Source organism: Cherax quadricarinatus, chromosome 18 (genome assembly GCF_038502225.1).
Source record: "Cherax quadricarinatus isolate ZL_2023a chromosome 18, ASM3850222v1, whole genome shotgun sequence".
NCBI classification, from domain to species: Eukaryota; Metazoa; Arthropoda; class Malacostraca; order Decapoda; family Parastacidae; genus Cherax; species Cherax quadricarinatus.
Genome location: NC_091309.1, coordinates 15,159,044 through 15,303,222, shown reverse-complemented (window position 1 = coordinate 15,303,222; position 144,179 = coordinate 15,159,044). Strand labels below are relative to the sequence as shown.

At 41.1% G+C, this 144,179-nt stretch overlaps 3 protein-coding genes across 3 annotated transcripts; 2 read left to right on the top strand and 1 right to left on the bottom strand.

Annotated features, from left to right (window-relative positions):
- Positions 1-9,898: 9,898 nt before the first annotated feature.
- On the bottom strand, positions 9,899-23,553 carry LOC128694525 (folate receptor beta-like). The gene is made up of 5 exons (XM_070086275.1): positions 23,400-23,553; positions 20,261-20,405; positions 13,546-13,728; positions 10,768-11,007; positions 9,899-10,167 (listed from the first exon to the last, which is right to left on the bottom strand). Exons 2-5 carry the CDS (start codon positions 20,402-20,404, stop codon positions 9,967-9,969), a joined length of 768 nt encoding a protein of 255 aa, XP_069942376.1. The 5' UTR covers position 20,405; positions 23,400-23,553; the 3' UTR covers positions 9,899-9,966.
- A 35,353-nt stretch (positions 23,554-58,906) lies between these two features.
- Positions 58,907-71,680, top strand: LOC138852870 (protein Asterix). The gene is made up of 4 exons (XM_070086274.1): positions 58,907-59,063; positions 65,091-65,199; positions 65,500-65,597; positions 69,138-71,680. The coding sequence occupies exons 1-4, from the start codon at positions 58,939-58,941 to the stop codon at positions 69,211-69,213; spliced, it is 408 nt and encodes a 135-aa protein (XP_069942375.1). The 5' UTR covers positions 58,907-58,938; the 3' UTR covers positions 69,214-71,680.
- Positions 71,681-74,067: 2,387 nt separating this feature from the next.
- Positions 74,068-97,743, top strand: cni (protein cornichon). Its single transcript, XM_053777655.2, has 5 exons — positions 74,068-74,209; positions 87,746-87,814; positions 89,505-89,617; positions 95,525-95,668; positions 96,650-97,743. The coding sequence occupies exons 1-5, from the start codon at positions 74,129-74,131 to the stop codon at positions 96,678-96,680; spliced, it is 438 nt and encodes a 145-aa protein (XP_053633630.1). The 5' UTR covers positions 74,068-74,128; the 3' UTR covers positions 96,681-97,743.
- The last annotated feature ends 46,436 nt before the right edge of the window (positions 97,744-144,179 follow it).

The window sequence follows — 144,179 nt, the reverse complement described above, 5'->3', positions numbered from 1 at the left end:
AAACTCATTTCATTGATGGGAAATTCATTCATGGGAAATTCCCTATTTGTTAAGACAAGAAATAATAAAGACAGGCATAGGTGCAGCATTCTTATTCAGGAAAACTTAACAGGGTTACAATAAACCTATTGGTCAGCATTAAGGAAGTTCAATAAAATGTGAGCCAGGTTGAGACAAGGGTAGGGAGAATCCCCAGAAGATGCTCAAACTCCACAAAGTGACCAAGCAGCAAGGGTGATCTTTAAGTGGTAATTAAATCTAGAACACCCTAATGGGGTTAAAGTTAAAAATCATTATTAGCATTAAGACTAACAAAAAAAAAAAATAAAAAAAAAGGGGGGGCACAATATCTTCCTGGCATTAAAAGCTGAAACTTGTCACAACTCAGTTTCAAAGATGGGAGTCAACAGTCTAGGCACTGCAATTTCTAATCTATTTGGCAATTGTTACCATAAAGCTGCACTAGATTGCCAGATGGCCAACAATTATGCAGAAGAAACTAGAAGTGGCACCAGCCAAGACAGCACCAATACTCATTTACAGACCATTAGCATGGAAGCATTCACGTTTTAGCCAACCCATAAATCTGACCCAAAGAACCATGAATGGTGGGTTCAGGGAGAACAAAAAGTTAGTACAGAGTAGATTTAACCTCAATTTTTGCTCTATTCGCTTACCATAAAAATGCAGCCCCAGGGTAGCAGAAACCGCTTATATAAGTATGCAACTTAAGCGTAGTCATTCTGCACAACATTAAGTGCTAAAACAACCGTACCACGGGCAGGGATAGAACCCGCGATCAGAGTGTCTCAAAACTCCAGACAGTCACGTTAGCCACTGGACCAGCTAGCCACAATAAGATTCGTCCAACTAGGTATATTTCTACACCATAGGAAGGTTAGCATAGGCACCACTGTGACCACAAATGCAAATTTTTACAGACGAATCTCCAGCTAGCGTGGCCGTGACGAACTCTAGCTCAAGTCCCCTGAAAGCCGTTAACATGACTCACGAAATCGTAATGACACGATTGTAAACAAACCATACCACGGGCAGGGATATAACCCGCACTCAGTCTCAAAACTCCAGACCGTCGTGTTAGCCACTGGACCAGCTAACCACAATAAGATTCGTCCAACTAGGCTAATTGCTAGAAGCACCACAAGTCTAGGTACCTAGATAGTTGTTGCTTTAAAAGAAAATTCCAAGTGAAGCAGTAACTGGTACAATGACTAGAGACTAAACTGTTACAGTAATACCTTGCATAGTATGGTTTTGAGCAGTACAGGTTTTGATATTTGGTACATAAATTTAATATAAAATTTTATTTAACTGCATTACAGATACTGGACTGCTGCTAGGTACTTGACTATCACAATGAAAACAGTATCATCCCAGATTGACCAGTGAAGTTGCACAGCATACATATGTATATACAATTTTGTTTTAAATATTGGTACCACTTTTATATGCAAATATGAATGGAAAAAAACTAGGAAGTAGGTTGGTAGACAGCAACCACCCAGGGAGGTACTACCATCCTACCAATCGAGTGTGAAACAAACTAATTGTTTTACAAGATGGTAGGGTAGGATTACTGGTGTCTTTCTGTCTTAACCCTTTCAGGGTTGGCAGGGCCTCTCCTAAACTTGTTCTCAGGGTCGGAAATTTTTCGAAAAAAAAAAAAAAATTATTTTTTCTTATGAAGTAAGAGAATCTTTTCCTGATCATAATGACACCAAAAATATGAAATTTGGTGGTAAACTTACGGAGTTATGCTCTTGCGAAGTTAGCAGTCTTGATGATGTTTATGCATCGGCAACTTTGCCCACTTTGAGCCCTATTTTTGGCCAATTCCAATGTACCAGTCGACAAAAATCATACCTACTTCGCTAGAACTCCATTTTTTTCTATCGAAGAAGTACAAGAAACCACTCATTTACCAATTTCCACTATCCAATAGCATGGTCAGCAATTGGCAATTTTGCCAATTTCACACAAATTTCAAAAGATGCCAATTTCCAAATAGGGTCCAGAATAAACAAGACAGACATTTCTGGCACTAAAATAACATTTCCTCTGTTCATTACTTATGTCCCCAGGCCTCTGTTACATTTCTTTTGCTTTCCACTTTGAATTTTTTTCTCACAAAAAACAGACTTATGTTATGCAGACTACTGCATTCATGAAGAAATGGCGTAAAAATGGTATAAATAATATCAGGGCACTTGTGAAAGAATATTACACTCGCCAGTTGACGTGTATTAGACGCATGGCATGATTTGTTTACCTTTGAACTATAGCAAAAATCGAACATTTCTGCTACTTTGAGCTCAATTTCAAGGTACTTTTCATTGTGAAACCAATCAAAATCATCTCAATTTCCATAATATGTCTTCCATTCTATAAAATGAGACCAGAAAAACTAGAATACAACCATAAATAGCATATGAAAATACACTGCAAAGTCAGTTTTAAACCAAAAACACAGTCGTTTTTTTTTTTTTCTCTCTCTCATTATGCACTGTGTGCTGCAGGATTTTTTTTCATACCGTGCACACTGACCACATACACCCATTCTTTCATATGTAGGTCTACCAGTTTTCTCTCGCTAGATTTAAAGGTGCTAGAATTTATGCGTACTAGTACGGCACCAACCCTGGCATGCAAGCCGTACAAGTACGGCACCAACCCTGAAAGGGTTAAACATGCGGGATACCAGGTATATCTTTCTACTTGTACTTAGGTCACACTACATATGCATGTACACACATATATGTATATACACATACCCCTCTGAGTTTTCTTTTTTAACTAGTTCTTATTTATTTCATCCTGTCTTCATTGGAAAGTAGAACAGAATTCTTCCTCTGTAAGCCACGAGTGTTGTAAGAGGCAACTAAAATGCCAGGAACAAGGAGCTAGTAACCCCTTCTGTATACGTTACCAAATTTAAAAAAAAATCATTTATTCTTTTTATGTTACCCTGCCTCTGAGATATGGCATATTCATAAAAAACACTTAATGGAACGAGGAAATGCAATAACAGGGTTCTAGTTAACTGTTAACAAATGAAAAACTAGAAGTCATAAGACTATTTTAGCATTGTATGCTAAAATAGCAAGTGGCTACAAAATTAATTATTATTATTATAATCAAAAAGAAGCACTAAACCACAAGGGCTACACAGCGCTGCAGGGCAGGAAGGAAGCGGGGGTATCAGGTGGCAAAAGGGGAGAGGGATAATTAGTAGGTTACGCTGAACAGCGGAGCAGTGGATAGTACAGGGGGTAGAGGGTAGCAAGAGATTGAGGTAGAAAGGGCTGAGGGGAGTGCGAGAGGTATCGTCAGAGTTTGTGGAGCAAGTCAGTTGTTGTCAAGAAGTCAATGAGAGAGTCAGGATTAAAGGAGGGTCCATCAGCAAGAAGGGAAGATAAAGAGAGTAGTAGAGAGGCGACGATGTTGGAGGTAAATTCTGCGTGCTCGTTGATGGAGAGGGCAGTCTAACAGAATGTGGCTAACCGATACTGGAACCTGACATCTCACAGAGAGGAACAGGGTGCTTCTCCATGAGGTACCCATGAGGAAGAAGAGTGCAGCCAACGCGAAGACGGGAAAGTAGTCTCCCAACCTCGACACTGATGACAAGAAGACGGCCAGTAACCTATACTCGGTTTAATAGAACGAAGTTCGTTACCGAGTAGACTAGACCAACGTTGTTGCCAACAGGTGTGAAGGTGGGTAGCTATTACAGCAAAATAGTCCGGAAATGGAACACCTCCATATGAAACTGGTAGGTCATGTACTGCTGACCGCGCAGCAGTGTTTGCCTGTTCATTGCCCTGTACGTCAACATGACCAGGGACCCAACAAAAAAAATATCTTTATGCTTGGTAGAGATACGGCGTAGCCAAAGTTGGATACGGAGGACTAGGGGGCGAGGTTTATCAAATTTTCGTATAGCCTGTAGAGCTATAAGGAAGTCTGAGACAACCACAAATGACGACACAATCATAGATGCAATACAGATAAGTGCTGCAAGAATGGCATACAACTCAGCTGTAAAAATGCTAGCCGAGGATAATAAATGTCCTCGCACGACACTGTCCGGAAACACTGCTGCGAATCCAACGCCATCAGAAAACTTAGAGCCATCTGTGTACGCTGCAATGGAATGAGAGCGGAAATGGTCAAGAAAAAGAGAGCGGGAAGCTACCGTAGGAGTTGGGCTTTCGTGCAAGGGAGTGAGAAAGAACAGACTCGAACAGCTGGAACTTTTCAGGGGTAGGCAGGGAAAATGAGATACTGCATGAACATAGAAAGGTGGTAACTGAAGGGAAGACGAGAGCGAATGTAGCCGAAGAGAAAAGGGATGGAGCAAACAGGGGCGACGAACAAATAATGTCTACTAGCATCAGTAACGAAGGCAATGGGCATCACGGTGAAAGGACAAGGATGGAAAATTCGCTTCTGCATAGAGGCTCTCAACACGGGAAGAGCGAAAAGCACCAAGGTACAAACGTAATCCCTGGTGATGGATGGGATTAAGGCTCAAGAGAGTAGTAGGAGAAGCCGCTGAATAGATCTGATCACCATAATCGAGTTTCGATAAAATGAGGGCTGAATGTAGGCAAAGTAGAGTTCAACAATCAGCTCCCCATGAAAGATGAGCAAGGGTTTTAAGAAAGTTCAGCCGGTTGTGACAAGTTGCCTTCAGAGAGGTAATGTGAGGTTTCCAGGATAACCTACAGTCAAAGAGAAGGCCTAGAAACCTCACTATCATGTTCAGGGATGCGCAAGCCATAGAGGTACAAAGGATGTTCGGAGATGACAGAGCATCTAGTAAAAGTAATTTGGCGAGTTTTGGTACTGGAAAATTTAAACCCATGTGTGGTGGCCCAATTGGAGACACTGTCGACCGCATGCTGGAGACAAACTGTAATGAGGCGACAGTAAGCGCCTGCACAAGCTATAGCGAAGTCATCAACATAGTGATGACCAAATATTGGGGGAGACTGAGGCCAAATCATTTATAGCAAGAAGAAAAAGTGCTGTGTTCAGAACACATCCCTGGGGGACACCTTCAGCTTGGACAAAGTCCGGGGAGAGCACATTACTAACCCGAACACGGAAATGTGTCAGTTTAAAAAGTTAAGGAAGGATGGTAGATTGCCTTGGAGGCCTAAGGAGTGGGCTTGGGCCAAAATATTATACCTCCAAGTTGTATCATATGCCTTCTCAAGGTCAAAAAATATGGCAATAACTGAGTGGTTATTCGCAAAGGCATTACGAACATACGTATCCAAGCGTAGTAAGGGGTCTATGGTAGAACGGCCCTTACGAAAGCCATATTGACTAGTGGAGAGACTGTTGCACGTCTCTAAATACCGCATTAAACATCGATTTACCAGATGTTCCATCACTCTGCAAAATGCACTGGTAAGATCAATGGGACAATAGTGGGAGGCGGCACGTCTCGTAGTACCCGGTTTGCGGAAAGGGAGAACAATGGCAGATTTCCACAGCTGGGGGAGAACTTCTTGTGACCAAATAAGATTGAAGAAGTATAAGAGGACTACAAGGGCTGATTGATGTAAATGTTGCAACATCCGAATATGAACGTCGTCAGGCCCAGCTGCCGATGATCGGCAAGTTGAGTGTCGCCTCCAGTTCCTGAAGTGTAAAAGGCACATTATACGGCTCTTCAACGAGAGAAGAAAAGGCCAAGGGTGCTAACTCTCTGGCAGACTGAGGAAAGAAACGAGGGGCATAGATGGAGCCCCTGAGAAATAAGGACCAGATGATTGCCAATTTCAATGGCAACGTCAAGAGGGTTTGCTATATCTACACCGGCAACCTGCAGAACAGGAGCCAGGTCAGGAGAGTATTTACCACTCAGTTTCCATACTTTTTTTCCAGACTGCACTCAGAGGAACCCAAGGGGATGGTGGAAACAATCTCGTCAGAAAGTGCGTTTAGCGTCACGGATGACATGGAGAGCAACCGCTCGCTTCTGCTTAAAGTCAGGAAGTCTCCCTGTGGTTCTATTGTACCAATACCTGCCCCATGCAGCGCGTTTCAAACTTACTGCCCGAGCACAAGCAGGAGACCACCATGGTACACACTTCTGAGAATGCCTGCCTGAGGTTTGGGGGATAGAATGAGAAGCTGCAGTTAAAACTGATGTTGAGAAGAGGTGTAAAAGCTCATCAATAGAGGATGAAGAAAGAACCTCACTAAAAGCAGTTAGTTGCGAGTAAGTTGCGAGTAAAGGTCCCAATTTGCTCGATCAAATTGCCAGCGAGGGCTACGAAGAGGTGGTGAATATGAAGAAGAATGACTGGAAAGTGATCGCTGTCATGTAAGTCCGGTAGAACAGACCAGGTGAAGTCTAGTGCAGTGGAGGAAGAGCAGATCGAGAGATCGATGCAAAAAGAGAGTACGAGTACGAGGATCAAAATGGGTGGGGGTACCCGTATTTAAAACATGGAGGGGGTGAGGAGCGAGAAAAGCCTCCAACTGAATGCCACGCAAGTCACAATGAGACCCCCATCCCCCAGAGGAAATGGTGGGCATTAAAATCGCCAAGTAACAGATGTCCTGCTACATAAACAGAGGACGGGAGTTCACGTCTGTCTAAAGTTAATCAAGCCACATTGCAAGGGTATTGTCTCCACTTGTGGGCAGAAAGGACAGAAGTGTCTACCTTCAGGATTGGGAGATTTTGGAGTTCCAGCTGTTCAAGAATGTCACTGCCACATGTCTGGAAATTCTGTTGGACTATGGTATGGGGCAGAATGACAGTACCGCTACAAGAATTGAGGTAATTATGTTTTTCAATAGCGACAGGAATAGTATCGATATGTGAAAGAAGAGAAAGATCCTGAGCTTGGGTAGCATTCTGGACAGTGATGCGCATACCGCTCTTCACAGCATGAAAGGAAATATCTCTACCAACATGGCAGAGGAGTGCCTTGCCAATACTATGGTCGGAAAGATGGGCAATAGAGGAAGTCGGTCATAAATTAAAGAATTTAGTCCATTGTGCATTCTGAAACTGAGCATGGAAAGGGAGTGCTTGACATGTTGATCTTTTCTGAGAAGAACGAGGTGGTGGTGAAGTATCATCATCAGGCAATTGTCGTTGACATTTAGGAGTGGGACCGGAGTTGGTCCAACGTGAAATGGGCTGGTGATTCGAAAATTGCCGCACCGTAGAGGAAGAGGCTGGAAGCATAGCCAAAAGAGAGCGGAGGTCAGACAAATTGAAGGAGTCGGTTGAAACCCTGGTACCTGAAGTGGGTGAGGAAACAGCACCAGCAAGAGGTACAGGGGCATCAGGAGTGTCCGAAGAGTGGTCAAGAAACGAGGCAGGGTCAGAATGGGGTGCGGTATCAAGAAGGGGCCCGGGGGTAGTAGGTTCAAGGATTGGGTTTCCATGGTTAGGTTACTTTTCTTTTTGTTTTTAAGAAGAAAAAAGAAAAAAAATAAAAATAAAAAAAAAAAGGGCAGCAGGGGGGAATAGTTCCTAGGAGGAATGAAAGGGCCGGAAATCTCCCTCCGCACCCAAGAGGGTCTCAGCACCACAAGTAGCGCAGATGCAGCATGGAACCCATGCCATACCCTACCCTTCATGCCAGTAAACCAGCAATCCGGGATAGCAACCTCACATCTGCCAAGCTACCTTGGTGGACAAAAGAGGGAGGCCGGACATTCGCCACAAAGCATACCTCCTTCGACCACCACCCCCAGAATCTGAAAGGCGGCTTTCAGAGATACACCCGTCGCCCAAGACACCCAAAGCCACTCTCCGGGATACCGAAGAGGGATTGGGACATCCCCAGGCAATCCAGATTCCACGGCAAACTACGCCACTGCCAAGAACCTCAATGGAATGTTATGGACCTCGGTACCCTTTCCCCTACCTAGGAACTAACGTGCCTGTGGGAAAAATCTCAAAGGCCAAAAAGAGGAAGGGCAAAAGGGAGGGGTGGGAAGGAGGAAAGGAAAGAGGGAGGATGGGAAGAATGGGATAGGGAAAGGGGGGAAATTAGGCTCAGTCTGAGGAAGGAGACCAACAGGTCTAATTCCTCAGACCAAGAGCCTCTTCACCACGACAAGGAGCCCCCCTTGAAGAGGCTAAAAAATGAATAAAGCATCAGTACATGCATACAAGGAATAAAGATTAAAAAAAAGATAATGATTACAGTATCTTACACGTGTATGTCTAGAGCGACTTAAGAAGCATAGTTCTGAAATGGAACATCATTTAATGTTATGAAGACTACAGCCAGGGAAGAATTCCATTAAAAGTCAGATGATTTAAGCTAAAGCAACAAGTCTATTCAATGTTAAAGAATATGGCAATGAAGGGGAATGTTACTGGCAAGTCTTAGCCAATTTCAAGATTTTAAAAAAAAAAGTACATGGGACTCCATAACTTGAATTACTAGTTAAAGTGCCAGTGCAGACAACGAGGCAGTGGCAAGATTTCCCAATTATTATTATTCTTGCAATAATAAAAAAAAAGTGCTAAATGTACAAGGGTCAAGATTTCCTAAAGATTTAAAAAATTTGAAGAAAATGGTTACAGAGAATAAAATTTTTAATGTAGATGAAACAGGCTTGTTTTGGAGATTGTAAGGCAAGAGAAAAAAATGAAGTCTCCAAAGACCATTTAATGCTTATTAGGTGGGAATGCCTCTGGCAACTTTAACTTAAAGTCTATGCTGCTGTACAGAGCAGAAAATTCAAGGGCTCTTAAAAAAAAAAAAAAAACTTCCTATTATATGATGGTAAAATAAAGCCTGGGTAATTAGACCATTGTTATTGGACAATGTACCAGGTCATCCTACATCTGACTAAAGAAAATGTCAGTGTAATTTTCCTGTCACCAAAAACTACTGCAGTCGATGGGTCAGAGTGTCATTGCTACATTTAAGGCATATTATGTATTTAAGACTTACCTTTGTATGAACCATAAAAGTACCACGAGTTTAGAAGAATTTTGGAAAGGTTACAGCTGAAAGGCAATGAAAACAAGTAAATCATGACTAAGTAACTGCGAGCAACAGAGCTGTTTGGCAATTTCTTTCACTGCACTGTTCCAATGATTTTGCTGGTTCTGAATTGCATGTTGAAACCTAAAACATTGTGTAGCTTGGGAAAGATATCTCCAATTAGAAGCTTTGGATTTTGAAAATCTGTTGATGCACTGATGTGTTCTGATGACCTTGAGGCAAAACTTTTGGAAACTAAATATTTACACAAAGAAACAGGAAAGTAAAGAAAAAGAATTCAGTGGATGAACTATCAGTGTGAATTGCAAAAGCAGACACTTGTGACTTCATAATGAATGTGGAACTAAACAATGAATGAGGCATTAGAGTTAGGCAACAGTTATAATGTGATGTTATAAAGATGTATGCTGATTATGCAAACTAAGTTGAACTATTTTTTTTTTTTACTGTAGGTCTGGCACATTTACAACTGTAGTAAAACTCTTTAGTACTATGTTTTTATCTTCTGTAATTTATTTGCAAGTTGTGTGCATTGATTTGTACTAAGCAAACTGCTAAAATATGTGATCAAATGCATTTAATCTTTTAATGCATACATAAAAGAAAATACCTTGAGGAGTACAGTATTGTGTAGTAAGATTTTTTTGACACTCCTTAACCATACAATGCAAGGTATTGCTGTTCTATATAAGTACATTAACCATCAGTAAAAAATCTTAACCCTGCAACCATGGTTAAAAATTAAGTTTAGAGCATTCAGTAGTGGCATTTGAATAAGATATATGACAAGAATAAATAAATTCTGACTAAAGTGCTAAACCCAAAAGGGTCATGTTGACCAGAGAATAACATACCAGATTCCTGGGAAATAAGTCACCTTTTGCAAAAAGAAAATAAAAAAGTTTATTGAAAGCTCAGTTAACTTGCAATAGAGCTCTGGAGAATTTTAAAATACACAAATGGTTCTCCAAAGTATCATAAGCAGAAAGCCGAACAATAGGTAGTCTAGATGCTTGGTAGAAGCTCCAGCAATGAGGTGTGCATGGTGTCTAGCAACAGCATCATTTGGGTTGCCAACTGATCCATTAAACCATAATCTCATACATGGTTCCGAGTCTTTAGTATACTGCCAAGCATGATCCCAAACCTAAAGGAAATTTTACATGTTAATGTAGGGAGAATTTAGCACTAAGAGGTACACAAGACTACACAGAATTTTAAGCAAATTACAATAATGCACATAGTATTTACCATACTCAGCAAAGCCTAAGATTAGTTTGAGCACCTGCAAGTAGGATAACACTTGCAAAGGTTAAAATCTCCAGGGAAAAATTTTAAACTAAATTTCAGTATTTACATTTACAAATAGAGGGAGGAAGGGGGTATGAGAACACCAATACTAATTTCCCTGAAATAATTTAGTAATGCAAGAAATGGGGATTTTCATGGGGAAGTAGAACAGAATTCTGCCTCCTTAGGCTACGAGTGTTGAAAGAGGCGACTAAAATGCTGGGACCAAGGGGCTAGTAACTCCTCCTGTATACATTACTAAAGTTAAGAGAAGCTTGTTTTTCTTTTTGGGCCACCTTACTTTGGTGGGATATGGCTGGTGTGTTGAAAGAAGAAATGGTCAACACTAAAGCATTAAATCAAAAGGATAAGTTTTGCCTGGCTACAAAAAACACTGGTAAAGTGGCACATTCCCAATTACTGCAAATTTGGGAAACAAAGGTTTACTTAGGCATACCTTTTCACAGAAGTTGGAAGCATTCCCATATATTTTTCTGAAGGTCATACATTCTGACCCCTTTGGGCAAAAATTAGTTAAACACTTCGAGGAGCATCCAGTATCATTTAACCAATCAAAATTTCTTGACCAGTTGTCAGTGCAGGTAAAATCTTCAGCACAGTCATTAAACCAGGCATCACAATCACTGGCACACAAGGGAACTTTGTAGAAGCGCTCCTTCCGCCATGTGCGAGTCTCCTGCAGTGTAGATATGTCATCAGAATACCAAGTCCATCAATAATTAAACTAGCATACAATAATTTTAAAACAGACTTACTTAGTAAATACATTGTGAATTCTTGGGCTAACTACAGTGCAAGACTAAAAAGTAATTTGTGGTATACACACAAGGGCAAGAGTTAACTTTAGCTCTTACAACTAGACAATCTTAATGAAGGCAACTTAACCAAGTATTAATCATTTAAAACAAGCACTTACACCACTCTGGAACTTTAATAATAAAGTACATCCATGCTGGCAAGTACAGCCTCTCCTTACTTAATGACGTACTCATTTACCAACACCTCCGACTTATGACTGGCTCTGACCAGCATTAATACCTAAATAATGTATATTGGAGCCGATTTCCTCTATTCTGTTTATTTCAATATACAATACACTACTGTATAAACACTTCAAAATATACCAGAAATGTTATAAATGGTGCAAAGGCGACATTAAAACATCCAAGACGGCCAACACAAACTCGCTACCATTATAATATGCTCCTCAGTGATGAATTCGTTTAACAACGTGGTCTTAGGAATGGAACTCCATCATTAAGTGAGGAGAGGCTGTATTTCAAATACTAAAACTGAAAACCTTTGAAAAATACTGTAGAACCTCAGCTATCGACTGCATTACTTGTCAAACAAATCTTGTTTTTTGAGCAAGGAATTTGAAAGAAAAGAAAATGTCCTGGTTTTTATATGTTCTCTTGGTTGTTGACCGACAATGAATGGCTCAGGTCACGTGCTCACAGAATGCACACTGGACAATGAGTCAACAGTATGGGTTCAAGTCTGCATAGCCACTAACTTGCATGTTGTGCATCTAACATATTTTGCAGTTTCAGTGCAAATTTTTTTTTTTTTTTTTTTTTTTTTTTTTTGTGAGAAGCCATTTGATTTGTCAAGGAAATGTGTGCTAAATGGTGTGAAGTACATGAGGTTGCTGAAAAACACCATCTAGACACAGCAGTGGCCATCTGTCTAACACGTAAAAATGACAGCATAATGTCTCAATTTAGGAAAGTGTGAAAATGGAGCCTGAAACAAGACTTATTTGACAGGTTTTTTGTTACCAAAGAACAAGAACAAAGTGTTAGTAGTCGGTTTAAAAAACAGGATATTATAATCATGGAGTGCTAAACCTGTAGGGATTATGCAGTGCCTGTGGGGAGTGATGGAAGATATTCGGGCTCAATTCAGGGAACTAGAGCACAAATCCAATTCCTTAGTAAAGAACCAGAATAGTTGCCTGACATTAATAAAAAGTGAGTCCTTCCAAGCAGTAACATACCCCCTCTTCTCCACCACCTGCTTCAGTATGTCATTAGCTCTCCTCTGACAGGAGAGAGGCAGTAAGTTTTCATTTACTGTACAATATTCCAGTTAAAGTTTGTTAGAATTCATTTTTACAGTTTTATGTAGTAGTACATTTAATAAATTACTAATACAGTGGAACCTCCACTTGCGAGCGCATCCATGCGCGAGTTTCTCCAAATACGAGTAATCGCTTGGTCGATTTTTTTGCTTTCATACGCGAGCAAAATTTTCATAAGCGAGCGGGCCTCAAGGGAGGTTCCTTGACGCTGGTGAGGAGCTCTTACTCTAGGGAATTGGATCTCATTTGTTTGTTGGACTATCTTATTGAAACTTCGGCAATGTATGATGGAAAGATGCTTTTTAACGTACACCAAACATGAAAGAAATCGGATCATAAATAATGAAGTTCACTTTTCAGCCATTAGCCACACCTTAGTGGTATTTTCGTATGGTTTTTATAGTTTTATTCTCTTTTTTGGACTAATTTGATAGAATGGAAGACGCATTACAGAAATAGATTATGAATGGGTTGACATTTATCCAATTATTACAATAATGCAGTAGTCTGCATAACAGTAAATCTATTTTTTGTGAATAAAAATTCACAATTATTTATATTGTAATAATAATACGTATATTATATGTATAATACATGTATAATAATGTACTATATAATAATCATAAAAGACTGCTTCAAAGGGCTGTCACTAGAGGGCAGTGATTACCACAACAATGTGGGAGTGGTTCTGGCCGCCTCCACCTGTCACATAATGACGTATTTTGTTCATTCTAGAGTATACATGTATATCGGGTTTCTATGCTAATTATATTGTTTAGTCATATTAGATGAATTGTGATATATAAATAAGCCATAGATTTGATATTAGGGAAATTATTGAAGTATTTTCTCGTGCCTGGAATTCCACAGGAACGGATTAATTCCATTTAAATGAGGAAAATTGAATCAGCATACGAGCAAATCCAGATGCAAGCAAGGTCATGGAACGGATTAAAATCTTTAAGAGGTTCCACTATTGTCATTTGGGATCTAGAATGGATTAATTCTGTCCACAATATTCCTTATGGGAAAAGTAGCTTTGGTTGTAGTTCATTTTGGGTGCTGAATAAACATCTGGAACAAATTAAATTTGACAACCAAGGTTCCACTGTATTTAAAGGATAAACTTACTGATACAACCCAAGGGCCAACATTGGGTGAACATTCATAAAAGCAATGATCTTGTAAAAAATGTTCATTGCATTTTTTAGACATATTACGACAGTGGTTGTAATTGAAGTTATAGATGTTGTCATTATGAACTTTATGTGCAGTTTCTTCCGTACAGCAAGACCTATCTTTCCATGGTGAACACTGGAGAGAAAAAAAAAAATAATTAAATGACTTTAGCCCAAGACAAATAGTCATACTCTAAATATTAACAGAAGAGCTATTTTACTTTAGAAAATTTAGTTTTTCTAGAATCACTGCTTTTAAAATGCTAGGCAAGAAGAATTTTTTTAATTTAATTTATTAGGGGTAGATTCGTAATAGAAGTAAAAATGTAGGGCATGTTAACCCCTTTGTTTTAGCCTCATGAAATGCTCACTGGAGCAGCCAAGATCTAAAATCTGGAAGAGGAATTTGAAAAGGTTTCATGGATTCAATCATTTAATTACTTCATGACTAAGTTACTCAGTATCCCAAAGAAAAATTTATTTTATTGAGCATTAGGAGAGAAGTCACAGAGGTCAGTGGACAAGTTTGGAAGGGTATGTAAAAGAAAAAAATTAAAAATACTGTATAGGAGAGATAAGGCAAGGATAAAAAAAAAATTAGGTAATGAAAGATTGGATATCAGATTGGAGGAAGAGAATATGGAGGAGGTGAATGTATTCAGATATTTAGGAGTGGACATGTCAGCAGATGGGTCTATGAAAGATGAAGTAAATCATAAAATTGAAGAGAAAAAGGAGTGGTGCACTTAGGAGTCTGTGGAGCCTAACTCTGTCCATGGAAGCCAAGAGGGTAATGTATGAGAGTATAGTCATACCAATGCTCTTGTATGGGTGTGAAGCATGGGTGGTAAATGTTGCAACAAGGAGAAGGCTGGAGGCTGTGGAGATGTCATGTCTGAGGGCAATGTGAGGTGTGAATATAATGCAGAGAATTTGTAGTTTGGAAATTAGGAGGTGTGGGATTACCAAAACTTACCCAGAGGGCTGAGGAGGGGTAGAGGGGATAGAACAAAATAGTGAATGAAGGCAAATGATTTTGAGGACTGTGCTGTCGAGTGTGAGCAGAGTAACATTTATGAAGGAATTCAGGGAAACTGGCAGGTACAGTGCCTGCACTCTAAAGGAGGGGTGTTAGTGTTGCAGTTTTATAACTGTAGTGCAAGTGCACCTCTGGCAACACAGTAATGGAGTGAATGATGGTGAAAGTTTTTTGGGGCACCCTGCCTTGGTGGGAGATGGCTGATAAAAAAAAAAATTAATAGAGCAAATGTTAATGGAGTTAGAATCCAAAGATGATTTTTTTAGTGACAAATCTAAAGTAGAGCAACTAGCAATGTTATGTAGCTCAGCTTAGGCTTTGTCTAAAGTCCACTTGGTAGATGAACACTCCTAAAGCCAAATGCATTGCACATGGTCAGCTTTATGGTCTAATACTGCTTAATTATCCACTAATTTGAGGAATACCTAGAGTTTCTGGAATAGACAGTAAAATACATGACAAGATATTTTATGGATTTGTCCTAAAAAAAGGGGGGGGTAAACAGTAATGAAGCCTTTTATGTATCCATATAATCTTCCATTCACAGGATGGATATGGGAGGTGTGCAACCTGAGCTAACAGGTTTAGTGTCACACAATACCCCTGCAGAATTACAAAAGCCATGGGGCCTTTTAGCAGGCGAGGCTGGAAGTTTCAGGTAGAGATTTTAGATAAGGATATTTGAAAGGTTGTATTAACAGTTAACACTGATATTAAGATTAAACTAGTTCTTTATTATAGTAGCCGACATTAACCAGGTGTGTGTGATAACTGCTGCAAAAAGCAGCAATACAAGAAAGAAAAATTACGTTTAATTTAATTTTGTCCATTAACCCTTTGACTGTCGCGGCCGTATATATACGTCTTACGAGGTACCGTGTTTGACGTATATATACTCAAATTCTAGCGGCTTCAAATCAAGCAGGAGAAAGCTGGTAGGCCCACATGTGAGAGAATGGGTCTGTGATCAGTGTGCACCATATAAAAAAATCCTGGAGCACGCAGTGCATAATGAGAAAAAAAAACTACCGATTTTTTTTAATTAAAATGCCGACTTTGTGGTCTATTTTCGTATAGTATTTATGATTGTATTCTCGTTTCCTTGGTCTCATTTGATAGAATGGAAAACATATTATAGAAATAGTGATTTCGATTGATTTTTCTATAAAAAGAACCTAGAAATGGAGCTCAAAGTAGGGGAAATGTTTGATTTTTGCCAATGTTCAAAAGTAAACAAATGATGCCATTGTCCAATAAATGTCCAACTAGCCATTCTAATATGCAGTCATGAATGGGTTGATGTTATTTATACAATTGTTACAGTATTGCAGTAGTCTGCATAATAGTAAGTCTTCTATTTTTTGTTAGAATAAAAATTCAAAATAGAAAGCAAGAGTAATATCAGAGGGGCCTGGAGACATGACTGATGAGCAAAGAAAATGTTATTTTAGAACCAGGAATGTCTGCATTGTTCATTCTGGACCTTATTTTGAAATTGTCATATTTTTTAGTTTTCGTGAAATTGGCCAAATTGCAAATTTCTGACCACATTATTAGGTAGTTGAAATCGGTAAATGGGCAGTTTCTTGTACTCAATAGAAAAAATGGAGTTCTAAAGAAATAGCTATGAGTTTGGGCGACTGGAACAATGGAATTAGCCGAAAATAGGGCTCAAAGTGGGCGAAATTGCCGATTTGTAAACAGCGCCGAGGTCGCTAACTTCGCGAGAGCATAATTCAGTCAGTTTTCCACGAAATTTCGTTTTTTTGGTGTCATTACAAATCGGGAAAAGATTCTCGATCATTTCACAAGAAAAAATAATTTTTTTTTTTTAAATTTTGCGACGCCAGGAGACACCTCAGGATTGGGGGTTGCGACAGTCAAAGGGTTAAAGCTTTTTATTCACGAACCTAATTAAAAATTTAAATCAGAATTACTTCAATTTCTTAAGACTGAAGATGACATTCAAGGGGTGTAGCGTTTGAAGACGTTTTCCCCTAGAGGGAAGGAGTATCTAATGTGCTCGTTCCTTTTAAAGGAGTTATGCAAGAAATTAAATACATTATTTCAAAAGATTAAGTCGATTATATATGGAAATATGAAGTACAATGCCTGCATTTTAAAGGAGGGGTTTAGGATACTGGCAGTTTGGAGGGACATATAAACTGCTGTATGCAAGTGCCTCTGCAGAGAGATTATGTAATAGTGATGGTGAAAGTGTTGAATGATGAAATGTATATACATATTACTGAATGAATTTCCTATCATCAGGAATAATGTAAACTAGATTAATCTGTATCAGACCCCCGAAAATATACTTACAAAAGCACACTTACATAATGTCATGTCGGGAGTGGTTCTTAGCTCGAGGGTTCAAATATATAAATATATATATATATATATATATATATATATATATATATATATATATATATATATATATATATATATATATATATATATATATATATATATAAATATATATATATATATATACAAAACAGCCACTCTGAAAGAATAGAGAAATTCCAAGCGCTTTCGTGACTACTCACATTATCAAGGAACTATGAAAGTGAAGCATCCAAGGAAGCTATATAAGGGGTCGGCCAGCACCTCACTATCAGATCCCACAACGGTTAAACACGTGACGCGCGGCGAGCCAACTTGGATAGGTCCTTTGAAAAAACTCACCCCCAAGCTATTTATTTGTCCAGTGTATTATTAAATTCTTCCCAAATTCTATTAATTATAAATGGATCTAATTTATATAAACCAAAGGAAATATTCATATTATTGTCAAAACTGCTTTTTATGAAACAAGATTCAATTATATTCCTGTCGACCATGGACTTGCTTGATACTACTTTCTCAACTTTTTCAAAATCAATTGGATGGTTAAAATCTCTTACATGAATAAATAGAGCATTGGAATCTTGCCCAGTTCTAATGCTATATTTATGTTGTTTTAATCTTAGTTCGAGATTTTTACCAGTTTGACCGTAATAAACTTTATCGCAACTTTTACAAGGAATCTTATACACACATCCATCAGCATTTTGGGGGGGAATTCTTAATCAAAAGTTTTTTTACTGTATCAAGATTTTTGAATACAACTTTAATATTAAAAGTCTTAAGAAGAGAAGGCATATCAACCAAGTTTTCATGGTAAGGGAGAACCAACATATTTTTAGTTGAATAAGGCTGGTTGCCCTTTTTTGGATTATAAAAAGTGTTCCTAGCAACTTTAAAAGATTTATCAATTACATTTCTTGGATATGTCTAAGATTCCTTGTAAAAATTGCGATAAAGTTTATTACGGTCAAACTGGTAAAAATCTCGAACTAAGATTAAAACAACATAAATATAGCATTAGAACTGGACAAGATTCCAATGCTCTATTTATTCATGCAAGAGATTTTAACCATCCAATTGATTTTCAAAAAGTTGAGAAAGTAGTATCAAACAAGTCCATGGTCGACAGGAATATAATTGAATCTTGTTTCGTAAAAAGCAGTTTTGACAATAATATGAATATTTCCTTTGGTTTATATAAATTAGATCCATTTATAATTAATAGAATTTGGGAAGAATTTAATAATACACTGGACAAATAAATAGCTTGGGGGTGAGTTTTGCAAAGGACCTATCCAAGTTGGCTCACCGCGCGTCACGTGTTTAACCGTTGTGGGATCTGATAGCGAGGTGCTGGCCGACCCCTTATATAGCTTCCTTGGATGCTTCACTTTCATAGTTCCTTGATAACGTGAGTAGTCACGAAAGCGCTTGGAATTTCTCTATTCTTTCAGAGTGGTTGTTTTGCATATTTTGAAATCACCTGTTTACTGTGATCTTATTGCATATATATATATATACACACACACACACACGTCGTGCCGAATAGGCAGAACTTGCGATCTTGGCTTAAATAGCAATGCTCATCTTGCTATATAGGACAAATTAAAATTTGTGTATGCAATAATTTCGCCAAAATCATTCTGAACCTAATGAAAAAAAAATATTTCACTGTTTGTTTAGTATTAAATTATTGTAAACAAATCTAAAATATATTTAGTTGGGTTAGGCTAAAATAAATTGTTCTTTTTATAATAAGGTTAGGTAAGTTTTCCAAGTTTCTTTTGGTGCAAAATTATAAATTTTTACATTAACATTAATGAAAAAATATATCTTTAAACGTATAAGAGAAAATTTTAGGAAAGACTAAATTTTAAATGAGTTCTTGCTAATTGACCAGTTTTACATATTCGGCACGACATATATATATATATAAGTTGCAGAGATTGGTGGATGAATTTGGTAGGGTGTAGAAAAGAAGAAAATTAAAGGTGAATACAGGAAAGAGTAAGGTTATGAGGATAACAAAAAGATTAGGTGATGAAAGATTGGATATCAGATTGGAGGGAGAGAGTATGGAGGAGGTGAACGTATTCAGATATTTGGGAGTGGACGTGTCAGCGGATGGGTCTATGAAAGATGAGGTGAATCATAGAATTGATGAGGGAAAAAAAGAGTGAGTGGTGCACTTAGGAGTCTGTGGAGACAAAGAACTTTGTCCTTGGAGGCAAAGAGGGGAATGTATGAGAGTATAGTTTTACCAACGCTCTTATATGGGTGTGAAGCGTGGGTGATGAATGTTGCAGCGAGGAGAAGGCTGGAGGCAGTGGAGATGTCATGTCTGAGGGAAATGTGTGGTGTGAATATAATGCAGAGAATTCGTAGTTTGGAAGTTAGGAGGAAGTGCGGGATTACCAAAACTGTTGTCCAGAGGGCTGAGGAAGGGTTGTTGAGGTGGTTCGGACATGTAGAGAGAATGGAGCGAAACAGAATGACTTCAAGAGAGTATCAGTCTGTAGTGGAAGGAAGGCGGGGTAGGGGTCGGCCTAGGAAAGGTTGGAGGGAGGGGGTAAAGGAGGTTTTGTGTGCGAGGGGCTTGGACTTCCAGCAGGCATGCGTGAGCGTGTTTGATAGGAGTGAATGGAGACAAATGGTTTTTAATACTTGACGTGCTGTTGGAGTGTGAGCAAAGTAACATTTATGAAGGGATTCAGGGAAACCGGCAGGCCGGACTCGAGTCCTGGAGATGGGAAGTACAGTGCCTGCACTCTGAAGGAGGGGTGTTAATGTTGCAGTTTAAAAACTGTAGTGTAAAGCACCCTTCTGGCAAGACAGTGATGGAGTGAATGATGGTGAAAGTTTTTCTTTTTCGGGCCACCCTGCCTTGGTGGGAATCAGCCAGCGTGATAATAAAAAAAAAAATATATATATATAGAGAGAGGGGGAGAGGGTATTGCTATGTATGAAAATACATGTCTAGCCACAAAGTTTAAATGTTGATTCCTAGGCAGTTAATTTTCTGCATACAGTTTACATAAATATTTAGGAAATCATGAAACTCACTGCAAACTAGTTAGGGAAAAAAATATTAAATTACACTAGCAATTTTAAGAATATCTGCCAATACCCAAACTAAAGTTGCCAACAAGTTAACAGAGGGAAAGGAAAAAAATAAATAATAGTCAAAAATTAAAGGTTGAAAAATTAGCAACTCAAAAAGGTTTTACAACAGGAAAGGCTGTAAAAATGAAGATTAATAGATTGAAACTGAAGTCACCTGTTTATGCAAAGAGTTTTCTGGTCCAGGTGCTGTCTTGTGGAGTTTTGCATCCAAACACCAATTCAGCAGCTTGTCCATATCTGTTGACTTCTGGCCCATCACTACAGTCAAGATAAGTGTAGATATGCACAAGTGGATCATCCTAAAAGTTAAGGTTATAGTTAATGCCAGTCAAGTCATAGTCACAACATTTTTCAACAGGTTTAAAATTGGAAACTATTAGGTTATGTTTCTTAATTTATTATTAGGAAGCATTATGTGGCAGGGATAACTCAATAGAAAGTAATTAAGCTAGGATTATGTTACAAGGGAAGTATTTTAATATAAAGTGTTGGGGGAAGGAAATTAAAGGGAGGGGTATGCAACAAATTTAATGTATTTTAGCATACAAAAATGCTAAAACTGCAGGAAGAGGAAGCCAAATCATTTAACCCTTAAACTGTCCAAACGTAGAACTACGTTCATGTGCGTAGCGCTCCAACCTTTATTTTCCCCCCATTTGAAAGCAAGTTTAAAAATGTACGTTCAGAGCCTGCCACACGTCAACATATCTACGTTCGGACAGTTTAAGGGTTAATTCATTTAGGAATTTTTTTTTTTCTTAATCAGTGGAACCTCAGCTTTAGCGATTAATTTGTTCCAGAAAGTCTGACGAAAATGGAATTGTACGAGAACTGTAGCACTATTTTCCATAAGAAATAATAGAAATCCAACTCATCTGTTACAGACACCCAAAAATATTAAAAAATACATTTTATTGAGGTATTTAAAGTGCGTTTGTACTATAAATTGTAATTTTCACAATACAGAAAAAATTCTATGAGAAATAAATGTAAACTGGAGGAAAAACAAACATACAGAAAACTATGAGAAATAAATGTAAATGGCAAAAGAAATGGATAATTGAACATTTAACATCTTACATTTATTGAAAACTTGTTGGCATATTGAAGACTGCAAGGAGGAGAGAGGGAGGAGAAGTTATTGTTTGGAAGGAAATCCCTCTACAAGGGCTTCAGGTATCAAGGCCCTATCTGGAGCACTAGGACCAGCTGGAGTCACTGGGACCCTTTCGCACCAAAAAATCTGTCCAGAGAGGTCTGTTTCTGGTGTCTAAGATTTGCCTAAAATGGAACAATATTCATTGAACGTGTTGCAGACACTGCTTGCAACAGCTTTGTCAGGGTGATATTTCTCGCCTTCTTTATCAAAGGGCTGGCACTTGGAACTTTCTTTGGCCCCATGGTGGCTTATCAGTCGCACTCAAACAAGTGCACACACACACAAAAAAAAAAAAAAAAAAGGTATGAAATGTTTCAGACGAATGTATGGGGTAATTCTAACCCAATGAGAAACAAAGCCAGACAGTTAGAATGCATGGGATGCTTTGTGTGGGCGCAGGCAGGTGGACGCTTTTGGTACGGCAGACCATTGTCAACTCTGCAAAAACCCAGTGGATGTACAAAAACTGGGACAAAATTTTGACGAAAAAAAGTAGTTGAAAACTGAATCCTACGAAAACCAGGGCATAGGAAAACTGAGGTTCTACTGTATAAAGAAATTGTTATCTTGAGAAAGTGGTTTATACGAGTACTAGACTGAAGCTTAGAAAAGGCCACAATTGAATAATCAAAATACTTGGGTAAAGTGTGAATTTTTTTAGTAGGGACAGTATAGTGGGAGTGTCACTACTTTGAAAGTGACCTAGTGGAAATCCTATACCAGCAGGAATGGGATTTACAAGGAGCTTGAGAAGTCTCAAAGTTGGCTGCCTTAAAAGGCAACTTCAGCAAAGGGTCTTTTAGTTAATGGATGAAGTTCTATAACTGAGGATTTTATAACCTTCACCCAATTGATTTTTGCACCACTATTCAGAGTATGCCAACATGGTATTGGGGGGGGGGGGGAAGTGCAAGTGAATAAAATTCTGTTTTGTACCCAGTTAAAAAGGTTACTGGGAGGGAAATATGGTTAGTAATGGGTAGTTATTTCACATGTACACTTTCACAAGTGGATAAATGGAAAGGGGAAACCAGTGAAGCTGTATGGGGAAGGGCAGGAGAATAAATTCAATGTCTTATCAAAATACTCCCAAGCTTTTATCAGCATCAAGGTATATCAGAGAGGGGGGGGGGGGAAGATGACATTTTAATTCCCCTTTTGTACCAACAGTCAAAGTTTAGGCCCTACTGAAGATAACTGCGCACCCATCATAATTTAGGCCAAATTAATTTGTAATCCTCCCTACATGTAGATGGGCAGGGTCGCACCAACAGAAAAGACTTCTAAAATATTGCAGTAAACCTTTAATAGGTAGGCCTTTGCCCCCCCCCCCACTTTTTTTTTTAAAGGGAGATTGAAGTACTAAACCCACTGGTCAGTGCACCGGAGGAATAACAGTTACTGAAGTTTGAGAAGAGGGGATAATATGTCAAGTTCCTTGTAAAAAAGGCCCTTAAAGAAGCATTAAAGTTGCTACCTCGAGGTAAGCAGAAAGCCAAGGAACATTTGACCCATAAGGGATATACGGCAAAAGGGACGTACACAGGTTTGAATTAAGGAATGCCTCTTTCTGATTATAATAAAGGAAGAGGATCTGTGCACCTTTAGTTTGAAGGTGCAAAGAAGAAAGGCTTTCATTCCTCAGAAGGGCCGTCACCCCCACGGGTTATGCGCTCCCTATGTACAATTTCTTCTTGAATCACCCACAGAACTATTTACTGGAGAATACGGGACATTTAAATATAAGAAAGTCCAACCCAGAATGCAATTATACAAACATTTTGGTAAAATGTTTGGCATGTCATGCATACCATACTTGAAGCCAAATACTTTTAGTGAAGTATTTCTAGTATTTGAATAGTGCTAGGATCTAATAAGCTATTATTCTTCAAACCGAGATAATTTTAATATAGCATGCAAAAATTTGTTTAAGACTTCACTAAAAGAACACTGTAGAAGATCCAGAACATAAGGCAACAGATTACGTAATTATTTAAATAATTTAATTGAATGATACAACACGGAACCTCTTGTGTCAACACCATTATAATATACAGTACCGCAGACGTGTCAATACCACAACCTTGACATCAGAGGTTCTTGCTGACAAATATTCCCACTAAATCAATATTACCCGAGAAGAGTAGAGGTAAAAGGAGTAGTGGAGAGTATCCGTGGTAGTGAGTGGTACTAGTGACCATCCACCGGTCAGAGGGGACCACCTCGCCTCCCTCACACCTCCTTCAACACTCGACTCTGACTTCGGCTGTGTGACTTACATTACTCCTCCGTGTTTAAGTCTTCTAGGATCTATTTTACACATATATAGTCACCCATTTATTGTAAACTATAGATATTGGTTGTTTTAATTCTCTTCCGTCGCCAAACTGTCATGGAATCTGTATGGCATAGTTTTGCTCACAAGAACAACGGCGGTATCATGTTTATTATTAAATGGCGGGATATTAATTAAATCTTCCACATAGGCACGGTCATCTATTGTTAACTGTAGCAGTTTTAGTGTCCATCCAATATCTCTCGTGTGGACGGTATTTAATATTCTCTTCGTGTAAATTAAATCAAGGATTATTTCCCAAAAACACAGTTGTTTTGTATCAAAATTGGTTACATCTCATTCTGAGGCTAACAATGCTGTCAGTTTTTTTTTTTTTTTTTACGGAGGTTTTCCACATACAATTAAATGTTTACAATGGCCTTCAGAGCCCACATATATTTTAGTTACACGTTTATAGTGCATTGTGTAGACTTATCTTGTGATAACTCGATAAAGTCTATAAGGGGGTCAATAGTGAGTGAATTTTTTTTTTTTTTTTATATATTTTATTTAAAACAGTGCGATACAAATAGCAGAAATATATTAAAAGATACACGACAAAAGCTTACTGCACTAGAATTTCACTTAACCCGAAACCTAATATTGATACCATACTGCACAGTGGTAATACACACACACCCAACACACTGTATATTACAATGGTAATACACTCTCACACACAACACACCGTATATTACAGTGAATATACACTCACACTCAACACTATACATTACAGTGATATTGTTTTATTTGTTAAAGAACATCTCTAACAAGGTTACTTATACAAAACATCAAACACTGGAAATTATAAAGATTGTACAATAAAAGAAGAGATATAAAAAAAAACTAAACACGCACAATGACACACATACACAAGCACACATAGGTGAGGTTTCTGCCTGTCAACACACACGTATGAGAGACTAAATCTAAGATCTCAGGTGCTTAACAGAGCACCACGATACTCAAACATTAATTTAGGCGATTATCACAAGATCTTAACATACATAGGTATTTAGGATACAAAGAAGGTAACGGGATAATACTAAAGTCACAATAAAAACATCCAATATAACAAAACAAAACTACGATGTGAAATTTTACATCTCAGCGGAACTAAGAAAAAATGAAGCAAGTAGTTACATGTAATATAATATTACTGAAAAGCACACTAACACAGCATAAAATATAACAAAATAAGAACCAGTAGCTTATGCTAGGAAAAACTTTTTTTTTTTTTTTTTTTTTTTTTTTTTTTTTTTTTTTTTTTATAAACATTACACTTGAATCAAAATCATTAAAGACACCTATAACATATTTGAGTCATTGAAAATTTTCATCATAAAGTCCTTGAAATGATTTATGCATGATAAATGATAATATGCAATCGTAGTACAACACATTTCTAAATAATAACTTTTTAGTTCCTGAAACCCTCGGGGCAATAACCATATTGCCCATAGATATCAAAACTCAATTATACATCCTTATAAACAGCACTCCATGCTCACACCCAAGTCTAGGAAAATAGCCCGTTGTGTCCCCTTACCCATTTTGCAAATCCCATAAATCCCTTAATGTGAAATTTCGATAACCCTCACTAAAATCTCTCTCCCATCTCCCTCCATACACCCCTTTATTCCTACACTGTGTCCTATAAAAAGTTGCTGCCAACGCATTAATTCTTGCACGAACACATTCGCTGCCTGACCACGGTAGTGTGCGGTAGTGCTCTGCACCCCTCTGCTGTGTGTAGGCGAGCGCCCTTGTCAGTTACCTGGCTGCAGTGGTGTGAAGTGGTGCTGTCACACCTCGGCTAACAACTTAGGTGCACTGTGATCGTCAAGATGGCGGTTAGTCTGAGACGAAGGATAAATACTGTAGGCATCGAGCTACTTAAAGGAACGATAACGACCAGTTCTGCGCAAGTCTTATTGCCAAAGATCATACGGGAGACTTATGGAGTACAAGATAGTGACTTGTATGGTGTAGCATTGAACGGAGGACAACGAATTTTCGTCAAACTGCTATCAGCAACGGTTTATGAATCGTTAATCACCAGGTTTCAGGACGTGAGTCTTAACGTCACACCAGCTGTCACTGTAAGAATGATAGATGTTTCACGGTATTATACGTGGATCAAGTTACGCAACGTTCCCTTTGAGGCGGACGAGGCAGATATAAGGAAAGTTTTTGAGAAGTATGGGACGGTGCATTATGCTCAACATGGTACGTGGGCGGCAGGAGCCTATGCTGGTTTTCCAGAGGGTTCTTTCAACCTCAAAATGACTTTGAGGCACCAAATACCATCCTATGTGTACCTACAAGATTTCAGGACGCAGGTAATGGTAATGTACCCAGGACAACGACGTACGTGCCGCCTATGTGGTGAGTATGATCACATAGCGGCGACCTGTGACAAGCGAAGACATGTGCCTGGACCTGTGGTGGACGTCGCAGCCCCTGCTTCAAAGGTGGCAGGTGAGGAACAAACATCGGATGGAGGGCGTGGTGTTTTGTGGAGCGAGATAGTGGATCGGGCACACAGGACTGGTGGTGAGTTGGAGTCCCGCCCCCAACTGCCTGATCAGGTGTCGTCTCCTGTGGATAAGGAGGAGCAGCAAGTACAAGAGAAGGTTCTTGAGATTGAGGAGGAATTGGTGGAGGTGTTGAAGACGTTGTCACCACCAGAGAGGGATGTTACATCTGAGCGTGGTGTCATTGGAGAATCGTCGCTTCCAGAAAGTCTGAGACATGATAATTTGGGACGTGATGGTGGTTTGGAGTCATCCATTGACTCATTACACCATTCTCAGGTGGAGGTGGAGGTTCATCGAGAGGTAACATCTGATCAAGATATGTGTAACATGACTGTCACGAGAAAGAGGGCGGCTACATCAGATTCTGATGACGTCCTTACGCCTGCACAAAGGCCTGGGAAAAAGACTGAGGGGAAGTGTGAAGGTAGTGGTGTAGGTGGTGGTAGCCATGATAGGAGGCACCGGAAGAAGGGGGGAGGGAAAGAGAGCACTCTGAAGGTGTTGAACGTAAATTCAAGCTCTGGAGTTGTAAAGAGTGATGAGAGGAAGCAGGGGTGGAAACTTTAATAGGCCTTAGGTGTATGTCTGTAAATGTTAATGGGTTATGTAGCGGTATGAAGAGAGATTGGTTTCGTAATTTTCTGAATAAATCTAGAGTGGATGTTGTGTTCCTGCAGGAGCACAATTTCAAAGAGGGTAGGGTGTTGGAGGTGGCAGGATTTCGGGTAGTTACCCTGCCATCTCCCCGTCTAAAAGGTGGTGTGGGAATTTTAATAAGGGAGACGAGCCCGTTTGTTTTGCAGAGAAGCGAGGGAGGAGGGGGAGGGAGGGTGTTGCGTGTGGATGGGTGGTGGATGGGTAAGCGTGTGTCTTTTGTGAGTGTGTATGCGCCGGCAGAAAATAACATAAAGGTAAAGAATGATTTTGTGTGTGAGGATCTTGTGTTTTTCTTAAGTGCACTGCCAGAGGTGGCGATAGTTGGTGGGGACTGGAATAGTGTAATCAGGGTGGCTGATGTGGACCCAAGAGGAGCTGGATATATGTCTGTGGCTCTTAGGGATTTATTAAGGGATGTTAGGTTACGTGATGCCTTTGGGGGAGCGGTGTGGGAGACTGAATATACGTTTGTTAGGAGTGGTTATGCTGCGAGACTAGATAGAGTGTACCTTTCTCAGGGAGTGAACGTGAAATCTTTCAGTACTGTTGAGACTACAATGTCAGATCATAGGGCAGTGGTGGTGGAGGTTGGGTGGGGGACGCTCGCGGACATATATAGAAGTTATTGGAAATTAAATATAAGTGTGTTAGGAGATGAGGAGGGGTTGGAGGGGTTTTCAGTCCTATGGAGGGAGCTTAGTGTGGAAGAACAGGGAGTGGATGACATTGTGACATGGTGGGATAGTGTCGCAAAGGAAAGGATTAGAAAGTTTTATGTGAGAGAAGGAAAACGTATTAATAATTTAAAATATGGACTGGCTAACTATTTAGAGGATAGGTTAAGAGGTTGCTATGGGAGGGGGGTGGGTGGGAATAATTTTCCTATGGATGAAATAGCTGAAATAAAGGGGAGGTTGAGGGTGTTGCAAAATGAAAGGTTTCAAGCTGTAAGGGTGCAGGCAGGGGTGGAGGAAGTGCTTTGGGGCGACAAGCCGTCAGCGTGTGTTTTGCGGCATCAAAAGCAAAGGCAGGCGCTGACGGCTATATCAGGTTTAGAGGTAACGGAGATGGTTGGGAATTATAGAGTAGGGCAGGAGATACGAACCACGAAGGGGATGTGTGCGTATGCGGAGGCTTGGTACGAGAAATACTGGAACAGTGGGGGGGTGGGTGACGGGGCATTGGACAAGGTGTGTACGTATGTGACGTGTAATTTAGGAAATAGTGATCGAAAGGCTTTAGGTGGGACGATTACGGCAGAGGAAATAGAGAATGCGTTAAGGGGAATGAGGAAGGGGAAAGCTCCCGGTATTGATGGTCTCCCGGTAGAATTTTATTTACAACATTGGGCGTTGATAAAGGAATTTATAGTTAGGTTATTTAATAGTATGAAGGAGAAGGGTAAGTTGGGGGAGAAGCAGGAAACAGCAGTAGTAGTGCTGGTCCCGAAGGTCAAGGGGCAGCCCACCCTTCGGGAGTACCGAGCCATATCACTGATGTGTGCAGACTATAAGGTGTTTGCAAAAATTTTAGGTAATAGGTTCAAATGTGTAGTGGAGAGGGTGGTGTCAAAATCTCAGTTCGGGTTGCCGGGAAGGTCGATGATTGAAGGACATGGGATACTGAGAAGTTTTGTGGAAGCTAAGGGTGGGGGTGGAGGGGCGGCTTTGTTGGCTCTAGACTGGCAGGGAGCATATGATAGAGTGGAAAGGGGAGCTTTGCAGGTTATACTTAGGAGACAGGGTTTTGGGGAGGAAATAGTCGAGTGGGTAAATACGTTGTACAAGGGGGCGAAAATGAGGATACAGATTAATGGGTGTATGGGGAGGGAAATTGCAATGGGAAGAGGCCTTAGACAGGGATGCCCCATGTCCCAAATATTGTTTGCGTGTTTCCAGGACCCCTTTTATAGAATGGTTGACCGTAGCTTATGTACGCCATGTGCGGGAAGTGTGGGGGGTGGGAGGGCCTGGCCGGGGTTAATTGGATATGTTGACGACACCACTGTTCTCTTTCGTGCAGGGATGTCAATGAGAGTGTTGGACGAGGTGGTGCAATTATTTGGAAGTGCCACGGGTATGCAGGTAAATAGTGCGAAGTCAAGGTGCATGGGGTTGGGTTCTTGGGTGGGGGGTGTGGGGGGGAGATGTAATGTTGTTAAAGAATGGGCGGTGTCTTTAAAGATTTGTGGTATTATTTATAGGGATGACATGGTTGCGGCGCGGGAGGAAAATTCGGATAGGTTATTGGAAAGGATCGTGGGGCGTCTAGGTGTTCTGAGACCCCAGCACCTAACTCTGATACAGCGAGTGATAGTCGTGAACATTTTATTGTATAGTAAGGTTTGGTATGTTGCAGCTGTGTTCCCAATTACAGGGACAGCGATTGCGGGGATACTAAGACGGGTGTACAAATTTTTATGGGGTTCACGTTGTGATTGGTTACGGAGGGAGGTTGTAATGTTACCTGTAAGTCAGGGTGGGTTGGGGTTGTTGGATTTGAGACGGAGGGCTAAATGTGTGTTCATTAAATGGGAAGTGTTGCGTGAGGGTGTGAACGCGGGGCGTTTGGGAAGGATACACGACAGGCTGGGTATGTGGTATCGAGGAATGGAGTTGAGGGAATGTGAAATAGTTTTGAGGGCTGTTATGTTGGTTAGGGAACTGAGAAAGGTTCGTATAAGGGTTTTGTGTAGGTTACTTGTAGGTAGGTGCGTTGTCCCAGTTGAGGGTTTGTTCCCCATGTATGCGTGGAAGAGTATTTGGTTTAGATTTAGTAAATTGAAGTTAAAACCTCGGGCGCGTGAGGTGATGTTTCGTTTTCTGCATGGGATCCTTCCGTCTGGTGAGATATTACGAAACAGACAGGTTGTAGAGGGTGGGGGGTGTGGTATCTGTGGAGGGGATGAGACAGCGTTCCATGTAGTTTACTTTTGTGAAGGGCTAGAGGAGGTTAGGTGCTGGTTAAGTAGGTTGGTACAGAGGGTGGGGGGCCGTGGGGTGTCGGTTTTGCGTGCTCTAAGTCTAGATATGGGTGGGTTAGACGAGGGTGTCATAAGAGCTTTAGATTATATCATGGTAGATTATATATATATGTCGTGGATGATGAGGGGGAGAGGGGATAGTGAGGAGAGAAGAAAGGTTCTTGCGGTAACGTTCTATAGTACGAGGTGTCGTAACAGAGATTTGTATGGGAGGAGGTGGGATCAGGCTTTCTCAGAGGGGTATAGAATGCTAACGTTAGGGATTCTCGTAAATCTGTGATTGGATATGAGTGAATGAAGGGGTTTTCATAGGTTGGAGTCAGGGGGCAACAGCGGGCTCGCCTCCCTGGGGGGGGGGGGTCGTGAGAGTGTTGTGAATGTGGGTTTGGAATGGTTTCCTGGTTTTCATTGGGACTTTATGGCATCCAAGTGTGGATGTAGAGCTCAAGGTCTCGTTATGGTAGATATAACACTTTTCAGAATGTAGGTATAATATAGTAGATTTTTTATGTATAATTATGATGTGTATCAGTCTTGTATAACATGATTCTTGAGAAATAAGTTATTTGCGACATGCAGTGTGTTTTAGTTTGTAGTTATGTTACGTGCTGGGTTTTTGCACGATGAGATATACTTATATCCTGTTTTGCATTGTGCATACAGTGCATATGATTAATGTGATTTTGTGAAAATTTTTGTGTACGTGTGGGTGTGTGTGTGGATGTGGGTGTGGGTGTGTGGGTGTGTATGTGTATATATATAAATATATATCTCTTTCTATTGCATTGAGCCTTTGTCATGGGTCAGACGTTATGTAATACTTTATATACGCATGATTGATTCTTTTTAAAGTTTATAATTAAGGTCTGTACCCTGATACCGGTTTGGTGTTCATGCAAGTTCTTGATGTTAAGTTTTAGTCTGTATGGTATACAGACATATCTAGACAGTTTAGTGACGTAGTCCATTTGTCTGAAAGTTTTATATGGGTGTATTGTAACAGTATAGAGCTTGTTATTGTGTTCTAAGCTGTATTCTTTTCTGTTTATTTGTATGTTGGGATATGTTCAGCTGTATTGTTAGGGATAAGTATGTAGATTATCTAGTCAGATTATGATGTTAGGTTTTGGTTTTTTGATTAATGTGAAGGATGGGATTTAACTGATATAACTTCTTTGTATATTTTATGTTCAAGTGTATTGAACCTTTGTCAGATGTCATTTATATGTACAATTTATATATATGCAAGGTTTTGTATATATGTCAATTCATGACCCTGTGACATGTAATTTTGTTTTTAGTTATGTTCTTGATGTAAGTTTTTGTTGTAATATCTTGCGAGCATGTAAGTACAATCCGTTTGTCAGTTAATTTGATTAGGTTCCATACTGTTTCTTTATTTTTATGTTAAACTGTATTGGTTTTAAATAAAATATAAAAAAAAAAAAAAAAAAAAAAATTCTTGCACGCACGTCCGCCTCCCTCATAGCCCACATCATGTATATATAATCCGTAATCATATACCCAATCGCATTCTCAACCCTTTTATTCACCCCAGTTATATCTAAACTTAAAACCCTCAAGACCTGCAACCCCCCTCCCCCCACTAACCTTAAAACCTTACCCATCCAAACCCTTATAAGTTCAATACAATCGCAAAAATACACCGTATGATAAATAGTCGCCAATCCTCCACAATCCTTGCATTCCCCATCCTCTCGTATTCTCTTATAGAATAAAACCATTCCTGACGGCAATATTCCATGTAAAAATCTATACATAACTTCTCTGACTTTAGGTTTTAAACGCAATTTGTTTAAACGCCCCCAAATATTACGCCAATCATACATCGGATATACTCCTTCTACCGCCGCTACCAAAGCCTTACCATCTGCCCTATCAAGATTTCTCAATTTAATATGTAAAGGATCCCTCACGTTTATAAATACCCGTAACATTGCCTCACCTATCATGAACTCCCTACCCCCCCACCACCGTCGCATATCCTGATGTATCCTATGAAGACCGTCTCCTTTCACCCCTCCCTCCCGCTTATAACTATGTTTTAAATACATACTTATTATCCTCTTTTCGACATCTATAAGACCCAGCCCTCCACGGCCAACCGGGAGTGTGACAACCGCTCTACTTAACCATTCGCTCCCTGTTCCCCAAATGAATCTAAAAACACTTTTTTGTAGCCTTTTTAACTCACAACGAAGTATCGGAAATATTACCGTAACATGCCATAGTTTACTATATAATAGCACATTCGTTGTAATCACCCTTTGTTGCAAACTTAAATTAGCAGCTCTTAAACCACTGAGGCGCTTCAGAACACTGTCAACGATACGCACGGAATTTATTTGCTGTGCTAACTTGAAATCATTTACATAAACGATCCCACATATCTTTATTTGGTCCACCCTTTTCCACCTTTCAGCAACCATTCCGTCCTCACGTGACCCTTTTCCAAGATTCATATACTTTGTTTTCCCCATGTTGATCGTCATGCCAGTAGCCTTTTCAAAAACTTTCACTAACGTTTCTACCCGAATCAAATCCATGTTTTCTCTCACCAAAATCGTCGTATCGTCGACATATCCAACAATGCCCGCTCCCCCATCCCTTACATTACCCATCCCCTTTGCTTCCAATAAAACCCTTATCCCTCTATAAAAGGGATCTTGAAAACAAGCAAAAAAAATTTGTGAAAGGGGACAACCTTGACGCAAACCCCTTCCCATCTGAATTCGATCTCCCAACCTCCCATTCACCTGCACACGCAAGGTTGCCTCCTGATACATTAATTTGGCCCATGATATAATTTCCGCACCAAACCCCTGCCATCTCATGATCTTCCATAACGTCTCCCGTTCCAGACTATCATATGCCGCCTCCCAATCTATAGCCAATACCCCCCCCCTTTCCTAATCTTACTCTTTCTTCAATAAAACTTCTAATCATACCGTGACCTTCATACATAGACCTGCCCGGCACCCCATATTGTCCCTTGTCAATCACTCTGCCCAGGACTTTTTTTATTCTGTTAGCCAAGATCCTTCCAAAAATTTTATAGTCACCACATAATAACGAGATTGCACGATAATCTTTAACCGTTAATGGCTCGCCTTTAGGAACTAGGACGACCACAGCCAACCTTTGTTGTTCCCCTAAAACCCCATCCCGCTTCATTATATTGAATAAACGTACCAAAAACCCCTTTAAAACGTTCCAATTTTGAAGATAAAAGTCGCTGGGCAACCCATCAATTCCTGGCGCCTTACCCAATTGCGCCCCAGATAAAGCCTCCCAAGTCTCACACTCCGTTATCGGCCCTCCCAACATCAAACGATCATGCTCCTCCAGCTCACACTGCACAAACCTACCGATTGACTGCAATGCAATTTCACTTATTCCAACACTTTGCGTTTTCAATTTAACCCATGCATCTATATACCCACTCATACCCTCCGTCGTCGTCAACTCCTGATTCACTCTATACCTCTGCATACCTACCTGAACATTCAACCCCATTAACTCCATTGCTTTGCGACGTCTGTGTTGATTCCTCAACACACACGCCGACGGCCGATCTCCCCACAAAACCTCTTCGATTCCACCCTTAAGCCTTTCCCCATCAAACCTTTCGTTTTGTAAATTTCGTAGTTGCTCCTTAATTCTTTCAATTTCTATAACAGGATAATTAGCATTCGCTTGTACATAGCAGTCACGCAACTGCCCCTCTAAATATCGTTGGAAACCGTATTGTAACTGACTATATCTCACTCCTTGACTAATATAATATTCCTTAATTCGCTTTTTGGCTATCGTTTCCCACCAATTAACCAAATCCACATCTCTAGGTGCTTCAACCACAAGGCGTTCCCACATATGCCCAAAAGACAAAAGACTTTCCTCCCTCTTCAATAACTTTACATTTAATTTCCAAAAAGATGGACCCCTTCTAGGCACACCCTCAATATCTACATCCATTACAACTCCTCTATGATCCGAAAAAACCACATTTATCACATTCACTCTCCGCACTGTAACCGCACTAGACACGTACATTCTATCCAATCTCGCCGCATAATCTCGTCTAATAAAAGTATGCTCCACCATGCCACCCCCCCCACACACATCCATTAAACCCACACTCGTCAATAAATCTCCCAGGAATCCCAAGCAACAACCTGCTCCTCGAGGCTCCACATCTTTTCGTCGTATTACACAATTCCAGTCGCCCCCTATTATCGCTACATTTGGTAAACTACGTAGATAATATACTAATACATCTTGTACAAAATGAGTTTTAAGTCGTACATCTCCCTCGGCCGGCCCATATACACATACAAAACTTATGTGTGCTCTACCCCATAAACCATCCACCCTAATCACTCTCCCCTCCCCCCTTTCACTATGGCGTACTACAAACGGGCTATTTTCCTTTACCAGAATGGCGACGCCTCCTTTTAACCTCGTCGCATATTCCATATACACATCATAACCATCCATTTCTAACTCATATCCAATTCTGTAATTGTGTTCTTGGATAAATACCACATCCACATCTAGACGCACCAAAAATTCATTAAACCACTTTCGCTTCCGCTCAGATCTCAAACCGTTAATATTTATTGTCAAAACCTTAAAGTCAATTAATGGGGTTTTCCTTTCGTTCTAGGTATAGACTTTTCACTTATACATTTTACACCACCTCTATCCCTCCCCCCTTTTTTGGGAACCACCTTGATAAACCCTTGTTTCGTGGATTCTCTGTTCCCTGTCCTCTGTACATCCGCCCAAGACTTTTTTCCTGGCCTTTGGGCAGGAGTAAGCACGTCGTCTGAGTCTGATGGGGTCGCAGTTCGCTTTCGCGTCCTACCCTCCACCTGCATTGGGATTTCTTTAGTACTATCGTGATGCACCTCCACTTCTGCTACATTTACCGTCATACCATGCGACACACTAGACTCAATGCTTCCATCCGTCGCCTCACCATGATGTTCAACCGATCCCAAAATTGCACCTGGATCCTCCACATGGTTGACGATCGACTCGTCTAACAAAACATCCAGTGCCTTCACTAAAGACGCCGCTACATCCTCTTCCCCCATAGTGGGCAGAGTCTCTTCCAATACTTTATTTATGTCCAGTGACGGTGATTCTTCTCGCTGTTTTGCATCCTCCAAAGCATTCTCCTGCGCTTTTTCTACCTCTTCACTCCAAGATGTCCGTTGTCGAGACGGGTGAGCATAAGACTGTTCTCGTCCCTCAACTTCCTCGACTTCTTCCGGTTGTTGCTGTTGCGATATTTGGAGATTCCCACGACGCTTACCACACTGTGCCGCTATGTGGTCATACGACCCACACAGCCGACACGTACGACGTTGCCCCGCATATGTCACATATACTTGAGTTCGAAATGCTTGCAACATAATATAGGACGGTATGGGGTGGCGTAAGGTCATTTTGACTGAATATGTTCCCTCCAAACTTCCAGCATAAGGTCCAGCGGCCCACCGACCTGCAGAGGCCATATGAACCGTACCATAATTACGTAGTTCATCTTTTATAACAAAATCAGTCGCTTCAAAAGGCACATTCTTGATTTTTACCCATGTGTAGTATCTTGATACATCATGAAGACGTACTGATACAGCTGAATTGACGGCTATAATGGTCTCTTGATACTTATCCACCACTGCTTCGTAGACATTTGCTGACGTCATTTTAACGAAAATCCGTGTCGTCCCATTAAGTGCTACACCACATATCTCTTCATTTGCGATACCGTAGGTATCACGGATAATCGCCGGTAGTAACAAATCCATCGTGGCTCCCGTGACAGCCCCACGGGTCAACTCAACGCAAACAGTGTTGATGCGCCTGTTGCTATGCAGCGCCATGTTGGAAAATGAGCAGCACACGTCCTCACTACTCAATGACTGTTGACGAACTGGTGTAGCTCGCCTGAAACAGCAGAGGGGTGCAGAGCACAACCGCACTCTACCGTGGTCAGGCAGCGAAATTGTGAGTGAATTTATGAATTCATGACACGGGATTTGACAGTACTTTCCCTGGCAAAATTTACGAGTGTTTAGTTCTACATCAGTTGGTGGTGCAAACTCCCCCCCCCCCCAAAAAAAAAAAATAGAACTTTCGAAGCCCAGCTCTAATCTTCTAGCTATCACCCAGTTTTCATTGCTCACAAAATAGGCAGCTCTTTGTATATTTTCTTCGTGCAGTTAAAACGCAGTATTCACTGATGCTTGTTTACTATGTTGAAGACAGCTCCTGGTCTCGCCTACTAGCTTGACTGGCATTTGCTGGTTCTTGGGTTCTATCGTACTTACACATGAAACTGTGTGTGTGAAGTTTGCCTCCCGAGACTGCCCGTGGTCCAGAACCAACTTACACAAGCACAATAGCTAGCGCACTCAGCTCACACACTGAGGTCCGGAGTTCGAATTTCCTCCGGTACGGCTGAAAAACATTAGGGACGTGTTTCCATAAGACACCTGCTGTCCCTGTTCAACCGTCAGTTTAAAATGGGTACCTGGGTATTAGTCGACTGGTGTGGGTCGCATCCTGGGACAGAACTGACCTAAATTGCCCGAAAGGCGATAAATGACATGCCCATGCACTCTGCCCCAGGGCCAGACTCATGGAACTCTGTGTTCATCAAGAACTGCAAGAAGCCCCTATCACGAGCCTTTTCCATCCTATGGAGAGGGAGCATGGACACGGGGGTCGTCCCACAGTTACTAAAAACAACAGACATAGCCCCACTCCACAAAGGGGGCAGTAAAGCAACAGCAAAGAACTACAGACCAATAGCACTAACATCTCATATCATAAAAATCTTTGAAAGGGTCCTAAGAAGCAAGATCACCACGCATCTAGAAACCCATCAGTTACACAACCCAGGGCAACATGGGTTTAGAACAGGTCGCTCCTGTCTGTCTCAACTATTGGACCACTACGACAAGGTCCTAAATGCACTAGAAGACAAAAAGAATGCAGATGTAATATATACAGACTTTGCAAAAGCCTTCGACAAGTGTGACCATGGCGTAATAGCGCACAAAATGCGTGCTAAAGGAATAACAGGAAAAGTCGGTCGATGGATCTATAATTTCCTCACTAACAGAACACAGAGAGTAGTCGTCAACAGAGTAAAGTCCGAGGCAGCTACGGTGAAAAGCTCTGTTCCACAAGGCACAGTACTCGCTCCCATCTTGTTCCTCATCCTTATATCCGACATAGACAAGGATGTCAGCCACAGCACCGTGTCTTCCTTTGCAGATGACACCCGAATCTGCATGACAGTGTCTTCCATTGCAGACACTGCAAAGCTCCAGGCAGACATCAACCAAATCTTTCAGTGGGCTGCAGAAAACAATATGAAGTTCAACGATGAGAAATTTCAATTACTCAGATATGGTAAACATGAGGAAATTAAATCTTCATCAGAGTACAAAACAAATTCTGGCCACAAAATAGAGCGAAACACCAACGTCAAAGACCTGGGAGTGATCATGTCGGAGGATCTCACCTTCAAGGACCATAACATTGTATCAATCGCATCTGCTAGAAAAATGACAGGATGGATAATGAGAACCTTCAAAACTAGGGAGGCCAAGCCCATGATGACACTCTTCAGGTCACTTGTTCTATCTAGGCTGGAATATTGCTGCACACTAACAGCACCTTTCAAGGCAGGTGAAATTGCCGACCTAGAAAATGTACAGAGAACTTTCACGGCGCGCATAACGGAGATAAAACACCTCAATTATTGGGAGCGCTTGAGGTTCCTAAACCTGTATTCCCTGGAACGCAGGAGGGAGAGATACATGATTATATACACCTGGAAAATCCTAGAGGGACTAGTACCGAACTTGCACACGAAAATCACCCACTACGAAAGCAAAAGACTTGGCAGACGATGCACCATCCCCCCAATGAAAAGCAGGGGTGTCACTAGCACGTTAAGAGACCATACAATAAGTGTCAGGGGCCCGAGACTGTTCAACTGCCTCCCAGCACACATAAGGGGGATTACCAACAGACCCCTGGCAGTCTTCAAGCTGGCACTGGACAAGCACCTAAAGTCAGTTCCGGATCAGCCGGGCTGTGGCTCGTATGTTGGTTTGCGTGCAGCCAGCAGCAACAGCCTGGTTGATCAGGCTCTGATCCACCAGGAGGCCTGGTCTCAGACCGGGCCGCGGGGGCGTTGACCCCCGGAACTCTCTCCAGGTAAACTCCAGGTAATAACAAAGGGCTTTCTATATAGTAGTATGTCATTGATGTCAGCTAGGACTGTATACCTTGTACATGTACTTGTAGTAAATGAAGATATTATTATTATTATTATACCATATGTTTTTGCCTATACCTAATTGATCAGGCCCTGAGCCACCTGGAGGCCTGGTCAGGGATGTGCCGCGGGGGCGTTGACCCCCGGAACACCCTCCAGGTAGGTAGGCCATCAAGATTAGCCGATTCCATCGATACCGATGCCATCCAAATTAGCCGTACTCACTGAAACCGATACTCAGTTTTAGGCCGATATTTGACGATGTCAATACTATAAAAAAATACCGATACCAATACTTTAGCAATCGCTAAATATAGGAATGTTACATAAGCTAGCTGTTTCCTTGATCTGTCACTCAAGATAACTTTCCTTCAAGTGTTGAATAAGTAAGTAAGTAAGTAAGTTTATTCAGGTATACACAAATACAGTTACATAGAATTATCATATATAGCAGCATATGTGTAGAGAACCTAGGATAACCCAAAAAGGTCAGACAGAGTGACATCCTGATCTGACAGATTTCAGTAGGGCAATGAAGATATCGTCAGTAGGGCAATGAAGATATCGTCAGTAGGGTAATGAAGATATCGTCAGTAGGGTAATGAAGATTTCGTCAGTAGGGCAATGAAGATATTGTCAGTAGGGTAATGAAGATATCGTCAGTAGGGTAATGAAGATATCGTCAGTAGGGCAATGAAGATATCGTCAGTAGGGCAATGAAGATATCGTCAGTAGGGCAATGAAGATATCGTCAGTAGGGCAATGAAGATATTGTCAGTAGGGTAATGAAGATATCGTCAGTAGGGCAATGAAGATATTGTCAGTAGGGCAATGAAGATATCGTCAGTAGGGCAATGAAGATATCGTCAGTAGGGCAATGAAGATATCGTCAGTAGGGTAATGAAGATATCGTCAGTAGGGCAATGAAGATATCGTCAGTAGGGTAATGCAGATATCGTCAGTAGGGTAATGAAGATATCGTCAGTAGGGCAATGAAGATATCGTCAGTAGGGTAATGAAGATATCGTCAGTAGGGCAATGAAGATATTGTCAGTAGGGCAATGAAGATATCGTCAGTAGGGCAATGAAGATATCGTCAGTAGGGCAATGAAGATATCGTCAGTAGGGCAATGAAGATATTGTCAGTAGGGCAATGAAGATATTGTCAGTAGGGCAATGAAGATATTGTCAGTAGGGCAATGAAGATATTGTCAGTAGGGCAATGAAGATATCGTCAGTAGGGTAATGAAGATATCGTCAGTAGGGTAACGAAGATATCGTCAAGTATTTCGTTAAAGGATCATCAGCAAAGAGCCCGGTGGCCTGGTGGCTAAAGCTCCCGCTTCACACACGGAGGGCCCCGGGTTCGATTCCCGGCGGGTGGAAACATTTCGACACGTTTCCTTACACCTGTTGTCCTGTTCACCTAGCAGCAAATAGGTACCTGGGTGTTAGTCGACTGGTGTGGGTCGCATCCTGGGGGACAAGATTAAGGACCCCAATGGAAATAAGTTAGACAGTCCTCGATGACGCACTGACTTTCTTGGGTTATCCTGGGTGGCTAACCCTCCGGGGTTAAAAATCCGAACGAAATCTTATCTTATCTTATCTTAAAGCATTGGAAACTCACAGTTTGGTAATCGTAATGGCAATCAACTGTTGTCACTCTTAAACAGTCATGATAATGTCCAAATTGTAGGTGACCTTGAACCCACACATATCTATGGAGGCGTCCTTGATCTGTGCCTGGGCTTCAACATTACTTCTGCCAGCTGTGAGTCTTCCATTGTAACAGATATAGCGTCTGATCATTTCCCTAGGCTAACCTCTCTAGATATTGGTAATACTATCCTTCCTGGTGGGATATTCAAACGGAAACGTTTTAATGTTCCCACAGATCAGCATGATGACTTTGTTGCACATGTGACTGACTGGTATAATTCCTATGAGTGTTCCTCTGTAGAGACCTTTAACAATGATCTTGTGAGCAGTATTCAGAACTACTTAGAGCCGCCACTGCAACCTCTTGGTACTCTAAACCCAACAAACTTCCGTAATAATCATACCTCCTTCGAAAACCATACTTATTACAATGATTCTAAACTTCGTACACTGAAACGTACTGCTCGCAGACTAGGCCTAGCCTATAGAAAACATCGTACCCCTGGAATGCTGAAGCTCTTCCAAACTGCCCTTGCTGCTGCCAGAGAGCGTATGACAGAGCTGCGGCAAACCGACTGGGAAAAATTTGTCAACGGTCTTAATGCTCACACTCAAAAATTAGGGACAAAGGAATTAATGTACAATTGCTATGGATCCCATCACACATTGGATTACTCCTTCATGATAAAGTTGATATGTTAGCCAAGAAGAGTATCCAGAAGGAGAACGTAGAATATAACTTTGGTATAACTGTGTCTAGCATTAGGAATAATATTAGGAGAGAAGTAAATAATGAAGATGATTGTTATAGGAATGCAGTTAGAAGCCTGAGTAGATCTATAACCCACTATGATAACATGAACGTAGATAAGTATGTTTATGGAGCAACTTGCAATGTGAACAGACTGACTGATGTTGTAGTGGCCAGGCTTAGGCTTGGTTACAAGTACTTCTGGCAGTTTGGGAGACACACAGATGATGATCAAACTAAATGTAAATTATGTGATCAGGCATATGGTCACTCTCTTGAACACTATGTGCTTAATTGTCCACTTATTGAGGAATACAGAGACAGACAGTATAATAACCTATGTGACATGTCAAGATATCTTATTAATGAAAATAAGATACCAGATATACTAAGCAAATTTCCTAAATTTGCTTGTAACAGATAAGTGAACTATAGATATGTAGATATAAATCCATATGTATTCCTGTTAACCCTTTGGGGCCTAGTTCCTAGGCCTTTTGTGTATCCATATGCTCTCGCGCTACCGTCCACAGGATGGATATGGGGTGCACAATAAACTAGCCACTTCGGTGGCAAAATCTAATCTAATCTAATCACACCCCACTTAGCCGGGCATGGAGGGACATAAATAGAATTAAGGGTAAACGAACTGGGCAGATCGCGCACCCTCATCCCTTGCATAGGGCGAATGAGTTAGTCAGCGCTTGGGCTGCTACATCTAGCTATGACAATCTTCCCAGTACCACACAGGCAAAATTAAATGATAAATATGATGCAAGGGAGAGACTTGTTTGCTTTATGCTCAGTAAGGCAGATGATTGCAACATTCCTTTCACTAATTATGAACTTGATGCAGCGCTAACTAAGGGCAACTCCACGTCGCCTGGTGAGGATGGTATTACTTACAACATACTCAGATTGCTGTGTCGAGTACCAGGTAATCCATTACTTGAATTATATAACATGAGCTATGTAACTGGGGAGCTCCCTCAATCTTGGACCAACAGCCTCATCATTCCAATTCCTAAGCCCAATCAACAAAATGCATTTCGCCCAATATCTCTTACTAGCTGCTTGTGTAAAACATTTGAGAGAATGATTCTTAATCGTCTCATGTACAGAATCAAACAATTTTTGTCTCCCCGGTTACATGGTTTCATGCATGGAAGGAGCGTGCATCATTGCATAGCCACCTTTCTCACCCTGCACACTGACAGCTCCTACACTACCTTCCTTGACCTTAAATCCGCTTTCGATGTAGCCAACCGACATGTAATAATTAGTGAACTTGCCAGAATGGATGTTGGAGGATGGCTTCTCCGCTGGATTAAAGGCTACCTGTCCAACAGAAAATCGTCTGTGTTGTTCCAGGGACATAGAAGTGTAACTAAAGACTTTGAATTAGGAACCCCACAGGGAGGTGTGCTCAGTCCCACACTGTTCAATATTCTAATTAATGCATTACTTAATGCTATGCCTAGTCAGCCCCATAATTATGTGATTAGTTTTGCTGATGATATAATGATTCACACCACCGGATTCTCCAACACCCAAAACATTCTTAATCATGTACTAGCCTCGTGTCAGGACCTGGGGTTGATAATCTCTACTGATAAAACAAAGATACTCAATAGGCGTCCTCCTCGACAGAGAGGCACAGTTCGTCAGATCCAATTGCATGATGGGTCTCTTCTAGAATATGTAAGCAGATACAGGTATCTAGGCTTTGAGGTTCCACTACTTGGACCTGTTGTAACAAGACTTTGTCGCCAATACAAAGAACGACTAAGAGCACTTAGAGTTGTGGCAGGGCTTCACCCCAGGTATGGTGCTAATGTTAAAATTGTGAAAATGATGTATCTTGCTTATATTAGATCATTGGTTGATTATGCTGCGCCACTACTTGCTCTTGTGTCTGACTGGAAGCTTGGAGGGCTGGAAAAACTGCAGAACGAAGCAATGAGGATCATCCTAGGATGCCCTCGTACTGCCAAAATTTTAAATATGCAAAAAGAACTTGATATTCCAAGCATCAGAGATCGTGTTACTGAAAGAAATATCCTAATTGGGGTTAATATGCTCAGGCAAGCTCATTCAAACCCCTGCACAGAAGCCCTCCAAACTTTCCTCAGCACTGGTGAACACTCCTCCAGATGGATCGAAAAGACTGGAACCGACCTCCGCATGAATCAGATACATGATCTATGTCAAGTAAGGCAACAGCGGCACTTCTCCGCTCCATGGAATATTACCCCATTCCAAACTACCATTCCTCCATTTCCCCCCAAACTACTTCTTAAATCACAACCAAAACTTCGCCTTGAAGCCAAACATGACGCCTTAAGCTGTATTGATAACTTAGTCACACAGCACACACTCTCGCAAATTATTTACGTTGATGGTTCTGTTCACCAATCCACTGGTGCAGCTGGTAGTGCTGCTGTTGTCGTACAGAGTGATGGCTCTCTTAAAGAAATTGGAGCACGCATCAATAATTGGGCCTCTACCCTTCAGACAGAACTGTTTGCCATACTCCTTGCACTGAAATGCATCTATGTATCAAAGATTGACAGTTTAATTGTAACTGATTCTCTGTCATCCATAAATGCTCTCAACTCATTAAGATGAGGAGTCGTCTCTCAACCCTTGAGTGGAGAGGACGTGTGCTGCTGCTGCCCCCTGGAGTTGTCTGGTGGCAGTATTATTTTCACCAACATGGCGCAGGCTCGCCGGCGCAGGGTAAATACAGTCTGCATTGTATTAACCAGTGGAGCTGTAACGGGGCCATCAATGGAGTTGCTTTTGCCTGCAATCATCAGAGATACCTACGGAATAGCCAAAGAGGAGATTTGTGGACTTGCATTGAACGGAACGAAGAGAATTTTTGTAAAATTTAGTTCGGCGACTGTGTATGAGGCAGTTGTGAATAAGTTTCAAGAGGTGGCCATACCAGTTAACCATGCTGTGACGGTGCGGCTGCATGATGTGTCCAGCTATTACACATGGGTTAAGATCAGGAATGTGCCGTTCGAGGCGGATGCATCTGACATCCGGTTCATTATGTGTAAATACGGCACAATACATACGATCACTGCAGGAAGGTGGTCAGTTGGCCAGTATATGGGGATACCTGAGGGTGCATTCTCTGTCAAGATGACGCTTAGACATCCAATTCCATCGTACGTGGTGATGGAAGATTTCAGGACTCAGGTTTTTGTAACATACGCTGGGCAGCGAAGCACTTGCCGTTTGTGCGGCTCGTATGATCACCTGGCTGCGCAATGTGAAAGAAGACGTGGTGATAGGGACCAGCAGCAACGACGTGATGTGGAGGAAAGGAGAGAGGATCAAGATCAACTGTTTTCGACTCTGCCTCAGCAGAGTTTGACATGGAGTGAGGAGGTTGAGAGGGCCGAAGAAAAGGAGATGGCGGGGGCTACGCAGGGGGACGACATCACTTCCCTGGACGTTGTACAAGTGCTTGATGAGGTCATCGCGGAAGCGAATGGTAGTGACGCGGAAACTACGATAGTGTCGACGTTTGAGAACATTTTGGATAATGAGAGTCCTTGTCCGGATGTTGGTACAGACCTGGATCATGGGTCTGCAGTTGAGGAGGGCGTGGTGACGCCAACCCAGACTGAAGTGTGTCGTAAGGATGCACAGTTGGTGAGAACTGTGGAGGTGGAGGTTCATCATGGCACTGAGCTGGATGACTTGATGCAGGTCGCGGGTACGACGCGAAAGCGCGCAGCAGTGCTTTCGGATTCCGACGACGTGCTTACGCCCGCACAAAGACCTGGGAAGAAAACATGGGCGGAAGCCATGCGGAGAGGTTCAAGTGGCGCCCAGGGGCAGGGGTTGGGTAAGGGTGGACAGAAAGGGGGGGGAAGGGAAAAGGGTGCAATGAAACGATCAGGTGATAAGTCGGTAGTGTCAAGAGGGAAACCCCCTTTGTCGGTTTTAAGTGCCTGACATTGAACATCAATGGCTTGAGGTCTCAGAGAAAGTGTGAGTGGTTTAAGGAATATTTGGTGCGTCATGACGTTGACGTTGTGTTCTTGCAGGAACACAATTATAGACCGGGTTATGAGTTGAAGGTGGATGGGTATAATGTGTATGTTGAGCATTCAGTCAGATTGAAAGGAGGTGTGGCCATTTTGGTGAAAGAAACTAGCCCGTTGGTTGTCAGGCATAGTGAGGGGGGAGAGGGGAGGGTGATTCGCGTGGATGGGTTATGGGGTCAGGTACAGATGACGTTGGTGTGTGTGTATGGCCCAGCAGAGGGAGATGTGAGGATAAAGAATAAATTCGTAAGGGACGTTCTGGTATATTATTTGCGTGGATTGCCGGGGGTTGCTGTGATAGGAGGTGACTGGAACTGTGTGATAAGGAATAAGGATGTTGAACCGAGAGGGGCAGGGCATTGTTTGAGGATATTGGGAGAATTGTTATCCGGGATAGGATTGACAGATGTTGAGGGAGGTGAGGTGGTGGAGCACACATTTATTAAACGTGGGTATGCGGCTAGGCTCGATCGATTATACGTTCCCAGGACAGTTGTAATACATAGTGTGAGGGTAATGGACGTAGTATTTTCTGATCACAGGGGTGTTTTGGTGGATATAGGTTGGGAGGGGTTGCCGAGAAGGTGTAAGGGGTTTTGGAAGTTAAATGTAAAGTTGTTGCAGCAAGAAGAGTATCAACAGTCATTTGTTCAATTGTGGGAGGAGTTGGTGGCGGAGGCGCCTGGGAATAGTGAATTGGTTAGTTGGTGGGACTCTGTGGCGAAATCTCGTATTAAGGAATTTTATATTCGTAGTGGGAGGGAATATAACAGGTTGAAGTATGGGTACCAATCTTATCTTGAGGGACAGTTGAGAGCTTGCTACGAGCGTGGGAGTGCTAGTCATCCGGTGGATGATATTGAGGGATTAAAGGAGCGTATCAGGGATTTGCAAAATGAAAGATTTGATGGCGCGCGAGTTTTGGGTGGGCTGGAAGAGGTGTTATGGGGTGACAGGCCTTCGGCATGCGTGTTGAGGAAACAGCGTAAGAGAAGAGTGGCGACGGAGATGATGGGATTAACTGTTCATGTGGGGATGGGAGGGTATAGAGAGGGGCAGGTATTAGTAACGACAGAGGGTATGAGTGGTTATCTAGATGCATGGTTTAGGTCATATGCACAAAACGGAGGTATTCGAGATGAGGCTTTAAAGGAAATGGGAGGTTTCGTGCAATGTGAGATTGATGGTATGGATAGGGTAACATTAGAAGGTCCGATCACGGAAAGTGAGATTTCGCAAGCTTTGTCTGGTGCAAGTTTAGGTAAGGCGCCAGGTGTAGATGGGTTGCCTAATGATTTTTACGTTAGGAATTGGGAAGTATTGAGAGGATTTTTAGTTAGGTTATTCAATGTAATGAAGGATGATGGGGAAATGGGGGAGCAGCAAAGGACTGCTGTCGTGGTATTAGTTCCGAAAGGTGGACAGACTACAGTAGAGGATTACCGAGCAATATCGCTTATGTGTGGCGATTATAAGTTATTTGCACGAATATTAGGGAATAGAATAAAAAAGGTGATAGGTATCGTAATTGACAGAGGACAATATGGGGTACCGGGTAGGACAATGTATGAAGGGCATGGAGTTCTTAGAAGTTTTATAGAAAAGAGGGGGGAGTTGGGGGGTGGGGGTGTGTTGGCATTGGATTGGCGAGCTGCTTACGATAGTGTGGAGAGGGATGCGTTATGGAGGTTCATGCGTTGGCAGGGATTCGGGAAGGAAATTATATCTTGGGCGAAAACATTGTATCAGGGAGCATCTATGAGAGTACAGGTTAATGGAAGGCTAGGTGTTAACATTCAGATGGGAAGGGGTTTGCGACAGGGTTGCCCTCTATCGCAAATATTGTTTGCGTGCCTCCAGGATCCCTTTTATAGGGCAGTTAGGTGGAGTATCGCAAGTGGAGGGGTTAGTAATGAACGAGAGGGTTGGCTGGGTATTGTGGGTTATGTGGATGATACAACTGTATTGGTGAGGGATGAGACGGATTTACACAAGGTTGGAAAGGTGGTAGATGTGTTTGGAGAGGCTACTGGGATGGAAATTAATGTGGCAAAGTCTAAGTATATGGACCTAGGCAATAACGTAAATAGAGATGGGACTGTAGGGCGCGGGTGGAGTGTGGTGGATCAGCTATTGATTTGTGGGATAGTGTACGCTAAGAATGATAGGGACGCACAAGAGGTAAATTCGATGCGCACCGTGGATGGGGTATTGAAAAGATTGGGTGGTTTGAGGACGGCGCAGCTAACGTTGCATCAGAGGGTCATTGTGACGAACGTGCTGTTGTATAGTAAGATATGGCACGTGGTGGCAGTATACCCGCTGAGGCGGCGAGAGGTGCAACGGTTGCAACATGGGATTTTCCGATTTATATGGGGATCGGGTTGTGACTGGCTAAGTAGAGGGGTGGTGACGCTTCCCGTTAGCCACGGGGGGCTGGGGCTTATACATTTAGAAAAGCGTATGATGAGTGTGTATCTAAAACGCGGGTATTTGGGGGAGGTGGGGGCGAGGAAAGGGGGGCTAGAAAAACTGCGTATGGATATGCAACGATGGTGGGGGGGTAAGGATTTAATGATTGGTGAGGCCATGTTGAGGGTTTTAATGACGGTGAGGGATCCGAAGCGCCTTAAATTGAGGATTCTTGAGAGGGTGGGTGGTGGGTCTGTGGTGGCGGCAGTTGAGGGGGCATACCCCATGTATGCGTGGGGGAATATCTGGAAATGTTTACGGCAATTGCGTATTAAACCAGGTGTAAGGGAGGTAATGTTTAGGTTTCTACATGGAATCTTGCCGTCTGGTGTTGTTATTTAATAGGAGACTAAGGGAGGGAGGGGAGTGCAAAGCGTGTGGATGTTCCGAGACTATTTTTCATGCGGTGTATTTTTGTAATTATTTAGAAGCTGTAAGGGTATGGTTAGGTAGGGTAGTTAGGTTAGTGGGTGGGGAAGGGTTACAGGTGTTAAGGGTGTTAAGTTTAGATATAGGTGGGATGAGTCAGATGGTGGTGAATGCGGTTGCGTATGTGGTTACTGATTTTATTTATACGTCTTGGGCTATGAGGGAGGTGGGTGTGGATGAAAGAATAAAGGTGTTAGCGGCCACCATTTATAGAACTAAGTGTCGAAATAGGGATGTTTATGGGGGAAGGTGGGAGACAGCGTTTACTGAGGGATACCGGAGTTTTAAGTTGAAGGATTTACGGGATTTAAGTGTAAATGGGTAGCGACGGGCTAGTTTCTTGAGCGGAGATGTGTGGATGGCTTTTAAAGTGTGTGACTGGATTTGCACTGATACATTTATGCTTTTCTGAGTAGTGAGTGTGGTGTGGGTGGTGTTTTTACACATGTGTTCCCTTTATGTTGTGAAGATTTTGGATAGTATATGTTTACCTGGAGTTTACCTGGAGAGAGTTTCGGGGGTCAACGCCCCCGCGGCCCGGTCTGTGACCAGGCCTCCTGGTGGATCAGCGCCTGATCAACCAGGCTGTTGCTGCTGGCTGCACGCAAACCAACGTACGAGCCACAGCCCGGCTGATCAGGAAGTATTGGAGTATTGGAGTATTGGAGTATTGGAGTATTGGAGTATTGGAGCACTACATCATTGTGTGTATACAAGGTGAATGAAAGGGTAGAATCTTAAAGTTTTTGTGTGTGTGAGAATGACTGTTCGTTATTGTGAGAGTGCCTTCAAAGATGTTATAGAAAGCATATACTAAATGGTGTTACTAAGGTATGCCATATGACTGTATCGAATATGCTGTGATACAAAGTCCGGGGTTTCCCTTCTTGTTGGATGCATTCTGTAAGACAATTTCTGTATTCAGAAGGTTCGAAGTTTAAATAGCTGTAATGAGTAACGTGGTACAGTTTTATATTATGCGAGATTGTATTTTTGTACATAAGGCCTAACATATAATGTTTCAGCGGCCTGGTTAAGATTATATAGTACATGTCGTGTGACACTGTATGTGTAGGGTAGTGTTAAATATTTTAAGTACACGCTGTTGTTTTCCCTTTGCTATTTTATTGTTTAAAGTCACATATAAGAGTATATGTAAGGTAATATAAAAATGTATATTGATTTTGTGTAAATACGCAATTTCAGATGACTTTGTTGGATCAGGTGTGCATATGAGTTCAAGTAGCGGTGTATATTATGTATTAATACTGGTATAGGGTATATAGTGTATGAAGAAGTCTTGGGTGGATTGCACCCGTGCTGAGATATAGAGTATATTATCCTTGTATGCTAGGCAAAGTTTTCATAATTGTTACTTAGAGCAAGTAGTATCCTGCGCTCTTATAGTATGTCATTGTTTTGTAGGTATTTGATGGGGGGGGGGGTACATTTTACTTCCAGAGCACATATGTACGACTTTATAAATGTACCTTTGGTGGGGGGTGGATGTATAGGTTTTAATGGTATGTGGTGAGGTTTTTACCTTTAAGAATTGTTTTGTATATAAAACTTGGCATAAGATGTTTAAGTGTGCTGAAATAGATTCTCTGGATATGTTGTTGGTACACCTGTGCGAAGTTTCTTTTTCTTTTTTGATTGTGTATACGTATGTTGTACATTAATTTTGTTGTTACATGTTGATTGGTTTCGTAACATGTTTGCTTACACGTATAATGTATACTGTATTTTAAATAAAAAAAAAAAAAAAAAAAAAAAAAAAAAAAAAAAAAAAAAAAAAAAAAAATGTATAGAGGATGAGGGACAGTTTGTGTCAGCACAAAGTTAAATGTTTATGTGTATTTTGACAATGTAATTTATAATTCTGGGTAAGAACTGATACTATGTTCTTTTATTTATTTAATGTATTGTATTGTTTTAAATAAAATATAAAAAAAAAAACTCATTAAGCATAAATTGTGGCATGCTTGTGTCAGAAGCCAGACACAGGTATGGTAGGATTGTGGACAGTTTACCTGGAGTTTACCTGGAGAGAGTTTCGGGGGTCAACGCCCCCGCGGCCCGGTCTGTGACCAGGCCTCCTGGTGGATCAGCGCCTGATCAACCAGGCTGTTGCTGCTGGCTGCACGCAAACCAACGTACGAGCCACAGCCCGGCTGATCAGGAACTGACTTTAGTTGCTTGTCCAGTGCCAGCTTGAAGACTGCCAGGGGTCTGTTGGTAATCCCCCTTATGTGTGCTGGGAGGCAGTTGAACAGTCTCGGGCCCCTGACACTTATTGTATGGTCTCTTAACGTGCTAGTGACACCCCTGCTTTTCATTGGGGGGATGGTGCATCGTCTGCCAAGTCTTTTGCTTTCGTAGTGAGTGATTTTCGTGTGCAAGTTTGGTACTAGTCCCTCTAGGATTTTCCAGGTGTATATAATCATGTATCTCTCCCTCCTGCGTTCCAGGGAATACAGGTTTAGAAACCTCAAGCGCTCCCAGTAATTGAGGTGTTTTATCTCCGTTATGCGCGCCGTGAAAGTTCTCTGTACATTTTCTAGGTCGGCAATTTCACCTGCCTTGAAAGGTGCTGTTAGAGTGCAGCAATATTCCAGCCTAGATAGAACAAGTGACCTGAAGAGTGTCATCATGGGCTTGGCCTCCCTAGTTTTGAAGGTTCTCATTATCCATCCTGTCATTTTTCTAGCAGATGCGATTGATACAATGTTATGGTCCTTGAAGGTGAGATCCTCCGACATAATCACTCCTAGGTCTTTGACGTTGGTGTTTCGCTCTATTTTGTGGCCAGAATTTGTTTTGTACTCTGATGAAGATTTAATTTCCTCATGTTTACCATATCTGAGTAATTGAAATTTCTCATCGTTGAACTTCATATTGTTTTCTGCAGCCCACTGAAAGATTTGGTTGATGTCCGCCTGGAGCCTTTCAGTGTCTGCAATGGAAGACACTGTCATGCAGATTCGGGTGTCATCTGCAAAGGAAGACACGGTGCTGTGGCTGACATCCTTGTCTATGTCGGATATGAGGATGAGGAACAAGATGGGAGCTAGTACTGTGCCTTGTGGGACAGAGCTTTTCACCGTAGCTGCCTCGGACTTTACTCTGTTGACGACTACTCTCTGTGTTCTGTTAGTGAGGAAATTATAGATCCATCGACCGACTTTTCCTGTTATTCCTTTAGCGCGCATTTTGTGCGCTATTACGCCATGGTCACACTTGTCGAAGGCTTTTGCAAAGTCTGTATATATTACATCTGCATTCTTTTTGTCTTCTAGTGCATTTAGGACCTTGTCGTAGTGATCCAGTAGTTGAGACAGACAGGAGCGACCTGTTCTAAACCCATGTTGCCCTGGGTTGTGTAACTGATGGGTTTCTAGATGGGTGGTGATCTTGCTTCTTAGGACCCTTTCAAAGATTTTTATGATATGGGATGTTAGTGCTATTGGTCTGTAGTTCTTTGCTGTTGCTTTACTGCCCCCTTTGTGGAGTGGGGCTATGTCTGTTGTTTTTAGTAACTGAGGGACGACCCCCGTGTCCATGCTCCCTCTCCATAGGATGGAAAAGGCTCGTGATAGGGGCTTCTTGCAGTTCTTGATGAACACAGAGTTCCATGAGTCTGGCCCTGGGGCAGAGTGCATGGGCATGTCATTTATCGCCTGTTCGAAGTCATTTGGCGTCAGGATAACATCGGATAGGCTTGTGTTAGTCAAATTTTGTGGCTCTCTCATAAAAAATTCATTTTGGTCTTCGACTCTCAGTCTGGTTAGCGGCTTGCTAAAAACTGAGTCATATTGGGACTTGAGTAGCTCACTCATTTCCTTGCTGTCATCTGTGTAGGACCCATCTTGTTTAAGTAGGGGCCCAATACTGGACGTTGTTCTCGATTTTGATTTGGCATAGGAGAAGAAATACTTTGGGTTTCTTTCGATTTCATTTATGGCTTTTAGTTCTTCCCGCGATTCCTGACTCCTAAAGGATTCTTTTAGCTTAAGTTCGATGCTTGCTATTTCTCTGACCAGTGTCTCCCTGCGCATTTCAGATATATTGACCTCTTTTAGCCGCTCTGTTATTCTTTTCCGTCGCCTGTAAAGGGAGCGCCTGTCTCTTTCTATTTTACATCTACTCCTCCTTTTTCTTAGAGGAATAAGCCTTGTGCATACATCGAGTGCCACCGAGTTAATCTGTTCTAGGCATAAGTTTGGGTCTGTGTTGCTTAGTATATCTTCCCAGCTTATATCGGTTAGGACTTGGTTTACTTGGTCCCACTTTATGTTTTTGTTATTGAAGTTGAATTTGGTGAATGCTCCCTCGTGACTAGTCTCATTTTGTCGGTCTGGGGCTCCATGCATACATGTCTGAACCTCAATTATGTTGTGATCTGAGTATATTGTTTTTGATATGGTGACATTTCTTATCAGATCATCATTGTTAGTGAAGATGAGGTCTAGTGTATTCTCCAGTCTTGTAGGCTCTATTATTTGCTGGTTTAAATTGAATTTTGTGCAGAGATTTAAAAGCTCGTGTGAGTGTGAGTTTTCATCAGAGCTGCCTCCTGGTGTTATTACTGCAACAATATTATTTGCTATATTCCTCCATTTTAGGTGCCTTAAGTTGAAATCCCCCAGGAGCAAGATGTTGGGTGCAGGAGCTGGAAGATTTTCCAGACAGTGGTCAATTTTTAACAGCTGTTCCTGGAATTGCTGGGATGTTGCATCCGGAGGCTTGTAGACTACCACAATGACTAGGTTTTGGTTCTCGACCTTTACTGCTAAAACTTCCACTACGTCATTTGAGGCATTAAGCAGTTCTGTGCAAACAAGTGACTCTGCAATGTACAGGCCAACCCCCCCCTTTTGCCTGTTCACTCTGTCACATCTGTATAGGTTGTAACCTGGGATCCATACTTCGTTGTCCAAGTGATCCTTTATGTGGGTCTCAGTGAAAGCCGCGAACATTGCCTTTGCCTCTGCAAGCAGTCCACGGATGAAAGGTATTTTGTTGTTTGTAGCTGGCTTTAGACCCTGTATATTTGCAAAGAAGAATGTTATCGGACTGGTGGTATTGTTGGTACTGGGGGGGGATTTTTTTTCCGGCATTAGTATCTGTATCTGTTGGTTTGGAGTGGAGGCCATCGACTGTGGTTCCACTCCAGGAATGACTGGATTTGGTGTACGATTTCTGCCATTTCCTGCCAGTTTTTTTTCCTTCCTGGCACTAAAAAACCTCTCCCTCTTGAGTGGCTGTGGCTACCCAGGTTTTCCCATGGCCTGGATGTTTTGTATCTTTTTGTCCCCTTTAGATGGTATGCCTGGCAATTTAAGTTATAGCACAGTCTTTCCTGTACTGAAGAGGTACACATTTCAGGGTGAAAAAGCTTACAGGAAGGGAGTTTGCATTTTCCTGTTTTCATATGGGCATGGCATTTTCTAGGGTGGTCATAGTTGCATGTCCCATCTGTTTTTCCAGATTTCCCATGCCAGCAGATACCAAGTGCATAGTATGTGCACAGGCTTGGTTTCCGCTTGCCTTGGGTTTCTGTGACTGTATTCCCTGTTGGTGCATGTTTCCCTGTCTTACTTCTATCCTCCCTAGCACCAACAATGGAGCTCCCACCAGTTGTTTTTGGTAATTTATCCTCACTATTGCTATTGGAGTCCTCTTGTTTGCTATTTCCTGCGGTATTTCTAGTTTGCAATATTGGTTTTATCTTATCTTTGACTACACTTGTTTCCCTACTATGGCTCCTGTCCCCTATGAGATCATTTATATGTATTCCTTCCTGCGTATAATTCCCGACTACCTGGACAATATCTCCAGCTTCACCATTTCTGTCTCCCAGGACAGTATCTCCAGCTTCACCATTTCTGTCTCCCAGGACAGCACCTCCAGCTTCACCATTACTGTCTCCCAGGACAGTATCTCCAGCTTCACCATTTCTGTCTCCCAGGACAGCACCTCCAGCTTCACCATTTCTGTCTCCCAGGACAGTATCTCCAGCTTCACCATTTCTGTCTCCCAGGACAGCACCTCCAGCTTCACCATTACTGTCTCCCAGGACAGCACCTCCAGCTTCACCATTACTGTCTCCCAGGACAGCACCTCCAGCTTCACCATTACTGTCTCCCAGGACAGCACTATCAGCCCCACATTTACTGACTACCAGGACATCACCTCCAGCCTTACAGTTTATGACTACATGGCCAGTATCAAGGGCAGTACCATTCAGCCCAGACATTTTATGTTCCCATCTGTTGTAGAAAGCTTCCAGGTTTTCTATGAAAGCAGCTTTGATGTTGTCCTCTTTTAATACCCTTGTGATTTTAGTCCACAGATTTTCCTCATTTGAGCATACCCAAAAACACTTCTCTGTTTTAATACTGCTTGTAGCTAGTTCTTGGATATCTGCACAAGGGGCGTGACACCAATTTCCACAAAAATGACAATTTATCCATGTGGAAGCCCGTTTGTTTGACTGACCACAGACTACACAGGGCTTCATAATGATTTGAATGGTTGATTTACTGCAAATTCTACTAGCAACCTCTTGAAAATTCTATTAATAACCTTAAATGAAGCTCTAGCTATTTGTATTTCTGTTTCTAACTCTTTTTGTATATTGGACAGCTTACCGTCACGTTCCTGATTTTTAATGTTTGTGTTTATAGGGCGCCTACAACCCCATCCGTTTACAGTCTGCTTTATTGTCCAACGAAACTGTTTGAAACCAGTCCCGGGTTCGGACCAGTCAAGGGTTCGGACCAGGCAAGGGTTCGGGCCAGGCGATCTGCTCTGATCAGTGGGTCACTTATTTAAAACATACTGGTCGGTGATTTGAGCTAACACATGAAGGATCTACTGGAAATTATCTACCCGAGTAATATGTGATTTGACTGATACAAAAGTATAACTTGCGTGTTGAAGAGCCGGTGATATCTGGCAGCTCCTACAATGACGAACGGTCACCTCCTTGTTTATCAATCGCTGTATCTGGCTTTTCTCTTTTTTTTTTTTTTTTTTTTTCTTTTTTCCGTCTCCACCACAATAAATGCTATATTATCACTATAGTTGACTGGTGCAAATTTTGGAGGAAGGACGCTTTTTCTGTAGTAATAATTGCTTCTCGTTGTGTATATTGCGACTGCTGGTAACTACAGGTTATATGAAATTCACAGTAACGTCTCGTATTTCAAGAAAAAGAAACTAATGAAAGTCACTCCACTCCAGTGGAGTCAGAGTGCACATGCTGTGGATTCCATCTCACATTGGTCTTCAGATGCATGATAGAACTGATAAATTGGCTAAGCTGTATGCTTTCAAAGAGGGAGTAGATTACAATCTTGGCTTGTCAGGTAGTAGTTTGAGAACAATAATACGAAAAGAACTTCAGCTGAATTTCATGGACTTAAGGCTCAGGGAGATTGACACCAGTGAGTCCATCTATCATCATTCTATCATGCAGGAGGAGCCACATGTCTATGGTGCATCCAACAAAATAAGCAGACTCTTGGATGTCACTACCGCCCGGCTCCGGCTGGGTTACAAGTATCTTTGGCAGGTTAAATCACCACCACCAGATGTAGACCAAACGAAATGTAAACTTTGCCAGATGGATTATTGTCACACCCTGCGTCATTATGTACTGGAGTGCGATAAAATTAATGAATTTAGAAACAACTCACTCAGAAGTGTTCAAGAAATGGCTAAGTATTTTATCCACAGTGGTATATTACAGACCATTCTGGAGAAATACCCTGACTTTGCTAGCTGTAAATAAAGCATTACCACATATGTGCATGTGTGTGTGTGTGTGTGTGTGTGTGTGTGTGTGTGTGTGTGTGTGTGTGTGTGTGTGTGTGTGTGTGTGTGTGTGTTTGTGTGTATGTGTGTGTGTGTGTGTGTGTGTGTGTGTGTGTGTGTGTGTGTGTGTGTGTGTGTGTGTGTGTGTGTGTGTGTGTGTGTGTGTGTGTGTGTGAGTATGAGTGTGTGTGTGTGTATGAGTGTGTGTGTGTGTATGAGTGTGTGTGTGTGTGTATGAGTGTGTGTGCGTGTGTGTGTATGAGTTTGTGTGTGTGTGTGTGTATGAATTTGTATGTGTGTGTGTGTATGTGTGTGAGAGAGAGAGACTCAGCAATCAACATTTGCACCAATAACTCACTACAGTTGTGACCGGGTGTGGAAGTGTGAATTGCTCATTACTCTAAAATTTGTTCATGATTGCAGCCATGTATAAACGTAAGTAACCATTCTTACAGTATTCATTACCTTTGTAACTTGTGAGTTCATTACCTTTGTAACTTGTGAGTTCATTACCTTTGTAACTTGTGAGTTCATTACCTTGTACCTAGTTCAGCCATCAAAACTTAGGAGCCCGGTCCCTGGATCCATTGTGTACCTCTGTAATCTGTAAATACCTTTGTAACTTGTCATGATTGTGACTAGACCTACCTGGAGTTCATTACCTTTGTAAATTGTGAGTTCATTACCTTTGTAAATTGTGAATTCATTACCTCTGTAACTTGCTCAGCTATCAAAACTTTGAGGCCCAGTCCCTGGACCCATTATGTACCTCTGTAATCTTTTGACTACCGCCCACAGGATGGGTATGGGGTGCATAATAAACATATTAAACTAACTAACCTAGTGGTGGTGATGGTAAGATACTACTAACCCTAGTGGTGGTGATAGTAAGATGGTAACCCTAGTGGTGGTGATGGTAAGATGGTAACCCTAGTGGTGGTGATTGTAAGATGCTAACCCTAGCGGTGATGAGTGATGGCGGTGGGATATGATGATGATGATGACGATGAAGATTTTTTTTGTGAGGGCGACGTAGATCATCATCTGGCAGGACATGATACAAGCGGAACCTGAGCCAAACAAATGGCGGATGCTTACAAAGACATGAGCAGGCATATATCATCCGCTGCTGCAACAGTAACACCAGGAACCCCAACACTGTCTCCACCAGTAGTCGTAATATCATCCTGACTTCTCCCCACTCATGAACACACTGTCGCCTATTTGTCAGTCATTATCCCAATAAAAGCAATTTATGCAAGCATCTTCATCTCAAGGAAGGTTCTTTGATGCCAGTGAGGGGCTCTTGACCTAAGGCTTTGTATATCCCTTATGGGTTTAGCGCTCCCATGACTAGTATAGTAATATTAATTTCAAACGTCTCTTCGCTATTGTTGGTAGTATTTTATTTAACACACGTATGTAATACGTATGTATTACATACGCGTGTATACCTGGAGAGGGCTTCGGGGGTCAACGCCCCCGCGGCTCGGTCTGAAACCAGGCCTCGTGGTGAATCAGGGTCTGATCAACCAGGGTGTTACTGCTGGCCGCACGCAAACTGACGTATGAACCACGACCCGGCTGGTCAGGTACTGACTTTAGGTGCCTGTCCAGTGTCTTCTTGAAGACAGCCAGGTGTCTATTGGTAATCCCTCTCATGTATGCTGGTAGGCAGTTGAACAGTCTTGGGCCCCTGACACTTACTGCGTTGTCTCTCCTGCTTTTCACTGGGGAATTGTTGCATCTCCTGCCGAGTTTTTGCTTTCATATGGAGTGATTTTCGTGTGCAGGTTTTATACTAAGTACATTAACTAGATTTAACCTAGAATAACCCAATTAAATGAAAAAATGTATCCTTTCCATTTCGGTCCGCTTACTTATTATTATATATATGGTCTAAAAAACGAAAAGGGGATGAATGAGACACTTGTGCAATACATGGATATCTTTTTTGTGGAAACCTATCCCCAGCCAGTGGCTTCATCAGTTAAATACGGAGCAGAAAGGTGGAAGATAAGCATTTGAGATAATCAGTCCCTCACCTGGATATGTGTTGAGTTTAGTGCGATGGAAGGGGGTCTCCCGTTATTCACTAGGCAGGTTTTAATGCAGAAATGGCCTTCATTATTATTATTATAATCAAGGGGGAAGCGCTAAACCCGGAGGATTATACAGCGCCTGGGGGGGGGGAATGTGGAAGGCATTCAGGCTTAATTCGGGGAACTGGAGCACAGATCCAATTCCCTAAATCAAGAGCCCCTCACCAACATCAAGGAACCTTCCTTGAGGGGTATAGAAATGGCCTTCAAATAGCAAATTATCAATAAATAAATAAATTAATATTTATTTCTTCAAGTACATGATACAACTTGTACAGACCATACCTGGAGTTTACCTGGAGAGAGTTCCGGGGGTCAACGCCCCCGCGGCCCGGTCTGTGACCAGGCCTCCTGGTGGATCAGAGCCTGATCAACCAGGCTGTTACTGCTGGCTGCACGCAAACCAACGTACGAGCCACAGCCCGGCTGGTCAGAAACCGACTTTAGGTGCTTGTCCAGTGCCTGCTTGAAGACTGCTAGGGGTCTGTTGGTAATCCCCCTTATACATCAATGATATAGTATGTAGAAATCCCCTTGTTATGCAGAGCATTTCGGGTAAATTAGGTTTTGTCCCCAGCATGCGACCCACACCGGTCGACTAACACCCAGGTACCTAATTACTGCTAGGTGAACAGGGACATTATTATTATAATCAAGGGGGGAAGCGCTAAACCCAGAGGATTATACAGCGCCTGGGGGGGGGGATGTGGAAGGCATTCAGGCTTAATTCGGGGAACTGGAGCACCGATCCAATTCCCTAAATCAAGAGCCCCTCACCAACATCAAGGAACCTTCCTTGAGGGGTGTGAACAGGGACAGCAAGTATCTTAAGGAGACGCACTAATGTTTCTACCCGTACCGGGGATCGAACCACGGACCTCAGTTTGTGTGCTGTGCGCTGCCAATTCTTAATGCAAGTGACTTTCTTTGTGCTTAACAATATTACATTACATTTAAAACTACATTTTTGTATGCTGCAGAAAGAAAGTTTGTGTCTTAGAGATGTACTGCCGTATGTCAAATATAATTTATTTTTATTGCTTTATGCGGTACAAAATGTTGTAGTTTACATGTAATAAAATATTGATGGGCACAAAAGAAAGCCAGTACTATGAATAAATGCTTTTCAGGCAAATTAATCTTATTTCTTAAAGACTGCTGAAGACTTAGACACATACTATTGAGTAAGTTTATTCAGGTATAGGTACACATAACATAGTTACATAAATTATCATACATAGCAACATATATGTAGATTACCTAGGATAACCCCCCCCCCCAAAAAAAAAAGTCAAATTGACTTATTTCCATGCATGTGATTTCTTATGCAGATAACTACAGCCATAGATCCCCAAGCTTACTGAAGTAATAAACACCCCACTGACTTCATGTAAGGTGACATCTCTTCTACATCATACCACTGTTACTTCATGACTTTTACTTTTTGCTTTTACAGAGAAATAAAAATTTAAATTTCAACTATCCGTTGATAAATGTGGCTTTGCAATCCCTAAGAAGAAGCTAACTTGACATGTTCGTCCATGTTGTCAACACAACCTCAACACCTCAAGAAGACACCACAACTATACCTCAACTTCTACACAAAATGCAGACTAATAACAACGCTGATCCAAGAAGAGCAGATAAAATTGTTAGGTAACTTATTTGCTAATTAATGATTATAAAAACGCGGTTAGTCGTAAACTGGAAAGAAAGGACAGGTTTCTGAAACCGGTTATTTTTGTTTATTTAGATTATCTACTAGATAGCACATTATATTTAAGAATAATAGTATTTACATGTTAGTAATATTAATTTATTTATTAAATAGATAGCATATTTAGAATTGCGTTTATATGTTAGTATTCTCTGTATCATGTTCAAATTAAAATTAATTAATATTACATATGGCACCTAGTCATTACATATAAAAATGAGATTCTTAATAACAAGATATACTTAATAATTAAATTCCTCATCATCCCTCAGTAGGAATTACTGGGATCCCTTTTCCATGGTACTTATTTAGACATGTGTATCAAGAGCTTATTTGACTTATTAACCCAGGATATATTCCAAGAAAAATATTCAGTGTTCTTTCTTTGCAAATCAAAAGGAACGTTAATAAAAAGAAAATAGGGCAGCTATTGTAAGATAAACACTTAAAACCCTAAAGAACATGAGAATGGAAGAGCACTGCAGTAGGCCTATTGGTCCATGCTAGGGAGGTCCAGCTTTAAAAATAATGATATTGTTTCACTGTATTGGGTTTTCCTAGGTTAAATTTGTATACACTATGTATGCTCAGTAGAAATAAATAGCTTTGCTTGACTTTGTGTTATCCTAGGTTAGATTCTGCATAATTTATTATATGAAAAATTATAAACTTTGTTAATACAGAGTATGAATTACACTTAACTCAAGGAAAGGTGACATTATTGACATACTCTATAGAAAACCTCTGGTTATGCAAACCATTTTCAGCAGCCTTAAAATAAACTTGTAACTACTACTGGTATTTTTTTGCAAGAACAATTTGTTGGAAGTTTAAGTAAACTACCTGGAGTTTACCTGGAGAGAGTTTCGGGGGTCAACGCCCCCGCGGCCCGGTCTGTGACCAGGCCTCCTGGTGGATCAGCGCCTGATCAACCAGGCTGTTGCTGCTGGCTGCACGCAAACCAACGTACGAGCCACAGCCCGGCTGATCAGGAACTGACTTTAGTTGCTTGTCCAGTGCCAGCTTGAAGACTGCCAGGGGTCTGTTGGTAATCCCCCTTATGTGTGCTGGGAGGCAGTTGAACAGTCTCGGGCCCCTGACACTTATTGTATGGTCTCTTAACGTGCTAGTGACACCCCTGCTTTTCATTGGGGGGATGGTGCATCGTCTGCCAAGTCTTTTGCTTTCGTAGTGAGTGATTTTCGTGTGCAAGTTTGGTACTAGTCCCTCTAGGATTTTCCAGGTGTATATAATCATGTATCTCTCCCTCCTGCGTTCCAGGGAATACAGGTTTAGAAACCTCAAGCGCTCCCAGTAATTGAGGTGTTTTATCTCCGTTATGCGCGCCGTGAAAGTTCTCTGTACATTTTCTAGGTCGGCAATTTCACCTGCCTTGAAAGGTGCTGTTAGAGTGCAGCAATATTCCAGCCTAGATAGAACAAGTGACCTGAAGAGTGTCATCATGGGCTTGGCCTCCCTAGTTTTGAAGGTTCTCATTATCCATCCTGTCATTTTTCTAGCAGATGCGATTGATACAATGTTATGGTCCTTGAAGGTGAGATCCTCCGACATAATCACTCCTAGGTCTTTGACGTTGGTGTTTCGCTCTATTTTGTGGCCAGAATTTGTTTTGTACTCTGATGAAGATTTAATTTCCTCATGTTTACCATATCTGAGTAATTGAAATTTCTCATCGTTGAACTTCATATTGTTTTCTGCAGCCCACTGAAAGATTTGGTTGATGTCCGCCTGGAGCCTTTCAGTGTCTGCAATGGAAGACACTGTCATGCAGATTCGGGTGTCATCTGCAAAGGAAGACACGGTGCTGTGGCTGACATCCTTGTCTATGTCGGATATGAGGATGAGGAACAAGATGGGAGCTAGTACTGTGCCTTGTGGGACAGAGCTTTTCACCGTAGCTGCCTCGGACTTTACTCTGTTGACGACTACTCTCTGTGTTCTGTTAGTGAGGAAATTATAGATCCATCGACCGACTTTTCCTGTTATTCCTTTAGCGCGCATTTTGTGCGCTATTACGCCATGGTCACACTTGTCGAAGGCTTTTGCAAAGTCTGTATATATTACATCTGCATTCTTTTTGTCTTCTAGTGCATTTAGGACCTTGTCGTAGTGATCCAGTAGTTGAGACAGACAGGAGCGACCTGTTCTAAACCCATGTTGCCCTGGGTTGTGTAACTGATGGGTTTCTAGATGGGTGGTGATCTTGCTTCTTAGGACCCTATCAAAGATTTTTATGATATGGGATGTTAGTGCTATTGGTCTGTAGTTCTTTGCTGTTGCTTTACTGCCCCCTTTGTGGAGTGGGGCTATGTCTGTTGTTTTTAGTAACTGAGGGACGACCCCCGTGTCCATGCTCCCTCTCCATAGGATGGAAAAGGCTCGTGATAGGGGCTTCTTGCAGTTCTTGATGAACACAGAGTTCCATGAGTCTGGCCCTGGGGCAGAGTGCATGGGCATGTCATTTATCGCCTGTTCGAAGTCATTTGGCGTCAGGATAACATCGGATAGGCTTGTGTTAGTCAAATTTTGTGGCTCTCTCATAAAAAATTCATTTTGGTCTTCGACTCTCAGTCTGGTTAGCGGCTTGCTAAAAACTGAGTCATATTGGGACTTGAGTAGCTCACTCATTTCCTTGCTGTCATCTGTGTAGGACCCATCTTGTTTAAGTAGGGGCCCAATACTGGACGTTGTTCTCGATTTTGATTTGGCATAGGAGAAGAAATACTTTGGGTTTCTTTCGATTTCATTTATGGCTTTTAGTTCTTCCCGCGATTCCTGACTCCTAAAGGATTCTTTTAGCTTAAGTTCGATGCTTGCTATTTCTCTGACCAGTGTCTCCCTGCGCATTTCAGATATATTGACCTCTTTTAGCCGCTCTGTTATTCTTTTCCGTCGCCTGTAAAGGGAGCGCCTGTCTCTTTCTATTTTACATCTACTCCTCCTTTTTCTTAGAGGAATAAGCCTTGTGCATACATCGAGTGCCACCGAGTTAATCTGTTCTAGGCATAAGTTTGGGTCTGTGTTGCTTAGTATATCTTCCCAGCTTATATCGGTTAGGACTTGGTTTACTTGGTCCCACTTTATGTTTTTGTTATTGAAGTTGAATTTGGTGAATGCTCCCTCGTGACTAGTCTCATTTTGTCGGTCTGGGGCTCCATGCATACATGTCTGAACCTCAATTATGTTGTGATCTGAGTATATTGTTTTTGATATGGTGACATTTCTTATCAGATCATCATTGTTAGTGAAGATGAGGTCTAGTGTATTCTCCAGTCTTGTAGGCTCTATTATTTGCTGGTTTAAATTGAATTTTGTGCAGAGATTTAAAAGCTCGTGTGAGTGTGAGTTTTCATCAGAGCTGCCTCCTGGTGTTATTACTGCAACAATATTATTTGCTATATTCCTCCATTTTAGGTGCCTTAAGTTGAAATCCCCCAGGAGCAAGATGTTGGGTGCAGGAGCTGGAAGATTTTCCAGACAGTGGTCAATTTTTAACAGCTGTTCCTGGAATTGCTGGGATGTTGCATCCGGAGGCTTGTAGACTACCACAATGACTAGGTTTTGGTTCTCGACCTTTACTGCTAAAACTTCCACTACGTCATTTGAGGCATTAAGCAGTTCTGTGCAAACAAGTGACTCTGCAATGTACAGGCCAACCCCCCCCTTTTGCCTGTTCACTCTGTCACATCTGTATAGGTTGTAACCTGGGATCCATACTTCGTTGTCCAAGTGATCCTTTATGTGGGTCTCAGTGAAAGCCGCGAACATTGCCTTTGCCTCTGCAAGCAGTCCACGGATGAAAGGTATTTTGTTGTTTGTAGCTGGCTTTAGACCCTGTATATTTGCAAAGAAGAATGTTATCGGACTGGTGGTATTGTTGGTACTGGGGGGGGATTTTTTTTCCGGCATTAGTATCTGTATCTGTTGGTTTGGAGTGGAGGCCATCGACTGTGGTTCCACTCCAGGAATGACTGGATTTGGTGTACGATTTCTGCCATTTCCTGCCAGTTTTTTTTCCTTCCTGGCACTAAAAAACCTCTCCCTCTTGAGTGGCTGTGGCTACCCAGGTTTTCCCATGGCCTGGATGTTTTGTATCTTTTTGTCCCCTTTAGATGGTATGCCTGGCAATTTAAGTTATAGCACAGTCTTTCCTGTACTGAAGAGGTACACATTTCAGGGTGAAAAAGCTTACAGGAAGGGAGTTTGCATTTTCCTGTTTTCATATGGGCATGGCATTTTCTAGGGTGGTCATAGTTGCATGTCCCATCTGTTTTTCCAGATTTCCCATGCCAGCAGATACCAAGTGCATAGTATGTGCACAGGCTTGGTTTCCGCTTGCCTTGGGTTTCTGTGACTGTATTCCCTGTTGGTGCATGTTTCCCTGTCTTACTTCTATCCTCCCTAGCACCAACAATGGAGCTCCCACCAGTTGTTTTTGGTAATTTATCCTCACTATTGCTATTGGAGTCCTCTTGTTTGCTATTTCCTGCGGTATTTCTAGTTTGCAATATTGGTTTTATCTTATCTTTGACTACACTTGTTTCCCTACTATGGCTCCTGTCCCCTATGAGATCATTTATATGTATTCCTTCCTGCGTATAATTCCCGACTACCTGGACAATATCTCCAGCTTCACCATTTCTGTCTCCCAGGACAGTATCTCCAGCTTCACCATTTCTGTCTCCCAGGACAGCACCTCCAGCTTCACCATTACTGTCTCCCAGGACAGTATCTCCAGCTTCACCATTTCTGTCTCCCAGGACAGCACCTCCAGCTTCACCATTTCTGTCTCCCAGGACAGTATCTCCAGCTTCACCATTTCTGTCTCCCAGGACAGCACCTCCAGCTTCACCATTACTGTCTCCCAGGACAGCACCTCCAGCTTCACCATTACTGTCTCCCAGGACAGCACCTCCAGCTTCACCATTACTGTCTCCCAGGACAGCACTATCAGCCCCACATTTACTGACTACCAGGACATCACCTCCAGCCTTACAGTTTATGACTACATGGCCAGTATCAAGGGCAGTACCATTCAGCCCAGACATTTTATGTTCCCATCTGTTGTAGAAAGCTTCCAGGTTTTCTATGAAAGCAGCTTTGATGTTGTCCTCTTTTAATACCCTTGTGATTTTAGTCCACAGATTTTCCTCATTTGAGCATACCCAAAAACACTTCTCTGTTTTAATACTGCTTGTAGCTAGTTCTGGGATATCTGCACTATACTATAACACTACACTATAACATTTGTGGAGGTTATTACAGATGTTGGTCAAATACAAATGCAAAGATACAGGACATGCAATAAACTGAAGGCCCATTAGAATGCATAGCATATTGGGCGAAACTTAGCCTATATAAAAACTTGTCGTAAGAGTTTGTAATTTTTTGAAGCCGCAAACGTGCTACATCTATGTGCTCTTAAAACCATGTAAAAATGTTTATGTACATGTTTATATACATGGAGTAAAATGCTGACAAGTTGATGATTAAGATGAACATATATATAACTATGAATTTTTACTGATGAAACTTTTTGCCTGCACTGCAAGCTTCATCAGTCAAATACGGAGATGAATTCTGGCGAGATCAGTGTTGGTAAAAGACAAAGTGGAGAGGTAGTGTGATGCACTTAGTCCATCACCTTTTGTGCAAGATAATCAGTCTCTGGCAGCAAGGGTGATGGACTGATTACATCAGACTACCTCTACACTTCACCTACTTAGTCTTCCACAAAAGTTGATCTCTCCAGGAGTGTAATTCATCTCTCTATTCTGTATTCCACTGTTGAAGGCTGCAGCACAGGCAAAATATTTTGTCAGTAAAGATTACTAATGTTGCATATGTATTCTGAGGGACTACTTGGGGGGGGGTCACTGAAATATAATAATGATGATCATCATCTAAGCTTAATAGGATTACTACACGTGTGTCATTACCAACAGGTACAAACCACCAGCACAAGGAACCCCAGGGGCTCCTGGTGAAGACCCAACAACTGACTACATGAATGTGCTTGGCATGATCTTTAGCATGTGTGGACTGATGATGAGGGTAAGTATTGTGAAGTTTGTATTGTGTGAAATGGAAACCTGTTAAATGTTTTGCACTTGCAAGATTGCTGATTTTTTCTTTCTGTTCTTTGTCAGAAACACTTTTAACCTTTATAGACTGTTTCTTATTTAATAGGCCTTGTTCCTGCAGTATTTCCTTTTTAACCAAGGAGATCTGGTCTGAGACTGAGCCATGAGGGCAGTGATGCCTGGAAGCATTAACAAATATAATAATATTCTAATGATATATTGAAATTACCATAAGTAGTGTACGGTATTTACAGAACATTATTTTTTGCAGCTAAAATGGTGTGCTTGGGTGGCTTTGTACTGCTCCTGCATCAGCTTTGCCAACTCAAGAGTGAACGATGATACAAAGCAGATGCTCAGCAGCTTCATGTAAGGCTTCAGTTTTTGTAGTTATTCTTATTTTATAGTAATAAACCTGAAGAGTAAGATGGAGACTAGGATAGCAGATGAACAAGTAGGCTTTAGGAAGGGTAGGGGTGTGTAGACAAGGTGTTGACAGTGAAACATATAGGTGAACAGTATTTAGATAAGGGTAAAGAGGTTTTTGTGGCATTTATTGATTTGGAAAAGGCATATGACAGGGTAGACAGTGGGTGCAATGTGGCAGATGTATGGAATAGGAGGCAGGTTATTGAAAACAGTGAAAAGTTTTTATGAAGATAGAGGCTAAGGTTAAAGTATGTAGGAGAGAAGGAGATTATTTCCCAGTAAAAGTAGGCCTTAGACAAGGATGTGTGATATCACCATGGTGGTTCAGTATTTATAAATGGGGTTGCAAGAGAAATGAATGCTTGGGCATTGAAGAGGTGTGGGGTTAAAAGATAAAGAATCTAACACAAAGTGGGAGTTGTCACAGTTGCTCTTTGCTGATGACACTGTGCTTCTGGGAGATTCTGAAGAGAAGTTGCAGAGGTTAGTGGATGAGTTTGGTAGGGTATGTAAAAGAAGAAAATTAAAAGTGAATATAGGAAAGAGTAAGGTGTTGAAGATAAAACAATTAGGCAATGAAAGATTGGATATCAGATTGGAGGGAGAGAGTATGGAGGAGGTGAATGTATTAATATATTTAGGAGTGGACATTTCAGCAGATGGGTCTATGAAAGATGAAGTGAATCATAGAATTGACGAGGGGAAAAAGGTGAGTGGTACACTGAGGAGTCTCTGTGGAGACTAAGAACTTTGTCCATAGAAGCAAAGAGGGGAATGTATGAGAGTATAGTTATACCAATGCTCTTATGGGTGCAAAGCATGGGTGGTGAATGTTGCAACAAGAAGGCTGGAGGCAGTGGAGACGTCATGTCCGGGAGCATTGTGTGGTGTGAATATAATGCAGAGAATTCGTGGTTTGGAAATTAGGAGGTGTGAGATTATCAAAACTATTATCCTGAGGGCTGAGGAGAGGTTGTTGAGGTGTTTCAGACATGTAGAGAGGATGGAACAAAATAGAATGAGTTCGAGAGTGTACGTATAAATCTGTAGTGGAGGGAAGGCAGGGTAGAGGTCGGCCTAGGAAAGGTTGGAGGGAGGGGGTAAACGAGGGTTTGTGTGCGAGAGGGCTTCAACTTCCAGCAAGCATACGTAAGCGTGTTAGATAGGAGCAAATGGAGACGAATGGTTTTTAGGATTTGACGTGCTGTTGGTGTGTGAGCAGGTAATATTTATGAAGGGATTCAGGGAAACCGGCAGGCCGGACTTGAGTTCTGGAGGTGGGAAGTACAGTGCCTGCAGTCTGAAAAAGGGGTGTTAATGTTGCAGTTTTATAATTGTAGTGTAAGTGCACCTCTGGCAAGACAGTGATGGAGTGAATGATGGTGAAAGTTTTTCTTTTTCAGACCACCCTACCTTGATGGGAAATGGCCGATATGTTAATAAAATAAAATAAAAACCTGAGGGCATAAATAAAGTACAGTAGCAACAAGCTTAGGAAAATTTCTGCAGTTGTAAATGTTTCATCTTACTTGGCAAAATTCTTATTACTAACTAGACCAAGTTAGCAAGTTATGCCTAGAAAGTATACCCCTGACACTGGGTCACCTTGTTGCAGTGGTGGGATTTCGGCAATTTTTTCTTGGAAGGTAGCAGCCTCTCATCTCAGGGAGGTGTGCCACTCTTCCCACAGGTTCTTGCTCAACAGAACCCAGCATGCCTTTGGGCATAGGTGGTGGCAATATTTTTCCCTCTTGTCAGAATTTGCTGGGGCATATGGCTAATAACTTAGAATAAACTACATATAGATGTGGTTTATAGACTAATACATGTGTGATGTCACCGTGGTTGTTTAATATATTTATAGATGGGGTTGTAAGAGAAGTAAATGCGAGGGTCTTGGCAAGAGGCGTGGAGTTAAAAGATAAAGAATCACACACAAAGTGGGAGTTGTCACAGCTGCTCTTTGCTGATGACACTGTGCTCTTGGGAGATTCTGAAGAGAAGTTGCAGAGATTGGTGGATGAATTTGGTAGGGTGTGCAAAAGAAGAAAATTAAAGGTGAATACAGGAAAGAGTAAGGTTATGAGGGTAAAAAGATTAGGTGATGAAAGATTGGATATCAGATTGGAGGGAGAGAGTATGGAGGAGGTGAACGTATTCAGATATTTGGGAGTGGACGTGTCAGCGGATGGGTCTATGAAAGATGAGGTCAATCATAGAATTGATGAGGGAAAAAGAGTGAGTGATGCACTTAGGAGTCTGTGGAGACAAAGAATTTTGTCCTTGGAGGCAAAGAGGGGAATGTATGTGAGTATAGTTTTACCAACGCTCTTATATGGGTGTGAGGCATGGGTGATGAATGTTGCAGCGAGGAGAAGGCTGGAGGCAGTGGAGATGTCATGTCTGAGGGCAATGTGTGGTGTGAATATAATGCAGAGAATTCGTAGTTTGGAAGTTAGGAGGAGGTGCTGGATTACCAAAACTGTTGTCCAGAGGGCTGAGGAAGGGTTGTTGAGGTGGTTCGGACATGTAGAGAGAATGGAGCGAAACAGAATGACTTCAAGAGTGTATCAGTCTGTAGTGGAAGGAAGGCGGGGTAGGGGTCGGCCTAGGAAAGGTTGGAGAGAGGGGGTAAAGGAGGTTTTGTGTGCGAGGGGCTTGGACTTCCAGCAGGCATGCGTGAGCGTGTTTGATAGGAGTGAATGGAGACAAATGGTTTTTAATACTTGACGTGCTGTTGGAGTGTGAGCAAAGTAACATTTATGAAGGGGTTCAGGGAAACCGGCAGGCCGGACTTGAGTCCTGGAGATGGGAAGTACAGTGCCTGCACTCTGAAGGAGGGGTGTTAATGTTGCAGTTTAAAAACTGTAGTGTAAAGCACCCTTCTGGCAAGACAGTGATGGAGTGAATGATGGTGAAAGTTTTTCTTTTTCGGGCCACCCTGCCTTGGTGGGAATCGGCCAGTGTGATAATAATAATAATAATAAAAAACATTTACTCTGAATAGTTGTGCTTGCTATGTGTTCATGGTTTCCGTAATGTGATTGTAAATTAGTCATAATAGTAGTAAGCTGATGATAATAAGGGTATTAAATTGATAGTGATGTCAGAACCTGTACATTATATCTAAAGTACTAAATGACCAGATGGTTCTAGTGGTTTGTAAATAAAATGAATCAGTCCTAGAAGGTTTAACACACACTGTTATAAAAAGAAATATCGCAGCCAGCAGGATTCGAATCCACGTTGTCAGCTGTCCATGAGTGTGGCTTAGTGCCCAAATTCTGGTTTTGAATTTGGGAGCTAAGCCACACTTGTGGACAGCTGCCAATGTACATTCAAATCCTGCTGGATGCTGTATATTTTCGTAGTATTTACTTTTGCTTGTTTTTGTAAGGTGCATTAAGGACACTGTTATATATATTATATAGTATATCATTATGTAGTACTTCTTTAATAATTTTGTTTTTAATATTTCAGGCTGTCTATTTCTGCAGTTGTGATGTCATATCTTCAGAACCCACAGCCAATGACACCTCCATGGTCCAATATATAGACTGTTGTATAAATAAAGCAACTGTTAGAATTTTGATTTGTGAATTTTTTCCTGCATTTGTACTGTATGAAAAACAACTGCTGAATGATGTACAGTGTGTGAAATTTATGATTTAAAGAAGTTACCTAAAGGTACCATTATTTCATATAATGTATGTTATAGAACAGTGCCAAAACTGTGTGAGAATTACAGAATACCAAGATCGTTTGTGCCATTAAACGTTTAGCCCTGTACAAGCATGTACTAAGTTGTAATCTACTGCTGTCTATCCACACTTTCCATGCAGCATGTTTCTTTATAAAGTAGACAAATTGAATTTTGGGGGGAATAAAAGGAATTTCATATTTCTATCTAGTTTTCTATATTATGAACACTCCAAAGCAAGAATACAAGTATGAGAGAAATTACTGTACTTGTATATACAGTGCATACATTTTTCATCATGGTGAAAGTACAGTAATAGAATTTGCTAAAAGCTTATTGTGTGTAATGTATATAGTACAGTAAATGTAATCTGGCAATGTCACTTGATACAGATTGCTCTTTGATTGTTGCTTATTATAAATATTTGTTATAGCAAATGTTAATTAACCCTAGAATATTTGAGATATAAACACTAGTTTTTCCATCAATAAATAACCGAAGTACAAGTTAACAGCATTCTGACAAGCATGTGACCAGTTTTGGAAGTTCTACTCGGATCCTAGCCTAAGACCCTGACTTCATTGTTGATTGCTTGATCAACTAGGCTGTTGCTGTTGGCATTTCATTCATGTATTCAGGGGAAAGCACTAAACTTGTAAGAGTTACATAGCACCTAAGGAATGGGAGGCATTTAGGTTCGATTCAAGAAGGGTAGATAAAATGTAGATTGTAGGTCTATGTAGCCATCACAGCCACCCTGGCTGATCTAAGTTGTTGCAGGTAGAGGTCCAGTTTCCTCTTGAAATACTTTACCTTTGTACTGGCAATATTTCTTACAGCATTCATCTCCTCTGTTGCTGACTTAAATATTCCTTCTAAATTTGTATTCTCGTTGGTGGACAGTTACCTTGTAGTTCAGTGGTAATATGTTCTGCTCATAATCCAATTGAACAGAATTCAATCTCAAGCAGACCAAGATGTATGAGCAAATCTAATGCCTACTGCCCATGTTTAACTAGCATTAACTAAATACTGTACTTAAGAGTTAGTAGACTGTTGTGGGTTGCACCCTAACAGAGGACCTAAGGATCTCAATATTAACAAGACATAGCTTGACTTTCTTGGGTTATATTGGGTTATTGATTGTCTCCTTGTCACAACTTCCCTTTCCAGAATGCTGTTGAACGTGTTTCCCACTGGGTCACCTCTCATGGGTTTAAATTTTCTGTTACTAAAACGGATCAAATTACTTTTACAAGATGTCCTGTTAACCCCTCATACCATTTCATACCTGTATGGTCCCTGCATCCCTGAACAAAATAGTAGTATAATTTCTGTCTTCTGCTCTGTAGCCTCTCATAATCTCCCTGAAGGCATCTTGCCATAGCTGTCTGAACCTTCTTAAAACCCTAGCTAGTCTTTCTTGGGGGGGGTGATGAACCCTTCACCATGTTGACCTACTGTATTCTGCAGCCTCCTCCATTACTCTTTCTAGACTTGATTCCATTCATGATCAAAAGGTTAAATTTGTGTCTTGGGTCTTTTCGTTCTTTCCCAGCTGAGTGTTTATATGCAGAGATGACCCTTGTAGTTTTAGCGCTTCTTTTTGATTATAATAATAATAATATGCAGAGGTGAATGTTCCATCTTTGCAACATTGGCATGATGCCCATTGTCTCTGTTATTTTGATCATTCTCATGATCTTCACAGTCTTCTACTTGTAGGATGGTAATGTATGTTAGCAGAGCTTCCATGTTTGTTATCCCTCTTACTTGTTCATTCTCCACTAATCCCACACATCTGCCTTTGCACACATCTGCCCCACTCTTTCCTTTAGCCCATCCCACTGCAGTGCTGTATGACTCAGGTTTGGCACTTGGTTTGATTGTGATGATGATAACAATAAGCATAATTATAGGGCTAATGATGCTAATAAATAATTATGAGGTTAATGCTAATAGTCATCTACAGTACTGACTCTTTCTCACACATCTTCCACTGTAAATACAGCTCATTACTGTCAGGTAGCTTAGTATTCTGTAGACATTTTCTGCTTTATATTTGGATATTGTATAGGGCCTTACACCATTCATCACTTTATATATTTAAGCTCTACTGATGACTGTAGCTACTGGTAATCTTTACATTTTTTGGTTTAAATTTAATGATGGAAGCTTCAGATTAAAGTTTTGCAAAACATTGTAAGTAATTTAATGAACAAAACTTTTACAATGTAATTGTGTAACATTAATATATGAAATGTGTATTGCAGTTAAATACTGTATGTACTTTTGTATTTCTTAGTAAACCTTTATATTATAAGTTTGGATTTTCTTACCCTTTTGACAGGTTGCTAAATTATGCCAAAAGATTTTCTAAATTTAAGCTTTTTACTCGTGTACATAAACCATAGAATGGGAGGGGTTCAAACCCACAGGAAGTGAGTTGTAAAACTCCATGCCAGTGCATAAGCCACTAGTGGTATATGCACTGGTGCAGAGTTTTATGACACTTGTTATGGGTTCAACCCAAGCCCATTCCATGGTTTGTTTGCAATCATGTTAGTACAATTTCGTGAGTCCTGAGTGTACATACTTTGCAATATTTACCAGTATTATCAAAATGTACAAATGCACATAATACTTAAGCAGTTTTAACAAAATAATAAGTAAACTCAGACATTTGGAAAATTTCTCCATATCTAAAATCAAACCAAATACTAAGATACATACTTAATAAAACTCTATACAAAATGTACCTTATTCTGTGCTGCTAGTGGAGCTACCCTCCTCTTCCTTGGAACAAATGTGATTACCTCCCCTCTATGGAGGTTCCTTGATGCTTGTGAGGCTCTTTATACAAGGAATTGGATTTGTACTTCTCTAATTTGGACAGAGCTTGATTGCCTCCCATTCCCCAGGTACTGTTTAACTCGAGTCTAGAGCTCCCATGCAGTGCTGTATGATCATTGTGGATCTAGTGGTTGGTTTTGGTAATAATAATACTAGCATTTCCATTAAATGTACCCTTGCCAGCGTATATTTGCAAGGATCGATTCTTGGCTCCTGGTCACACCTCTTAAGCTTTGTTATTGTATTTCTGGTTTCTGGCCTTATTCCTAATACTGTATTAAAACTGTGTACCTATGTATATGCAAAACAACTTCAGATACCCTGAACACTAATTGTGTCTGCATTTTGTTTTTTTGTTTTTTATTGCCTAAATTATTTAGGGCAATTTAAACACTAGTAGGGTTTACTTCCCACATGAATACATACTTATGTGATACTTGACTACCTTTATAGCTGAAATATTTTAGACTGAAAGCTAATACAGTTTATCTTTTGTATGAACTCTCCTGTGTATCACAAGAATGCAGGCATTCTGAAGACTGATAAGTAAGTTTATTTAAGCACAGGTACTCATAAATACAATTATCATGCTTAATGTAAATTACCTAGGGGTTTGGGATATTGGCAGTTTGGAGGGATATATTGTGTATCTTTATACGTATATGCTTCTAAACTGTTGTATTCTGAGCACCTCTGCAAAAACAGTGATAATGTGCGAGTGTGGTGAAAGTGTTGAATGATGATGAAAGTATTTTCTTTTTGGGGATTTTCTTTCTTTTTTGGGTCACCCTGCCTCGGTGGGAGACGGCCGACTTGTTGAAAAAAAAAAATCTCAAAAAAAAAAAAACAGTAAAACCAAGTGACTTATTTCCATTTGTTTATCTCAATATGAACTCTCGTATGTTACAAGAATGTATGTTATGCTGAACATTTCAGACATTCTGAAGACTGATGTGGTTGTGATTTAAAAAGAAATAAGTGTTCATTGTTTGGAACTGGTTTTCAGGGGGTTAATTCAAACAATTTTTTTCTGTAGTATACAAAATGTAGATTACATATGGTAAAATATTGTTAAGCACAACCCATGCATGCAGAGCATTTCTTCTGTTTAATTCTTAGAAATCAATAGACTGATCCTAAAACAGACAAAATAAAACAGTACAGTACTGTATTGCAAAGAAATACCAAACAATTGTTTTCTAATGGTCATTGATCCTGCAACACCCCCTGCCCTGCAAGAATGTATGACACTAGTGGGTTTAGTGCTACCTTTACATTATAATAATAATCTAATGGTCATTGTACTGTAAAAAAATTGTATGTTATATACACAAAAACCTGTGCATAAGTTAGCTTATTTAGGTATAGATACACATAAGCACTGGGGCCCTTGTAATATCTTTAAGGTCCCTTATGGAAATATATAACCTTTTCTGACATTTCTGAGGTTAACCTGTATAATTTACACTATATATGATAAATGTACCCATTCCTAAATAAACGTACTAAGATACATTAGAAACCAAGTCATGATGATAACCTTAAAAAAAATACTATGCGCTCTTTCTAGAAATACATAAGAATATGAACATAAGTAAGGTTAATTAGGTACAGGTATACATAAATAGTTACAAAAATGATCATACATAGCAGCATATGTACATATTACATAGGATAACCCAAGAAAATCAGCCTAAGTGACTTATTTCCATTGGAGTCCTTGTTATTTTTATTATACATTATATGCATGTATAATTTCTTTGTAAAAACGAATATTTGATTTTCTTAATAAGAACCCAAGCACTATATGACCATTTCATGTTTAGTGCTAAACTTGATTATAATAATACTTAATAAGAACCAAAAGTAACTTGATGAAGAACCATCGTGCAGGTCAGAACTCTCCCACAACATAAACATGTCGTTCACATTCGCAGCATTTTCTTACATTATTGCTCTCATTGTGGATGCCTTCCTCATATTCTTCGCCATCTTCCACGTAAGTCTCTACAGCAGGTGTTGGTCTTACCCATAGTGTGACTCTCTGCACATGTTGCAATGCTTAATTTGAACTAGAGACGTGTGTTATGTGGGGGGAATTGCCTCCTTGGTTACCTGTCGTCTACAGTAGTGTAGTCCCTCACGGGGAGGTACCTTGATGTTGGTGAGGGCTTGATCCAAGGTCCTTCATGGGGAGGTACCTTGATGTTGGTGAGGGCTTGATCCAAGGTCCTTCATGGGGAGGTATCTTGATGTTGGTGAGGGCTTGATCCAAGGTGCCTCATGGGGAGGTACCTTGATGTTGGTGAGGGCTTGATTCAAGGTCCTTCATGGGGAGGTACCTTGATGTTGGTGAGGGCTTGATCCAAGGTCCTTCATGGGGAGGTACCTTGATGTTGGTGAGGGCTTGATCCAAGGTCCTTCATGGGGAGGTATCTTGATGTTGGTGAGGGCTTGATCCAAGGTGCCTCATGGGGAGGTACCTTGATGTTGGTGAGGGCTTGATCCAAGGTCCTTCATGGGGAGGTATCTTGATGTTGGTGAGGGCTTGATCCAAGGTGCCTCATGGGGAGGTACCTTGATGTTGGTGAGGGCTTGATCCAAGGTCCTTCATGGGGAGGTACCTTGATGTTGGTGAGGGCTTGATCCAAGGTCCTTCATGGGGAGGTACCTTGATGTTGGTGAGGGCTTGATCCAAGGTGCCTCATGGGGAGGTACCTTGATGTTGGTGAGGGCTTGATCCAAGGTCCTTCATGGGGAGGTATCTTGATGTTGGTGAGGGCTTGATCCAAGGTCCTTCATGGGGAGGTATCTTGATGTTGGTGAGGGCTTGATCCAAGGTGCCTCATGGGGAGGTACCTTGATGTTGGTGAGGGCTTGATCCAAGGTCCTTCATGGGGAGGTACCTTGATGTTGGTGAGGGCTTGATCCAAGGTCCTTCATGGGGAGGTACCTTGATGTTGGTGAGGGCTTGATCCAAGGTGCCTCATGGGGAGGTACCTTGATGTTGGTGAGGGCTTGATCCAAGGTGCCTCATGGGGAGGTACCTTGATGTTGGTGAGGGCTTGATCCAAGGTCCTTCATGGGGAGGTATCTTGATGTTGGTGAGGGCTTGATCCAAGGTCCTTCATGGGGAGGTACCTTGATGTTGGTGAGGGCTTGATCCAAGGTCCCTCATGGGGAGGTACCTTGATGTTGGTGAGGGCTTGATCCAAGGTCCTTCATGGAGAGGTACCTTGATGTTGGTGAGGGCTTGATTCAAGGTCCTTCATGGGGAGGTACCTTGATGTTGGTGAGGGCTTGATCCAAGGTGCCTCATGGGGAGGTACCTTGATGTTGGTGAGGGCTTGATCCAAGGTCCTTCATGGGGAGGTACCTTGATGTTGGTGAGGGCTTGATCCAAGGTCCTTCATGGGGAGGTACCTTGATGTTGGTGAGGGCTTGATCCAAGGTGCCTCATGGGGAGGTACCTTGATGTTGGTGAGGGCTTGATCCAAGGTCCTTCATGGGGAGGTATCTTGATGTTGGTGAGGGCTTGATCCAAGGTCCTTCATGGGGAGGTACCTTGATGTTGGTGAGGGCTTGATCCAAGGTCCTTCATGGGGAGGTACCTTGATGTTGGTGAGGGCTTGATCCAAGGTGCCTCATGGGGAGGTACCTTGATGTTGGTGAGGGCTTGATCCAAGGTCCTTCATGGGGAGGTACCTTGATGTTGGTGAGGGCTTGATCCAAGGTCCTTCATGGGGAGGTATCTTGATGTTGGTGAGGGCTTGATCCAAGGTGCCTCATGGGGAGGTACCTTGATGTTGGTGAGGGCTTGATCCAAGGTCCTTCATGGGGAGGTACCTTGATGTTGGTGAGGGCTTGATCCAAGGTCCTTCATGGGGAGGTACCTTGATGTTGGTGAGGGCTTGATCCAAGGTGCCTCATGGGGAGGTACCTTGATGTTGGTGATGACTTGATCCAAAGTCTCTCACAGGGAGGTTCCTTGATGTTGGTGAGGGCTTCATCCTATGTCCCTCATGGGGAAGTACCTTGATGCTGGTGAGGGACTTGATCCAAGGTTCCTCATGGAGAGGTACCTTGATGCTGGTGAGGGCTTAATCCAAGGCCCCCTCATGGGGAGGTACCTTGATGTTGGTGAGGGCTTGATCCAAGGTCCTTCATGGGGAGGTACCTTGATGTTGGTGAGGGCTTGATCCAAGGTCCTTCATGGGGAGGTATCTTGATGTTGGTGAGGGCTTGATCCAAGGTGCCTCATGGGGAGGTACCTTGATGTTGGTGAGGGCTTGATCCAAGGTCCTTCATGGGGAGGTACCTTGATGTTGGTGAGGGCTTGATCCAAGGTCCTTCATGGGGAGGTACCTTGATGTTGGTGAGGGCTTGATCCAAGGTCCTTCATGGGGAGGTATCTTGATGTTGGTGAGGGCTTGATCCAAGGTGCCTCATGGGGAGGTACCTTGATGTTGGTGAGGGCTTGATCCAAGGTCCTTCATGGGGAGGTACCTTGATGTTGGTGAGGGCTTGATCCAAGGTCCTTCATGGGGAGGTACCTTGATGTTGGTGAGGGCTTGATCCAAGGTGCCTCATGGGGAGGTACCTTGATGTTGGTGAGGGCTTGATCCAAGGTCCTTCATGGGGAGGTATCTTGATGTTGGTGAGGGCTTGATCCAAGGTCCTTCATGGGGAGGTACCTTGATGTTGGTGAGGGCTTGATCCAAGGTCCCTCATGGGGAGGTACCTTGATGTTGGTGAGGGCTTGATCCAAGGTCCTTCATGGAGAGGTACCTTGATGTTGGTGAGGGCTTGATTCAAGGTCCCTCATGGGGAGGTACCTTGATGTTGGTGAGGGCTTGATTCAAGGTCCCTCATGGGGAAGTACCTTGATGTTGGTGAGGACTTGATCCAGGGTCCCTGATGGGGAGGTACCTTGATGTTGGTGAGGACTTGATCCAAAGTCTCTCACAGGGAGGTTCCTTGATGTTGGTGAGGGCTTCATCCTAGGTCCCTCATGGGGAAGTACCTTGATGCTGGTGAGGGACTTGATCCAAGGTTCCTCATGGAGAGGTACCTTGATGCTGGTGAGGGCTTAATCCAAGGCCCCCTCATGGGGAGGTACCTTCATGCTGGTGAGGGACTTGACCCAAGGTCCCTCATGGGGAGGTACCGTGATGCTGGTGAGGGACTTGATCCAAGGTCCCTCATGGGGAGGTACCTTGATGCTGGTGAGGGCTTGATCCAAGGTCCCTCATGGGGAGGTACCTTGATGCTGGTGAGGGCTTGATCCAAGGTCCCTCATGGGGAGGTACCTTGATGCTGATGAGGGACTTGATCCAGGGTCCCTCATGGGGAGGTACCTTGATGCTGGTGAGGGACTTGATCCAAGGTACCTCATGGTAAGGTACCTTGATGCTGGTGAGGGACTTGATTCAGGGTTCCTCATGGAGAGGTACCTTGATGCTGGTGAGGGACTTGATCCAGTGTCCCTCATGGGGAGGTACCTTGATGCTGGTGAGGGACTTGATCCAGAGTCCCTCATGGGGAGGTACCTTGATGCTGGTGAGGGACTTGATCCAGGGTCCCTCATGGGGAGGTCCCTTGATGCTGGTGAGGGACTTGATCCAAGGTCCCTCAATGGGAGGTATCTTGATGTTGGTGAGGACTTGATCCAAAGTCCCTCACAGGGAGGTTCCTTGATGTTGGTGAGGGACTCTTGATTCAAGGTCCCTCGTGGGGATAATTGATTCAAACATAGACGTTAGGGAACTTCAGGAGGATTTAAACAAACTATATTCTTGGTCAGAAAAGTGGCAGATGCAGTTCAATGTAGATAAATGCAAGGTTCTAAAGCTCGGGAGTGTCCATAACCCTAGCACTTATAAGTTAAATGATGTAGAACTTAGCCATACAGATTGCGAAAAGGACTTGGGGGTTATGGTAAGCAGCAACCTTAAACCAAGACAGCAATGCCTAAGCGTACGTAATAAGGCAAATAGATTATTGGGATTTATATCAAGAAGTGTAAGCAACAGAAGTCCAGAGGTCATACTGCAGCTTTATACATCATTAGTAAGGCCTCACCTAGATTATGCAGCTCAATTCTGGTCTCCATATTACAGAATGGACATAAATTCGTTAGAAAACATTCAGCGTAGGATGACTAAATTAATACATAGCATTAGAAATCTTCCTTATGAAGAAAGATTGAAGACTCTTAAGTTACATTCACTTGTTAGACGAAGAATGAGGGGAGACCTGATCGAAGTGTATAAGTGGAAGATAGGTATTAATAAAGGGGATATTAATAAGGTCTTGAGGATATCTCTCCAAGAGAGAACCCGCAGTAATGGATTTAAATTAGATAAGTTTAGATTTAGAAAGGACACAGGAAAGTATTGGTTTGGAAATAGGGTAGTTGATGAGTGGAACAGTCTACCTAGTTGGGTTATTGAGGCTGGGACTTTGGGTAGTTTCAAATTTAGGTTGGATAAGTCCATGAGTGGGAGGGGTTGGATTTGAGTGGGACTTGCACATCAGAGCTTATTTCTTGGGTAGCATTGAAAATTGGGTTGGTCAAATGTTTTGTTAGTGGGATGAATTGTAAAGGACCTGCCTAGTATGGGCCAACAGGCCTGCTGCAGTGTTCCTCCTTTCTTATGTTCTTATACCTTGAAGTTGGTGAGGGATTCTTGACCCAAGGTCTGTCATGGGGGTACCTTGATGTTGGTGAGGTATTCTTGATCCAGGGTCTCTTGGAGAGATGCCTTGATATTGGTGTGGGTCTTGATCCAAGGCTTGGTATCTTCTTCATTTGTTTGCCAGTGTGTATTTTGTCATCCAGTATTGAAACCCTGCTTAAATATGATGGGACTTACACAGATGACGGCAAAGAAATGACTGAGATACTGAAGTCCCAGTATGACTCGGCATTTAGTGAGCCATTAATCAGACTAAGGGCCGACAATCTGAATTAATTTTTTAATGAGTTTTTTTTTTTTTATATTTTATTTGAAACTCGGGTACAAAATATATGGGTACATAACCAATATGTAACAAGATACAGGCCGTGAAACAATAATCTGCAGTGACTACACAAGTACCGAAGAAGCACTTATATAATGACATCAGAACCGGCTGCACTCAAATCAAACACTGCTCTTATGTACTGTGCTTTACGTGAAAAGATGGTCTTATAATAAAACGATAGTCCTACCTAGTAATACTTACACTCCCCCCCCCCTTGAAAACGTACCACTTTCACCTTAGTATACTCATTGACAAATCACTTATACATTTATAAGAGCATTAAGGACTTCATTGACAACATATATAAACACAATCCAGCCATCTAAAAGGCTGACTATAATACAAGGAATGTCTGAACATGATGGCACACATCCACCATTAAACACAATCCACACCCTAACCCTCATATACCCTATGGTAACAATCAATATCGTGCACGGTGGTGGATTTAATACACTACCGCTGACACTTCACCCCCCCCCACATGCCTAGTAACTGTGTCTGCCGTCACCACTCATAACCACCATCAGTCATTGAATTTAAACATACATTAGAATACAATAAAATAAAAGAATATAAGAATCCCTTATCGACTCCGCCACAGAAAAATAAAATTTTTCCATTTTCTAAATACACACTGCTGGTTCATCTTTGTGCTGACACAAAATATCCCCCATCCCCTATGCTTTTTATCTCTTTACTCCAAAGCTAAATACCAGATTATACATTTCATCAATCAAAATTATATTACAATAAGCATAAAAATATCAATACTTATCATCCGACTAATAGGTGTACATTGTTATCACGCTGAATTCCATGAAATTTACATAAGAATTAATACATATATTGACAATCCTCACAATCCTTCCCGTCTTCTAAAGACAGTGTACATACATCCAATGACATGTCGTTATGATCCAATCATAATTAAATTACACTTCCCCTTTTCCCCAATGCTAGATAAATGCCACTTGCACTAGACGTCACAACACCTTACATTTGTTCACTTAAAACGTATAAAATAAGAACTAACATAAATAAAACTTATAACAATATATAGATAGTAATTATTTGACAAAGTGAAGGGTACCAACTAATATGGTAACAGTACACTAGAAATTGGAACTCACACACTAATACATATTCCCATTTTTATGTATTATCATGTTCAACAAGATATATATATTTATTAACAATGTTCCAGAGCAATATCAGACTTTGTCACGCACTAAGTTACATAATATAACTTATGGCTCCTAATAAAACATGTACAGGGCAGTACTACCTCAATCATTAACAAACCATCCTGGCAAAAGACACTTCAGAAAGCCATCCCCTGACCCCATGCTATCTGTATTAAAAAACAAACTCGCGTTCCCTTTCATGCTCAAGTCCGTACCTGACGCCTAAAGTCATAAAACCCTTGTCTCTTAACCAAATGTCACCAGTTAACCCCCCTATACCCCCCTCATTCCTAATGACTTTACACCCATATGCTCCACTACCACACACTTTTATTCCACCTTCCATCCTCCACTAATCTCAAAATGGAACAAAAATGCCAGTTTAGGGAGAAACAGCCCAATCCAGCTCTAAACTACACCCAACCCTAACATTACACCTACCATCAGATTACGATAACCCAAGGGAAAACTATTTACCCACACCCTCCCATATAGTAGCCTATTTCTGCATATTGTACGATACACACTCGCCGCAAGCGCCCGCACCCTACATTCACCCCTACCTCCCGCATGCACCAAGACACATACAAAAAATCTGCCACTACATACATCACTGCCCTCCGAATGTCCTTGGAAATTCCGCCCACATCAAAATGCAAGGCCCTCAAAGTCGAAATGTTTCTCCCCCCTCCCGCCACTATACCCAGGACCCTCGCTAACCATGTCCTTACAAACTCCAAGTTTTCACAAAAATATACAGCATGAAAAGCCGTCTCCTCTTCCCCACAATGCAAACAAGTGCCCGCACCTACATAACCCATTCTATATAGCGCTGACCTTGTAGCTAGAATTCCCATAAAGAATCTATAAACCACTTCACGAACCCTTGGCTTTAATCTGATCTTCCGAAAGTCTTCCCAAATGCCCCTCCAATCATACATCGGGTATGTAGCTACTCCCTGTATCGCTTTACCCTGCCAACCTGTCCTCCCAAGCCTACTTACCCTTACTTTTTTTGCTTCCCGTACTGCCAACAAATTACGCACCATATCTTCACACACCAGTAGTGCTTTCCCCTTCCACCATTTTTGCACATCCTCCATGACCTCTCCCACCCTTCTACCCCTCTCCCCTCCCACCCTCAAGTACCGCTGTTTCACATACACTGCCTTCACTCATGTATCCAAAGGTATAAGACCCAGCCCACCCTGCCGCACGCCCAGCATCACCACCTCCTTCTGTAGCCATGGCTTCCCATAACCCCACACATACCTCAAAACCACCCTCTCCAGTTCCTGAATATCACACGACCTCAGGGGATACACTTCTGCCACTCCCCACACTTTACTGTACACAAGTGTGTTTACTACCACCACCCTCTGCTGCAATGTTACATCCCCGGCCCTCCACCCGCGCATCCTACCCATCGCTCTACTCGCAACTTCCTTGGAATTTATTCTCTGCGCCTCCCCAGCGTCCGCCAAGTACACAACCCCACATATCTTAATTCTATCCACTACGTTCCACCCATACAGTTCCCCCCCCCCCCCACCCATGTGCCTACTTCTAATAACTTTGACTTTGCTCCATTAACCCTCATCCCTGTTGCCCCACCAAAAATCTCTATTATACGTCCCACATTCCCCAATCCTATTTCCCCTCCCACCAAAACTGTGGTGTCATCCACATACCCCACAATACCACATCAGCCAGGACCCACCTCTCCCTGTTCCCACACTCCTTTCTCTATAAGCCTTTAAACAGGGTCCTGCATGCATGCAAAGAGGATTTGAGACAAGGGGCAACCCTGTCGCAAACCCTTCCCCAACTGCACCGGCAACCCTGACTTCCCATTAACCTGTACCCTGACCGTCGCAGGCGTATACAAAGTAGTCACCCAGCGCACAATCTCATCCCCAAAACCCTGTTTTTGTAAAACACTCCACAACATACGTCTATCTACACTGTCATAAGCCTGCTTCCAATCAATCCCCAAGATTCCCCCCCCTCTTGTCTACCCTCCACAAAATCCTTAATTCTCCCATGCCCCTCACGCATACTTAGACCTGGAATCCCACACTGTCCTCTATGTAGGACTCGGTCAAACACCTTTTTCATACGATTACCTAAAACCTTCGCAAAAACTTTATAATCAGCACACATGAGGGAGATCGCCCTAAAAGCACCCAAGGTCTTCCCCCCCTCCCTTATAGACCCTCGTGCCCTGCGATTCCCCCAACACTCCCCTTTCCTTCATACAGTTAAACAACGAGACCAAACATTCCTTCATACAATCCCAATGTGTAATATAGAAATCATTAGGAATTCCATCAATGCCCGGCGCTTTTCCCCTACTCAAGCCCATTACCGCCTCCTCCTCCTCCTCCTCCTCACTGATCCTACCCTCTATTACCGCTCTCTCCTCCTCCCCTAAAATACCCCGAATTCCTTCTAGAATCTCTCCCTCCCTCCCTCCTCCCTCCCCCTGCTTAAAATTCTCCCTAAACCAATAATCAGCATAATTACTCATTCCATCGGTGGTACTAAGTACCTGCCCCACCCTATATCCCCCCACCCCTTTACACACCTCTAACTCCATAATCGTGGTCATCTGTTGCCTATTCCTAAATCTCCTCAAAATACATCCTGACGGTTTGTCACCCCATAGAACCTCCTCTAAACCTTCCCTCACACGTATTGCATCAAAACGAGAATTTTGTATATCCCTCAATCTTACCCTTAAAACCTCTATTTTCCATGTCTAGCCTCCTCCCCCCTTTTCAATCATTGACTGCCCCCCAAAATATTTTTAAAAAAAAACCTCCCCTCGCCTCATCCCCTCCTCTATGCTGATAATACTCCTTAATCTTTAAAGTGCTTCTCTCACCATTCAAGACATTTCCCCTTTGTTTTAAACCCCCAAGTTCCTCCCCCATTCCCCCAAAAAAAAACCCCCCCCCCTCCCCCCCAAATAGCCTCCCTTCATTTCCAATAACCCCCCTACCTCGAACCATCCCCTTTCCCCTGCCCCTCTGCCAAAACAGCCAATGGTTCCCAAAAAACCCCAAATCTATTGTCATTACCCGTTTTTACTGTTATATCTCGGGGTTTATATATCCAATCCAACCTGGCAGCATAACCCCTCTGCATAGGGTTTTCTCTACTCTCCACCCATCGCCCCTGACTATGTCTAAACCCCCCCATCCCTCAACAAAAACCCCCAATACCCCCAGCACACACCCTGCCCCCCTCGGGTCCCATCCTTATTCCTGATTAAAAGGGTTTCCCAAACCCCCTATTATAAAACCATGGGGGAAACCCCCTGTAGAAAAGCAAAACCTCCTTCGAAATTCACCTTTTTCCCGTATGTTACCATCTGCCCGGGATATATATCCCAGAAAACAAAACTCTAATCTCTTCTTCCCTCCCCCCCCTACCCACCCCCCCCCCCCCTCTTCCCACATGAGCACATGGAATGGGCTGGACTCCCCCCCTGCCATTTTCCCCCCCACCCTTTTAAATTTTCCCCGAACTGGGAAGCCATCCTAAAACCGTTTTAGCCTCAATTCCCCTGCCACACTTAAAATTGTGTTTCGAAAAAAAACACATTGTTAAAGCACCTTAAAAAAATCCCCCCAACCATACTTTTGTTTTTCCATCAGCTCCAAAAGGGCCCTTCCCTTTATAGATAGACAAGAGGGAAAACCACCCCCTTTTTGAATCCTTTTTTTCTCTGTTTCCTGTCTGTTACACCTTTTTTCTGTGTCTTTTCCCCTGCACTCTTTCCGCCTGGACCCCCCCTGCACTACCCCGCCCCCTTTTTTCCTCCCGAACGTCTTCTTCCTGAGGGTGAGCTGGTGTTTTTAAAACCCCCTTCCGGAGGCCTCCAGCCCCTTTCTAGATGTGCCCTCCCAAAAACCATATCAGTATTTCCCTTCCCCTTTTACCTCCTTCCACCTGCGCATGCAACATGCCGGGCCGACCCCGGGGGGGCCCAAATCTGCTCAATCAGGTCCTTCTCAACCATCAGAATTCTCCCGTCTGTAGATGGGTTCTCTTCTGCAGGCACGTCCAGGAAAGACTTAATCATCTCCTGTAGGGGCGCAGATAACTCCTGTAGGTCACCGGCCTCTCCCACCCCCACAGGCTGCTGCTCAACACCCGGGTCTGTCTGCGGGGAGCATCCGAAGCCACTGGTAGCGTCACACAATTCTCTTCCACGCCCTCCACTTCGTCCGCCCAATTACCTTTGCCTACTGCACTCAAGTCTTCGGCAGAGGTGCCGCCGAAGACTCTGTGACTACTTGCCATTCCCAAGGCCGTGGCGCTGCTGCTTTACCACACTCAGCCGCCATGTGGTCAAAAGCGCCGCACAGGCGACACGTCTTGCATTGTCCCGCATAGGTCACGTACATCTGTGTCCTAAAATCCTCCAGGACAACATACGAGGGAATAGGTCTTCTCAGTGTTATCTTGACGGTGTAAGATCCAGCAGGCAACCCTGCATAGATTCCATCCGTCCATCAGCCTAAAGTTATAGCATACACCTCACCATATCGTCGAAAAATCTCTCTGATATCCACATCGTCTGCCTCAAAAAGAACGTTACGGATCCTCACCCAGGTGTATTTTGAGGCATCCTGCAGGCGCACCTCCAGTCCAGATGATAGTGATGCTCTTCTCCTGGTACTGAGTCACCGTCCTTTCATACACCTCCACTGTGCAGAACTTTACGAAGATTCTTGAAGAACCATTAAGCGCTATTCCATGTACTAGTTCTTCATTGTCAATGCCAAACGTGTCCTGTATAATCGTTGGTAATAAAAGAGGCATTCGTCGGATAAATTGTCCCTTTAACAAGGTCAACACACACGGTGTTGCTTCTCCTGCGGTAGCTGGCAGCCATCTTGGTGAAAACAGGAAGTTGCGCAACAGCGAAAGCAGGAGCTTTTTGCGCAGCGCGTCCACACAGCCCGAGAGCAATGTTTTTTTTTAATGAGTAATTCAAAAAATTCTGATATCCTAACTCTACAAAACTTTGAGAAAGCAATAAATGACATGACATGCCCGTGCACTCTGCCCAGTTCTAGACTTGTGGAACTCAGTGTTCATCATGAACTGCAAGAAGCTCCTTCCACATGCCTTAAATATTCTTTGGAGAGGGAGCATGGACACTGGTCATCCCACAGTCACTAAAAGCAACAGACGTAGGGGTCATTCCATGTCAAGTGGACAAGGAGTTCCCACCTGACCATTTCCAGTTTCAATAAAATTTTACATGAAGGTTGGCATATATGTCGTACTAACTTAGTTCATGATATGCAATAGCAATAATGCTATGGCCTTCAGAGTGGAAGCCTGTGTAAACTTCATCTACCCTCAACACACAATCAACAATGTTCAGATCTGCCATGGCAGATCTTGAAGAGTGAAGGTTGTTTGTAGACATCCCAATACAACTTCTGGAACTAATTTAAAAAAATTTAAGTCCTAAAACATATTTACCTGGAGAGAGTTCTGGGGGTCAATGCCCCCGTGGCCCGGTCTGTGACCAGGCCTCATGGTGGATCAGAGCCTGATCAACCAGGCTGTTACTTCTGACTGCACGCAATCCGGTGTACGAGCCACAGCCCAGCTGGTCAGGTACCGACTTTAGGTGCTTGTCCAGTGCCTGCTTGAAGACAGCCAGGGATCTATTGGTAGTCCCCTTTATGTATACTGGGAGGCAGTTGAACAGTCTCGGGCCCCTGACACTTATTGTATTGTCTCTTAACGTGCTAGTGACACACCTGCATTTACTTTTTTCACAGTATGAAGCCAAAATAGGCAAAAAAAAAATCTGTTGCATAAAACTGAATCTTGACTTCAGCTGCCTATATGTCTAAAGGAAAACATTATTTTAGTATAAAATTTTTGTAGCCAGCTACCCAAGTGGACATCATCACAGTTCTAAAATATCAGACTCCAAACCTTTTTAGTTCCTGTGCTAATGATACCTAAAAATGCCCTTTGTAAATTTTAGTCCCATTTTGAAGACCAGTAGCAAAAAAGCAGCACAACCAATTTTCTTAAAAAAACTTCATTAGAAAGAACAGATTCTAAACTACAAGATATCTTTTTCTGGACAGGCATTTTGCTCTTGAAAGGAGAGAACAAGCCTTAAAATAGTGATTTTTGGCTTCCACAATGTTACAATGAAAACCAGGCATTTTTTCAGTTGCAACAATAGCTAAAACCTCATGTTTAGGTGTCCTTATATAACAGGGACTAGCTAGGCTAGCTTGCTAGCCAGACAACAGGGACAGTAGGTGCTGTCCCTGCTGTCTAGCAGTAAATGATTATCAAGGAAGTCATGAATTGATGTGGGCTGCATCCTGGAAAAAAAATCTAAAAGGCACCATAAAAGACATGAGCCACTCTGCTTGCCTTTCTTGGGTTATCCTGGATTATAACTTGTTTGTGGGTTTCCAAATTTTTCCTCCTTTTCTTTTCTGTATCCACTTCATTGTGAAAATGTTTATTCTCTTGGATCAGATTGTTTGTGAAGGTGACTTAGAATTACAGTCTTTGTTATTGACTGCAATAATTTGGCTACTATAGTATAGTATTAAGGTTAACCATGTAGGTCCTCAGATTCAAATTACATGTACTGATATATTAGATGTAATGTGAAAGGCTGACACAGCAGGATCTGTATTGGGTCCTGACTCATGGAGTGCAGGTATAAAAGATTGTTATAGGTATAAAAGAGTGTTATATGTTGGAGTGCAAAGAAAGGGGGCAGCAGGGCATTCCCAGGAGAAAAAAAGATGGGCTATGCTGTCAAAGACTAAGGCAGAGCAAGGTACCTATTCACCCATCATGACTGTTAGTCAACTTATCCAAGAGCGATAAAATACAGTATCGGCATCTTGGAGGAATTAGTGTTGGATACCCCAATCAGAATGCTAAGCATGCAAGCAAGGAGGAAAATGTTTATATTAACACATCGGCTGTTTCCCACCAAGGTAAGGTGGCCCGAAAAAAGAAAAACTTCCACCATCATTCACTCCATCACTGTTTTACCAGAGGCATCCTTACACTATATAGTTATAAAACTGCAACATTAACACCCACATTAACATTAATATCCTTTAAAAAGATAATAACTGTACTATGTATCAGCTGTTTTCAGTGCAGTGACATGTCCAGACCCCACCAGGGCCACTGATTGCATCTGCAGTTTTCCCCCTAAATGACACTAATTAGATGTGCTCTCACTTTGTAGGTAGTGAAATCTTTTAAAAATATAATTTTATTAATAACTGTTAAATATTTTTCAGATTATTGCATTTGATGAGCTGAAGACAGATTACAAAAATCCTATAGACCAGTGTAACAGTTTGAACCCTGTAAGTATTCTGTCTTTTGTGTGAGTTTTTCAGTAGATTGTATTTGTGTACATGATTGCACTACTTAAATTCAGTGAATTTCATATGTTCTTTAATTTCACAAGAGTTAAATAATGATGTACAGTATTGTACTGTTTATGTAAAAGTGTACTGTACTGTAGTATTAATTTACCTTGAATCTCCCATTCAGTTCAATGGTACTGTAGTCACAAATCTCAATACATAATGAATTAAAATCAGTGCATAAGTACAAAGTGTTACTAAATGGATAACTAATAATTTTTTTTTAACATTCTGCAGTTACAGTATTGTACTAAATGATGTGCTATTAGTCTTATTTTGTACAAACCTACCTTTACTTTTTTTTTTTTTTTTTTTAAACAAGTCGGCCGTCTCCCACCGAGGCAGGGTGACCCAAAAAAGAAAGAAAATCCCCAAAAAGAAAATACAGTGGACCCCCGGTTAACGATATTTTTTCACTCCAGAAGTATGTTCAGGTGCCAGTACTGACCGAATTTGTTCCCATAAGAAATATTGTGAAGTAGATTAGTCCATTTCAGACCCCCAAACATACACGTACAAACGCACTTACATAAATACACTTACATAATTGGTCGCATTCGGAGGTAATCGTTATGCGGGGGTCCACTGTACTTTCATCATCATTAAACACTGTCACCTCACTCATACATAATCACTGTTTTTGCAGAGGTGACCAGATACAACAGCCTAGAAGCATACACATATAAAGATACACAACATATCCCTCCAAACTGCCAATATCCCAAACCCCTCCTTTAAAGTGCAGGCATTGTTCTTCCCATTTCCAGGACTCAAGTCCGACTATATGAAAACTTTTACCTATGCTTAATATGGTAGTTCTGATAGCTGTAATATTACTGTTTCTGTTTAGGAGGCCTGGTCCAAGACCAGGCTGTGAAAGTGATGCTCCCAGAGACCATTAACAAATACGACATTTTAACATGCAGTAAACCCTCAATTTAATGGTCTGATGGGAAAAGAAGGTGCAAGTAATGGCAATTACTGGTGCCTTTTCCCATGACCATAACAATAACAGAAAATAACCTAACAATAACAGACAGTTCCGTAAACAGTAGACTTTGTTGTTTCAAAACCAGTTGGCCAAGTGAATTTTGTCCTGTATTTTTCAAGTTTGTTAAATCGAGAGTTTATTGTATTCCATACAGGGTGTAGCAAAAGCTGCTATACCAAGAATAATAATTATTACAGCATGTTTAGCTATACTGATTTGGGAACAATTTTTAATGTGGTGTGTTCAGTAGTGTTAACCCCTTTTTATTCTCGATAAATCAAATTACGCTGTGTCCTGTATATTAGCTATCTGTCAATTACATCATCACAGTGCAAAACAGATATGACTTTTTCTCTCCCAAGATTACAAATTAGACCAAAAAATTTCAGTGCTTCTTTTTTACCATGGAAATGGTTAAAATCTGGCTGATCAGACACTCCTAAATCTTTCTTCAGGCTTTGATGAGTTTTATGTTTTGGTCACCCTGCCTTGGCAGGAGACAGCCACTTAAAAAAAAAAAAAATGCATAATTTAATACTGCGAAATATCTTAACACTGTTGTTATATAAATATCTGTGAAAGAGGAAGTTAGTTGCTAGTACTAATAAAGCTTACCTTTTTTATTTATTTAAACAGTTAGTCTTGCCTGAATATGCTCTGCATCTTTTCTTCAACATCTTGTTTTTGATTGCTGGAGAATGGTTCTCTCTGTTGCTGAATCTTCCTCTCATCTTATACCACATTAACAGGTATTTTAATTTTTTTAAGTGTAATCTTTATATTAAGAACTTGCTTTTGAAATTTATTTGGGTGTGAAAAATGGATTTGATCGTCTCTGTGACCTTGCTCGAATTGTACATGAGGGTTGGATAGACAGTATGCTCTTATATTTTCCTTTAGTATTTTACCTTTCAGCAGCATCCTCAAAAGATCAAGATTTGCTTTGCTATCATCTCTGGCAGATTCATGTGCAGATATTCATGCGTGTGTTCACATTAGAAAATGACGCAGACATGGTAAAACTGGAGAAATGGTGGAACATGAGAGTAATATTACATACATGACAGTAGCAACATGCTGTCTACATGGCTGCCGTTGACATCAAGATGATTCACTAATTTTCTGAAAACAGTCAATTTGCCAGAGATGGGGTTCTTAACACTTGCAGAGTGAATTAGGGTTGTATTTAGATTGGCCTAATGAACAACTTACAGAATATCATTTGTTGGTAATACGTAATATGGTAAAACCTTTAATTAACATCATCCCCTTTCCTGCTAAGTAGGGTCTGGGTCTTTGTTACTGTAAACAGACCTCTCTTTCTAGGCCTTAGATATTAATCCTTTCAGGGTGGGTCCCATTGTACTATGGCTCTGAAGTGCAGGTCAGTCCTGTTGTATGTGATGAGCTCGGCTCTCTTAGATATGCTGTGAGTGATAATTTTGGGCCTAGATATGATAGAATGGTTCTGTGTGGTATGTGTGCACCATATAAAAAAATTCTGCACCACACAATGCATAATGGGAAAAAGCCTGTGACCCTGTTTTTGGTTTAACTCGTAAACGGGTCCAAACGTATATATACGTTTTTACCGCTGGTGCCCCAAACGTATATATGTTTTATTTTTCCTGCCTTCAAATTTGGCACGATTGGTCTGAGATGCCTTGTCAGCATAGAATGGGTCCTAACACTCAGTGTGCATGGTATTAAAAAAATCTGGGACCACTTAGTACCTTGTGGGAGCACCAGTTCAAATGAGCGCCAGCTAGAGCAAACAGTGCAGCAAACACCTGGGATTCACTGACTTCATGTAGTATTAATTCTCTCATTTTAAGAGGAAAGTGATTTTGACCCCGAGTTTAGTGGCTTTGAGGTGGATGTGGCCATAAGTGGTTGATGAAATATCAAAAAATCTCGATAATAACCCATGTGCAACACCCTTACAGAATGTCTGATAACCTATGCCCTAGGTAAAGAGAAACTATTCTTTCTGGCTGGCTGGCTGGCTGTCTCACAGATGCACATAAATACAAGGATACATAGCGTAAATTACCTAGGAAACAAAGCAGGGCTGATGCTCATCAAATGTCACCTCTAATCTTTTCTTATCAAGTGTTATCACTACACCCTCGAGTATGCTCATCAAACATCAGCTCTTATCAGACGTTATCTCATCTTATCATGTCACTGTCAGGGGTGGACTTTGTTTTTCATGCTTCAAGGGAACTTATTACCTATTATTATTACCTATTCTCCTTCTCCTCGTCCTCCTCATCCTCATTATTATTATATACGTATTTCCACATAGCCAAAACATTGCTGGGATCTATAAATGCTTTGTATATACGTATTCCAATGACCAAGGCGGGTGTAAATGTCCACCTGTCAGTGTGTTTGTGAATGTGAGTACAATTTAAGTACCTAATACTAGTGTCAGAACAGAGATTGGTTATAAAATGACAAGAACAACTATAAATTGTAATTATCAGAACATAAAAATTATATAAAATACAGTGGACCCCCGCTTAACGATCACCTCCAAATGCGACCAATTATGTAAGTGTATTTATGTATTTATGTAAGTGCGTTTGTACGTGTATGTTTGGGGGTCTGAAATGGACTAATCTACTTCACAATATTCCTTATGGGAAAAAATTCGGTCAGTACTGGCACCTGAACATACTACTGGAATGAAAAAAGTTCGTTAACCGGGGGCCCACTGTAATATGAAAATAGAAAAAAAAAGGTATATCGGCAACACTTCTGCAAGCAGCAGGACTGGATGTTGCTGTCACGTGAGCATCCAGTGCCAACTTCTCAACCTCGTATCTCTGTCAGTACTGACCCTAATTTTTTTTTTATCCTAAAACACTAAGAAAAATGTGCTCTTTATTTTCATTAAAAAAAAAAAGAATTTTTATTTTTTTTATTTTTCGGGGCACTGGGGTAGTGAACATATACGTATATACGTTTGTTTGGACCGTGTACGGGTTAAAATTGAATGTGTTGTGTATTTTCATATGGCTTGTATTCTTGGTTTCTCAGTCTCAATTGATAGAATGGAAGATATTACGGAAATAAAGATGATTTTGATTGGTTTCAGGACTGAAAATAGTTTGAAATTGAGCTCAAAGTAGCAGAAATGTTCCACTTTTGCCAATATTTCAGAGTACACAATACACATCTTACTGATCAGTCTAATACCTGTCTACAAATGCAATGACATTATTTATACAGTTATTACAATAGTGCAGTAGTCTGCATATTATTCTAATCAAAGAAAGTGCTAAACCAACAAGGGTCATACAGCGCTGGGTAGTCTGCATAACAGTAAATCCTCTTATTTTTGTGTGAATAAAAATTCAAAATGGAAAGTAAGGGTAATATAAGAGGAGCTTGGAGGCATGACTAATGAACAGAGAAAATGTTATTTCAGTGCCAGGAATGTCTGCATTGCTTATTCTGGACCCTATTTTGAAATTGGCATTTCTTGAAATTTTTGTGAAATAAGCCAAATTACTGATCACTTTATTGGGTATAGGTACCATCCGACTTACAACCAAGCTTGGTTCCGACAGTCGTAAATCAAAATGGACATAAGTCGAACCTTGCTACTGAATATCAACATCACACTTTTGTAATGATTTTATTTTATTGTTTTATTTTGGTATTTCATTTTTTTTACTTTTTATGCTGTTAGTACTGTATTTTATACTGTAAGATTTAAGATAAACACTGTGTTCAACACAAACAGTTGTTTATTTCCCAGAAATTTGGCATAAAAAACATGGTCGTATGTCGAGCAGGTCGTAAGCCGGATGGTAGGTGTAGTTTCTTGTACTCGCTTGATAAAATAGAAGGAATACTAGCAAAATAGCTATGAGTTTGGTTGACTGGAAGAATGGAATTAGCTGAAAATAGGGCTCATAGTGGGTGAATCGCTGATGTGTAAACATCGCTGAGACTGCTATCTTTGCGAGTGTGTAATTCCGTAAGTTTTCCATCAAATTTTGCACTTTCGGTTTCGTTATCTTTGGAAAAAGTTCTCCATCATTTCATGTTTTTTTTTTTTTTTTTTTTTTTTTTTTTTTTTTTTTTTTTTTTAACCCTGGAAGCAAGTTTGATGTCAGGGCTCTCAGCAGGGGTCTTAAGCTGTCAGTGACGTAATATGTCATAACAATTGGTATCCATGACGTACTAGATGTCGTAATTACCTCAAATTTGCTGTGAGCAGTAAATTTTGGCCTAGATATGAGTGAATGGATCTGTGCCATGGATGTGTGTAGTATGAAAATTAAAAATCCTGCCCCGCTTGGTGCATGGTGGGAACGGCTCTGACTATTAGGATTAAAATAGCGACTTTGGGTGTTGTTTAAGGCAGGTTTCATAAATTTATTGGCTGTTTCCTGGTGCCAATAGGTAGTCCAGAAGATACACGTGATATGCAGAAGTTCTTGGTCAGTTTAAGACTGGAAGAGGCTGAAATAGCCCTCAAACTGGTGGAAGCGTTTGATTTTGACCGTCCTGGGAATGTGTAGGCTCCTCCCTTGGTCTGCAACAGTTATTGGGATGTCTTAAATCATGACCAGGCATTCTTAGCTATAGTTTATTAGCCAAGAAATATGGGAAAACATTTATTTTGTTGTAGGACAGTCTATTCGAGATGGATGACAAGTGTTATATAGGAGAGGCCAGGTGTGATTACTGAACAGAGGTAAAATTGTTTTAGTGGCTGGAATGCTTGCAGTATTCGTTTTGTAATTTGTTGACAGTAGCATAAAATTGGCCAAATTTCTGAATTCTGGGCACTCAGTAGGGTAGTTCTGAAGTTGAATGGGCAGTTTCTTGCGATCAATAGGTAATAAGGAATGAGTGCTAGTAAAATAGCCTGGTATTGAGCACATAAATTAATCTAAAATAGGCCTCGAAGTGGGTTCAATTTTGTTCAACTTTTCACCTGCATAATTCCATAAATATTACATCAGATTTTAAATTTTTTATATAATTAACCTTTAGAAAAGGAATCTTAGATGATTGTGTTTTTTTTTTAATGTTTTCAAACTTATGGACAGAAGAGGCTTTCAATTTAACCCTTTCAGGGTTTCGGCCGTACTAGTACAGCTTATGAGCCAGGGTTTTTGACGTACTAGTACGCCTAAATTCTAGTGCCCTCAAATCTAGTGAGAGAAAGCTGGTAGGTCTACATACGAAAGAATGGGTCTATGTGGTCAGTGTGTGCGGTATAAAAAAAATTCTGCAGCACACAGTGCGTAATAAGAAAAAAAAACTTTGACAGTGTTTTTGGATTAAAACAGCGACTTTGCACTGTATTTTCATATGGTATTTATTGTTGTATTCTAGTTTTCCTGGTCTCATTTTATAGAATGGAAGACATATTACAGAAATTGAGATGATTTTGACTGGTTTTATAAAGAAAAGTACCTTGAAATTGAGCTCAAAGTAGCAGAAATGTTCGATTTTTACCAAAGTTCAAAAGTAAACAAATCATGCTATGTGTCCAATACATGTCAACTGGTGAGTCTAATATTCTTTCACAAGTGCGCTGATATTATTTATACCATTTCTACACCAATGTAGTAGTCTGCATAACAGTAAATCTTCTATTTTTTTGTGAGAATAAAAATTCAAAGTGGAAAGCAAAAGAATGTAAGAGGGGCATGGGGACATGACTAATGAACAGAGGAAATGTTATTTTAGTGCCAGGAATGTCTTTCTTGTTTATTCTGGACCCTATTCAGAAATTGGCATCTTTTGAAATTTGTGTGAAATTGGCAAAATTGCTAAATTCTGACCACTGTATTGGATAGTTGAAATCCGGAAATGGGTGGTTTCTTGTACTCATTCGATAGAAAAAATGGAGTTTTAGCGAAATAGTTATGATATTTGTCGACAAGTACACTAGAATTGGCCGAAAATTGGGCTCAAAGTGGGCAAAATTGCTGATGCGTAAACATCGTTGAGACTGCTAACTTCGCGAGAGCATAATTCCGTAAGTTTCCATCAAATTTCATACTTTTGGTGTCATTATGATAGGGAAAAGATTCCCTATCATATCATAAGACAAAATATTTTTTTTTTTTTTTAAATTTGGCCGATCCTGAGAACAAGTCTCTGAGAGGGCCTGTCGACCCTGAAAGGGTTAAGGGATTTGGACAGTTTAAGGGCTAAGAAAAAGAAAACAGACCCGATTCTTTACAGTGGGGGACTCAATAGCTACTTTCAAGTGCGCTATACATGTAAAGCGAAATTGAGAAAAGAAAATATTGGGCTCGCAAAAACTATCGGAAGAATATTTCTTTTAGAATGTAATTGCAGATGATTGGAACCTTCTGCAGAACCAGTACATACTTTATCATATAAAAATATAATTTAAGAAATTGTGTGATAAATTTATGCTTAAATGTGTCCTTCACATTTAGTTATGTTTTACATCTGTTGCATTTTAGAAATTTTATTTATTTTTAATTTACCTTTCTTATATGTACAGTATGTACTTAGTTTTTTTTAAACTTTGTACTTGATGGTTGATACTATATAAAAGATGTCAGATACATTTTATACAATCATTCATTCATTAAGACAGGCTTTGCTGTAAACAGATACTCTGTTATTAATTATTGTATTTAAATCATTAGGTATCGAGGGCGGCCAGTAATGACTGGGCCAGGATTGTATGACCCAACAAGCATAATGAACCACGAGGTCTTAAGCCAGTGTCAGCGTGAAGGTTGGGTGAAATTAGCCTTCTATCTCCTTGCCTTTTTCTACTATCTCTATGGGTAAGTAAAATGAGTATTATATACATGTACTGTAGTCCAGTAACCCCATAAGTCATGGAAATCACTGGTATCACAGTTTTCAGGAACAAGACCCCATACAAATTATGAATGTACATAAAGAACAAAAAGGCACAATGCCATGACTGGAGCAATACACAAATAACCCGCACGTGACTTGACCTGATTCTTTTTTCTCCTCTTTCTGTCTCGTCTTTCCTTTTTCTTGTTTTGGGTTTACTTTCTTCTACCTTGGGTGTTTTACCTTTTACTTTTTCCACCCCCTGTGGTTTTGATATTAACCCTTGTAGAGCCCATAGCTCTCCTGCACTGCTCCTATTTCATGGCTTTTGATTACTACTACTACTACTATACTACTACTATACTACTACTATTATTACTACTATTATTACTACTATTACTACTATTATTACTACTATTATTACTACTATTATTACTACTATTACTATTATTACTACTACTACTACTATTATTACTACTATTACTTCTCCTCTTTTTTTTTTTTTTTTTTTTTTTTTTTTTTTTTTTTTTTTTTTTTTTTTTCCACCAACCTCTCCCTACCTCACACTACCTCTTCTACTTCCACTACCAGCCTTACCTCTACTACTACCACTGCCTGCCTTACCTCTACCACTACTCCTCCTACCTCTCTTGTCCTGTCCCTGCCAGCTTGCCTTCCTGTCAGTACAACTTTGTAAATGGTCCAGGTTGGACTGAAACATTGTCATAAGCACCTCTCTCCTATGTGCAGATCATTTGTGTATGAATGTCCAGTGTATTACTTTCATCTTGGACTTACAATTCTAGACTATTTTGCATGATTAGCTTTTAATTTAGATATACCATAAAATTATTTGTAACCATTTTTGTCTTTTGCCATTAAGAATAAATTAAATGTATTTAAAAAGTTTCAGACTGATTTTAATCATTGACCAAAATATATAAATTAATCTTTTTCCACAGGATGATAGTGTCTCTCATCTCGGGAGCTTAAAAGCCATTCTGAAGTGTCATAAGAAAAGCCTTCACCTGCCTGCTATGGATCATTATCCTGCAATAATTATTGCCTGATCAGTTATTTGTTCATGACTTTGTTGTGATATAAAACATGAATTTTGGTTAAAATATTTGTAGCTCTGGTTTCTGTTAATCTTCAACATGGCAATAGAGCATACAAGCAAAATAAACATGCACCTATGTTCATTATGTGTAATATATAATGTTTGTGTATCTGTCATGACTTTCTTTGGTACTAATGAATGATTTATGCTTTATCATTATCGAGACATGATTGAAAGTACTTTGAGGTGTGGTGAAAGAAAAACTGGCACATATTTCACATTGTGTAGCTAAAATTAGGAGAGTCATAAGAGATTCATGAAATCTGTGGATGAGTGGCTAACATTTAGCAGTATGGTATTGGAATATGCAGAAGAATGGTTAACAGTCAATAATGTGGGGAAGTGGAGATTGTAGTTAAGTCATAAATCATAAAAGCATTAAAAGTCTTGTGTGTTTAATTTTGTTTCAAATTGAATTTCTTTTTTGCTCAGTTAAAGAAAGGAAAGTTCCTTATGGAATGTGGTTAGACTTAAATACACAGGTAGACAAAAATGTTCAGTTATTGGACACTTACCAAAGTGCAGTGAAATATATATCTGAGACTTGACAATATTGCTATTAATACAAAGAACATGTATGGTTAAATATGGGAAAGAAACTGTAGGTAGATAACAAATATTGCATCTTCAATAATGGTAATGAAGCAAAAAAAAAAAAATGGTTTGGTTGATTTTGTTCGGTATAAAAAAACGTGTGCACCAGTAGAAAGCTAGATAAATTTCTTAAGAACGTACCTCATGCACTTCATTGTCAGGATTACACTGGCCCCAGGCTGGGCTGTGAGGGGTAGAAAAACTCTAAACTGACCACACGTATAAATATTCTTTTATATATGCTAGCAAGAAACTTTGACCTCAGACTAAGCTGCAGAAATCGGACTCCTACAACTAGCATACTGTTTTTTTTTTTTTTTTTTTTTTTTTTTTTTTTTTTTTTTTTTTTTTTTTTTTTTTTATATATATATACACAGTATAGTTGTCTGTAGCAGGCACTGCCTTAGTTTTGCTATGCACTTAAAAGCCACTGTTCTTCATTGATACAGCACAACCTGGTGTGTGTGTGTGTGTGTACTCACCTAGTTGAGGTTGCAGGGGTTGAGTCCGAGCTCCTGTGTGTGTGTGTGTGTGTGTGTGTGCACATGCTAAACCACTTGTATTTCTTGGCATGATTACATTTTGGTGATACCTGAATTAGCAGTGAAAGATGACTATCTTAATATTTAAGATAGATACTAAATCCCAAGACAAGTTAGATTTTGCAGAGAGCTTGACTATTTTTTGGAAATTAATGAAGTAGTACTATAATAAATGAATGCAGTTCTTACCATTAAATAACTAAATGCAAATAGCTATAAGTGAAATTATTCCACAGTAATTTAGTATGTTTTTGTTAGTCTTTAAAAGTAATGAGTTTGCTTCATAATTTCTCAGAAGAAAAAAAGCTGTGATTTTTATTTGCTCAAATTTTCAGGGTAAAGTTAGTGAGAAAATAACATTATATTCAGAAGATTATATAAAATTATAGTTCTGCTTATATGCTGTCATTTTTATTGTTGTCATGGAAACCAGCAGCAGATTGGTGTAGCTCATTATCTTCAATTTCTACATAGTAAAATTATTGCAGTGAATGGATCTCTGGCTAATATAATGAGGAAGTGTGTATTACCATATGAACAATGATTTTATTTGGTTGATTTCTTAAGTCAATCATTTGCACATATTTTATGATCTAACTAGTCATAGTAAACTAATTGACATTGATTATGGGGGACTGATGTAGTCTCAGGTTTTTTTTTTTTTTTTTTTTTTTTTAATAGGTTAATTCCTGCTTGGGAAGAACTTATTTTGTAAATATTATCCTTTTGCATTGAACTGTAAAGTAAAAATTAATGGTTTAATTTCTTTTAGATTCTCTTTTATTTATGAAGTCTTATTTGATTAAAATAATAACACTTGGATCTTGTTAAATTCATTACTGAGATTTTGCAATAGTTTTGGATTACCAGTACATAAAAAAAAAAAATATTATCAAAACCTGTGAATTAACTTAAGTTAGTTACTGCGTTGATTAGTTGAACAGCTAAAACGAACAAATAGTAATTGTAGTGCAGGAGTGAGCAATGCTTAAATTATTATATTGCTCATTCTCATAAGATTATTTTTATTTTAATTGTGATAAATTGCTAATTATCTTTATTGGTTCAGTTTATTAAAAATGACAAGATTTTCAAGATAAAATTTCATCTTGTGATATTTTATATGTAAAAAAAAAGTACTGTAGTAATGTAAAATTTTATTATCATTGGAGATATTGTCATAAGTGACTAGTTTTCTATACACAGTAGAGTACTGTATATACAGTGCATTATTGATCATATATTCAAGGTTCATGAACTAAACAATGGAAAGGAGTTTAGTTACTGTAAAAATTTTCCCTTCTTTTATTTGCATTAATTTTTAATCATTGGATTGTACTACCCATGAGTATACAGGAAAATTATTTGTGGCTTTTGGATTTTTTTTTTTTTTATTATTAAATAGAAAATAGTGTAAAGTGCCCAATAACTTTAACTTTCTTGGGATTGTATCTCCCATGTAAAGATGCCTGTGGTCACCAGCAGCAATAGTTCAGCTCAGGGTAGATACAGTAGCCTCATTTGGTATCTGGACACTGAATCTGGTGCCAATATCAACCACTCCAGTGAGTGGAGACAAGTGGTTTTTATGACTGTGTGTGATGTTGGGGTATGCTTTTCTATTCATAGCTAACATACAAATTGGAAATGGAAACTAGACAACATTTCAAGCTGTCTTGGACTGTTATCAAGTCTACATGATAGAGGTCCATTTGAATGATCTAGAATTGACCCAAAATGTTGTCTTCATTTCCAGTTGCATAGTTGTGAATTGATCCAGTAATGTTATTGTTATTTATTCTTCATGCTTTTGTAGTGAAAGGAAAATCACCACAGGCACAGCCAGATACTTGAAACCCACCTGTCAGAGGGTTATTGCCATATATATATACTCAATTTTAAGTCAGGCAAATGGAAAAAAATTATAATCTTCATATAAAATGTTTCACTTGTATTCAAAGCCTATTGTTGAAAAAATATTTTTTTCAATTATTTTACTCATTAACTTAAATTCTCATGAACTAAAATGGTATTTGTTTCATCAGTGTTTCTATCCAATTTTTAGATTATTTTTAATGAGTACAAGCGGTCATTGTGGCTGTCCTGGACCCGATGTGATAACCAAATACAGATTATTTTTTCCTTAATATGATTATCCTTTTCCTCTCTTCCAGCAGAGAAGCGAGAGGATATAGTGATCATCATTTTGCCTGTAATTACAAGAGTGCATACATTTTTCACAGTAATGTTTCTATTATTTGATAAGATGGCATAAATATGATCAAATCATCACATTTTATGACCCCTGCTAGTCTTAATTTGGCTATGGAAACTGTATAAGTATTGACCATCGTACATTTTGCTATCATACAAATGGTTCCTGAGCTCCTTGGGAGTGCTGAATTGAGATGAAATGCAGCACTTAATTGGAATTTCAACTACTGCACTTTGCATATGGTAATATGTTTACAAACTTTAAGGTTGTATTGCATGTATTTTTGTAACATTGACAAAAATGGGAAGCAAATCAAATAGCTCCTAGAAAAAATATACACAAACTGACTCGACTGAATACTCTTTTGTGTAATTTTGTGAATTGTACAATCGAAGATTTCAGTAAAGAGTGATGTGTTTAGTTTCTAAGTTATAATGTACACTGACTGCCAATATTTATCAATATAACAACACAGGAGAATAATGGAAGAGATGTATGTGAAGCATTCTTTACTTCAAATGTAACTATTAATTTTAATGAACTACTTAAACAACCCTTACATGGCATTTACATTATTTTTGCCAGATGTGTTAAGATTCTTTATTTACATTATGTAGTTTATTAGAAAGTAAAAGAAATTTGACATCTCATTGATTTTGCTTATGTAATAAAAAAATTTCCAAATAAAAATACTTTTTTTTTTTTTTTTTTTTTTTTTAAGCTTAATTTGGCAAGAAGGTTTTTGGCACGAATATATGAACCAAATGTCAAAATCCATTTTCCTTTAACAGAGATATATATTTTTGTGTCTGTGTTATACTTATTGTTTATCTCTGCTATTGCTTATGAATATTTCATGTATTCATGTACAGTATAGGAATTTATGTGGAATTATTGTACTTACATTAAATTGAAATCAGATCTTTTTTTTTTTTTTTTTAATTGTCCTGAAATAATTTATATAATGTGGCTAACTTAATATTCAAGCATTAACAAGTCCAATATACATTACTTAATTTTTTTTTTCTAAGACTTTGGCCATCTCCCACTGAGGCAGGGTGACCCAGAGAAGAAACACTTTCACCTTCACTTAAATTGTTTCATCAATTATGTTTTGCATTTAGTGACTTTTGCCATAGTATTTCATAAAAATGGAAATTTTTAAATATCAGTTAACCCTCAATGTAACAGGCTAATAGGGGTGGTATGTGAGCATGTTCGTAAAATTATTTTATTTATAACACATTGGCCGTTTCCCACCAAGACAGAGTGACCCAAAAAGGAAGAAACACTTATCATCTTTCACTTCACTGTCTTGCCAGAGGCATACCTACACTACAGTTAAAAACTGCAACATAAATACCCGTCTCAGAGTGCAGGCACTGTACTTCCTACCTTAAGGACTCAAGTCCTGCTTACCTGTTTCTCTGAATCCCTTCAAAAATATTCGCTAAACGCACTTGCTGGCGAGATTATGTCTCCACCATCACCTCTGCTTCCTCTATGAGTGCAGTCTGGAAAAAAGTACGAAAACTGAGTGGTAAATATTCTCCTGACCCGGCTCCTGTTCTGCGGGTTGCCGGTGTTGATATAGCAAACCCACTAGATGTTGCCAATGAAATTGGCAATCATCTGGTCCGTATTTCTCAGGGACTCCATCTATGCCCCTCATTTCTTTCCTCAAAGTCTGCCAGAGAGTTAGCACCCTTGGACTTTTCTTCTCTCAGAGAAGAACAGTATAATGTGCCTTTTACACTTCAAGAACTGGAGGCAACACTCTCAGCTTGTCGATCATCGGCAGCTGGGCCCGACGACATTCATATTCGTATGCTACAACATTTACATCAGTCAGCCCTTGCAGTCCTATTACGCCTTTACAATCTTATTTGGTCACAAGGAGTTCTTCCACAGCTGTGGAAATCCGCCATTGTTCTCCCTTTCCGCAAACCAGGCACTACGGGACATGAAACCTCCCACTATCGTCCCATTGCTCTTACCAGTGCAGTTTGCAAAGTAATGGAACGTCTAGTAAATAGACGTTTAGTGTGGTATTTAGAGACACACAACAGTCTCTCCACTCGTCAATATGGCTTTCGTAAGGGACGTTCTACCATAGACCCCTTACTGCGCTTGGATACGTATGTTCGTAATGCCTTTGCGAATAACCACTCAGTTATTGCCATATTTTTTGATCTTGAGAAGGCATATGACACAACTTGGAGGTATAATATTTTAGCCCAAGCCCACTCCTTAGGCCTTCGAGGCAATCTACCATCCTTCCTTAAGAACTTTTTAACTGACAGGCATTTCCGTGTTCGGGTTAATAATGTGCTCTCCCCGGACTTTATCCAAGCTGAAGGTGTCCCCCAGGGATGTGTTCTGAGCACAACACTTTTTCTCCTTGCTATTAATGATTTGGCCTCTAGTCTTCCATCAAATATTTGGTCATCACTCTATGTTGATGACTTCGCTATTGCCTGTGCAGGCGCTGACTGTCACCTCCTTACAGTTTCTCTCCAGCATGCAGTCGACCGTGTTTCCAATTGGGCCACCACACATGGGTTTAAATTTTCCAGCACTAAAACCCACCAAATCACTTTCACTAGACGCTCTGTCATCTCTGATCATCCTTTGTACCTCTATGGCTCACGTATCCCTGAACGTGATACAGTCAAGTTTCTGGGCCTCCTCTTTGATCGTAGGTTATCCTGGAAACCTCACATTACCTCTCTGAAGGCAACTTGTCACAGCCGGCTGAACCTTCTTAAAACCCTTGCTCATCTTTCGTGGGGAGCTGATCGTCGAACCCTCCTTCACCTACATTCCACCCTTATTTTATCGAAACTTGATTATGGTGACCAGATCTATTCAGCGGCATCTCCTGCTACTCTCTCTAGCCTTAACCCCATTCATCACCAAGGATTACGTTTATGCCTTGGTGCTTTTCGCTCTTCCCCTGTCGAAAGCCTCTATGCAGAAGCGAACGTTCCATCCTTATCCGATCGCCGTGATGCCCATTGCCTGCGCTACTATGTACGCTCTCATGATCTCCGCAATCCTTCCATTTATAGAATGGTCACTGATATTAGTAGACATTCTTTATTTGTTCGCCGCCCCTGCTTACTCCGTCCCTTCTCTCTTCGCCTTCATTCGCTCTTGTCTTCTCTTCAACTACCACCTTTCTATGTACATGTAGCATCACACTTTTCCCTACCCCCCTGGGAAGTTCCAGCTGTTCGAGTCTGTTCTTTCTCCCTCCCTTGCTCGAAAGCCCAACTGTCTACGGTCGCTTCCCGCTCTCTTTTTCTTGACCACTTTCACTCTCATTCTCATGCCATTGCTGTGTACACAGATGGCTCTAAGTCTTCTGACGGCGTAGGATTCGCAGCAGTGTTTCCGGACAGCGTCGTACAAGGGCATTTACTATCTTCAGCTAGTATTTTTACTGCTGAATTATATGCCATCCTTACAGCACTTATCCGTATTGCATCTATGCCTGTGTCATCATTTGTGGTTGTCTCAGACTCCCTTAGTGCTTTACAGGCTATACAAAAATTTGATACACCTCACCCCTTAGTCCTCCGTATCCAACTTTGGCTACGCCGCATCTTTACTAAGCATAAAGATATTGTTTTTTGTTGGGTCCCTGGTCATGTTGACGTACAGGGCAATGAACAGGCAGACACTGCTGCGCGGTCAGCAGTACATGACCTACCAGTTTCTTATAGAGGTATTCCATGTACGGACTATTTTGCTGTAATATCTTCCCACCTTCACACCCGTTGGCAACAACGTTGGCCTACTATGCTCGGCAACAAACTTCAGTCTATTAAACCGAGTATAGGTTACTGGCCGTCTTCTTATCACCAGTGTCGAGGTTGGGAGACTACTCTCTCCCGTCTTCGCATTGGCCATACTCGTCTTACTCATGGATATCTCATGGAGAGGCGTCTTGCTCCTCTCTGTGAGAATTGCCAAGCTCCATTATCAGTCAGCCACATTCTGTTGGACTGCCCACTTTATCAACGAGCACGCAGAATTTACCTCTGTCGTCGTCTTCGCCCCGCTGCTCTCTCTTTACCTTCCCTTCTCGCTGATGGACCCACCTTTCATCCGGACTCTCTCATTGACTTTTTGACAACGACTGACTTACTCCACAAATTTTGATACGTTCAGCCCTTTCTACTTGTATCTCTTGCTACCCTCTACCCCCGTACTATCCCCTGCCCCGCTGTTTTCTGTAACCTGCTGATCATCCCCCCTCCCTTCTGCCATCCAATTCCCTTGCTTCCTTCCCTACCCTGCAGCGCTGTATAGCCCTTGTGGCTTAGCGCTTCTTTTTGATTATAATAATAATAATAATTCAAAAATATTACTTTGCTCACACTCCAACAGCACATTGTCATAAAAACCATTCATCTCCACTCGGTCCTATCTAACACTCACAAACTCCTGCTTGAAGTCCAAGACCCTTACAGCCAAAACCTCCTTTATCCCCCTCCCTCCAACCTATCCTAGGCTGACCCCTACCCTGCCTTCCTTCCACTACAGATACGCTCTCCAAGTCATTCTATTTTGTTCCATCTTCTCTAAATGTTTGAACCATTTCCAAACTACGGATTCTCTGCATTATTTTCACACTGCACATTGTTCTCGGACACGAGATCTCCACTGCCTCCAGCCTTCTTCTTGTTGCAACATTCACCACCCATGCTTCACACCCATATAAGAACATTGGTATAACTATACTATCATAATTTTCCCTATTTGCTTCCATGGATAATGTTCTTTGTCTCCACAGACTCCTCAATGCATCGCATGCCTTTTTTCCTTCATCACTTCAGTGATTCCACTCCTAAATATCTGACTACATTCACTTCTTCCATACTCCCTTCAATTTTTCATTACTTAAATTTTTTGTTATCCTCATTACCTTACTCTTCCCTATGTCCAATTTTAATTTCCTCTTGCATACCCTTCCAAACCATACCACAAACGGGGATAGAACCCGCAATCAGAGTCTCTCAAAACTCCAGACCGTCGTGTTAGCCACTGGACCTGCTAGCCACATAAGATTCATCCAACTAGGTATATTTCTACATCATAGGAAGGTTAACATAGGCACCACTGTGACCACAAATGCAAGTTTTTACAGACGAATCTCCAACTAGCACGGCTGTGACGAACTCTAGCTCAAGTCCCCTCAAAGCCATCAACATGACTCACGAAATCGTAATGGCACGATTGCAAACAAACCATACCACAGACGGGGATAGAACCCGCTATCAGAGAGTTTAAAAAATCCAGACCATCACGTTAGCCACTGGACGAGCTAGCCACATAAGATTCGTCCAACTAGGTCTGGAGTTTTGAGACACTCTGATCGCAGGTTCTATCCCCGTCCGTGGTGTGGTTTGTTTGCAATCGTGTCATTACGATTTCATGAGTCATACACTTCCAGACTCGGTCACCAACATCTGCAAATTCTCTTCAGAATCAAAAGCAGTGTCATCAGCAAAAAGCAACTGCGATAACTCCCACTTTGTATTAGATTCTAAATCTTTTAATCCCACACCTTACCAACACCCAACCATTCACTTCTTTTACAACCCCATCTATAAATATACTGAACAATCATGGTGACATCACACGTCCCTGTCTAAGGCCTACTTTCACTGAGAAATAATCTCCCTCTCTCCTACATGCTCTAACCTGAGCCTCATATAAACTCTTCACTGCTTTCAGTAACCTACTTCCTATTCCATACACTTGTAACATCTGCCACATTGCCCCCCCCCTATCTACCCTATCATATACCTTTTCCAAATCCATAAATGGAACAAAAACCTCTTTACCCTTATCTAGAGACACACAACAGTCTCTCCACTAGTCAATATGGCTTTCGTAAGGGCCGTTCTACCATAGACCCCTTACTACGCTTGGATACGTATGTTCGTAATGCCTTTGCGAATAACCACTCAGTTATTGCCATATTTTTTGACCTCGAGAAGGAATATGATACAACTTGGAGGTATATTATTTTGGCCCAAGCCCACTCCTTAGGCCTCCGAGGCAATCTACCATCCTTCCTTCCTTAAAAACTTTTTAACTGACAGACATTTCCGTGTTCGGGTTAGTAATGTGCTCTCCCCGGACTTTGTCCAAGCTGAGGGATGTGTTCTGAGCACAACACTTTTTCTCCTTGCTATAAATGATTTGGCCTCTAGTCTTCTATCCAATATTTGGTCATCACTCTATGGTGATGACTTCGCTATAGCTTGTGTGTAGGCGCTGTCACCTCATTACAGTTTCTCTCCAGCATGCGGTTGACCGTGTTTCCAATTGGGCCACCACGCATGGGTTTAAATTTTCCAGTACCAAAACTTGCCAAATTACTTTCACTAGACGCTCTGTCATCTCCGATCATCCTTTGTACCTCTATGGCTCGCGTATCCCTGAACATGATACAGTTAGGTTTCTAGGCCTTCTCTTTGACCGTAGGTTATCCTGGAAACCTCATATTACCTCTCTCAAGGCAACTTGTCACAACTGGCTGAATCTTCTTAAAACCTTTGCTCATCTTTCATGGGGAGCTGATCGTCGAACTTTCCTTCGCCTACATTCAGCCCTCATTTTATCGAAACTCGATTATGGTGATCAGATCTATTCAGCAGCTTCTCCTACTACTCTCGAGCCTTAATCTCATCCATCACCAGGGATTACGTTTGTGCCTTGGTGCTTTTCGGTCTTCTCCTGTTGAGAACTTCTATGCAGAAGCGAATATTCCATCCTTGTCCAATCACCGTGATGCCCATTGCCTTCGCTACTATGTTCACTCTCATGATCTCCACAGTCTTTCGCAGCGCTGTATAACCCTTGTGGTTTAGTGCTTTTTTTATTATAATAATCCGCAGTCCTTCCATATATAGAAGTCACTGATGTTAGTAGACATTCTTAATTTGTTCGTCGCCCCTATTTGCTCTGTCCCTTTTCTCTTCGACTACATTTGCTCATCTTCCCTTCAGTTACCGCCTTTCTATGTTCATGTAGCATCTCACTTTTCCCTGCCTCCCTGGGAAGTTCCAGCTGTCCAAGTCTTTTCTTTCTCACTCCCATGCGCAAAAGCCCAACTACCTACGGTAGCTTCCCGCTCTCTTTTTCTTGACCACTTCCGCTCTCATTCTCATGCCATCGCAGTGTACACAGATGGCTCTAAGTCTTCTGAAGTCGTTGGATTCGCAGCAGTGTTTCTGGACAGTGTCATGTGAGGACATTTACTATCTTCAGCTAGCATTTTTACAGATGAATTTTATGCCATTCTTGCAGCATTTATCCGTATTGCATCTATGCCTGTGTCATCATTTGTGGTTGTCTCAGACTCAGTGCTCTACAGGCTATATGAAAATTTTATACACCTCACCCCCTAGCCCTCTGTATCCAACTTTGGCTACGCCGTATCTCTACCAAGCATGAAGATATTGTTTTTTGTTGGGTCCCTGGTCATGTTGACGTACAGGGCAATGAATAGGCAGACACTGCTGCGCGGTCAGCAGTACATGGCCTACCAGTTTCATATAGAGGTGTTCCATTTACGGACTATTTTGCTGTAATAGCTACCCACCTTCACACCCGTTGGCAACAACATTGGTCTAATCTACTCTGTAACAAACTTCATTCTGTTAACCGAGTATAGGTTACTGGCCGTCTTCTTGTCATCAGTGCCGAGGTTGGGAGACCACACTCTCCCGTCTTCGCATTGGCCACACTCGTCTTCCTCATGGGTACCTCATGGAGAGGCACCCTGTTCCTCCCTGTGAGACGTGTCAGGTTCCAGTATTGGTTAGCCACATTCTGTTAGACTGCCCTCTCTATCAACGAGCATGCAGAATTTACCTCCAACATCGTCTCCGCTCTACTACTACTCTCTTTACCTTCCCTTCTCGCTGATGGACCCTCTTTTAATCCTGACTCTCTCATTGACTTCTTGACAACAACTAACTTACTCCACAAACTCTGATGACGATACCTTTTGCACTCCCCTCAGCCCTTTCTACCTCAATCTCTTGCTACCCTCTACCCCTGTACTATCCACTGCCCCGCTGTTCTCTGTAACCTACTAATTATGCCTCTCCCTTTTGCCACCTGATGCCCCCACTTCCTTCCTGCCCTGCAGTGCTGTATAGTCCTTGTAGTTTAGCGCTTCTTTTTGATTATAATAATAATTTACCCTTATCTAAATACTGTTCACCTATATGTTTTACTGTACTCACTTTGTCTACACACCCCCTACCCTTACTAAAATTCTTGTTCATCTGCAGTCTTGCTCTCCGTCTTACTCTTAATTCTTTCAGTAATAACTTTACCATATACTTTACCAGGTATACTCAACAGGCTTATTCCCCTATATTTTTTGCATTTTGTTCCCTTTGCCTTGATACAAAGGGGCTATGCATGCCCTCTGCCAGTTCCTAGGTACCTTACCTTCTTCCATATATTTATTAAATTAAAGCATCAACCATTCCAAAACTATATCCCAACCTGCTTTTAACATTTCTATCTTTATTTACCTGGAGTTTACCTGGAGAGAGTTCCGGGGCTCAACGCCCCCATGGCCCAGTCTGACCAGGCCTCATGGTGGATCAGAGCCTGATCAACCAGGCTGTTACTGCTGACTGCACGCAATCCAACGTACGAGCCACAGCCCGGCTGGTCAGGTACCGACTTTAGGTGCTTGTCCAGTGCCTGCTTGAAGACAGTCAGGGGTCTATTGGTAATCCCCCTTGTGTATGCTGGGAGGCAGTTGAACAGTCTCGGGCCCCTGACACTTATTGTATTGTCTCTTAACATGCTAGTGACACCCCTGCTTTTCATTGTGGGGATGTTGCATCGTCTGCCGAGTCTTTTGCTTTCGTTGTGAGTGATTTTCGTGTGCAAGTTCGGTACTAGTCCCTCTAGGATTTTCCAGGTGTATATAACATGTATCCTGCCTGCGTTCCAGGGAGTACAGGTTCAGGAACTTCAAGCACTCTCAGTAATTGAGGTGTTTTATCTCCGTTATGCGTGCCGTGAAGGTTCTCTGTACATTTTCTAGGTCAGCAATTTCACCTGCCTTGAAAGGTGCTGTTAGTGTGCAGCAATATTCCATCCTAGATAGAACAAGCGACCTGAAGAGTTTCATCAGGGGCTTGGCATCCCTAGTTTAGAAGGTTCTCATTATCCATCCTGTCATTTTTTCTAGCAGATACGATTGATACAATGTTATGGTCCTTGAAGGTGAGATCCTCCGACATGATCACTACCAGGTCTTTGACGTTGGTTTTTTGCTCTATTTTGTGGCCGGAATTTGTTTTGTACTCTGATGAAGTTTTAATTTCCTCATATTTACCATACCGGAGTAATTGAAATTTCTCATCGTTGAACTTCATATTGTTTTTTGCAGCCCACTGAAAGATTTGGTTGATGTCCGCCTGGAGCCTTGCAGTGTCTGCAATAGAAGACACTTGTCATGCAGATTTGGGTGTCATCTGCAAAGGAAGACACAGTGCTGTGGCTGACATCCTTGTCTATGCCAGATATGAGGATGAGAAACAAGATGGGAGCGAGTACTGTGCCTTGTGGAACAGAGCTTTTCACCGTTGCTGCCTCAGACTTTTCTCTCTTGACTACTACACTTTGTGTTCTGTTTGTGAGGAAATTATAGATCCATCTTCCAACTTTTCCTGTTATTCCTTTAGCACGCATTTTGTGTGCTATTATGCCATGGTCACACTTGTCGAAGGCTTTTGCAAAGTCTGTATATATTACATCTGCATTCTTTTTGTCTTCTAGTGCATCTAGGACCTTGCCATAGTGATCCAGTAGCTGAGACAGACAGGAGCGACCTGCTCTAAACCCATGTTGCCCTGGGTTGTGTAACTGATGGGTATCTAGATGGGTGGTGATCTTGCTTCTTAGAACCTTTCAAAGATTTTTATGATATGGGATGTTAGTGTTATCAGTCTGTAGTTCTTTGCTGTTGCTTTACTGACCCCTTTGTGGAGTGGGGCTATGTCTGTTGTTTTTAGTAACTGTGAGAGTACCCCCGTGTCCATGCTCCCTCTCCATAGGATGGTAAAAGCTCATGATAGGGGCTTCTTGCAGTTCTTGATGAACACGGAGTTCCATGAGTCTGGCCCTGGGGCAGAGTGCATGGGCATGTCATTTATCAACCATTAATCATTCCCAGCTTCTTTACCCCCTTTCATTCTACCCACTGCCCCATGCACCTTTCCCACACAACTGGCTATTCTTCACTCCTACAAGATGTTATACCTCCCTGCCCAATGCATGAAATCACATTCAACAGTTCCTCAAAATATTCCCTCCATCTTCTCGATATCTCCAACTCTGTCTAATAATTCTCCTCTCTTATTAACTGTCAAATCCATTTGTTCCCTAGGCTTTCTCAACTTATTAATCTCGCCCCAAAACTTTTTCTTATTCTCAACAAAATTTGTTGATAGCATCCCACCCACCCACTCATTTCCTCTCATTTTACATTCCTTTACCACTCTCTCAACCTCTCTTATTCTCTCCATATAATCCTCCCTCCTTGTATCACTTCTACTTTGTAAAACCCTCTCATATGGTAATTTATTCTCTCTTACTATTCTCTTTACCTCATCATTCTACCAGTTGCTCTTCTTCCTTCCTGTAACCACATACTTCTGCTGAACATACTAACACATTCTTAAATCTACCCCATACCTCTTCAACTTCATTGCCTATACTCTCATTAGCCTATCTTCCAGTAGTTCATATCTTACCCTAACTGCCTCTTCCTTTAGTTTATAAACCTTCACCTCTCTCTCACTTGCTGATTCCATTCCCCTTGTATCCCATCTACCTTTTACTTTCACTGTAGCTACAATTAAACAATGATCTGATAAATCTGTGGCCCCTCTATAAACATGTACTTCCTGAAGTCTACCCAACAGTATTTTATCTACCAATATGTAGTCCAACAAACTACTGTCATTACGCCCTATATTATATCTTGTATACTTGTTTATCCTGTTTTCCTTAAAATTTGTATTGCCAAAATATGCATTACCAAAATATATATTACCAAACCCCCTTTCTATACAAAGTTCAATCAAAGACCCCCATTTCCATTTATACCTGGAACTCCAAACTTACCTACCAACACCCTCTAATCATTTCTTCCACTTTAGCATTTAGGTCCCCTACCACAATTACTCTCTCACTTGGTTCAAAGATTCCTAAACACTCGCTTAACACCTCCCAAAATCTCTCCTCTACAGTCCTCTCTCCTCCAGCTGCATACACATATGACCCACTTTTTGCATCCAGCCCTTATTTTAATCCACATAATCCATGACATTATACATTTATATTCCCTTCTCCTTCCATAACCGATAATTAAATTGCTGTTATAAAATAGCATGATTTGTGGGTTTAATGCTTAGTTTTGATTGTAATAATACAAAACAGCATGAAAAGCATTTGGCTGCTCTTCTGTAAACCTAATATAGTATTGTACACACTACAATTATAGTGGAACCTCGGTATGTGACCTTAACTCATTCCAGAAGGTTGTATGAGTATTGAACATGTTCTTCTCAACCAATTTTGTTTGAATGCTGTTATCACTAATCTTCGTAGGCCCCATGGTGACTTACTTATACAGATAATACAAAAAAAAACACACAAAAAAGTGCGAAGAAACATGAAATAGTTTACAGCGAAGTTCTGGCAGGTCGTATTTGTTTGGTCGAGTACTGAGCTTTGCTCGAGTAGGGAGCTGGTCATATATACTGTATATTGCAGTTAACACTGAAAATAAAGAAGCTAAAACAGCAATTTACACAGCGAATTTTGCCCATTTTAAAAGTCCATTATATCAAGGGTTTCCATATACAGTATGTGCCAAAGGTACAGAATCACCCTGCTGATGCAACATTATTCTGGGTTACGTGCTTATGATTAGTGAAGCTGTATAACCCTCGTAGGTTCAGCGCTTCTTTTTTATTATAATAATAATGAACATTTGCGAAGGAACTATATATTAGTGGAGGAACTATACATTACTGGAGGAACTGAACATTAATGGAGGAAATATACATTACTGGAGGAAATATGCATTACTTGAACTCAACATTAGTGGAGGAACTATAGACTACAAATCACCCAGAACAAAACGGTAAGTTTCATCCTGGACCTGGGACCAAGAGAACAAGTAGGCCAGTATGAATTACAACAATTGGATATGCTGAATGTTGAAGACAGAGTAAAACAACTGAAGTTAAATCAAGTTTATAAAACTGCTCACAAACCGTGTCCAGAATATCTTGCTGTCAATTTTGTCAAGGCTGAGAACCAAAGCAATCATAGTACAACGGGGATACCTGGAGAGGGTTTCGGGGTCAACACCCCCTGCGGCTCGGTCTGAGACTAGGCCTCATGGTGGATCAGGGTCTGATCAACCAGGATGTTACTGCTGGCTGCACGCAGACTGACGTACGAATCAGCCCGGCTGGTTAGGTACTGAATCTAGGTACCTGTCCAGCGTCTTCTTGAAGACAGCCAGGAGTCTATTGGTAATCCCCCTTATGTATGCTGGGGTGCAGTTGAACAGTCTTGGGCCCCTGACACTTATTGAGTTTTCTCTCAGTGTACTCATGGCACCCCTGCTTTTCATTGGGGGAATGTTGCATCTCCTGACGAGTCTTGCTTTCATATGGAGTGATTTTCGTGTGCAAGTTTAGTACCAATCCCTCTAGGATTTTTCCAAGTGTATAGTTCCCCGAATTAAGCCTGAATGCCTTTCACAAAACCCCCCAGGCCCTGTATAATCCTCCGGGTTTAGCGCTTCCCCCTTGATTATAATAATAATAATAATAATTCCAAGTGTATATTATCGTGTATCTTTTTCACCTGCTTTCCAGGGAATACAAATCGAGGGACTTAACCGTTCCCCGTAACTTAGGTGCTTTATCGTACTTGTGTGTGCCGTGAAAATTCTTTGTATACTCTCTAGGTCAGCAATTTCCCCTGCCTTGAAGGGAGCAGTTAGTCTACAGCAGTATTCCAGCCTAGAGAGAACAAGCGATTTGAAGAGAATTGTGAGCTTGGCATCCCTAGTTTTGAAGGTTCTCATTATCCATCTTAACTTTTTTCTAGTAGATGTTTACCTGGAGTTTACCTGGAGAGAGTTCCGGAGGTCAACGCCCCCGCGGCCCGGTCTGTGACCAGGCCTCCTGGTGGATCAGAGCCTGATCAACCATTGGTGTGATCTTTGAACATTATCACTCCCAGGTCTTTCACATTACTTTTTTGCTCTATTGCATGATTAGAATTTGTTGTATACCCTGATACAGTTTTAATTTCCTCAAGTTTTCCATATCTGAGCAGTTGAAATTTCTCTTCACTGAACTTCATATTGTTTTGAGTGGCCCATTTGAAGATTTGGGTGATGTCCGCTTGGAGTCTTGTGGTGTCAAGGCAATTCAGATGTCATCTGCAAAGGAAGACACATTGCTATGGCTTACATCTCTGTCAATGTCAGATATGAGGATGAGGGATAGGATGGGAGTGAGTACTGTGCCTTGTGGAACAGAGCTTTTCACTGTAGCTGCCTCAGACTTTACTCTGTTTATTATTCCCCTCAAGGGAGGTTCCTTAACGCTGGTGAGGGGCTCTTGATCTATGGAATTGGATGTGATTCAGTTCCCTGAATTGAGCCTGAATACCTTCCATCCCCCCCCCCCTTCCCACATGCACTGTATAATCCTACGGGTTTAGCACTCCCCCGTGATTATAATAATAATAATCCATTTACTATTACTCTGTGTTCTATTTGTTAGGAAGTTATAGCTCCATCTACCAACTTTTCCTGTTATTCCTTTGTCGCACATTTTGTGGATCCCATCACACATTGGATTACTCCTTCATGATAAAGTTGATATGTTAGCCAAGAAGAGTATCGAGAAGGAGAATGTAGAATATAACTTTGGTATAACTGTGTCTAGCATTAGGAATAATATTAGGAGAGAAGTAAATAATGAAAATGATTGTTATAGGAATGCAGTTAGAAGCCTGAGTAGATCTATAACCCACTATGATAACATGAACGTAGATAAGTATGTTTATGGAACAACTTGCAATGTGAACAGACTGACTGATGTTGTAGTGGCCAGGCTTAGGCTTGGTTATAAGTACTTCTGGCAGTTTGGGAGACACACAGATGATGATCAAACTAAATGTAAATTATGTGATCAGGCATATGGTCATTCTCTTGAACACTATGTGCTTAATTGTCCACTTATTGAGGAATACAGAGACAGACAGTATAATAACCTATGTGACATGTCAAGATATCTTATTAATGAAAATAAGATACCAGATATACTAAGCAAATTTCCTAAATTTGCTTGTAACAGATAAGTGAACTATAGATATGTAGATATAAATCCATATGTATTCCTGTTAACCCTTTGGGGCCTAGTTCCTAGGCCTTTTGTGTATCCATATGCTCTCGCGCTACCGTCCACAGGATGAATATAGGGTGCACAATAAACTAGCCACTTCGGTGGCAAAATCTAATCTATTACACCGTGGTCGTACTTGTCGAAGGCTTTCGCAACGTCTGTGTATAAAATATCTGCATTTGGTTTATCCTTCATAACCTTCAGGACCTTGTCATAGTGGTCCAGTAGGTGGGACAGACAGGTGCGACCTGCTCTAAACCCGTGTTGCCCTGGGCTGTGTAACTGATGGGTATCTAGGCGGTTGGCAGGGCCGGCCTTAATTAAGCCGATTGAACCGATTGCTCCCAATTGAGCCCCACGCCTAAGGGCCCCTGCGCTAGAGTGTAATCTACTCTCGGCTTGTCAAGTACACACAACAACACGAAGCAAAAAAAAAGGGGGAGGGGTTTTGGATATAATATGTTGGCGATTTTCCCCATAAGCGGTGGCAAAGTTGCCCGATGGGGTGGCAATTGTACCTGACATTTGATTATAGGAAAAAAAGGGATTAAAACACAAATGAAACAATAAAACCACCCAATCACATGTTTTCTTGGCTGTTTATAGATTTTAAGACCTACTTAGACCTGATTTTTAGAAGTCCAAAAAAGACAATTTGTTTCCAACAGTGCACTCAAATTCTGATTTTTTTTTTCTGAACAAAAATAAACATTTTTAATAAATCATTTCACAGTCACTAAAGCAAGTGGTATTGTGACTATGTACTTTTCAGAGGTGATATACAAATTTTGTTACTTGTAGGCTTACATGTTTGCAATTTTATACTAAATTGTAGCTTACATCTGTTTGGTCTGTTAACTCGCATGCATTTTTTAAGCCCACAGTTTGACTGCGTTCCATACATGGGGGCCACCAAAATTGTTACTAATTGGTCCCCACACCTCATAAGGCCGGCTCTGGTGGTTGGCGATCTTGCTTCTTAGAACCCTTTCAAACCATATCACGGGTGGGATGGAACCCGCGATCAGTCTCTCTGATCGCGGGTTCTATCCCCACCCGTGGTATGGTTTGTTTGCAATCGTGTCATTACGATTTCGTGAGTAAACCCTTTCAAAGTCCACAGGATGGATATCGGGTGCACAATAAACTAGCCACTTCGGTGGCAAAATCTGATCTCAAAGAGAGAGCACAACTTTGTAGTACCCACAATCAGTGGCCAGGCTTCAAACACCTTTTATTGTACAGCAATAAAGGAATGGAACAGACTGCCTGCATATGTCAAAGCCAGTCATAGCATGAACCACTTCAAGAAGAAAGCCAAAGGTGCCTAATGAATGTAGCGACAGTAAGGGAGGAGAATGATTTTTTTTTTCAACAAACACATTTTACCTTATTCCTAATACTGTATCTCCTTTATAGTATAATAATAAGATATTATCTCCTTTGTAGTATAATAATAAGGTATTAAAACGACCCCAATGGAAATAAGTCACTTTGTCCGACTTTTTTTTTGGGTTATCCTAGTTCTCTACACATATGCTAAAGCTCTCGCTTCACACGGCGAGGTCTGGGTTCGATACCCAGCCAGGGTAGAAACAATGGGCGTGTTTCTTTGCACCTGTTGCCTATGTTCACCTATCAACAAAATGGGTACCTGGGTGTTAGTCAACTGGTGTGGGTCACATCCTGGGACACTGACCTAATTTGCCCGAAATGCTCAGCATAACAAAGGGCTTTCTATACAGTAGTATGTCTTTGATGTCAGCTAGTTAGCTAGTTTAATATGTTTATTATGTACCCCATATCCATCCTGTGGGCGGTAGTCAAAAGATTACAGAGGTACATAATTGGTCCAGGGACTGGACTCCATTTGATAGCTGAGCAAGTTACAAAGGTAATGAACTAGATTTGGTCACAATCGTGACCAAGTACAAATGTAATGAGTTCCAGGTAGAGCTGGTCACACTCATGACTAATTACAAAGGTAATGAACTAAATCTAGTTACAATAATGAGAATTAACTAAAGTAATGAGCTCCAGGTAGATCTGGTCACAGTCATGACAAGTTTCAAAGGTAATGAATCGTGAACACATGATTACAATCATGAACAATTTTCAGAGTAATGATCAGTTAACAAACATTGTATGGAATTCATCCATCGCAAACAGCAGCAGGTTGTGCCACGAACTTCTGCTTGCAGGAGCACCGTCGACACTCCCCAAGATTCAATTCAATTCAATTCAATTCAATTCAAAGTTTATTCTCTATAAAGATTACAGTGTTGAATTTACAGAATTTGGTTGTTGTGTGGGTTACATGTAGTTAAATAATGATTACAGAGTGTACCACTAGAACGCCTAGCATGGCTAGGCATTTCGGGCAGACTTAGTTTAATTCTTTGTTTTAAAATATTACAAATTATGAGGTAAGTTGGTATTATGGCTAAGTGACTAAATAATAGTGTGTGAGTTTAGCAATGTGAATGCTTTTGTTTTGACACAGTACATAGTTTCAGTATTGGAGTATCATAGGATTCATTATTTTAAGATTGAGATTAATATTTCTGTTTATGGTCAAATGGGTGAGTGAGTGTAAGTGTGAACCACCAGGTGGTATTCGTGTAGTTAGTTGATGGGGTGTATCAGGGAGATAAGATGTTTTCTAATGGTAGTTTTGAAGGTGATGAATGTGTCTGCAGTTCTAGAGTTCTCAGGTAGGGTGTTCCAGATTTTAGGACCTTTGACATACATTGAATTTTTGTAAAGGTTTAGTCGGACACGGGGAATGTCATAGAGATGTTTGTGTCTGGTGTTATGCCTGTGGGTTCTGTCACAACTGTCAAGAAAGCGTTTTAGGTCAAGGTTGATATTGGAGTTTAAGGTCCTGTAGATGTAGATTGCACAGTAGTAAGTGTGGATGTACTGAACAGGGAGTAAGTTTAGATATATGAAGAGTGGGGGGGTGTGTTGCCAGGGATGGGATTTAGTGATTATTCTTACTGCAGCTTTTTGTTGGGTTATTATTGGCTTTAGGTGTGTTGCTGCAGTTGATCCCCAATCACAAATAGCATAGGTGAGGTATGGATAAATAAGTGAGTGGTATAGTGTGAGAAGGGCATTTTGCGGCACGTAGTATCGTATCTTGGAGAGGATCCCAACCGTTTTGGATACTTTTTTGGTTATGTGTTGGATATGGGTGCTGAAATTCAGGTTGTTGTCAAGGTATAGGCCTAGGAATTTGCCCTCATTATGTCTGGTAATTAGAGTGTTGTCGATCTTAATGTTAATTTGTGCATCTCCTGCTCTGCTACCAAACATAATATAGTAGGTTTTGTCAGTGTTAAGTGTAAGTTTATTGGCTGTCATCCAAGTCGATATTTTGATCAGCTCCTCGTTAACAATGGTGTTGAGGGTGGCAAGATTAGGGTGAGAGATGACATAAGTCGTGTCGTCAGCAAAGAGAATGGGTTTCAGGTGTTGGGATACATTTAGAAGATCATTGATGTATATTAGGAAGAGAAGGGGACCAAGGACACTTCCCTGTGGAACTCCAGTATCAAGTAGCCGTGTTGTTGATGCTGTGTCTTTAATGGTGACATACTGATACCTATTAGTAAGGTAAGATTTGAAATAAGCAAGCGCATGGCCTCTTATACCGTAATGGTCAAGTTTGTGGAGTAGGATGTCGTGGTCTACTGTGTCAAAAGCTTTTCTTAGGTCAATAAAAATTCCTAGTGGATATTCCTTATTTTCCAATGCTGTGTAAAGCAGATCTAGCATTTTTATGATTGCATCATTAGTGCTTTTATTTTTCCTGAATCCAAATTGGCAGGGTTGAGTATGTTTTGTGTTGTTATAAATGAATATAGTCTCCTGTGCACGAGTTTCTCAAAGATTTTGGATAGCAATGGTAAGTTTGATATTGGCCTATAGTTGTTTAAGTCTGTAGGGTCACCACCTTTATGTATTGGTGTAACCCTTGCCATCTTGAGTAGTTTCGGGAAGGTGCTAGTTTCTAGTGACTTGTTAAAAAGTAATGAAATAGCATGCGAAAGGATATGGGCCGCTCGCTTGTACAGTAATGGTGGGACATTAGACAGATTCCCCGAGTTGAAGAATTGAGACACTTATGCAACACATGGGAATCTTTATTGAAGAAACGTTTCGCCACACAGTGGCTTCATCAGTCCAATACAAAGTAGAAATGGGTAAGGAGAGTAGAAGTATGAGGTAATCAGTCCCTCAACCTGGATTCGATGTGTTCAGTCCATCACTCTTGTAGTAAGTGCAGCATAGGGCCAGAGAGGTGGCTTATATACTGCGGTGAGATGAGTTGAAGCAGGAGGAGGCGGGATCTTAGTGGGACCTGCCACTAATGTAAGTAGGTCATCGTCCAAAGGTTTGGGCAAGCGTTGAAGTCTTTGTACCAAGATTCCATGATGTTGCAGTGTCTGACAGATGTGATGAATGGTTTTGAAAACCGACAAGTTGAAGAATTGAGACACTTATGCAACACATGGGAATCTTTATTGAAGAAACGTTTCGCCACACAGTGGCTTCATCAGTCCAATACAAAGTAGAAATGGGTAAGGAGAGTAGAAGTATGAGGTAATCAGTCCCTCAACCTGGATTCGATGTGTTCAGTCCATCACTCTTGTAGTAAGTGCAGCATAGGGCCAGAGAGGTGGCTTATATACTTTGTATTGGACTGATGAAGCCACTGTGTGGCGAAACGTTTCTTCAATAAAGATTCCCATGTGTTGCATAAGTGTCTCAATTCTTCAACTTGTCGGTTTTCAAAACCATTCATCACATTCCCCGAGTTGTTTTTAAGTGACTTTATAATCTCGGTGACTTCCGTGGGCTCAGTTGGTGCAAGACGGAAGCGACTCCGCTAGCAGCCCGAGGGAGAGCCGCCCTGGGGACGTAGCTAGGCCTGTATACCTTGTACATGTACTTGTAGTAAATAAAAATATTATATTATTATTATTATTATTACGTAACTGTATTTATGTATACCTGAATAAACTTACTTGCCATTTCCATTTTCTTTGGGAAGGAGAGAGGTAAACTGCGTCAAACAACAGCGTCGAACATGATCTTCCCACTAGCTTTATTAATAACATTTACAAAGTTTGTATTTAGGATTTGTATTGGTAAAGCCACTGGATGGCGAAACGTCTACAGTAAAGATACCCAGATGTTGCACATGTGTCTTAATTTTCATCAGTTACATAACATACATTTGTAGATCAACAAGCGATGACACCTATAAAGTATTTGATCGTAACCTTCAATATTTTTTACGAAAAACTTGGGAACTGTTATTGAAGTTCTGCGTACCTAGCCCTATTTTTCCCCCCCGTACATTATATGTACTTCATAACGCGAATTACACAAAGCGCCGATTTTTTGGAACGTAATTGGCACATTATGTGAGGTACACGTGTGCCTAATTATCTAGTTTAAATTTGTTTTAGCATCAAAAGATGTTAGAAAACAATGTGAATCTTGAAGAATATCAGTCACAATACCATGGTAGGAACAATTCACAAGTAACCTTCACTCTGCAAAAGAAACTTTAGACAATGTTTTGGTCTGTTCTAGATTATTATCAAGTAAACAGTTGTGACTCGGCTTCAAAGCCCTTAGAAGAAGAGAGAAATACCTGATAATACTGTATTACGGAGAAGATACGTACTTGAGAGCCTTGTCCCTAACCTGAATATTGCTATAACAACTTAATGGAGCGAATGATATGGAAGAAAGTATGTAATAAACTACATTAAAAATCATGATGGCTGTGGGTACAGTTAGGGGACATTGCATAAGTATTCTGTTCGAAGATTAACATATTACCAGTAAATATCAGAAATACTGCCAGAACAAAGGTAGAAGCTCTCGGGAAGAAACTGAATGGCTTCCTTTTACAAGGGCCAGATCAGCTGCTTTGTTATTGCATAATAGTGAATTTGCATAAAGTGACCATCTGATAAATTGAGGAAAACTATACTCAGATTATTCTTATTCATTACAAAATTAGCAGAGGTTAGGAAACACTGGGAAATAAAGTCTGATTTTTAATACATGTAACCAAAATATTATATTTTTAGTACAAACATATCCTTGACACTTTTCTTGAAGACTTACCCCTCAAGGAAGGTTCCTTGATGTTGGTGAGGGGCTCTTGATTTAGGGAATTGGATCTGTGCTCCAGTTCCCCGAATTAAGCCTGAATGCCTTCCACACCCCCCCCCCAGGCGCTGTATAATCCTCCGGGTTTAGCGCTTCCCCCTTGATTATAATAATAATAATTGAAGACTTACACTGTGGGAAAATGCTTGTATAATACCGGCGAGAAAAAAAAATTGCAACATCTGACTGATACTAGAGATGACTATATTGATCGACACCATGCCCAGCCCTTCTAGGGTAGGGTAGGTGCCCGAGCCCGAGCTTACAGCTCACAAGACTCATTCCCATTAGCCCCCTTGGGGCGGGGATGGCAGACCAGAGAGGCCTAGCTTCTCCCTACGAGAAGCTAGGCCTGGGGACAGTTGGTCCCAAAGATGAGGAGGTACTTGTGCCTCCTCCCATGGGAGACTTAGGTCTCAGACACTCCCTAAAGAGGGAGCCAAGGCCGGGCCACCACTTGGAAAAGGCCCGGGCCGGGAGAATACCGGCGAATCTTTAATAAGAATAATAAATAAATAAGATGACTATTTATATCTGAAAGATGGATAGGTATACTGCAGTTTGGAAGGTCATTTGAACGTTGATAGTTAAACACTTCTGGCAAGTCAGCTATGGAATGAATGATGGTGACTTTCTTCGGGTCTCACTAACTACCGTGGTGGGAAATGGAATGTGTGATAAAAAAATGACTGCTACTCTTATGCAAATATAACAAATGTCTAATTTGAAGCAAAGTATCATGAAGAGTGATAACATAAGTCGGAAATGATAACTACGGCACTTGAGAATGTCAGTTAATATAAACTACCGCTGACAGAATTGACTGATAGTGTAGATAAGCAAGGTTGTGTCTCCCTTACTGTATCATCGGGATGGAACTACCGTATCTTCCATAATATTGAAAAGCACTCTCTACCAAGAACTTTAAAAATATTTTTTATAAAAATAGCTTATGAGTTCTTTTAGTAGTAAGAGTAACAGCAGCAGCACCAGCAGTAACAACAGCAGTAGCAGCATAACAGTAACAGCAGCACCACCAGTATAGTAGTAACAGCAGCAGCACCAGCATATTAGTAGCATCACTAGCAGTAACAGCACTAGTATTAGCAGTAGTAGCAACAGCAGAACCAGCACCATAACAGCAGCAGCACCAGCAGTGACAGCAGCAGCAGTAACAGCACCAGCAGTGACAGCAACAGCAGTAACAGCAGCAGTAGCAGCACCAGCAGTGGCAGCAGCAGCAGTACCAGCAGTAACAGCAGCAGTAGCAGCACCAGCAGTGGCAGCAGCAGCAGTACCAGCAGTAACAGCAGCAGTAGCAGCACCAGCAGTGACAGCAGCAGCAGTACCAGCAGTAACAGCAGCAGTAGCAGCACCAGCAGTGGCAGCAGCAGCAGTAACAGCAGCAGTAACAGCACCAGCAGTGACAGCAGCAGCAGTAACAGCAGCAGTAGCAGCACCAGCAGTGACAGCAGCAGCAGTACCAGCAGAAACAGCAGCAATAGCAGCACCAGCAGTGACAGCAGCAGCAGTACCAGCAGTAACAGCAGCAGTAGCAGCACCAGCAGTGGCAGCAGCAGCAGTACCAGCAGTAACAGCAGCAATAGCAGCACCAGCAGTGACAGCAGCAGCAGTACCAGCAGTAACAGCAGCAGTAGCAGCACCAGCAGTGACAGCAGCAGCAGTAACAGCAGCAGTAGCAGCACCAGCAGTGACAGCAGCAGCAGTAACAGCAGCAGTAGCAGCACCAGCAGTGACAGCAGTAACAGCAGCAGTAGCAGCACCATCAGTGAGAGCAGCAGGAGTAGCAGCACCAGCGACAGCAGCAACAGTAACAGCAGTAGCAGCAACACACACACACGAGATAATATTGCTAATTAAAAAAATTCTTACATCAACTCTAATCAACAGAAAAATATTTATCAATACAGAAAGGTTTGCCAACACAAGCTATATATTCAGTGGGTTTTATCCTGGCCGTAAGATGCATAAGCAGTTAAATGTTGAAACAATTCGGAAGAGACAAAGTGAAATTTATTTAACGTGATTTAACAGAAATCAAAATTTCACAATATTTTACACATGGGCAAATCTGCAGCGATAAAGCTGTTGGAGAGAGTGAGCCTAGTAGCAACCAGCGAAAAGGCGGGGCAGGAGCTGTGAATCGACCCCTGAAACCACTAATAGGTAAGTACACTAGAATTTCACTCTCCTCCATCGCGGAATCAGGATGCACTTTTTGAAGGTTTGAAGCTACGCCGTTGAGGGTTTTGCGAGTAATCGAAGCCTTTCCAGGATTCAATTCAAGTTTATTCTCTATAATGGTTACAATGTGGGGTTTACAGGTTTTGGGTATTTTGTGGTTTACATGTTATAAAATACTAATTACAGAGGGGGCCACTAGGACACCTAGCATGGCTAGGCATTTCGAGCAGACTTAGATTAATTCTTAACATTAAATCCTTACAGATTATAGTATTAAGGCTAAGCGACTACATCATAATTTGTGAGTTTAGCAATGTGAATGCTTTTGTTTTGGCACAATACAAGGTGTCTATATTTGAGTATCATAGGCAAACTTATGACTAGTTAGGATTTATTATTTTAAGATTAAGATCAGTATTTCTGGGTTTATAGTCAGTGGGTGAGTGAGTGTAATTGTGAACCACCAGGTGGTTATCATGTAGTTAGTTGTCGGGGTGGATCAGGGAGATAAGATGTTTTCTAACTGTAGTTTTGAAAGTGATGAGTGTGTCTGCAGTTCTCGAGTTTTCAGGTAGGGTGTTCCAGATTTTAGGTCCTTTGAAATACATTGAATTTTTGTAAAGATTTAGTCGAACACGGGGAATGTCATAGAGATGTTTGTGTCTGGTGTTATGTCTGTGGATCCTGTCACAACTATCAAGAAAGCGTTTTAGGTCAAGGTTAATATTGGAATTTAAGGTCCTGTAGATATAGACTGCACAGCAGTAAGTGTGGATGTTCTGAACAGGGAGTAAGTTTAGATCTATGAAGAGCTGGGAATGGGTTCAGAAACTTTGGTCATAAGGCACGTGCACATGCCTATTACTCCAAGAATCTGGCCCTAGTTGCCGTACACAAACATTGAAAATTTGAAGCCGATCGGATAAGGCCTTCTCGAGTTATAAGCGAAATAAAAACGAAAAATTGAGGAAGAAATAAAGTAAACATTGCAGGCAACCACCTGAAGGTCCCTCTTCGAGGATAAATAATAATAATAATAATAATAATAATAATAATAATAATAATAATAATAATAATAATAATAATAATAATAATAATAATAATAATAATAATAAAAGCTAAAATATCCACCCTCCAGTAAAGCAGCATCGCCCATCCTTATACCGGTTGCCATGAGTCAGGCTTGAGTTCCCTTTAAGGAAAGCCTAATGGCATCTTCTTGACATTTCCTGACCAAACCCTGGTCACACCCTCACAAGTTCATGCATAACTCGAATCAGTCTCTTATTTCCCGTTATTGAGATTTTGCAATCACATGACTAAAGATTAGCACTTATCAGCCATACTGAACATAACTACGTGAACTTGTACTGACAAACGTGTGCGTTAAATTGTCGGGTACATGTGAATAATCTTCTCTGTCTTGTCTTTGTTCACTGGTTCCAGTTTCCGCCATTAACACGTAAGTCTGTATATATATATATATATATATATATATATATATATATATATATATATATATATATATATATATATATATATATATATATATATATATATATATATATATATATATATATATATATATTATATTATATATATATATATATATATATATATATATATATATATATATATATATATATATATATATACATATATTTTAAAAAAAAAATTATATACGATTTTTCACCCACAAGAGATTTTATTAAGTAGTCGATAAAGCCTCTTCTAAGTGAAACACAGTATTTGATAAAAGATTAGCTTTTGCTATACGTGTTTTTCTTCAACACTTGTGGGTGCGCTGCCTCACCTGGGGGTGCACCATCTCATTATTTTAAGCATTTGTAAAGTCACGTACCTACTAACCTATACCTTGTAAAGAATTACCCATCCACTTGTTAACTAACGAGAAAATTTGACGCCCTACATACCACCTACCTGAAGAGATACTTTTAACTAATAGATATGAAGGCTTGATGCCCCATATGTCTTTCCTCATTACAGAGATCTGTAGGTTAACAAAAAAAATGCTTTACCCCCGTTTATGTTGCACCTCTTGCACCGATGTTAAGGACTTTTAACGCCTAACACTTCATGTGATACTTAGTGATTAAGAATGTCAAACCTGTTCAGTATTCAGGAGGTTTGAATTAAATCTCAAAAGCTTCCTAGGAGAAAACAAGTGTTTTGGAGTCTTCATAAGCTGTCTCTTAATGCTGGTACAAGCATAGTTGACCTCTCCAGCTTATGCAGTATATTGAGAGAAAGAGAGAGAGAGAGAGAGAGAGATAAGAAACACTTCACAAAATCCAGTTGATCCCTGTAGTGTTAGTTTGATGCGGGGTTATTCAACGGGTGCTTCTCATGTGTTCAAATGAATCATGGAAATCTCCACCTTTCATTCCCCGTCAGGTTAACGTTCGCTGGCGCGTCGCGTCTATCGTTCAACTCTTTTAATAACCCTCTCTCTCTCAGGCAAAAACTACTTTGCAAGAACCTAACTTAACAATCGAAGTTACTACTGCCACTCAGGCTTACTTTGAACCTTCGTCGTCTGGAGTTAGGCTCACGTAAGTGTCGAAGGAACGATAGCGGAGTGAGAACCGACTTGGGTGTATCGTTGAGAATGCTGTGTAGGCGTCCAGGTTTACCCAGATGACTGGCCAGATGCTCGCGGTCAGACGGTAAACAATGAGTACGGGTATACCAAATGTTATGGAGATTTATTCCCCTTAACTGTCTGTTGCTAAATTCAAATTTGCCCACCTGAACCAATGCCTCGTTTTTGGGATTACTGAAAATTAGACAATTTTGCAACAGCGACTGCGTGTAGCAGAGGTAGAAAAGGCGACGATAAGGGTGACTGAAGGATTAAACACCGTGTCAGGTACAGGCGAAGCACAACCAACTCTGGAAGACTCCCGTGGAAAATGTTGCTGGTGGTGGTGAAGGCTCGGAGCAGTACAAATATTAACTCACTATTCCGGCTCTGCTTCGCCACCAAGGCTGGTGGGGTCTGGCAGTATAGGCTGGCCTGGCGCCACATACACTCCACACCATGGAAATCTCCTTAAAAAAAACCTCACTTAAAAGGCCTCCTCCCACAGGCCCCTAGACCAGCGACTCTCGTAAGGTTAAGTTATGAACCCGCGTTCAAAATCCCAAGAGAATTGATTGAATTAGTTATGAGAGTAGTGAGACTCGTGTTTTGCGGAGTTTTCAGTCCTCTTGGTGAAAAAGCCGAAGTGAAATAACTTTTCAAATTATGTTGGTATGGCGACTGTGCACTCTGATGATTGTTGCTGTGATAACTGACTGTGATGGTGGTGCACTGCAATACCTGTTGGTGATAGTAAGGGTATTGGTGATGATAACGATGCATGTAATTCTTGCTAGTGATAGTGATACAGCTAGTGGTGGTGGTGATATAACTGGTGGTGCACTATTATACCTGAGGGTGATGGTGATGCACCGTGATGCCTGCTGGTGATAGTGGCTAGTCATAGTGATGATGCACTGCTCGTGATACTGCCGGTAATAGTGAGGGTTGATGACTCTGTTTTATACTTGTGATGATGGTAGTGTCACTAGTGATGCTGGTGGTAGTGTACATTGATGCCTGTTAGTGATAGTTACACTCTAGCTCCCGAGACCAGTCTCTCATCCATTTACGGAACGTTGTATGTGTGTATTTGACATGTTTAAGCACCATTCTCGTCAGGAAAACTGCGCCAGCAGAGCGCAATCTCCTATATTAATTTCCAACATAACTTATTCGACTAGCGGTGCACAGGTTACACACCCTTTGTTTAGTCGATAGGCTTCAAACTCCAAAAATTAGCCAGTTTTATTAAAGAAGAAATTCGTAAAGTTCTAAACAGAGCGAAACGTTGTCCCAGTATTATTATTATTGCTTTTAATATATTATTATTATTATGGGAACCGCTAAATCCTTAGGGGTCATACAGCGCCTGGGGAATGAGAGATGAATCAGATTTGATCTTATAACAGTGATCAGTAGCTCTAATTCCTTGGACCAAGAGCCACTTTAGGAGTATATGGCCTCTACGGGTTAAGTGCCTTGGTGAATGTGCGTGTTCTAATGTTTTCATTTTTTTTTATATTTTCGTTCTTGTGTCAGCATATTGTTATGTTCTTGTGTCAGCATATTGTTATGTTCTTATGTCAGCATATTGTTATGTTCTTGTGTCAGCGTATTGTTATGTTCTTGTGTCAGCACATTGTTATGAATGTGGTTGTGACTGCTCTGATGGCTGATTGTGGTCATGGTGGTTGGTTGATTGTTGTGATGGTTGTCATATGTGGCTATGATTGTAGTTGATTGTTGTGGTGGTTGTCGTATGTGGCTGTGATTGTAGTTGATTGTTGTGGTGGTTGTCGTATGTGGCTGTGATTGTAGTTGATTGTTGTGGTGGTTGTCATATGTGGCTGTGATTATAGTTGATTGTTGTGGTTGTTGCCATATGTGACTGTGATTGTAGTTGATTGTTGTGGTGGGTGTAATATGTGACTGTAATTGTAGTTGATTATAGTGGAGGGTGTCATACGTGGCTGTGATTGTAGTTGACTTTTGTGGTAGTTGATTGTTGTGGTGGTTGTCGTATGTGGCTGTGATTGTAGTTGATTGTTGTGGTGGTTGTCATATTTGGTTGTGATTGTAGTTGACTGTTATGGTGGTTGATTGTTGCAGCGGTTGTATTGGTAGTTGTTGTGGTTATGGTTGTTGTGGTTATGGTTGTTGCAGTGGTTGTGTTGGTGGTTGTTGTGGTTATGGTTGCTGCAGTGGTTGTGTTGGTGGTTGCTGTAGTTATGGCTGCTGCAGTGGTTGTGTTGGTGGTTGCTGTGGTTATGATTGTTGCAGTGGTTGTGTTGGTGGTTGCTGTGGTTATGATTGTTGCAGCGGTTGTGTTGGTGGTTGTTGTGGTTATGGTTGTTGCAGTGGTTATGTTGGTGGTTGTTGTGGCTATGGTTGTTGCAGTGGTTGTGTTGGTGGTTGCTGTGGTTATGATTGTTGCAGTGGTTGTGTTGGTGGTTGTTGTGGTTATGATTGTTGCAGTGGTTGTGTTGGTGGTTGTTGTGGTTATGGTTGTTGCAGTGGTTGTGTTGGTGGTTGTTGTGGTTATGATTGTTGTAGTGGTTGTGTTGGTGGTTGTTGTGGTTATGATTGTTGCAGCGGTTGTGTTGGTGGTTGCTGTGGTTATGATTGTTGCAGTGGTTGTGTTGGTGGTTGCTGTGGTTATGATTGTTGCAGTGGTTGTGTTGGTTGTGTTTATGGTTGTTGCAGTGATTGTGTTGTTGGTTGTTGTGGTTATGGTTGTGGCAGTGGTTGTGTTGGTGGTTGTTGTGGTTATGGTTGTTGCAGTGGTTGTGTTGTTGGTTGTTGCAGTGGTTGTGTTGGTGGTTGTTGTGGTTATGATTGTTGCAGTGATTGTGTTGTTGGTTGTTGCAGTGGTTGTGTTTGTGGTTGTTGTGGTTATGGTTGCTGCAGTGGTTGTGTTGGTGGTTGTTGTGGTTATGGTTGTTGCAGTGATTGTGTTGTTGGTTGTTGCAGTGGTTGTGTTGGTGGTTCTTGCAGTGGTTGTGTTGGTGGATGTTGTGGTTATGGTTGCTGCAGTGGTTGTGTTGGTGGTTGCTGCAGTGGTTGTGTTGGTGGTTGCTGCAGTGGGTGTGTTGATGGTTGTTGCAGTGGTTGTGTTGGTGGTTGTTGTGGTTATGGTTGTTGCAGTGATTGTGTTGTTGGTTGTTGCAGTGGTTGCGTTGGTGGTTGTTGTGGTTATGGTTGCTGCAGTGGTTGTGTTGGTGGTTCTTGCAGTGGTTGTGTTGGTGGATGTTGTGGTTATGGTTGCTGCAGTGGTTGTGTTGGTGGTTGCTGCAGTGGTTGTGTTGGTGGTTGCTGCAGTGGGTGTGTTGATGGTTGTTGCAGTGGTTGTGTTGATGGTTGTTGTGGTTATGGTTGTTGCAGTGGTTGTGTTGATGGTTGTTGTGGTTATAGTTGTTGCAGTGGTTGTGTTGGTGGTTGTTGTGGTTATGGTTGTTGCAGTGGTTGTGTTGGTGGTAGTAGTTATGGTTGCTGCAGTTGTTGTGTTGGTGGTTGTTGTGGTTATGGTTGTTGCAGTGATTGTGTTGTTGGTTGTTGCAGTGGTTGTGTTGGTGGATGTTGTGGTTATGGTTGCTGCAGTGGTTGTGTTGCTGGTTCTTGCAGTGGTTGTGTTGGTGGATGTTGTGGTTATGGTTGCTGCAGTGGTTGTGTTGGTGGTTGCTGCAGTGGTTGTGTTGATGGTTGCTGCAGTGGTTGTGTTGGTGGTTGCTGCAGTGGTTGTGTTGGTGGTTGCTGCAGTGGGTGTGTTGATGGTTGTTGCAGTGGTTGTGTTGGTGGTTGTTGTGGTTATGGTTGTTGCAGTGGCCGTGTTGGTGGTTGTTGTGGTTATGGTTGTTGCAGTGGTTATGTTGGTGGTTGTTGTGGTTATGGTTGTTGCAGTAGTTGTGTTGGTTGTTGTAGTGGTTATGGTTGTTGCAGTGTTTGTGTTGGTGGTTGTAGTGGTTATGGTTGTTGCAGTGGTTGTGTTGGTGGTTGTTGTGGTTATGGTTGTTGCAGTGGTTGTGTTGGTGGTTGTTGTGGTTATGGTTGTTGCAGTGGTTGTGTTGGTGGTTGTTGTGGTTATGGTTGTTGCAGTGGTTGTGTTGGTGGTTGTTGTGGTTATGGTTGTTGCAGTGGTTGTGTTGGTGGTTGCTGTGGTTATGATTGTTGCAGCGGTTGTATTGGTTGTTGTGGTTATGATTGTTGCAGTGGTTGTTGTGGTTATGGTTGTTGCAGTGGTTGTGTTGGTGGTTGTTGTGGTTATGATTGTTGCAGTGGTTGTTGTGGTTATGGTTGTTGCAGTGGTTGTGTTGCTTGTTGTTGTGGTTATGGTTGTTGTGGTTATGGTTGCTGCAGTGGTTGTGTTGGTGGTTGCTGCAGTGGTTGTGTTGGTGGTTGCTGCAGTGGTTGTGTTGGTGGTTGCTGCAGTGGTTGTGTTGGTGGTTGCTGCAGTGGTTGTGTTGGTGGTTGCTGCAGTGGGTGTGTTGATGGTTGTTGCAGTGGTTGTGTTGGTGGTTGTTGTGGTTATCGTTGTTGCAGTGGTCGTGTTGGTGGTTGTTGTGGTTATGGTTGTTGCAGTGGTTGTGTTGGTGGTTGTTTTGGTTATGGTTGTTGCAGTGGTTATGTTGGTGGTTGTTGTGGTTATGGTTGTTGCAGTGGTTGTGTTGCTTGTTGTTGTGGTTATGGTTGTTGCAGTGATTGTGTTGGTTGTTGTAGTGGTTATGGTTGTTGCAGTGGTTGTGTTGGTGGTTGTTGTGGTTATGGTTGTTGCAGTGGTTATGTTGGTGGTTGTTGTGGTTATGGTTGTTGCAGTGGTTGTGTTGGTGGTTGTTGTGGTTATGGTTGTTGCAGTGGTTATGTTGGTGGTTGTTGTGGTTATGGTTGTTGCAGTGGTCGTGTTGGTGGTTGTTGTGGTTATGGTTGTTGCAGTGGTTGTGTTGGTGGTTGTTTTGGTTATGGTTGTTGCAGTGGTTATGTTGGTGGTTGTTGTGGTTATGGTTGTTGCAGTGGTTGTGTTGGTGGTTGTTGTGGTTATGGTTGTTGCAGTGGTTGTGTTGGTGGTTGTTTTGGTTATGGTTGTTGCAGTGGTTATGTTGGTGGTTGTTGTGGTTATGGTTGTTGCAGTGTTTGTGTTGATGGTTGTTGTGGTTATGGTTGTTGCAATGGTTGTGTTGGTGGTTGTTGTGGTTATGGTTGTTGCAGTGGTTGTGTTGGTGGTTGTTTTGGTTATGGTTGTTGCAGAACTTCCATAAAAAACTACTAAAAATACGAAAAGGGGAATAGGATAGTGTACTCTTAACCTTAAGCCTGTGTATATGCGGTTGAGAGATGTATATCTCTGTGTATATGCGGTTGAGAGGTGTATATCTCTGTATTTGCGGTTCAGAGGTGTATATGTCTGTGTATATGCGGTTGAGAGATGTATATCTCTGTGTATATGCGGTTGAGAGGTGTATATCTCTGTATTTGCGGTTCAGAGGTGTATATGTCTGTGTATATGCGGTTGAGAGGTGTATATCTTTGTGTATATGCGGTTGAGAGGTGTATATCTCTGCGTATATGTGGTTGAGAGGTGTGTATCTCTGTGTATTTGAGGTTCAGACGTGTATATCTTTGTGTATATGCGGTTGAGAGGTGTATATCTCTGCGTATATGCGGTGAGAGGTGTATATCTCTGTGTATATACGGTTGAGAGGTGTATATCTCTGCGTATATGCGGTGAGAGGTGTATATCTCTGTGTATATACGGTTGAGAGGTGTATATCTCTGCGTATATGCGGTGAGAGGTGTATATCTCTGTGTATATGCGGTTGAGAGGTGTATATCTCTGTGTACATGCGGTTGAGAGGTGTATATCTCTGTGTATATGCGGTTGAGAGATGTATATCTCTGTGTATATGCGGTTGAGAGGTGTATATCTGTGTATATGCGGTGAGAGATGTATATCTCTGTGTATATAGGTCTGATGCCATGCTCCTTCCTTAAGTGGATGTGACCTGGACCAGACTAGGTTGGGTCAGTGGCGTAAGCCGGTAGGTGACTTTGACCTGCCTCTCATAGGCCAGTAGGCCTGCTGCAGTGTTCCTTCTTTCTTATGTTTTTATGTCTCAGTGTATACGCAGTAAGAAGTGTATATCTGCGTATATGCAGTAGGAGGTATTTCAATAATAATAATAATAATAATAATAATAATAATAATAATAATAATAATAATAATAATAATAATAATAATAATAATAATAATAATAATAATCTATTTCTACAAGTACATGTACAAGGTACACAGTCCTAGCTGACATCAGTGACATACTACTATGGAAATATAAACACATATGCAGTATAATGTGATCCTTTATTGACTACGTTTCGCCCACACAGTGGGCTTTTTCAAGTCACAAACAGAACTACCTGGGGTGGAAGGAACGCGAGTATTTATAGTCAGGTTCAGAATGCTGAGGTCAGGTGGAGAATGCTGCATCTGATGATGTACCGAGTGGGGTTATAGAGTCTAAAATCTTGGTTATAGAGTCTAAATCTACTATATAGAAAGCCGCTTGTTATGCTGAGCATTTCGGGTAAATTAGATTAGTTTTGTCCCAGGATGCGACCCACACCAGTCGAGGTGTGTACCTGTGCATATATATATATATATATATATATATATATATATATATATATATATATATATATATATATATATATATATATATATATATATATATATATATATATACACCTCTCAGTGCATATACACAGATATACACCTCTCAGTGCATATACACAGATATACACCTCTCAGTGCATATACACAGATATACACCTGTCAGTGCATATGCACAGATATACACCTCTCAGTGCATATACACAGATATACACCTCTCAGTGCATATACACAGATATACACCTGTCAGTGCATATACACAGATATACACCTCTCAGTGCATATACACATATATACACCTCTCAGTGCATATACACAGATATACACCTGTCAGTGCATATGCACAGATATACACCTCTCAGTGCATATACACAGATATACACCTCTCAGTGCATATACACAGATATACACCTGTCAGTGCATATACACAGATATACACCTCTCAGTGCATATACACAGATATACACCTGTCAGTGCATATACACAGATATACACCTGTCAGTGCATATGCACAGATATACACCTCTCAGTGCATATACACAGATATACACCTCTCAGTGCATATACACATATATACACCTCTCAGTGCATATACACAGATATACACCTGTCAGTGCATATACACAGATATACACCTCTCAGTGCATATACACATATATACACCTCTCAGTGCATATACACAGATATACACCTCTCAGTGCATATACACATATATACACCTCTCAGTGCATATACACAGATATACACCTCTCAGTGCATATACACATATATACACCTCTCAGTGCATATGCACAGATATACACCTCTCAGTGCATATGCACAGATATACACCTCTCAGTGCATATACACAGATATACACCTGTCAGTGCATATGCACAGATATACACCTGTCAGTCCATATACACATATATACACTTCTCAGTGCATATATATATATGTATATATATATATATATATATATATATATATATATATATATATATATATATATATATATATATATATATTATTATCACACTGGCCGATTCCCACCAAGGCAGGGTGGCCCGAAAAAGAAAAACTTTCACCATCATTCACTCCATCACTGTCTTGCCAGAAGGGTGCTTTACACTACAGTTTTTAAACTGCAACATTAACACCCCTCCTTCAGAGTGCAGGCACTGTACTTCCCATCTCCAGGACTCAAGTCCGGCCTGCCGGTTTCCCTGAACCCCTTCATAAATGTTACTTTGCTCACACTCCAACAGCACGTCAAGTATTAAAAACCATTGGTCTCCATTCACTCCTATCAAACACGCTCACGCATGCCTGCTGGAAGTCCAAGCCCCTCGCACACAAAACCTCCTTTACCCCCTCCCTCCAACCTTTCCTAGGCCGACCCCTACCCCGCCTTCCTTCCACTACAGACTGATACACTCTTGAAGTTATTCTGTTTCGCTCCATTCTCTCCACTTGTCCGAACCACCTCAACAACCCTTCCTCAGCCCTCTGGACAACAGTTTTGGTAATCCCGCACCTCCTCCTAACTTCCAAACTACGAATTCTCTGCATTATATTCACACCACACATTGCTCTCAGACATGACATTTCCACTGCCTCCAGCCTTCTCCTCGCTGCAACATTCATCACCCACGCTTCACACCCATATAAAAGCGTTGGTAAAACTATACTCTCATACATTCCCCTCTTTGCCTCCAAGGACAAAGTTCTTTGTCTCCACAGGCTCCTAAGTGCACCACTCACCCTTTTCCCCTCATCAATTCTATGATTCACTTCATCTTTCATAGACCCATCCGCTGACACGTCCACTCCCAAATATCTGAATACATTCACCTCCTCCATACTCTCTCCCTCCAATCTGATATCCAATCTTTCATCACCTAATCTTTTTGTTATCCTCATAACCTTACTCTTTCCTATATTCACTTTCAATTTTCTTCTTTTGCACACCCTACCAAATTCATCCACCAATCTCTGCAACTTCTCTTCAGAATCTCCCAAGAGCACAGTGTCATCAGCATATATATATATATATATATATATATATATATATATATATATATATATATATATATATATATATATATATATATATATATATATAATACATTGTACCATTGTATTCATGTTTGTGTTTTTCTGTAAATGTATTCTGTTATTAATAAATGTTCACATAGAATATAAAATATAGGGGGTGGTAGGAGAAGAAAATATTCAAACAGCTCCGGGGAGAACCTTGAGTTTTCCCTGAGGTACGTTTATTGTCTTCCCTGAGGATGAGGGTCCCCATTCCACCCATAGAGGTGGTACTTCCCTATATTTTTATTATTGAATACATTAAAATATATATATATATATATATATATATATATATATATATATATATATATATATATATATATATATATATATATATATATATATATATATATATATATATATATATATATATATATATATATATATATACATGTGTGTGTGTATGTGCTCTGAGAGGTGTATATATGTGTATGTGCACTTAGAGGTGTATATCTGTGTATATGCACTAAGAGGTGTATATCTCTGCATATGCAGTGAGATGTATCTATGCACTGAGAGGTGTACTGTAATGTATATCTCTGTGTATGTACACTGAGACTGGCATCGTTTAGAATTTCTGGTAGTTTTCTGACTTGTTTATCTTTCTACTGTTATTATGCCTAAAGGAATTATTTCCCCAATTAACAAATTTTATCACCGTTCTCTCTTTTTCATAATGTTTATTACAACAACTTTTTTTGCTATTTTTTTTAATCGGCCTCTATGCTTGACTTTGTATGTATATTATTAACCACTATTATTTATCTCGGTTTCTGCACAATGACAACATTGATATAAATTTCACCTATTGTTTATTTATTTTATGTCTTATTTGCCATTCTAATATTTATTATTTTTATTTCCAGGTTTATTCAATGAACCTCGCAGAAGCAAGCGAAAGTATATCCAAAGAAATATAGCAGCCAGCAGGATTCGAACCCACGTTGGCAGCCGTCCACGAGTGTGGCTTAACTCCCAGTCTTTGCGCTTGAAAGCACTCACTAACAGTTGCCCATAACGTTAGGTAGCCTGCTTGACTGCAAGTCATGTTTCTTCTGAACGCTGGGCACACCAGCAAGCCTCAAACATGGTCTCCAGCTATTTCATTTTCTTCCTGTATGTTCTGGCTTCGCTCGATGCACCTCGCAGAAATAAGAGAAAGTGTGTTCTGGCAGCCTTCCAACGATACCTACGTATTTTTCCTAGTTAAGAAAATAATTAGACCCTCTTATTTTATCTTATATGTTTAGATTTTCCTATTTATTGTCTTGTGTTCACCTATTCATTATATTTTGATCTTATCTCCTCTGGTATTACAATTGGTAATAATCTGTTCCCATCAACGTTGTCTCGGTCTCTGAGTATCTTGCATATGTGGTTATGCCACTTTTAGTTCTTCTGTCGTCTATTGATGTAATATTTAGTTTTCTGAACGATCCATCGAATCCAGCCCATCGTAGCTCTGCGATCACACTTGTAATAAACCTCCGAAAATTCTCCATATTTTTTCTAGTTTGATGAAACGAGTTTCCAGCCTTAAACACAGTACTCCCGTACTTTATTTACCGTGATCTGAAAGCTGATTTTTTCATATTACTAAAAAAAAAAATGGTATATTCTCCAATTTAGCATATGCCGCGTGTTACTGTATTCTGTTCATGTGCGTCTTGGATGCTATGTGCACCCCAAAGCTCTCTCTTCATTACGTTTCTTTAAGTTGCTTCCTGAGATACTAAAAAAAATGTTCGGATTATTAACTAGGAAGCCTAGTAACCTAGAGTAACTCATTAGTCAGGATATCATAGACTGTTTTATTTCCATTTGGGGTCTTTATCATCTTTCCCTGGATGCGACCCACACCAGTCGCCTTACACCCAGATACCTACTTACTGCTGGGTGAACGCGGCAGCAAGTGTAAGGAAACATGACCGTTGTTCCCGCTGATCCGAGGATCGAACCCTGGTCCTTCAGTGTGAGATGAGACCGCTACCAAATGAGGCACGAGCTTCTATTCGCTTCCTTTCTGCTCTATCCCAGCTTGTGTCTCCACCTCAAGCATCAGCATCCGTTGTGATACAGTGTCGTACATCTTCCAGCATTTCAGGAACAGTGTCTACATTCATCTGTTTATCAATCCATTTTTCTCCAGGTGCTCCATTACTCACTTAAGTGGTGGAATTACCGGCATACTGTCGGTAAATCTACCAGCATTAATAACACTTTCTGATTATCTTCGGCATTTTAGATGTACAAAGTTCATGGACACCGGCCTATATATGAAAGCTACTTGCCCGTCTCCCTTCTTCAAGATCGGGACGATGTTCAGTTTTTCACCATTTTGGTAGCTGCTCCCTTGCCAATGATTTGTTGCAGATTCTTTCCAGTGTATCGCAAAGTTCCTTTACACCTCGTGATATATTGTCATATCCTTGACTCTTTTTAAAACAAGTTTGCTTAGTAGCTTCTTTATCTCTTCCCTCGTGGTGACATTTGTTTTCCTCTCATTGAACAGACTGAGGTTCGAGCCCATGGCAAACCAGGTCTAAAATTAGCAAATCAGTGCATTCCCCACTGTACTATATGTTGTTTCCATCTCCTCTTGGTTTTCAAGAAAATTTCATGTTTCTATGGAGAATACTTCTTTAAATGTTTTGCAAAGTTCCTCCGATACTTCAACGTTGTCCGGTGTGGGTTCTCCTTCCTCCTTAATTAGTCTTACCACCAGATCTCTCACAATTAATTTCTTAGAGGGGAAAACGACGCGGACACATTTAAGATATCTTAATAGAAAAAGATTTAGCACTGGGACCTTGATCATATCAAACAAATTCATTTAAAGGTCACAGGACCGAAACGTGTTCAGTAAATGTGTTTTAAGTGTATGCATTCAGTCCAGTTTTTCCTTAGCATTTGATATCTCATACTACAAGTCATATTTACACAAAGAGTAGCAATTTTGGTTCCGATTTTTTTTACCTCTGATGTTGTAACGTAACTGACTGTTGGTCTTGATTCTCATCTTATTGTGATACTGTATCATCATTATGATACTCGCGAGGTTCTTCGTACTCGAGGATATTCATTCTTGGCTCCTCTGCCCAGGTTCGTGTTGTCCTTTGTTCTACATTCCTAGTGCATACCCTGCTTTATTTCCATGTTCTAGTGCATGCCGTGTTTTTCACGCTTTAGTGAATACCCTGTTTTTTCCATGCTCTAGTGAATACCCTGTTTTTTTCCATGCTCTAGTGAATACCCTGTTTTTCCCATGATCTATTGAATACCCTGTTTTTTCCATGCTCTAGTGAATACCCTGTTTTTCCCATGATCTATTGAATACCCTGTTTTTTCCATGCTCTAGTGAATACCCTGTTTTTTCCATGCTCTAGTGAATACCCTGTTTTTCCCATGCTCTAGTGAATACCCTGTTTTTTCCATGCTCTAGTGAATACCCTGTTTTTCCCATGATCTATTGAATACCCTGTTTTTCCCATGCTCTAGTGAATACCCTGTTTTTTCCATGCTCTAGTGAATACCCTGTTTTTTCCATGCTCTAGTGAATACCCTGTTTTTCCCATGATCTATTGAATACCCTGTTTTTTCCATGCTCTAGTGAATACCCTGTTTTTTCCATGCTCTAGTGAATACCCTGTTTTCTCCATGCTCTAGTGAATACCCTGTTTTTTTCCATGCTCTAGTGAATACCCTGTTTTTCCCATGCTCTAGTGAATACCCTGTTTTTCCCATGATCTATTGAATACCCTGTTTTTTCCATGCTCTAGTGAATACCCTGTTTTTTCCATGCTCTAGTGAATACCCTGTTTTTTCCATGCTCTAGTGAATACCCTGTTTTTTCCATGCTCTAGTGAATACCCTGTTTTTCCCATGATCTATTGAATACCCTGTTTTTTCCATGCTCTAGTGAATACCCTGTTTTTTCCATGCTCTAGTGAATACCCTGTTTTTTCCATGCTCTAGTGAATACCCTGTTTTTTCCATGCTCTAGTGAATACCCTGTTTTTCCCATGATCTATTGAATACCCTGTTTTTTCCATGCTCTAGTGAATACCCTGTTTTTTCCATGCTCTAGTGAATACCCTGTTTTTTCCATGCTCTAGTGAATACCCTGTTTTTTCCATGCTCTAGTGAATACCCTGTTTTTCCCATGATCTATTGAATACCCTGTTTTTCCCATGCTCTAGTGAATACCCTGTTTTTTCCATGCTCTAGTGAATACCCTGTTTTTTCCATGCTCTAGTGAATACCCTGTTTTTTCCATGCTCTAGTGAATACCCTGTTTTTTCCATGCTCTAGTGAATACCCTGTTTTTTCCATGCTCTAGTGAATACCCTGTTTTTTCCATGCTCTAGTGAATACCCTGTTTTTTCCATGCTCTAGTGAATACCCTGTTTTTTCCATGCTCTAGTGAATACCCTGTTTTTCCCATGTTCTAGTGAATACCCTGTTTTTTCCATGCTCTAGTGAATACCCTGTTTTTTCCATGCTCTAGTGTACGCATACCCTTGGTGTTTTCGATGCCCTTGTACATATCTTGGGTATCTGTTATATCCTTTCATAAGATTATTATTATTATTAGTTATATTGTTTTATTATTATTATTATTAATATCAATATTATAGTAAACGACAGACCCGTTTGGTGGAAGCTCGATCCTACGTCCGGTGATCGCTGAAAATGTTTCTGACAGGAATAATGTTTCACACAGTCTCCCTGCTTCTCTCTCCATTTTTCACCTATTATATTTCTTTCAGATGAGTTACTCTGCTGTTCCCTCACGAACCTTCTGGTCTCCGTGAAGGGAATACGCACTGAGTTGCACACGATTCTCAGTGTATATACGGAACTGTCATTGTATATATGCACTGACAGCTATGGAACTCTCAGTGTATATATACCGAGATACATGGTATTTTCAGTGTGTATATATCGAGATACAAGGAACTTCCAGTGTATATATACCGAGATATGTGGAACAATGTGCATATAAGCAGAGAAGTGTGGAACTTTCAGTGTATATATACCGAGATACATGGAATTTTCAGTGTATATATATCGAGATACAAGGAACTTCCAGTGTATACATACCGAGATATGTGGAACAATGTGCATATAAGCAGAGAAGTATGGAACTTTCAGTGTATATATACCGAGATACGTGGAACTTTCAGTGTATATATACCGAGATACATGGTATTTTCAGTGTATATATATCGAGATACAAGGAACTTCCAGTGTATACATACCGAGATATGTGGAACAATGTGCATATAAGCAGAGAAGTATGGAACTTTCAGTGTATATATACCGAGATACGTGGAACTTTCAGTGTATATATACCGAGATACATGGAATTTTCAGTGTATATATATCGAGATACAAGGAACTTCCAGTGTATACATACCGAGATATGTGGAACAATGTGCATATAAGCAGAGATGTATGGAACTTTCAGTGTATATATACCGAGATACGTGGAACTTTCAGTGTATATATACCGAGATGCGTGGAACTTTCAGTGTATATATACCGAGATACGTGGAACTTTCAGTGTATATATACCGAGATACGTGGAACTTTCAGTGTATATATACCGAGATACGTGGAACTTTCAGTGTATATACGCCGAGATGGAACTCTGAGTGTATATAGACTGAGTGCACCTTGACTGGTGGTGACACAAGTGACAATCATTTTTAATGTCCCTCATGTAGTTGATAGTATCTTAAACGCCTAAGATAAATCAATCATCTTCAGTTGTATAGTCTTGCTTTATTTTTAATGTTTTTTTCTAATGTTTCAGCTCAGCTGGAGGTCCATGCGTTACCTGGAAACTGCCTGTGACTTGCTTCCAGTGTTTTTCTAATTAAAAAGGCGACTATTTTACCGAGCGTCAGGTGATATACCTTATCCTTAAACTGAGGTGATATTTCACTACTCCCGAAGGAGTGGGAGCTCTCCCTGAAGGCGTGGGAGCTCTCCCTGAAGGCGTGGGAGCTCTCCCTAAAGACATTAGAGGCTCCTGAAGGTTTCTGACTTCTGAAAGCGTGGGAGTTTTGAGATTTGAATGCATGGGAGTCCTGAAGACGTGAGAGTCCTCCTAAAGGCGTGGGTGCTGGAGGCAAGACTCCGGCGTAGCTGGTAGACCCACTCAGCTGCCCCGCGTCCTGCCCCCGGCCCCAGGCCACCTACCCCACGACACACGTCACCTTCCTCCCGGACCCAGCCTTTCTGCTCCCAGGACCATGCAACTCCTCACCACGTCTTCTGAGTTTATGATACTCAGGTGTAGATTACATGTATATATATATATATATATATATATATATATATATATATATATATATATATATATATATATATGTATGTGTGTGTGTGTGTACTCACCTATTTGTACTCACCTATTTGTGGTTGCAGGGGTCGAGTCCTAGCTCCTGGCCCCGCCTCTTCACCGGTTGCTACTAGACCCTATCTCTCCCCGCTCCATGAGCTTTATCAAACCTCGTCTTAAAACTGTGTATGGTTCCTGCCTCCACTACGTCATTTTCTAGGCTATTCCACTGCCTTACAACTCTATGACTGAAGAAATACTTCCTACTATCTCTCTGATTCATTTGTGTCTTCAACTTCCAATTGTGGCCTCTTGTTTCTGTGTCCCCTCCCTGGAACATCCTGTCCTTGTCCACCTTGTCTATTCCACGCAGTATTTTATATGTCGTTATCATGTCTCCCCTGACCCTCCTGTCCTCCAGTGTCGTCAGGCCGATTTCCCTTAATCTTTCTTCATAGGACATTCCCCTTAGCTCTGGAACTAACCTTGTGTGTGTGTGTGTGTGTGTGTGTGTGTGTGTGTGTGTGTGTGTGTGTGTGTGTGTGTGTGTGTGTGTGTGTGTGTGTGTGTGTGTGTGTGTGTGTGTGTGTGTGTGTGTGTGTGTGTGTGGTGCAATATGGTTAAACATAGATTACACATGTATTTTTCCTCGTGTATGTGTGTGTACTCACCTATCTGTGGTTGCAGGGGTCGATTCATAGCTCCTGGCCTGTGTGTGTGTGTACTCACCTAGTTGTACTCACCTAGTTGAGGTTGCGGGGGTCGAGTCCGAGCTCCTGGCCCCGCCTCTTCACTGATCGCTACTAGGTCACTCTCCCTGAGCCGTGAGCTTTATCATACCTCTGCTTAAAGCTATGTATGGATCCTGCCTCCACTACATCGCTTCCCAAACTATTCCACTTACTGACTACTCTGTGGCTGAAGAAATACTTCCTAACATCCCTGTGATTCATCTGTGTCTTCAGCTTCCAACTGTGTCCCCTTGTTACTGTGTGTGTGTGTGTGTGTGTTCGTGTGCTCACCTAATTGTACTCACCAAATTGTGGTTGCAGGGGTCGATACTCAGCTCCTGGTCCCGCCTCTTCACTGACCGCTACTGGGTCCTCCCTCTCCCTGCTCCATGAGCTTTGTCATACCTCGTCTTAAAACTATGTATAGTTCCTGCCTCCACTACATCGCTTGCCAGACTATTCCACTTCCTAACAACTCTATGACTGAAGAAATACTTCCTAACATCCATTTGATTCATCTGAGTCTTCAGCTTCCAATTGTGACCCCTTGTTTCTGTATCCCATCTCTGGAACATCCTGTCTCTGTCCACTTTGTCTATTCCACGCAGTATTTTGTATGTCGTTATCATGTCTCCCCTGACCCTCCTGTCCTCCAGTGTCGTCAGACCGATTTCCCTTAACCTTTCTTCATAGGACATTCCCTTAGCTCTGGAACTAGCCTTGTTGCAAACCTTTGCACTTTCTCTAATTTCTTGACGTGTTTGACCAGGTGTGGGTTCCAAACTGGTGCTGCGTACTCCAGTATGGGCCTGACGTACAGTGTATAAAGTCTTGAACGATTCCTTACAGAGGTACCGGAACGCTATTCTCAGGTTTGACGAGCGCCCATATGCCGCAGCAGTTATCTGGTTAATGTGTGCTGTTGGCGATGTACTCGGTATTATACTCACTCCTAGGTCTTTCTCCTTGAGTGAGGTTTGCAGCCTTTGGCCTCCTAGCCTTTACTCTGTCTGCGGTCTTCTTTGCCCTTCTCCGATCTTCATGACTTTGCATTTGGCGGGGTTAAATTCTAGGAGCCAGTTCCTGGACCACGCATTCAGCATGTCCAGGTCTCTTTGTAGACCTGTCTGGTCCGCGTCTGATTTAATTCTCTTCATTAACTTCACATCATCTGCAAACAGGGACACTTCTGAGTCTATCCCTTCCGTCATGTCGTTCACTTATACCAAGAATAGCACTGGTCCCAGGACTGATCCCTGTGGGACCCCGCTCGTCACCGGCACCCACTGTGATACCTCATCACGGACCATGAATGACTCGCTGTTGCTTCCCTGTCAGGCATTCTCTGATCCACTGCAGTGCCCTTCCTGTTATACGTGCCTGTTCCTTCAGCTTCTGTATTAATCTCTTGTGAGGAACTGTGTCGAAGGCCTTCCTGCAGTCCAAGAAAATGCAATCAACCCACCCCTCCCTCTCATTTCTTACTTCAGTTACCTTGTCATAAAGCTCTAGTATGTGTGTGTATGTGTGTGTGTGTGCGTGTGTGTGTGTGTGTGCGTGTGCGTGTGCGTGTACGTATACGTAATCCACAACCTACACAGAAATGAGAAGAGATGAGTAGGGCTGTTGATATTCTGCCTTTTAGATCCTCTTGATGTTTTGAAGAGGGACTCAGTAAGAGGTTGACATACACAGCTAAGACTCCGTCAGATGACCAAAAGCTCCAGCGGCGGATCATCGTCTAAGACCCGCGTCAGGAAACTCTTCTCCTGTTTCTTGACAAACATTACCTAACCTAATCTCTTCCTTTATTTCAGTCTTTTTTTTGGAATTTTCATCAACTTCTAAAGTCATTTAATTGTTGAAAGAAGAAAAGAAATAATATTTATAATAGATTAATTATATATCTGCAAACAGTTTTTTTCTTTAAACCTTCATTTAATATTAATTATTAATATTATTATTAAAAGGGTCATCGACACCATGCCCAGCCTTTCTAGGGTAGGGTAGGTGCCCGAGCCAGAGCTTACAGCTCACAAGACTGTCATTCCCATTAGCCCCCTTGGGGCGGGAATGGCAGACCAGAGAGGCCTAGCTTGTGGCTACGAGAAGCTAGGCCTGGGGACAGTTGGTCCCAAAGATGAGGAGGTACTTGTGCCTCCTCCCACGAGAGACTTAGGTCTCAGACACTCCCTAAAGAGGGAGTCAAGGCCGGGCCACCACTTGGAAAAGGCCCGGGCCGGGAGAATACCGGCCAATCTTTAATAAGAATAATAATATTAAAAGGTATCAATATTACTCTGGATATAATTAATATTATCAACAAATAGTTAAAATATTTGATCAGCAGAACCTTCATCTTTGTGAACTAAAAGTTAATTGTAAGTTAATTAATAATATAAACATGTTAAATATACTTACGATATTATTGTCCTTCCAGAAATATATATATATATATATATATATATATATATATATATATATATATATATATATATATATATATATATATATATATATATATATGAACATCAAAATGGTATACAATACCGACAGGTTGTTAGGTAAGACACATATGCAACAGTTAGACAACTTTATTCCGAAACGTTTCGCCTACACAGTAGGCTTCTTCAGTCGAATACAGAAAGTAGGCAGGAACAGTAGAGATGTGAAGACGATGTAATCAGTCCATCACCCTTAAAGTCGTAGAATT

Coding starts and splice junctions, on each gene's coding strand:
- cni (XM_053777655.2), top strand. CDS start 74,129: ATGTCGTTCACATTCGCAGCATTTTCTTACATTATTGCTCTCATTGTG. Junction 74,210..87,745: donor TATTCTTCGCCATCTTCCAC/GTAAGTCTCTAC, acceptor AATATTTTTCAG/ATTATTGCATTTGATGAGCT. Junction 95,669..96,649: donor TTTTTCTACTATCTCTATGG/GTAAGTAAAATG, acceptor CTTTTTCCACAG/GATGATAGTGTCTCTCATCT.
- LOC138852870 (XM_070086274.1), top strand. CDS start 58,939: ATGTTCGTCCATGTTGTCAACACAACCTCAACACCTCAAGAAGACACC. Junction 59,064..65,090: donor AGAGCAGATAAAATTGTTAG/GTAACTTATTTG, acceptor CATTACCAACAG/GTACAAACCACCAGCACAAG. Junction 65,598..69,137: donor CAGATGCTCAGCAGCTTCAT/GTAAGGCTTCAG, acceptor TTAATATTTCAG/GCTGTCTATTTCTGCAGTTG.
- LOC128694525 (XM_070086275.1), bottom strand. CDS start 20,404: ATGATCCACTTGTGCATATCTACACTTATCTTGACTGTAGTGATGGGC. Junction 13,729..20,260: donor AAAACTCTTTGCATAAACAG/GTGACTTCAGTT, acceptor TTTTCTCTCCAG/TGTTCACCATGGAAAGATAG. Junction 10,168..10,767: donor CTTCCAACTTCTGTGAAAAG/GTATGCCTAAGT, acceptor AATTTCCTTTAG/GTTTGGGATCATGCTTGGCA.